This window comes from Amphiprion ocellaris, chromosome 12, assembly GCF_022539595.1.
Source record: "Amphiprion ocellaris isolate individual 3 ecotype Okinawa chromosome 12, ASM2253959v1, whole genome shotgun sequence".
NCBI lineage: Eukaryota > Metazoa > Chordata > Actinopteri > Pomacentridae > Amphiprion > Amphiprion ocellaris.
This window is the reverse complement of record NC_072777.1, coordinates 11,636,098-11,747,205: the sequence shown is the minus strand read 5'-3', so window position 1 is coordinate 11,747,205 and position 111,108 is coordinate 11,636,098. Positions and strand designations below refer to the sequence as shown.

Here is a 111,108-nt window from a genome sequence, read left to right as displayed (position 1 = left end):
CACACTGAGTCATGGTTAGCAGAGCGAAACGGGAGGTATCACTGCTGCTTGTGTGTGTGCGGGGATCTAATCTGAAATTAGGCAAGAATCAGGAAGCAGTTACTCTTCAGCAGGAATCAGTGGAAGCCTGCAGTTAAACTTTAACTTTAATGATGGAACAGCAACGTCAGAGAGAAGTGATTCCCCTTTGAATGCAGTTTTGTAACATTTGACGCAACTGTGGTGTAGAGAGATTTATAACCGCTTAATTTCTCCAAAGGCTCCAAAAACACCTTTGTTCTTAAACATACGTGTTTGTACTTCTTGGATTTTTTCTTTCCCTCTGTTTGGATCAACTAAAAAAGTTTAAATATCAGAAATACAGAAGGCACAAGGCCAGAAATGCCATCAACTTCCAGGAGTCTTCTTACATAGTAGCATTCCTCCCTCCCTATTAATACTGATACTGTGATGTGATGTCTTTTTACATCACTGCTTTGCACCTCTTTAACGAGACACAAAAAGACCAGTAGTATTTTAACGTCACTGACACCTAAAACGGGGTGTGAGAGTGTTGTATGTTTGTGGCTCCCAGCCTCCCAGGCCATATAACCCAGTTTACACAGGATCTAAAAATAGCAGCACTGAGTTGGAGGACGTGACGCCACACAGAGCCAGAGACATGAGGCCTCTAGGTGAGGGAATGGGAATCCTGGGATACGTCCCGTTCCAAAACACTCCTCCTTTGTAGTTCTCTATTTGTTCTGTAAGTGTATCTATTACACAGAGGAAGGCATGTTACCAGGAAAAGACAGAGAAACTGTATTCAGACTGGAAAGTAAATTGCTAATATTAAAATTCACTTTGTGTTTTTTTTTTGTTTGCATCTTTAACGTCTTAAGCTTTCTTTCTTTCTTTCTTTCTTTCTTTCTTTCTTTCTTTCTTTCAACCACATCCTGACCTTTAATAATGGAAGGATTTTGATCATTTATATATTTTCAAAAGTAATCATATACTTTTTTTAAAAAAAGTTTTAAATCAGCTTTGCCCACACATTTGTCTTTAACCATATTTGAATTTTTTTTGCTACTGCAAATGTTAAGGAAAGAATGTGTTTATTTTGGTAATTCATATAAAAAATACCAACTTTACACTCAATACTGCAGTGGAATGACAACTTTGACAAACCAGTAAAAACACATCAAACCCAAACAGATGACATTAAACAGAAAATATAAAAACATTACCATCATTTATTTTCTATCAGTCAACTTGTGGCGCTCAGCTGTTTATTTCTGTAACACAACACTGTATTCATTTTGCAAACTAAACCACAACCTGACCTAAAAGTTCAGCCTTATTTCATTTTCTGTCACCATGAAAACAAACGAAGGTGTGAATCCTCAGAATGGATCGCAGCCCTGACAGAGTTCCCTCCCTCTCTCTCTCTCTCTCTCTCTCCGTCGCTCTCATGATGTCTCTACCTCGCTCGTCCGCCTGTCTGTCTGCCTGGCTGTGTGTGTGTGTGTGTGTGTGTGTGCGTGCGTGTGCCTGTGCCAGGGGTGGAAGTCTGCAGGGCGTGAAGTTGTCACCACGGTAACAGCCGTGTGGTAAACATAAACAGAGGGGTTAGCAGAGCAGAGTGAAGGAACGCAGCCTCAAGCCTCAGTCAGGGATCCACTTACACGCATTTAATAATGAATGAGCCGCCCAGCTGGCAGCAGATTCACTGAGAAATCAGTTAGAAAACAACCCAGGAGCTTCTCCTTATTAACACATTCTGTGACTGGCATAAATCCACACGTTTCTGGTGTGGTGTAGAAGTCTGTCTGCCCAACTTATCCTGGTAATTTCTCGTGAGAACTGTTCTAAAATGAGCTGAAGAGTGATAACTTGGCAAAAGAAATATGTTTAATTAGTTTATGGTTTTTGGCATTCAGGAGGATTTTACATTGAACATATATTTAAAGGCAGTTTAGTTCCAATTACAGTGGAAATAGAGTCAACTTAGTCTAAATTTTAAAGCCTTTACCACACTGTCTGATTGATATACACTACCAGTCAAAAGTTTGGACACTTCTCATTCAATGGTTTTTATTTAATTATTTTCTACATTGTAGATTAATACTGAAGACATCAAAACTATACAAGAATACATATGGAGTTATGTTGTAAATAAAGTGTTAATCTTCAGTATTAATCTATAATGTAGAAAATATTACAAATAAATAAAAAGCATTGAATGGTAATGTGTGTCCAAACTTTTGATTGGTAGTGTAAATACATTTCACATAAGGATATACAGCATTCTTTATTTATTGCTCATTTTTTGCTGGTTGAAAAGCAGTCATTCAGCACGTGGTTTTGTCTTGTTTCTGTTTCCTTTCTATTTGTTGCATAATTCCCCTTAACTGCAAAATTCCCTCACTGGTTGCTGTTCAGGGTGAAATATAGTGAGTCTGCCAAGTGTCATCTGCTATATTAACTAACTGATGGACATCTAAACTAAAAACAACAACAAAAAAAACTAATGTGAATAAGTAAGGTCAAGGTTGTGCGTATTTGTTATGCAAACATTTACATCATGGAGAACTTTGTCGCACTTTCAAACAAACTCTTGCTGTTTGGAGTGTAACACAATGGCCGATGGCACGAAAACTGCTCAAACACAAAAACAATTTAGCTCATGACGCAACTGTTTGTTTACTTGCCGTCATCTCTCATAGTTCTAACATCTACAGTTGTACAAAAAGAAACCGCAAACAAAGAATGAACCCTACCAAGCATCTCTGGAATGGGAACCTGCCAGACTTCATTCTCAGTTTACCAACGAGACAAAAGGTGCAGAGTCAGACAAAACTCAGGGGGAACTTCCACTGTGTCACGGAAATTGTCATTAAACTGAGGGGGACTAATTGCTGGGCTTTTCTAATATTTTCCACAGAGATCATCCTCAGGTGATCGGTGGCAGTTTTGGAAGCGTTTAAGGGCATCAAACCAGCAGGAGGAGAAGCTGTTAAACCACCAGTCAGTTAGTCAAGTCCACTTGTTTTTCTGCAGAATGTGATGTTCCGAAAAAGCACAAAAAGTGCATGAATTCATACAATAAACAATGACCTTCACATGCAAAACTTTGCTAAGATCTCATACTTTTCTCTCAAATAATAACCCAAATTCTAATATATATACATAACCAGTCAAAAGTTTGGACACACCTTCTCATTTAATGGTTTGTCATGAGTGTTTACATTGTAGATTCTCACTGAAGACATCAAAACTATGAATGAACACATCTGGAATTATGTAGTAAACAAAAAAGTGTGAAATAAGTCAAGACATGTTTTATATTTTAGATAGAAAGCAGTACATTGAATGAGAAGGTGTGTCCAAACTTGACTCATAGTATATCTGTCATATATCACACTTTTTTAATATTTTTCTTTATCACAGGTTATTTGTACAGAATCATGAGACACAAAAGCATTTAAAACTGCTTTACATAAAACATGAAGCTAATTTTAAAAGACAATGAGAAAGGAGTGGACAAAACAATCTCACCACAAACTTTGGTAGCTGCTTTAAAGCTTATAAAATTTAAGAAAAAAACACACATTAAACTGAACTAACTAGGGCACTATAAATAAGCATTTATATATATATATGGAGTCCTTTGGTATTGGTGTTGGAAGAAAGAAAGAAAATGAGACAATGATAAAGAGAATTTAAATTTAAATTAAAAAAAAAGAAGGAACTGGTAGGAGAAGTGTAGGGAGGAAACAAATGTAGAAAACTAAACAAGAAAGGAAAGAAAATGAGGAATTACTAGAGAACTGCAGGGAAGGAAGAAAGGAGGCAGCGAGGAAATGAGGGACGTATGTAACATCTGACATTGTGTGATGAGTCTGCACTGCGTTCTCCTGCTGTGAGGTCAACCAGCCCAGTTTAGAGCCTCTAAAGAGCAACGTCACCGACAGCGTCACCACCAAACTATATTTACCCCACTGTGCTGACATTTCTGTTGACAGCTGTAAAGAGACAAAAAGATCATATCAGACAATCATCTGGCTCTACGTGCCACGCAGATTTTTATCACCTTACATTTACAATAATAAAAAAGTTCTTCATAAACATAAATAAATACACAAAAAAGACGTCTCATCATGTCTTTTTAGCCAGCTGTCTAATTTTGCATGAAATTATTAGGAAACAAATAGCCATAAAGATAATAAATGTTTGTAACTGGCAAAATTATGTTTTTTATTCCCCATTTATATTGATATACATATTTCTTCATGTATTCTGTTTTGGGTATACCACCATGTTTATATCTAAACATATCTGCTATTTCTTTCTTCTCAGAGGTAAAACAGTGAAATAAAAACAGTAAATTCTAGTTTAGGTTTGAATTTATCTTTTACGTCACAGTCAGGTGGAGACTTTATTCATTTAGTTCCTTATTTTTACATGGCCTTTTAAAGAACTGAATTAAAGATGAGTGTCAGGAGATGCTAATGTGTGCTGCATTGCTGGTTGAGAGACTTTTATTTTGGTGAAGAAAACACTGGGAAGCAGAAAAAAGAGAAATTTAGCTCGTGCTGTCATTTGCACAATGATAATAAGTAGTCAGTTTGGCTGATCAAAGATATTTAGAATAATTAGGAACAGTCAGACAATCAAATCTCATTTTGTAACGATAGTGTTCAGCACATGGAGGTCATAACACTCATGACTTCCTCTCACATTGATCTCTTCTCCTTTCATTTTCCACATTTAAATCAAGTTCATGCAGACTAAAAGCACAAGCTCCCCTGCTGCCTTAAAAAAGTCAGTTTTTAAGGCAGGTTAATTAATTAGTTCAAAGTCATTTTATGAGTTGTTAAGGTGTAAAAGTAGCTGAGTTAAATGAACTGAACTTGAGGAAAGCTTAATGAAGTTGAGTCAAAAGGCCACGCAGACAGAAGTTACAGACTTTCTGAGTTAAATATAATCTTTGTCATGGTTGGAATTATTTAAGCTACTATGAAAAGAAACCACTGTCATTTCATTCAGCAAAGACACAGTAAATATCCACCATGTCTGTTTCTCAAATTACAACAAACACGTCTCTGGGAAGTTTTTTTTTCATGGAATCTAAATTAAATGGACTGAGATAACTCTCCATTTTTTTCCATCAAATGCAACAAAGTGGAAAACACAGCTTGTTTTTTGCTTCAGTGTAATCTCATTTTTAGTTTTTCCATGTATTTCCACAATAATAATAATAATAATAATAATAATAATAATAATAATAATAATAATATGGCTCCTCTACTAAAATAATATCTCTATAAATCACACTAAGACCCTGAATTCCAGTTTATCTGAAGCTGCAGGCAGCTGATTTATTCACACAGTGTCTCGTTTTTCTGACACTAAAACTCTCACATGTGCTACTTTTATTTTGACAGGTTACACACTCCTCATTGATGTGGTTTTTTTTAAACTTATTTTTATTTAAACTGGAAAAGAGAAAAAAATAACGCCACCAAACAATAAGACAAGTTGTGTTTTCTAGTGTGTTACATTTGGCGTTAAATGTTAATGCACATTAGAAAAAACAGAAAACTGACCCATTTTCTCTCTTACTTCTTTTTAAAAAAATTTTGTATTTAACGGCAAAAGTAGTATTTAGTGTCCACACTCCTTTATTTAATTTGTCATTTTAAATCAAAGTGACTCAAGTTAGAACAAATTTTGTTTTTAAATTTGAAGGTGGGACAAAAAAAAGAGAAATTGAGCTCAGTGAACAAGAAATGAACACAACTTCTATATTTCCATTAAGTGAACTAGAAAACATGAGTTGATTCAAGCCATTTTTCTCATAATGTTTTACAGCGTATAGTCTGGACATTATCATACACTACCAGTCTGGACACACCTTCTCATTCAATGGTTTGTATATAATTATTTTATTCACTGTAGATTAACACTGAAGACATCAAAACTATAAAAGAATACATATGGAATTTTGTCATTAAAAAAGTGTTAATCTTCAGGATTAATCTACAATGTAGAAAATAATACAAATGAATAAAAAGCACTGAATGAGAAGGTGCCTTCGCCCGAGTCAGCTGGGATAGACTCCAGCCCCCCCCCCCGCGACCCTAGTGAGGATTAAGCGGTGTATAGATAATGGATGGATGGATGAATGAGAAGGTTAAACTGAACTAACTAGGGCACTATAAATAAGCATTTATATATATATATGGAGTCCTTTGGTATTGGTGTTGGAAGAAAGAAAGAAAATGAGACAATGATAAAGAGAATTTAAATTTAAATTTAAAAAAAAGAAGGAACTGGTAGGAGAAGTGTAGGGAGGAAACAAATGTAGAAAACTAAACAAGAAAGGAAAGAAAATGAGGAATTACTAGAGAACTGCAGGGAAGGAAGAAAGGAGGCAGCGAGGAAATGAGGGACGTATGTAACATCTGACATTGTGTGATGAGTCTGCACTGTGTTCTCCTGCTGTGAGGTCAACCAGCCCAGTTTAGAGCCTCTAAAGAGCAACGTCACCGACAGCGTCACCACCAAACTATATTTACCCCACTGTGCTGACATTTCTGTTGACAGCTGTAAAGAGACAAAAAGATCATATCTGACAATCATCTGGCTCTAAGTGCCACGCAGATTTTTATCACCTTACATTTACAATAATAAAAAAGTTCTTCATAAACATAAATAAATACACAAAAAAGACGTCTCATCATGTCTTTTTAGCCAGCTGTCTAATTTTGCATGAAATTATTAGGAAACAAATAGCCATAAAGATAATAAATGTTTGTAATTGGCAAAATTATGTTTTTTATTCCCCATTTATATTGATATACATATTTCTTCATGTATTCTGTTTTGGGTATACCACCATGTTCATATCTAAACATATCTGCTATTTCTTTCTTCTCAGAGGTAAAACAGTGAAATAAAAACAGTAAATTCTAGTTTAGGTTTGACTTTATCTTTTACGTCACAGTCAGGTGGAGACTTTTTATTCATTTAGTTCCTTATTTTTACATGGCCTTTTAAAGAACTGAATTAAAGATGAGTGTCAGGAGACGCTAATGTGTGCTGCATTGCTGGTTGAGAGACTTTTATTTTGGTGAAGAAAACACTGGGAAGCAGAAAAAAGAGAAATTTAGCTCGTGCTGTCATTTGCACAATGATAATAAGTAGTCAGTTTGGCTGATCAAAGATATTTAGAATAATTAGGAACAGTCAGACAATCAAATCTCATTTTGTAACGATAGTGTTCAGCACATGGAGGTCATAACACTCATGACTTCCTCTCACATTGATCTCTTCTCCTTTCATTTTCCACATTTAAATCAAGTTCATGCAGACTAAAAGCACAAGCTCCCCTGCTGCCTTAAAAAAGTCAGTTTTTAAGGCAGGTTAATTAATTAGTTCAAAGTCATTTTATGAGTTGTTAAGGTGTAAAAGTAGCTGAGTTAAATGAACTGAACTTGAGGAAAGCTTAATGAAGTTGAGTCAAAAGGCCACGCAGACAGAAGTTACAGACTTTCTGAGTTAAATATAATCTTTGTCATGGTTGGAATTATTTAAGCTACTATGAAAAGAAACCACTGTCATTTCATTCAGCAAAGACACAGTAAATATCCACCATGTCTGTTTCTCAAATTACAACAAACACGTCTCTGGGAAGTTTTTTTTTCATGGAATCTAAATTAAATGGACTGAGTTAACTCTCCATTTTTTTCCATCAAATGCAACAAAGTGGAAAACACAGCTTGTTTTTTGCTTCAGTGTAATCTCATTTTTAGTTTTTCCATGTATTTCCACAATAATAATAATAATAATAATAATAATAATAATAATAATAATATGGCTCCTCTACTAAAATAATATCTCTATAAATCACACTAAGACCCTGAATTCCAGTTTATCTGAAGCTGCAGGCAGCTGATTTATTCACACAGTGTCTCGTTTTTCTGACACTAAAACTCTCACATGTGCTACTTTTATTTTGACAGGTTACACACTCCTCATTGATGTGGTTTTTTTTAAACTTATTTTTATTTAAACTGGAAAAGAGAAAAAAATAACGCCACCAAACAATAAGACAAGTTGTGTTTTCTAGTGTGTTACATTTGGCGTTAAATGTTAATGCACATTAGAAAAAACAGAAAACTGACCCATTTTCTCTCTTACTTCTTTTTAAAAAAATTTTGTATTTAACGGCAAAAGTAGTATTTAGTGTCCACACTCCTTTATTTAATTTGTCATTTTAAATCAAAGTGACTCAAGTTAGAACAAATTTTGTTTTTAAATTTGAAGGTGGGACAAAAAAAAGAGAAATTGAGCTCAGTGAACAAGAAATGAACACAACTTCTATATTTCCATTAAGTGAACTAGAAAACATGAGTTGATTCAAGCCATTTTTCTCATAATGTTTTACAGCGTATAGTCTGGACATTATCATACACTACCAGTCAAAAGTCTGGACACACCTTCTCATTCAATGGTTTGTATATAATTATTTTATTCACTGTAGATTAACACTGAAGACATCAAAACTATAAAAGAATACATATGGAATTTTGTCATTAAAAAAGTGTTAATCTTCAGGATTAATCTACAATGTAGAAAATAATACAAATGAATAAAAAGCACTGAATGAGAAGATGTGTCCAAACTTTTGACTGCTAGAGTATTTTCTACCTATAACTGCCTGTTTCTTTAAAGAGAAAGTAAGTATAGCTTAAAAGGAACAGAGATCGTCACAAAACCAAGATTTCGTACGAAATTAATGGAATGTTGCATTTCTCTGAGAGGAGTCAATTTATGGAACAATCGAAACAAGCAACCAAAAGACTCAAAATCACACGCAAGGTTTACAAATGTAATTAAAACTTGCATATTATTAAAATACAAAGACATGAATTGAGTTTCATAGCGTTTGTTATGAGAGAAAACACTGATATGAGTGAGAGTGGCTGAGCAGGCCTCTATAAGAAGTTAGTCATTTTGTTTGTTTGTTTTTAATGCTCATTGTAAACTGATTGCTTGTTATAAAGGGACAGACTACATAAGTTTGTTCTTCTGTCTGCTCCCTTTCATTGAGAAGTTGGAAACTTTTGTTTTTGTACTGTATTGAATTGTTTTTTTTCTCCTTTTGTTCATGAATGAAATAAAAACTAAGAAAAAATGAAAAAAACTGTACAGCATAGAAGCTGACTTTGGCACACAGTGATTAAAAATGAGACAACTTTGCAGTTCTTTCTAAGAATCTCTTGTGCTCAGCTTGTAGCATCAGTAAACATCCCCCTAACATCCTGCTCTGTTGCTTCATACTAGGTTTTACTGTCACATTGGCAGAGTTGACAGTGAAAGAACAATCAGCAGCACCAGAAAATACCGGGAACTTCTGCCTCACCCTCAAGCTCTATACTCATACCTGTTGATGTGTGTTTGCAGCTCGGTGCTTCCCCCCCCCAATAATCTTGTTCTTATTCATTTAAAACATAACTTACACTGTTACTGGCTCAGCTCTAACCCTGGCTGAACCCGTATCATCTCATTTCCTACATTTGCTGATGTAATATCCACAAAATGACCTCAACTTGAAAAACAAAACTGCAGACAGCGCTTTAATCCAGCGGTGCACCCTCATGATGCCGGTTCCCGTCTGTACTGCTGCCTACACACACACACACACACACACACACTTGGCAGCATTGACATTTTGAAATTTCATGATTTTACTTTATTGCACAATGACATGTTTCAACCTGTCCACATGGTGTACTCTCTGTTGAGAAATCTGACCTGAAATCAGATTTAATTCTGGTAAAATGAGTCAGTTAATCAGTTTCTATCAATTACATACACAATGTTGACACACAGAAGACGATAAAATCCTTTAGCCGCAGATACACACTCAGAGTTGATGTAAAACGTAGAAAACCCACATAAACCTCCTCCTCTTTCTAGGAACTATACAATGAAACTTTAATCATCCCTGCAGGGAAATGAGGCGCTGCAACAAAGAAGAAACACAGAAAAGAGAACAAGAGTTCACTAAAACATTTGCCTCACTTTATTGCACTGCGGCTTTATGGAAAGTAGGCCGAATATAGCATGAATAATGTTCGCAGAGCTTGGTCTTACTTTAAATCTTGCATATTTTATTGTATAAAATATACTATATTAAATTCCAATTCCAATCTCAGCAAGGTTATGTGAGCTACACTTTCAAAATGTTTAATTTTATATTGATTCAGAAAATAGGTAAACTCCTAATTGTGTTATAGTTCCCTTTAAATGGATAAACTTAGTATTTTCCCCACTTATCATCACGCAATATTACATCATTTTTCGATTTTTTTGCCAATTAGAGCAAATAAACATCTAGGTTCCTTGCGTGCAGGAGAAAAGATGGAGTGAGAGTTGCAAAAAGAGAAGATGGCTGGAATGTATTTTTTGACCATATTTGCCTTAAATATTGTGATATAAAAAACTAAACAGGGTGGCTTTTCCTCCAAGTATTGACTGGAGTCGCTGTAGATTCCTGGGCAACAAGGAACTACTGAAAATGAGCTGATATTGTATATATTTATAGCAGACTTGGATAAAAACTTCAAACTATTCAGACAGTGGTGGATTTGTCGGACGCACATATGTTAAGGCTAATACGTGGATTTTTCTACAAATCTTCAGGCTTTTCTTGTTCTCTTGCCTCAGCTTAGTGTTCACAATCCCTGCTGCTCTGCCCTCTTGGCTGCTCACACCCACAACTGAACTGCAATAAACTGAAATGAGGCGCCTCCACTCTAAATGACTACAGATTGCTCACCTTCCCTCAACACTTCTGCTCACACACACGATCTCACGTCACTTGATTTTTCTTATCGGGAGTCTAAATTTGAATTTAGTTTCTGTTGGACATCTGAGGTTGGATCATTATTCAGGTCGAGTCTGGCAACATTTAGCCAATGAAGCTGAACCGATGTGTGTGTCTTCCTTCCATCTTGTGCCTTTTTGTAGTCAGTGTGATGAACAAACTGGGCTGTCCTTCCAACTTGTTAATAACAGTAACTTTCTAAAGTCACAGTTTAAGGATTGGGCAACAACTGGGTGCAAGTGTACAGAGAGAAAAAAAGTTATACAAATTATTGATTTGATTTAGTTTTTTTTCTATTTACCGCACTTTGAACAAAGTTATTCAATAAATAACAGCCATTCATGACAGAATTGTGCATTTTTGAACTCATATAATATTATTGGTTACAACTAAAACTCTAAAACTCAATAATGAGCAGAATTTTGCAGTTTATGGAGCTAAAAACATCCTTGTTATGTGGGAGCAAAGACTGCTGCACAATTATCCATTATTCTAAGGCTAGAAAATTCCTGCATTCATTTTGATGTACAGTCAAATAAGCAGTAATAGTACATGTGACAGGTTTTAAAATCTGTTGAAGATGTTTCTGGATTTGTTGAAAGATTTTATTGAGTCGTTCTTTAAAATTTCGCTTTTTTAAATCAGGTTTTCGAACAAGTCAGCACAGTAGAGTTGAGTTGCAGCAGAAGAGCATTGCAGGTGGATCCAGGTGAAAGTTGTGACACTTTATTTTCACCTGATGGGTGAACTTTGGTCACACAGAAGCAGAAGCAGAAACACGTCAGACAAGAAGTTGGCAGCCTTGAGGCAGCATTTCCATGAAAGCTTCTTCAACTCAGTAGCAGGAAGGAGATTAAAACATGTTTCCTTCAGCTGAAATGACATATAGAATGAACTTTATGAACTTCCTGCTTGGAGTTTTGTTCTGCTCACATTCCGACTTCATGTTGCATGTTTTTGCGCTGTAGTTAGAAAGCAGCTAAGAAGTGTGAGAGATGAAACTTAGATGAAATTTTAATGAGCCCTGAGGGGAAACTGGGTCACTGCAGCAGAAGATGAGTCAAACAAAGAGAACTTATTCAGATTCATGCTGCAGTGGCTGTAGACCACTAACACGCAAGTTGGTTTGTTGTAGAGATCTGGTGATACGTACAGATCATTCACTGGTAAACCAGACTTATACAGACAGGATTTTGACAATTTTGAGTATATGTACTACATATATGTGGTGGTGACACAACGGTTAAGTTTCTGGACTACTGATCAGGAAGTCAAAGGTTCAAACCCTGATGTGGGCTTGAGCATTAACCCTTCGTGCTCCAGGGGGCACTGCACTACAGCTGACCCTATGCTCTGACACTGCAAAAAACAACAATTCACAGTCCTGTAAAAATGTAGTTGTGACAAATAGAGGCTAAGGTTTAGTTTATACGGAATAAATGGAAAAGAAGCGTGCATAAAGAATTAGAACAACACCAGACTAAAACTATGCAACAAGTAAAGGATAACTGGTTAACTTTGTTGTTGTAACAGCCTTTTATTGACTGTATTTCAATGTGAGTCAGATTCTTGGTACACATTGCGATAAAATAACTAAAATATTATTAAACACTGTCGAAAAACAGTTTCATGTAACATATAAAACTTTCACTCTTCATCTAAATTTATTTCAAATGAGTTTAACCTCAATGTAGACGTCTGTCTTTTGGAATATTCAGAATTTGCTTTGAAAAGATCACAAACCAATTTTGCTCTGCTCCTGGTCTAACTGCATTCTATACACCTGTAATCCTGTTTCCTATAAATTACATTTGTAGATATCTCAATTGTGCAACGTTTATATACACTCAGAATACAATATTGTTGTATTACTGCATAATATTACTAAGTAAAACACTTGGATAAAAAATATATATATACTTTTTTTTTAAAAAATGTGTGTAGGCTCGAGACTGTCCTGAATGCTATTCCAAAATTCAGGTGCATATTGAGTAAAACTGTATTTTCTGAGCTCATAAACAAACAGCAACAACAAAAGAAATAGCTGGCACCTGTAAAGTAATCCTTTTTACTGTCTTTGATGAGGACCCACATTAAAAGAAAGTCTTTAAGTAATGTAAGGAGTTCAAAAAACACTCAGGGTCTACTAAAGAATTTATATTGAAGTTAGCCAGAGGAGGTTGGGGTTGATGGCGGGCGTACAAAGCTCTTAATTCTCACAGCAGAGACAGAGGTTCTCTCAGAGGTTTAGCTGCAGATTCAAGCTGCAGGGACTATTATACCACAACCACAATCAGGAAAGATTGTGCTTTTGCTTCAATGTAAATAAGCATGTTGGGTCCCAAATCACTGTGAACTTTTCGTATAGCAGAACCACAAATATGTTGCATGCTATTCATGGGGATATTTTGAGTGAACATTTGACTGATGCATTTATTATCAACATATAGTATTTGTAACCCTGCCAAATGTATTAATCACCATTTCATCTTTATATTTCTAAAAAATCTAATCTGGTTGCAATTAAATAGCCTTCAAAATGCTGTTACAGTTCAAATAGACATATTTTATTGTAAATAAACAACATTTCTAGGAGTTCACAGATATAAATAAAAATCATGGCATACATGTAACCATAGAACTGCTTTAGTATCCAACTGCGCTTCAGATGATGGGGTTGATGGTATTAGGTCAGCATGATTGTTTCATTAGTAAGAAGAACATGGGAAACAGTTTTGACCTGCCAAACTGTAGTTCTTTGATTGCAAAACTTTTTCAAGCCTGACCGCAAACAATCTGTGTTCCATGACCTCTGATCACTTCCATCCCACAGTCACATTACTTCTACATCCACGGCCAACTCTGACACACCCAAACACATGTATCGTCACTAAAATGTGGTTTAATAATAAATCAGTTAAGACTGATGACAGCAAAGGTTAGTTTAATGCAGATGAGGAACAGAAGAACAGGGGTGGAAGAATGTAGGAGGTAAGAAGGGAAAGGGTGCAGTGGAAACGAGAAGGAAGGGATGACATAGAACAAGAAAAAGGTTAAAAATGAAGAGATGATCATTGAGGGACTTTCTGAAAGTTTGTGGAGAATTCCACCATTATGGATCAACTGGACATATATTGCAGATAACGAAGAGTTTAAGATAACTAATCTTTTTATGATACTGCTATGGTAAAAGTTTGGGTTTTTGGCACAAAAACAGCTAGTTTCAGGGAAATTATATGGTTTGGGTTAAAATAAATACTACACTCATGCAGTTTAGCTTCTGAAGTGGTTGTGGTTAGCGGAAAAAAATGCAGCTTTCGATGGGAAAATGTCACTTATGTGTAATTTGCCATTTTGAATCGTTTGCTGAAACGAGCAATATTGCCACAAATGACAGCCCACTTGACGATAACCCATAACTTTGTGTCGTATTAAACCTGTTGTCTAAAAGGACAGATTTTCTAAGATAATATAAATCAGTAAGCTACAGAATCTCTAAAGAAACCACACTTTTATAGTTTCCAACCCAAAACCAAGATCATACTAATGCTGCAGGAACCTGGAAACCAGATGAATCCGAGATCTCAGGTTTCATTTTCTCTGACAGAATAGGTCTGGCTCTCCTCTGGTTCAAACAAATTCATGCTTGGCATTGCCCATGACAAACCAGTAACAGGCTATTAAAAATGGGATGCATTTGATACTATTACCGCTGATCTACTTTAGTGCATAGATTTTGTTGTTCTGAATGGTTAGAGGGTCCATTTAACTAAATCCAGAGGCATTTTGAGAGCCTGTTAATAATGTCCCTTGGTAATCAAAATGAACGGACAGATACCAAACCAACTCATATTTCTGTGTGAATTAATTCCATGCTAATAATGCAGTAATATTTATAGAACCTTGCCCAAGTTTTAGAGCGCAAATCATGTATACTTTACATTTATGTTTACCTGTAAATGCTTTTAGGTGTTTGAATGTATTGTTTGTGTTCGTTTTTTTTTATCACACCATATAAAACATCAAGCTTTTGGGTCTGAAAGTGCTTTTAACCAGCATTCTCTCTTACAGCCAGCAGGGGGCGACTCCTCTGGTTGATAAAAGAAGTCAGATTGTATAGAAGTCATTGAGAAAATGATTCTACTTCTCACCTGATCTGTTACTTTAGCAAACATTTTCCTAATCCGTAAATGTCTTAACCACTAGTTTAAAGTCCCTTTTAATACAGCATGGTATTCATTTTCTATTTTGTATTTTGCATTTTGAGAAAATCAGACAATAAGCAGGGTATGCTTAGGAGTGAGGATATGTTGGGGTTGACAGGTTGCTGCCTTACAATTTGTAGCGTCTTTAAGTTCTCAATTTAAATCTCTCACTCATTACATTTGTTTTCAAACAGCTAAATTCCAAACTTGAGGATTCAAAACAGTAGTTCACAAACCAATGGGCGATGTCAAGGTCACTCCAGATACAGCCTATGATTTTTATGCCTCTGTACTGGTAACAGTCTAGTAATCCAATTCTCATAAACACATTAACTCTTGAACACCTTCAAATTCTGCAAATTTAGGACATTTATTTCAAATAAACTGGTTAGATTTTGGTGGTCAATGGCCACTGTTACCTTACAAAAAAACATTTTTGGCCATAACTCAAGAATTCATACGATGATTAAGAAAGCATTCAAACAAATGTCAAATAGGATTAAACTATGAAACAATGACATACAAATCCAAATGGTCAAAAGCAAAATTCACTGTGACAACATAATGTTTCTGACCTTTATTCGGTCTCATATCTCAGGAACAGAAGAGAATTTGGATGTAAACTGTAATTTGACTGCTTGGCGGAGACATATAAGAACAAGGTGGTAATTGTAGTTGCTACAGCTTCAGGCAGCTATTGGTTTCCATTAATTTCCCTAAGGTGTAAACATCAAATGGTGGGATGATGATATTTCTTTATGTGTCTTCCATCCAAACCTGCACTGCATTAATATAACAGTGGATGACACAACTACAGAAAGTTTCAAGAGTGTGATGATTGATTTTTTCTCATCTGCCTGGAATGGAGAGAAATTGATTTCAGTTTATAAAACACAGCAGAGAAAATTGCTTAACAGTGAAATTGCGGTTGCATTGAGTAATATGACATATAAAAATGGTTAACTCCAATTCTAATTCATGTGACAACCTTTGTAGTTACCTAAACCGCTGAAGCTCCAGGAGATTAAAAACTATCATCTGCAAGAGGGGACAAGTTCTGACATGCGATTGTTGCTAAGAAACAAGTAAATAGAAAGCACACGTTACTTATAAAAGAGGTCAGCAGAACTGCTGTACCAGCTTGCTTTAAACCAATGTACTGAATTAAATATGAAAGAACACACCTCACTGAGGCTGTTCAGGTACTGTCAGGTTGAGGGAAAATCCAAAAGTTGGACTAGTCCAGGCAGGGACCTGGTACAAAGGTAAAACTACTGAATCATACCATTTATTGTCCTCTGTGACCTTCCACTCACATTAGTCTACACAATGTGGTTCCTTCTAAAATAGATAACAGCGTTTACCTTTGCCCCACTTCACTTCAATCACACTCGGCAGTGGTTTTAAAAGCCACAAATGACACCTAAACACCCACTGCTTCAGGTTCAAGAGCAGGATAACCAACTTTAACATGTAAAGCCTATTTTTAATCTTACGTTTCAGGCAACTAGAGTTTATTTACTGCATGAAAGGATGCCTTGAGGAAGCAAATAATGTTTTCAACAGGAAGAAACAAAAGAATTTATTACAGAGATCAAACAGAAAGAAGAGAAGTGGAGAGCTAATGCAAACAGAGGTTATGGGAGTCCAGGGACAAGAATGCAGGGATCCTCCAGGAGTCTGAATCACCTCAGTGCTTCCAGTTCCACCCCAACAGACACAAAATCACTCCGAAGAGATTTTAAAAAATGACCAAAAGGAAGCACAAAAGAATCACATGGAGAAGAAAAATGACAACCAAAGAAGAAAATGATGCACAGATGTAAACTTACCATAAAGAATTTCAAAACAACTGCACTATGACAAAAGTGTGAAAGCACTTTGAAAGTTTAGTTTCTCATCCATCACCAGTAACACCAGGGATTCAACTCACTGGTCCCAAAACAAGCCCAGACATACAGCCAAAGCTTTAAGAACTTCCTTCTCTGACAAGCTCTTTTAACATTTGATAGCTGAATTTGACTATCTAGAGTTAGAATTGCAGATATTACCAAGGCAATTACTCGTAACGATACTGTAGAATAGTTGAAATTTAGTTTCGAATATCAATAACCTCATGCTGACCAATCTAAACAGCTACAGATATCTGTAATTCAGATGTAGCCTGCCAAAACAGTAGCTGCTGATATCTCAGGCCTTATTATGACTGGTCAGATTGTTGTGCATGACGCTGCTCATACAAGGCTTTACATTGGATATTAGTTGCTGTGGTGAATACAATTGTGCTGTGAAACAGGAAGAGCTCATTAGCAAGAAGTTTGTAGAGAACAAGAGCTTTGTTCATTAGATATTTGTGGTTAAAATTAATTTGAACTTTAGCCTCAGGCTGCTCTGACAAGGAAGTAAAACAGCTTGTTATGCAGCTACAGCTGCAGTGCCATAGAATGTTTGAAAAGCAAACAGCCTTTGATTTCCTGCTGCTTCTGATGTAACTACAGATATCTGCAAGGTCATTTTCCCTCATCAAAACTCTAAATCAAAATGTCTTTCATTACACTGAGACTACTAATAGTCCTAGTTCAAGTTAAAACTTCATTTAAGATACCTAAAAAGGACAATGAATGCATCTTGAATTAAATGGAATAAAAATGATCTTGAACTAGTCAGAATTAAACGGTAGATATCTGAAAATGGAAATATAATTAGTCATAGTTCAACTGCTGCTATTCACAGTTCAAATTGCTGAATTATAAACATGTGTAATAAGAAACCCCACACACATGAATGGTAAAAGTGACACCATTTGTCCTTGGAAGAATGACATTCTAGATACCTGAAATGGCCTTTTTAAGTAGGAAGAAATGAATCACAGTTACTTACAACAAATATCCCATGGAGGTACTAAATGTTAAAACGGCTTGCCATAAACATCAGACACAACAAGTCTGGCAGCAGATGGTGTGACCCCCACAAATCCCTGATCCCAGACCATGGAGTCACTGTGGGATTACACAAAGTGACAGAAGACGCTGAGGCAGTCTAAATCCACAGAACTACTGTGGCATATTCTTCAAGATACTTAGACTAACCTAACTGCCAAGTTTTTTTTCTAAAACACATCAATTATAAGTCACAAACAAGCCCAAAGACTTACCAAGGTCAAAGGTCAAGAACAGCTGCTTCTTATATCCTGTCACATGAGGCTGCCAACGTTATAAACACTGAATCATCGCAGTGTACGGGTGCTTTCAGCCACTCTAATTATGATGAATCATAACCACATCAATCAAGATTCACATGGGACTGATCTCTATCTCTGCTTTCTCTTTGCTATTGTGAATGTCACTGTTGTGGAGACATTAAAAAGACATTTAAACCTAAGTGGAAAATAAGCATTTGTGTTCTGTTTGAATTGATCTGGTAACTAGCAGAAGACAAATTCATAGATTTAGAATTAAATAAAAGTGAACAAACAAAAAGAGATGAAAGGAATAGTCCATATGAAGGTGCAAGGTAAGTTTCACATTAAACACAGTAATGATGCTTCTGTACTTTAGGATAAGTTCACCCATATGCATAAATCCTAGAAATTCTTACTTCAGTGAATGATCAATGGTTTTTGGTAATTCAGGTCATTTTGGTTAAGGTTACTCAAAACTGAAGCTCAATTACACAAAAAGGCCTTTTTCAGAGAACAAGAAGTGGGTTAACAACTTAAATCTTTTCTACACCAATGGAGGTTGATCAAGCCTTGAAAGTCGGTGCTACCAAATAATACAGGTGTCCCAACTTTTCTTGATTACTTACAACCCCCTCTGCATAAAAGTAGTGCTGGAACACATCGTGGCACCATACCCTCCAGAGCATAAAAATGGTGAGGAAAAGGCAATTAACAACAGAAGAGAAACAGACCATCTTAACACTTAAAAATGTAGGTCTTTTCTAGAGAAACTGTGAAGAAAGTCGAGGTGTCAGTGAGTACAGTTTTCTTCACCATCAAAAGGCTCAGAAACTGGAGGAAACTCTGACAGGAAGTGGTCTGGAAGATCCAAAGCCACAACAGAATCAGAAGGCAAGTTTCTGAGAGTCAACAGAAACTTGATGATAGGCGACTCACAGGACAACAGCTTCAAACACAGCTTAATAGTGGTCGTAGTAAGAAGTCTCAGTTTGAACTGTGAAGAGAAGACTTTGAGCTGCAGGTTTGACAGGTGGAGTTGCAGCAAGAAAGTCATTACTAAGACATCAGAATAAGAAAAAGAGGCTTGCCTGGGCCATGAAACACCACCAATGGACTACTGAAGACTGGAAGACAGCATTATGGACTGATGAGTCAAAATTTGAAACCTTTGGTTCATCATGCAGGATTTTTGTACACACTGCATGGTTCCTAAGTGTGTGACATCAACTGTCAAACATGGAGGAGGAAGTGTGATGGTCTGGGGCTGTTTTGCTGGATCCAGGGTTGGTGACTTGTACAGAGTGAGAGGAACCCTGAACCAAAACATCTACCACAGCATTCTGCAGCACCATGCAGAACCCTCTGGTATGTTCCTAGGTGGTCAGGAGTTCATCCTACAGCAAGATATTGACCCAAAACATCAGTCCAAGCTCTGCCAGAACTACCATAGGAAAAAAGAACAAGATGGTAAGCTTGAAAACATGGAGTGTCCAGCTCAGTCTCCAGACTTAAACCCCATGAACTGGACAGAAGAGTAAAGGCAAAGCCACCTACCAGTGCCACATATTTATGAGAACTTGTGCAACAGAGTTGGGAAGAACTGTTTGAAGAATATTGTGGGAAGAATGCCACGAGTGTGGTCAGCCGTTATATCTGCCAAAGGTGGCTACTTTGATGAGTCAAAAGTTTAGAATACACTTTGGTTTCTAAATTGATTTTTTTCTTTGTTTATTTATTTTCTGCTTTCATTTTAGAGTACACTGAGACATTAACATGCATAATTACCAATAAAAAACTGGAAAAAGTGGGGTGTTCTAAAACTTTTGTCCAATAGAGAATATCTATCTATCTATCTATCTATCTATCTATCTATCTATCTATCTATATATATATATATATATATATATATATATATATATATATATATATACAATGAGACATTTGAGAAATTGCCGTCATTACATTACAGTCATAAAGTGTGATGATTTAGGCCACAGGCTCATATAAAAGGGTTTTCAACAGGATAATGTTCACTCACTGAAACAGTCCTAATAAAAAATGTACAGTTCTCTGACAGTAAAACGTTACATCAGCAGTTAAATGTGTTTTCTGGAACCTGCAGTGTTCATGATGCTGCTCTCTTCCACTGTCGGTCGCTCACCAGCTCCTCTTGCGGCTCCGTTTCAGCCACGCGCAGATTTACCGGAATGCGGTGAATCACTCAGATCGAAAGTGCAAATGAAGCCGGCCGGCTTCCGTAGTCCCACAAACCCACATTCACCGCATTAACACGTACAGTAAAGCTGTGAGCATTATCCATCCATCAATCCGCCCAGGTTCACACCCCGCTGCTTCTCATCAGTGGCGTGACGCTGGGGGGAGGAGGGGGAGGAGGGGGAGGAGGAAGGAGGAGGAGGAAGAGGAGACGGGGAGGAGGGGGATTTCCCGGATAGCCCGTGATGAAGAAGAAGAAGAAGAGCTCAGCTTCCCGGAAAGGATGAAGTCATCTGGATACGAAGGATGGAATACGATTTAAAAAAAAAAAAAAAAAAAAAAAGGAAAAGATCTAGGAATAAAATGAATGATGAATAGGCTGTATTATTTTGCTAATAAAAAATATTGTAAATATAATGCAGAAATCTATTAGTTTTCTGTATGAAATGGCGCGTATATCATCTTTTATTGAAAGTATTGCATTGATTGTATTATTTTATTGTTGTAGGAGACCTGATAATACAATAAAATGATAACATATATGATATATAAATGAAATAACAACGTAATTGAAATATATATAATTCAATACAATCTAGTGCAGAATACACATAATAGTGATATAATACATTTATATTTGTTTTGCTAGTGTCATTTGACTTGCAGAACACATTTAATTTATAATCTTTGTGAATATTGTTTGTATATATGTATGAGTGGTCATAAATATTCCTAATAATACACAGTGCACAATGGAATTGAAGAAGAAAAAGGACCATGTTTTTTTTCTTGCTGTTAATTAAGAATTTAATACATTTTATTTGTCTTTTCTGTTTGATTTTATATTTTTTTCAGCAGAGCCGTAAACAAAAGCTCCTCTGTCCTCCCCCTCTCCTCTCCTCCTCCTCCTCTTCATCTTTTATTCTGAGCAGGAGTGGATTACGTCATCCTCTTCCTTTCCGGGAAATAATGCCTCTCATCCTCCTGGTGGCTTTACCGGGCAACCAGCAGGGAACCGGGAAAAGACACCGGGAGGATCGAAAGCCTCCTCTACCAACACTTATCATCATCATAAGCACTTTTATATTATTATCACAACAATTCAAAGCTGAAGCATCGTGTGGCAGTGCTGGGAATCCAAAAGTTCAACAACAACAACAAAATCCTATATTCTGGAAATCTGGGGTTGGGGAGGTGAATTATTAAATAGACCAATAAAAGCAGCCAGCAAACATTTTAAACAGTCTGAAATTATTTTTGATTTTGAGTCCTTCCTGCCGCAGTTCAATTGATTTAGATCCACCAGCATCACTGCTGTTGAGTGGCAGTACTTTGGTTCTTCTTACACATAAACTGTATTATCATTACTAAAATCTTAAAGAGTTGTAGGGAGTCCCTGCAAACCACAAGCTGCATATAATACAACTTGGGATTTCTAAAACTGCAGATTTGTGTGACTGAACTTGTCCGACACCAAAATACTGATGCAACGATGAAAACTGAAGCACGAGTACAGAGCCGGCTCATGTCATGATTCAATTAAACAGCATGAGACTCTCATAAGTTTAAGTGGCTCTGCCTCTGAAATGTGACCTGTTGTTAGAATAAACCAGTTCTCTGAAAGTGTTTAGACATTGTTCCTGCTGCTTTTTCAAAGAGAAACTATGCATGTGTGGAAATGTAGTCAACTCAACCTGATATCTTGATTAGAAAGATGTGGACCACATTAGCTGCTACACCTGAATAAAATGTATAATTTTTTAAAAACATGTCGATCTTTGTACTTATTAGGGTTGTTATACAGCTATATTACTAACTGACAATAGCTGTGATCTTAAGAAAACTAAGTGAAATAGTGATATCATGTTAATAATATATAATATGTTACGTTAATAATGAATATATGAACTGAAACGGGGAAAAAAGCTTTCAGTTACTCTGCCCCTCTGCTATGAATGCCCTCCAATCTGAACTGAAATTGTCAAAATTTGTTTCATTGGAAGCCTTTCGCTCTCAACGGAAATCCTTCGAACTGTGCCTGTGTTCTTAAATTGTTACTACAAAAATGACTCCTGTATTTTATGTATCTAATTGCTTGTATTTAATATTTTAATGTTTGTTGTTATTGTAATCTGTCTGTTTTTTGTTTACTTTGACATTTGCTGCTGCCTCTCTTCGCCAGGTCACCCTTGTGAAAGAGCTCTAAATCTCAATGAGTCTTTTATCTGGTTAAATAAAGGTCAAATATAAAATAAAAACGATAAAACTGCAAATAATTCATCACCAGTAACTCTCCAGTTCACACACCTACACAGAAACAACACACAGCACAGATATAGTTACACCTAACTACACTTGTGTTTTGAATGTATATTAATTAATTTGACCAAAAAAACAAAGTTGTATTCGATTGATAGCATTATTTATTTAAAATGAATCTATAGAAATCCCAATAATATCATTATCATTAATTGTTTTGGCTCCAATAATCCTGTATTTAAAATCTAATATCATGACAGCCCCTCATGTAAATACAGCTACATTGACGTATAATTGCACTTTCACTGGTGCAAAGGAAAAATTTAACACGAAAGGGATTTCACAGAAATCCATAAACATTATCATGTTACCAAATACTGAAAAGTCTATGAAAGATTGCCAGAACCAGTAGATCATGTTCACCTTTCCTCTCAGTGAAAATGTGTTTTTTCTAACTGTAAAGGCATCATCATATCTCTCAGCACAGCAAAATCAAAACTGCTGCAGAGTAAAATATATCTTGCTTCATTAATACAATGACAAGATTCCTCAAAAAGAGTTGGTGCCGACACAGAGAGTGAAAGGTCAAGTTCTGGAAACTGTACGGAGTTGATTTTACATGATAGTGTCCTCTACTCCCAGCAGAAAGAGCCACAGTGTGTGAGCTCTGCTACTGAGGACTGATTCTACTGCTGGGGCAACATTTCCTTTCTACGTGTGGTGTTCTTGTGAAAAGATACAATGTTGGAGTCTTTTTTTCTTCTTCTTTTTTTATTGTACCATGTGTGGGAGTGGAATTTGAGATTACAAATTGATTCCCTACAGTTTTAAAAAAACAAAAAAACTCTACAAGTGTTAAATATTGAGTTCAGTGTATGTCCTCCATAGTGCTACTAGAGCAGCTACTGCATTTAGTGTTAAAAATACACTGATGGTGTTAACCTTTAACACACAAGTGTTGTGTAAAGTCCACAATGACCCGTGTGGATTAGTGTTTCTTGTGGATGAGTTCACACAATTTCAATGTGTTTAAGTGCGCTGGTGTTAAATTATCTGCTGAGTTTGTTGTGTATGTGGGATTTTCTGGTTCCAATTTAACAAAATCAGACTTCATGCAAATCGTGTCACAAAATGTATTCAATTTTATCGGTTACTGGGGGAAATCCAATACCCGAACAGCTAAGATTTATACCAGCTGGACACATTCATCCTCAGTAGCAGGTCCCTGCTTCGATTCACAGCTGATCAGGACATTTGCAGAGTGTCTCGCCCCTAATTTCTCTTCACTGTCCCATCAAATATAGGCCACAGACCCAAAAAAGAAATCTTAACAAAAATATACATTACCGTTCAAAAATTTGGGGTGACTTTGAAATATCCTCATTTTTTAAAGAAAAGCAATTTTTATCAGTGAAGATAACATTAAATGAATCATAAATCCAGTCTAGACATTGTTAATGTGGTAAATGACTATTCTAGCTGGAAACAGCTGATTTTTAATGGAATATCTCCATAGGGGTACAGAGGAACATTTCCAGCAACCATCACTCCTGTGTTCTAATGCTACATTGTGTTAGCTAATGGTGTTGAAAGGCTCATTGATGATTAGAAAACCCTTGTGCAATTATGTTAGCACATGAATAAAAGTGTGAGTTTTCATGGGAAACATGAAATTGTCTGGGTGACCCCAAACTTTTGAAGTGCATATTCAGTACATATAAATGTATACATTTATGTGTGTGTATTAGCTACTAAATAGCTCTAGTGCAGGTTAGATTTATGTAGTTTCTGTAAGTTAACAACATTTCAACAACTCCAGAACACGTGTGCTCAAACTGTCCACACAGATCACAGATTAAATTTACTATGTAGAGTCTCAGTTTTGATATGTGAAGTCTGAAGTGTGATCTTGAACTAAAACATGTCTCAGTGAATATATCTCTAACACTGAATTAATATCAGCAGAGCCTGGATCCAAAGGTGGAGCTGAACAAAGTCTAAAGCTGTGTCCATGTGCATGTTTCTTGGTTGGGGTGTGATGATAAAAATTATAAATTACATACAAAAGGATCAAGAAAGAATATGAGCCAACATTTTTTTTGTATCAGATTTGTCACAACACATATTAGTGCCCATAATGTAGTATTCAGATGATTAATAAATCTGAAATATTCACTGAAATCATGACCTGCCTGTCTGCTGTTCATCTCCGCTAGAGTTTAGCTCAAGTGCACTGTGACTCAAAAATTGCAGAGTTTTATTACATAAATAGGGGTATAAAAAGGGGTAATACGTGTCTGTCTACAAATAAAATTTTAATCATAACCAAGCCTTTGTGTCTTCTTTTTCTTTTCACTTTCTCTTCCATTGAGAGTGAATTCTCAGAATTAGAAACTCCCTGATATCCTGATTCTGTTCTCTCATTATGAAACCTTTGACAGGACTCCTGCTTTCTCCATCAGCCGACATGTAGCATCAGTGTGTGGCCTTAACTAAACACACTGCGGTCCGGGAAGTGAGATTTGAAATCTGACAACAGGTGAAAGTGAGAGTACGGTGGTGTTGGTTAAATCATGTCAAGTTCCACTACCTGTTTAAATGGGATCATTTGAAACAAGGTTTTACAACTATATGGTCAAGTTGACGTGTTTACCAGGTCAAAGATTGGGTTAATTAAATTATTTTCCATATAAAAGGCACCAGCTGTTCATTTGCTCTCACAAAAATGAGATTTGCTCTATTTAAAAGGTGTGAATGTTCACATGTGTTTAAGTTAATCGCCGCTTTGTCCTCCACAGAAACATTTGAAATGAATGACCTGTTTTTTAAAAGTGGGCTTAGCAGTTTGCTCTTTCTTCCTATAGTGCGTGAGTGTGATTGCAGACAGGGCATCGGCATGAAACTCTTCAAATGCAAAAATAGAGAATGTAATATTTAGCTGGTGGGTTCGCGCTCCAATCATATGGTATTAATAGTCAACAGTGTCAGCAATGACTTCACGTCGCTGCATCAATCTGGATTACCAAACTGACCTCATAAACTTTTCAGCACCCGTCTGCCTGCACAGTGTGTGTGTCTGCCTGTGTCTCTCAGCTCAAGCATTTTCTTGATTGTCTGCCATCCTAAAAATAAAACTACAACTGCAAGCACGTCAGCTCTGATTGGCCTCGCGCAAACGTCATCTTTTGAGATTCTTCACTTGAAAATCGGAATGTAAAACTGATTTGTGAAATGATAATCAACACAGCTAGTCGTGGCCTTTACTGACGTGTGTAACGGCAGAATTATTCGCAGTTCATTTCAGTAGAATCATGACAATCAGTCAACCCAGTCCCCCCCAAAATGATTTTCCAATACGGCTAATCTGCGTTCTTCATAGGTTTTCAAAGAAACATGTTTTCTTCCAGTAAGGTAACGGTATGATGCAGCAGGAGATTATTTCACTTTCAGAAAGTCACGTTAGGAGGTTGGAGGTGGGATTAGTTCATCACAGCACTGCGGTTCATGTCCAGTATGTGATACTATTTTCAGATGTAAGTTTTCTTTTCACTCACTTTTAAATAGGGTTTGAGAATATTGTTAGGTTGAGGAAAATATCATGCTTTGGGTTAGAATACAACCTTTCCATAACATGTTTGAAGCTTCCGTCCTCTTGAACTTACTCCAGCATATAATAAACATACAAGACTTGACCTAATACACAACACTTAAACACACACAGCTGTGGGTTTTACTTCTAGTTCAGGCAAAGTTGAGGACATACATCAGAACTGGGGACTTTTGTGGTTTGGTTGTTATGTAGGTCATTAAGATAACCCAAAACCTCAACCATAAAGTGCATTCAGATAGAAATCATTTGTACTGATGATGCTGTGTTGCTTTTAGTAGCATATATATATATATATATATATATATATATATATATATATATATATATATATATATATATATATATATATATATATATATATGTGTGTGTATATATATATATATATATATATATATATATATATATATATATATATATATAGATAGATAGATAGATAGATAGATAGATAGATAGATAGATAGATAGAGATATATAGATATATAGATATAGATACAGATATATATATTCACAATCAGCACAGCTAGTCATGGCCTTAACTGACATGTGTAACGGCAGAATTACTTGCAGTTCATTTCAGTAGAATAATGGCAATCAGTCAACCCAGTCCCCCCAAAATCACCTTCCTATACAACTAATCTGTTCTTAATAGGTTTTCACAGAAACATGTTTTCTTCCAGTAAGTATGATATACAGTATGATGCAGCAGGAGATTATTTTACTTTCAAAAAGCCACATTAGGAAGTTAGAGGTGGGATTAGTTCATCACAGCACCGGGGTTCATGTCCAGTATGTGATACTATTTTTAGATTTAAGATTTCTTTTTACTCACTTTTAACCTTTAGATTGGACCCTACACTCTTCCATAAGTGGGTCAAAAATGACCTGTATAAGAATCAATGTGTTTTGATGCCATTACTGTCATTTCGGTTAAGAATAATCATTTGTATTATTGTTTGTATTATATTTTTGTCCACACAAGAATGATTTCCTGTTTGAAATATGTTTATTTTTCACTTGATAACAGATTTTGAACATTTTGATAATTGAAAAAGCAGAATATTACACAGAACAGCATTAGAAGAATTGTTGACATTTTTCCTCTCTTTTCCTCCAGCTGTTGCTGCTCTCCATCCCTTCAGATTTGTGCACGTCATCATTTCTTGCATTACATTATCAGTGATAAAGAGCCTGCGGGTAATAATACAAATATTACAATTTCTTTAAAAGTATAAAAGGTAACTCAAAAATTTAAATGTTGTGATATTGAAAATATGTTTTTTGAGGAATGGCTGGAAAATAAAATGATAAAAACTGTTCAGATTCAGGTAGAAGATATTGCAAGAAAACGACCTCACCGGGTCATTTTTGACCCACTTGTGCATATAAGGGTTAAATGGGGTTAAAGCATTAAGAATACTACTAGGTTGAGGAAAATATCATGCTTTGGGTTAAAATACGACCATTTACACAACATGTTTGAAGCTTCTCCTTTACTTCCTGCATTATCAGGGAGACCTATCCCATCTACTGTAACAGCGGCTGGCTGAAAAGGAGCAACAGTCGTAAAACAATACAATAAATGGCAAAGATATGTTGATCAGAACCATTTTTGGAATACATTACAATCAAATGAACCCAGAAGAAAACATGTTTCCCTTAAAATGGAACTGAGAATGTAGTTTAGTCATATAGGAACCTTTCAAAGTCTGTCAAACAACTGACACAATATCCACATGTAGCCATGACACAACTGGCACTGCTGACTGATTTCACACTCTTTGGACAGGGCTGAGGTTCACAATAGGAAAAAAAATCACATTAACAATTGAATTATTGTTTCTGCCCTTGATTTACTTTTATCCCCATTTCAGTGTTGTTACACTGTGTTCTTCTTTCTGCTCTATTTTATGCTGTAGCTTGGACCTCTGTAAAAGAGATTTCCAGCCTGAAAGCAAGAAGTATGCTTCTCCAGAAGGGCTTGTCCAACAATCCAATTTCTCAGGAGGCGGAAATGGAAAATCAGTTAGGGAAGGGCTAACTCCTCTCTGATGTGGGACTGAGGATGGGCCCTGAGTCTGAACATTTCTGTAAGTTTCCAAACCGATAGTCTGACCTGCACACCCAAGTACATTTGTGTTGCTCTCTATTTTAGAGTCACAACTAAAACATGAGCTCGAAATCTGGGTTATGAGCTGTTACATACCTCACATGTCACATATATGGGAGACATATTTTGCAAAGGTGGATACGCAGTGCTGGCGGTGGGACGCATATTAAAGAATTCAAAGCCATAAATTGATTTTGATACATTCAACTTGATTGCAGAAAAAAATATTTATTACTTCAGAGTTAGATTTTGGTTGGGTTTTCTGAAAATCAGACAGCATCCTCACTGTCCCAGATTTTTCATGGCGTCTCTTAAACTCTCAGCCTTTAGACTGAACCTGACATAGTTGTAAAAGAAACAGAATGTAGATGAACTTCTGTCATTCAAAGGTTTCCACAGCAAGATCTGATGTATTGCTCAGTAAGGGAACACCGTTTGTTTGATAATTAACCATTTTATGGCTTTTACAGCTGGGCGGTGTGAAGCAGCCAGCCCAGTTATATGACCAGTGTGCGAACACATCAGCACGCACAGAATGAATGGAACATCAGCACTGCAGTGTGTTCAGCATCAAGGCTTCCCTGGAAAACCTGCGTGACACAGCGTGAATGAAAACACAGCTGAGGTGGAAGTTTTCTGAGCAGTCACACTACATATCATAAGTTCCTGTTCCACAATTCATTTTGAGAAGCTCTATGAATATGAAACTTTCCATAACTGATTTTGACATTTCACAATTTCTAACCTCCTTAAGCAACACAGTTTCTGTGGAAGCCTGGAATTGGAAGTGAAAGTTTAAATTTTTTTGTTGCAGGAAGACAAAACTGAAGGTTTCTAGATTACAGCAATGAGGTGTGCTTGAGCGGGAAATGAAAGGAAATGAGTGGTGAACAAGGACAGCACGAAGAAGTGAAGAAAGAAAAAAGAGGAAAAGAGCTTCCGTCCTACTGAACTTAGTCCAGCAAAAAAAAATAAGCATACAAGACTTGACCTAATACACAACACTCATAGACACACAGAGCAGTAGGTTTCACTTCCAGTTCAAGCTGGGCTGAGTACATACATCAGGACTGGGGATTTTTGTGGTTTGGTTGTAATGTAGGTCATCAGGATGGCGCAAAACTTTGCAGTTTTTCAACCATAAATTCAGACAGGAAGCAATTGCACTGATAATGCTGTGTTGCATTTAGCAGCAGTGATTTTTATCGTACAATCCAGAAAGAATAATTTGAGTACATATATGTATCTATATACATACACACTACCGTTCAAAAGTTTGGGGTCATGCAGGCAATTTCATGTTTTCCATTGAAAACTCACACTTTTATTCATGTGCTAACATAATTGCAACAAAGGTTTTCTAATCATCAATTAGCCTTTCAACACCATTAGCTAACACAATGTAGCATTAGAACACAGGAGTGATGGTTGCTGGAAATGTTCCTCTGTACCTCTATGGAGATATTCCATTAAAAATCAGCTGTTTCCAGCTAGAATAGTCATTTACCACATGAACAATGTCTAGTCTGTATTTCTGATTCATTCAATGATATCTTCATTTTTTTCATTCATTTTCTTTCAAAAATAAGGACATTTCTCAGTGACCCCAAACTTTTGAAACGTAATTTAAATCTGAGGGCTGTTTAGATGCTAAAAGATCTGATAATGAAATCACAAGGTAGACTTTTACAAAATGGAAAAGCAATAATGGTGAGTTAAAAAGCAGAGATGCGGCATTCTTTTTATCACTAAGAAAGTTTTTTTGCATTTAAATGACATAATGTTGCATTGTGGTGAATGTTGAGCCAACTTCAACTTCCTTTTTTTGCTCAATAATCCTGAATTTTGTTGCCTTTTGTTATTTTTATTTTTATTTTTTTTGCCCTGAGTGTAATTGTAATGACGCTGGAGTCCAGACTTTTAGAAAACAACTGAAAAAATTAAAAGTACATGAACATTGAAAGAAACCTGTAAAACCTGTAAACTTCTTCTGCTGCCAACAAACTGTGTACAATAAGCGGATGACATTGACCTGTTATTATGTTGACTATCCCTTTAATCCGACTGCTAGTAAAGTGACTCTAGTGTCACTGCTGCCATAGCAACAAACACTACCAGTCAGTTAGCATTAAAGCTGCTACACACTGTGTTTAGTATATTATAAACCTCGTACACACTTCTACCACCTATTAATCCCACTTTCTACACTACCAGTCAAAAGTTTGGACACACCTTCTCATTCAATGAGTATTTTATGCATAGGTTAATACTGAAGACATCAAAATTATAAAAGAATACATACGGAATTACGTTGTAAACAAAAAACTGTTAATCTTCAGTATTAATCTACAGTGTAGAAAACAATACAAATAAATAAATAAAAAGCACTGAATGAGAAGGTGTGTCCAAACTTTTGACTGGTAGTGTACCTCTAAAAATAACACTACAGCTGCTAACTGCATAGATATTTCAACTAAAGGGGCCATAATGATCATTACTTATTGAATATAATTGATAAACATAGACAACGTTTTCAAAATACAAACCAAACACACCTCCTTCTTGCTCCACTGAAATCTGTTTCAGGAGGCGAGTAAACAAGATCATCTGATTAAGGCTAATTAAGACACAGGATCTCCATATGATCACTGTGAAGCCACTTTGCTGCTGCGTATGTTTCTGCTCACAGCTCATCTCAAACACACAGAAACTGCACACAGGTACTTTAACTTAGATAGAAAACATGCACAAATTCACTTTCTTTACCTTCCTAGCAGCTGATCTTCAGGATCATATCACCTCCTTGGATGAAAAAAAAACCCAAGAAAGTTTTAAAACACAAGTGAATATCGTCATGACATCCGTCCATCTGTCTGCCTGTCAGTCCGAGCTCATGGTTTTATACCTCAGCTGGTGAGATGTAACCACACAATAAATAACCGTCTGCTGTCATTCAGCCTGAACGGCCTGATTCACTCGTTAACGTGGAATGTGCGGAATGGAAATCCATGTCAGTGTCAAAACAGGGAGAGGAGACGGAGAACAGAGAGGGAGGATGAACAAGTCACAGTTTATTTATTCATGTGCTTATTTGACTTTAGAAGTTTCATTCAGCTTTTTAAAAAAATTTATGGATAGAGAGATTTTTATTCATCTGAGGGAGTCGGGGGGGAAACAATGAAGAAGGGATGCAAAAATGAGACGGGGAAGGACAGGAGGAGGAAGAAAGAGAGTTAGTAGAGGAGAAAAGTTCAGATGAAAAGAAGATAGGGGGAGGGAGAGATATAAAGAAGGGAGGAAAGATAAGAAAAGAAAGGTGTGAGGTAATAATAGAAGTTAAAAGGGAGAGGAGTAAAGAGTGAGAAAGAAGAGTGGAATAAAAAAATGTGAAAGGGAGGAAGAGAAAAAGGAGAAAGGTGGAAAGAAACGGAAGAGAGGGGAAGAAATAAGTAGAAGAATAGAGGAAGGAGAAAGTGAGAGAGCAGCATGATCAAGGGATGAAAATGAGTAAAAAATAAGAAGAAGAAGAAATGACAGAGGAAAGGAGGAGGAAAGAAAAAAGGAGAAGAAACAGAGGAAATTTAACAATGGGAGACTGAAAGGAGGATAGAAAAGGAGATGAAGGTGTAAAGAAATAAGCTGTGATAGATGTAAAGGAAAGAAAGAGAGCAAAATAATGATGAAGAGATGAGGAAAGGATGAAAAAGGAGAGAATGATTAGGGATGACGGAAAGGGGAAGAAGAGGTGGAGGAGTAAAATTAAGAAAGGAGGAGACGATGAAAAGAAGTGAAAAGAGCAAAGAAGAAGAGGTAGAGTGTGAAAAATTAGAGGAAAAGATGAAAAACAGGGGAGGAAAAAGAGGACAGGATGGAAAAAGGAAGAAAGGGAGGTAAAGAAGGAGACGAGGAAGGATGGGAGGAAAGGAGGGAGGAAAGGAGATGAAAAGAGTTTGGATGAAAAGAAGAAAGAAGGAGGGAGATGTCGAAGAGAGGAATAAAGGAAATGAAACAGAGATGAGAAAACAATTTAATAAAACAAGAAGCAGAAGAAAAGTGGGAGGGAAAAAGAAAAAATGGGAAGAGACGACAAGGAAGTATATAGAGGAAGGATGGAAAAGGAGACAAGGAGGTGAAGGGGAAGAAAAACCAAAAGTTAAGAGGGATAAAGTGACAGATGGAGAAGAGAGATGAAAGAGTTCAAAGAGTGGGAGAGGAGAGGTAGAGGAGTGGATGGGAGGAAGGAGGAAAAGAGCAAAGGAGAAGAGGAAGAGAGTGGAGGAAAAAGAGACAGGAGGAAGATGGAGGAAGAGGAGAAAAAGATTGGGGAGAGGAGGGGAGGAGGGGGAAGCCTGTCCTGTTATGGCAGAGCAGCAGGGGTTGCTAGATTGCATCATCGCAAGGATCAGCCGTCTATAAATAGGATGACGTCACCCCCCCCCCGCTCTCCCCTCCCCACCTCCTCCCCCCTCCCTCCTCCTTCTAGTAGGATTCCTTGGGTGCGTCAGTGGCCACGCCCCCTCCGCGGCCCATAAGAGTCGGTGATGCAACGGAGCCGCCACAAGTGCAACTTTAACCACCGACGGGAAGCGAAACACGGGAGGAGCCGAGCGGCTGCACGCTATAAGACAGAGGAGCGATTTATTCAGCCCCAGTTCGTCTGATCCGGACACCCACAGCTTTAACAGGTAGGTGTTTGTTTTTATTCTGCCGGGGAGGCGGGGGTTGGACCGGGAGAGAAGCCGGTGAAGTGGCTCCGGCGTCCCGGTGAAGTAGCGGAGGAGTCCCGGTGCCTCCGCGTCCCGGGACGCTTTGCTAACTTCAACACGCGTCTGTGTTGAATTAAAACATTAAGGAGTGGAACTTTTTTGGCATGAAACACAGTAGTAATTTATCATTAAGTAAGTTATTTGTCTTATTTTGTTTAGGATTTATAACTCTTCTGAGAATAATTGAAATTTCCTCTTTAAACTCACACTTACGATATTAAAGACCAAAAAAAAGCCCTCGACTAAAGAGTTGTCATGAAATTATTATAGATTAATATTACTTTCCACTTTCACTGATTTGATTTTTTTTTTTTTAACAAACATCAGTCTGGATCATAACAAACAAATATTCATTCATTTTCAAGCTTTTAACCCTTGTGTCAGTTGTTTTTTAATGAAAAGAAACAAACAAAAAGTGATTTATTTTCCATAGAATAACTGCTTTTTTTTATTCTAACAGTCTGGGATTTGTCTATGATTTGCAACAGCATTATTTTGATATATTTTTGTTTGTTTTTTGTGCATTGTCAAATTAATAAAAAAAAACAGCAAATGCAATTTAGGACCTTAAGAACAAAACTTAGAACTTAAATATATATAAAAAATACATTGTGTATTAACTGAATTTTCCATGGATGCTAGTATTTTTGTGTCTCCCAAATTTTTGGAGCTAACATGAAAATAATTTCTGTTTTCTTAACTTTGGGATACCAAACACTTTCTTTAATAAATTCCCAAACACATGATAGCAAACTTGGAGAAACAATATAAAGATAAACTGGCAAATATTACTTTTTAATGATTTAGTTGCATATGTGACTTTACTACTAACAGCAGTAGCTATTTTTTTTTTTCATCATACAGTGTCTGGCTGTTAGATAAATGTGTTTGTTTTGTTTTGGTCTCACAGAGCCGATATAGGGAATCAAGCCGTCACAATTACCCATTAGTCACTCCTCTGTTTACATAGTAAACATCCACGCCTATTAAAGAGTCTCGCTAATATTTTTATGGCATTTTTCCAGAAGTGAAACATTTATTCAAGCTCAGACGGCTCTCCAACAAAACATACTTGCCTCAGTGGCTATAAATTACTCTTTAAACAGGCTTTCTTGACATTTTAACAACCTCATACTGACTTTTGTTGATGTATTTCCCAATTCTGCAGACGTATTATACGGGGGGAAAAAAGGGTTATCATCGACTGCCACTAACTTATCTGTGGCTCTTGATATGTGTTCAGGTGTTTTATATAACAACAGTAACTTAATGTGTATTTGTCCTACACAGTATTGAGATTGTTGTATTTTATAGCTTAATCAAAAAACTTTTAGTACTGGGTTCATGGGGGCTTTCAATACGACTTCATTTATCTTGAGGGTATTTTTCAGCAGTTTATTTTCCTCTCTTGTAAAGAGTATTATGTGCAAGTGTTTTTTCGTGTGCTTAAAGTGTCCCACCTCTAAATCTCGGTAACTTTCATAACCATAAGTCACCTCTTTTGTTTCCAGAATGATGCTGCAGCACTCCGGTCCCTCGCTGGCTGACATCAGCTGCTCCGCCTTGGTCCCCTGCCTCTCCCCGCCAGGCACGCTCACCCTGGACGACTTCACCAACTTCACACCCATCGTGAAAGAGGAGCTCCGGCTGGCCATCCAGACCAAGCGGCTGTCCAACGGGCTCAGCGCTGACATGAGCTCCGACGGCGCCAGCTCCAGCTCAGACCGAGCCTCCAAAAGACCCGCATGTGGGGCTCTAGGCAAGAGAGAGGTAAGACGGAGGAGGAATGCAATCTGTACTCGTGTGTGTTTCTGGACTCTGTGATTAGGAGGTGTGCTTACCTTATGAGTGTGCAGCTTTTTTTAACAATCCATATTTCTCCCTGTTTTCAGGTAACGCCTGAGGAGCATGAGAGGAGAAAGAGGAGGAGAGAGAGGAATAAAATCGCTGCAGCCAAGTGCCGCAACAAGAAGAAGGAGAAGACAGAATGCTTGCAAAAGGTATCTTCCATCAGTCTGAGGAGCAATAACTAAGCTTTTAGGCTTTTAGATTATGAGCAGGTTGTTTATGACACTGACACTCCTGATTTGCAGTGGGAAGTTGCTTCATTTTTTGGGGTGTTTTACAAAGTAGCGTGCCTATCCAATTTAACATTTTTGTTAGTGCAGCATTAACCTTCTTTGTTGTTCCTTTTCTGCAGGAGTCAGAGAAACTGGAGAGCGTCAACGCCGACCTGAAAGCTCAGATCGAGGAGCTGAAGCAGCAGAAGCAGCAGCTGGTCTACATGCTCAACCTGCACCGGCCGACCTGCATCGTCCGAGCCCAGAACGGCCAGACGCCCGAGGACGAGAGGAACCTTTTCATCCAGCACATCAAGGAGAGCACCTTACAACTCCACAACCTCACCTCCCCCTCCTCCACCTCCACCTCCACAGTAGCACCGCTAGACGCAGGACTTCTGACTCTTGATCACATTCAGTGTCCCAGTCATCTATGAGCGATCGCTCGTTTTTGTCACTTTTCCAAGACTTACAATTCTGCCACCGTCTGCCGTCGATGTAGCACAGACTGATGAGCGGCACGTTGAGTTGCCACATAGACTTATGAACTGACAGTGAAATATAACCACCGTCTGGGTCTCATTCAAGCTGCTAGAGAGAGTGAGAGTGGTAGAAAGTGATTTCAGCACGCTCCCACTCCTTGAATCCATAGCTTCTGATTGGATGGGATGTGACATGCAATGGACAGCACCTTGATATGCAACATGTATTTTGTTCACTACAAACAATCAGGGCTAAGGAACAGATCCTAAAGGCCTAATAACAAAAACAGCTTTTTTTTTAACATTTACTGGTATTTTGAGTAGTCGAGGGTCTGGTTTAGTGTCTGACTTTTGTACCAAAGTGTGTTTTCAAGGTGATCCGGCGCATAATGTAACCGTTCGCCCACAAAGAAAGTAGATGCAGATTGATCGTGTGAGTGTGTGCAGACGTTTGAGTGTTTGAGCTGCAAGTCACTGACTTTAAAAAGATGTTGTTTGTGCTTAGTGTATGAAAAATAGTATATTTATTAAATGACTGCTGTATGATATGTTGTTGCCGTATCGACCCTGTCTGCTTGTCCTTTATACAACGTGAATTACTAAACCTGCTGCTACCCCTAACCACTCAGGACCTACGCAGGCTGTAGAAGTTCATCATGTTTTTGGTTTTTTTTTGTTGTTGTTGACTAATTTAAGAATACAAGTCAGGTTGTTTGCTGTTAAACAGAAAGGAGTAGCAGTCACAAAAGGGAAAAGTACTTTGCAGACAGGGTTTAAGGAATAATTCTGCACTTAATGAAATATCCGAGTACAAATTACAATATAATCATGTATGCCGATGATATGTTACTTTTCCTATGGATTTGATATTTGCCGGTGAACAAAGCTGTCCAAGAAATTGGATACTGTATATTATTATATATTATGTACACTTTATTTATCACTGCGTTCCCTCTTAAAGTTAACAGATCTAGTGTTGTTTCTTTTTTTTTTTTTTTTTTTTTTTTTACATCTTCTGTGACGATGAAGCTACATGAATATGAGTGTTATTTTTCAGGTGTGTTGTTTTCTACCTAAAAAATCTTTTACATTGTATTGACTGCGCATTAACTCTGTGCTGCTGTATGTAAACACCAGATGCCTCCTTTGGTCTCGACAGAGCAAAGCAAAAAAGATTGTTATTTTTTTTGAAAAAATTATTTATTAACAACATTTTGGTTTGGATGTTGTGTTCATTAGATGCCATTAGCTGGATATCAGAAGTGTTGCATTAGCTCACTGCTCGCCCTCTAACACGCCAGACTCTGAAGTTATGCAATGAAATGACATATTAGTGAGTGTTATGAACTTAACCAGTATCCAGGCTTGACCATGCTGCCAAATATGAGTCCCTCCTTCCACTCCCTTCTCCATTCTCTGACCTTTTAAGCTTAGATTTAAAAGATCCCTTAAAGGAAATGTGGTTTATTGAGCAAACAGAAGCTGAGACAGTAAATTTAACAAGAGTTTATTGGGTATTTTCTTTTGAAATACTAAGAATATTATCAATCTGAAGTGTTCAATCTTTTTTCTTTTTTTTTTTTTAAGAAATAATGGAAACTCTGGCTATCAGTGTTTGAATAATTGTCACACCTCACCAAGCTTTACATATGTTAGAAACACCTAAACAGAGAAAGAAGGGTAATAGTTTAGGATTTTTCAACAGCACATTATGTTTGTTCTTGGTGTGGACTGAAGTTTTTAGGTACAGAGAAGAGGGTTTATTGTGTGTTTTATGTGAGAAAAAAAATTTGGGAGTCACACTGTTAAAGCGACGCAGGCGTCTGTGTGTGGTCATAGTGTATATGTTGTGTTTGTGGTGGAAGTTGTCCCAATTCTAGTCTAGACTAGATATCTACCAAGCACTGAGTTGGACTCTTATGTAATGTAATGTGCCTATCTACACCTACTGGAGGCTGTAATGATTTTCTTTAGCTGCTTGCCTACCGCAGCACTATAGCCTGAATGAATACATTGTAGGATGTCAGGTACAGCTGCACTGCTACTAGCACTGTGTACTTCCATCTCTGTGATCTGTCGAGTTTTGTTTTTGATACTTTGTTAATTAAAAATGTGTAAATGATCCTCTCTGGTTTTTGGAAATCATATCTGCAATACGTGATTGATAAAAGACGGTTAGAAAGAATTAAAGCAGAGTATGTAAAGCTGATTTCATGCAGTAATTAGAAATTAATTTAGAAATTAACTCTTTCTACTTGTTTGTGTTGCCGCCCATGACTGTTTGCATAAGCCAGTAAAATTAGGCAGAAGTCAAGCTGACTTAATTTAAAATAGTTTATTTCCATAGATGTTATACAGTGAGTGCAGGTTATTTTGTACACCTGTACAACCTAATGCAATTTTCATTAATATTCTTCATTTTAAAACAATGTTACAGAAGAAATTTGATTGAATTTGCTGGTCATTTCCGAGGCTGCAATTTTGCTATGGATTGCATGTAAATGTTTTCATTTTTACAGCTCGGTCCCATCCACATACATTACATATTCCTACTCTACAATAAAACAAACTAATGTTGAGATAACAAGCTGAAATAACTTATCAGCGCCCTCATCAGATGTACACATACGAAGGTTTTGTTACAACCCTGATAATTCTCATCACAAATACATGAACAAAACTGTGTATACAGCAGTATGGATGAAAATGAGGAAAAGCAACACCTCAATGTAGACACTCATTTTTAGAAAACGATACATTGCCAGACACACCCAGGGAAGCTGCTGCCCTTTTGTGTTATGAAAGTGGAAACTTTTATAACACAAACAGGAGTTCACCTCCGGACTTTCTGCATGTGAGCTCAGAGCAGCTGTGGAGCGAAGGACAAGATCAGACATGTTGACTGTTCAGAGACAGAGGCAGAGGTGGTAGATGTCTGTTATCTGTGAAAATAAGCTGTGAAATACTGCTCAGCGTAATTACATCAACCACTAGCAAGCGCTATGTACACCATGGCACCAAGTAAACAAATATATTAAACCACTTATTGATTGTGAAATCTCAGAAATGAAATAAGTTACGTCAAGTTATAAGACTTGATGTAAGACTTGTAAAGAAAACACCTGAGCTTGTGAGGATTCATGAAGCTAATTATGAACCAAATTTGTTGAAAATGTGATGAAATATATGCTAAAAATGTCTAATTCCACAATTCAGATGACAAAAACTACTACAGTTCAGCTCAAACAAGCTACAGATTTGTGTTCCAACTCGTCATACAAGATTCCAACAATCACACTTAAACTGACTAAAGTCAGTTAAATGAACAGCTAATAATGCAATTAAACAAGCAGCATATTGCCCTCAAGCATCAAACTGCACCCTCCTGGTTCACCACCAACATTTGTTTAATAAACACCGACAATCACTGGATCAGATCTGCGTGTCTCTACTCGAGCGATGACATTTGATGTGGTTTGACACAACCAGCGACTGAAAGGGGATGGAAACAAACACTGAAATGTGTTAACACTGTGCCATACTATCATCGAGAATTTCCGTAGTAATTCCCAGACATCTACACCGGATCTGGTAAAACACGTGAGCCTTGAGAGCACATTGTGTTTGGGTTGTTCTCTATCCTACAAAGTCACCTCGTTTAATACTGAAATGGTTAAATATTGGATACTACAGCTGACTTAATTTAATTAAAGCATGCATGCCAGAAAAGAAAAAGATTTTGAGTTACAAAGTTGAAAAGATTCAGGGTTTTTTTTCTTAAAAAGAAAGCAGAATCAATCTAAGCTGAACAGCAGAGTGAGAAAGTGCTGCTCGGTTTTATTGGTAGCCAAGTTTCAACCTGCTTGCATTGTTTGATACAAAACTGGTATGCTAATTACACCTTATAGCAAATCCAAGAATCACATTCCTCCCCTCATGGTTCACCTCCTGTTTCTTCCTCTGCCTGCTCTGTTGTTCTGTCTTATTGCCACTGTAGCATGGCTAATATATTCCAATGCCTTATTTAGACATAGCTATGCTATTTTGGCAAAATATTAAAAAAACATGACCACAGAGTTGATCATTTATATTAGTTTATATATGGTTAAATAATCAGCTAACATGTGTATTGTTACCTTGGTACAGCCAGAGATCTGTTGTGTTGGACTAGATGTTGATATCCTTTCTTGCATACATGAGATACCTAAGACTTTGTGAGATGGTCACGTGAGTGAGGGCATCCTCTGGGTTATCAAGTGGGCGTCCTCCTTCATCGGTGTTTCGCTGATAGGCCCATGACACCTCCAGAGGGTTGGGCAGTGAATTCCAGTGTCCCAGGTTCACCCCCTAGATGCCATCTACTCACCTGAAGGCCCAGGTGGAGTCCTTTCTCTTCATCCACAGCCACTTACTTCCCTTTTCGGCAGCTCTGGAGAGGTCCTTGATCATCTGCCGATGGGCATTCCCTCGTACTCCCATCTCCTGGAGAAGCCTGGATGTTGAGGTGGCTATGAAGCCTCTGCAGCCTACTTCAACTGGTCGGACCCTCACCTTCCAGCCTCACTGTTTTGCATCAGCGGCAAGCTCCATATATCTCAGCTTCTTGCACTCATAGGCCTCTTCTACTGAGCTCTCCCAGGGCACTGTGAGCTCGATGATGTAGACCTGCCGAAGCGAAGCTGATCATAGCACCAGGCCTGATCGCAGGTTGGTGGATGCGATCTCAAGTGGGGAGCAGAGCTTTTAGTCGAGGTCCACCAGCATCCTCCTATTGCAAGCCCCTATGATTGGATCGCTGGAAGCCTGTAACATCATCTCCATTCTTACTTTGGCACACTTGTGCTCCTCAGATAAGCTGGAGATGGGCAGATGCATATCATGATATCAGATGCAGTTTGGTTGTATTTGTTCAGATTTTTCACATTCTGGCATCCTTAAATCAGGTGCTCTGATAAGTCAAATAATACATTTTTAATCTGTAGCAGTCACAGCACTGTAAAAAACCCAGTGAATCATTGCATCCGGTCAGCATGTTTGGTCGGATGACCTACCTGTCTGACTAATGACATACCTGCCTCCACTCAGTGCGCATCACTGAGTCTACAAGACTTGTAGACAGTTTTGGAGTCAGAGAGAAAATAGCACAAAAGCATGGCAGACAAACAACAGCTGCATATTTCAGTTCCATCTAAAACCTGTAATATCTTGCACTATAACAAGTAACAGAAAGACGGAAGTTGAAAAGTCTCAGAGCAAATGTAGTTTGGATAAAGAAAGATGTCAAGTCTGGTGGTTTTTCCATGCTACTGTGAGAGTCAAAGGGTCTGTAAAGTGAAGTTATTGTTGCCTGTCTTCTGTTAGAGAGGTAACCGATTTGTTTGTATTGTGAGGGTTCTGGGTTATGATGAATGAGATATGAAATAGTTTAAATACAATCCGGTCCTTTAACAACCAGTACTTCACACACACAGTATTGACACCCTTTTGGGGAAATTTTGAAAATATGTAACTTCTATAACAGTGAAAATAGAAAAACTTGTTTCTACCATGTGCTAGGTGCAAAGTATAATCCAAAGTACAAGGAGTTTGAGTCTGAAAGTGTGGTAGTAGGCCAAACGTGCCGTAGCAGTAATGTTAAAGGCCAATAAGAAGCCAACAATCAACTTGAGGACCATCCTGATGATTCTGAGCAGTTCTGGTGGCAACATCTTAAGACAGAAACTCCAGCAGACGCTCTACAAAGCTGGTCTCCATGTGCACCGAACCAACAAGGACTCTATTTCTCCAAGACAGACACACAGAAACTCGACAAGACACAGAAGTGTGTCTTGTCGAGCTTCTGTGTTGGTCAAAGAACGGAGAAGCATTCAACCTAACAACACCATCCTCATAGTCGCATGTTGGTGAGAATGTAATGCTTCAAGGGTGTTTATAGCCGATGGATCAGCCACGTCAAAGTAAATGGCATAATAAGAAAGACATTAAGATTGTGGAGGAAAACATCAGGCAGTCTGCAGAAAAACTTGCCGATGACCAGCACTGAATCTTCAACAAAACAAGAACGTGAAACATCTAGTCAAAGTTGTCAAGAAATGGTTTCCACAATCAATACCAACACTTCGGAGTCCAGACCTGAATCCCATCAAGAATCTGTGGAGGAACTACATGGCAATGAATTCTTCAAACCGCAAAAACCTGGAGATCATTACAAAGAGAAGTAGAACAAAATCCCAGTGGAGCCATGTAGAAAGAATAGTAGCAAATATAAGAACTGTTCAAATAAAGGTTTTGACACTGATTATATAAACAGCATGGAAGTATTTACATCTCCAACACAATGCTTGACTGTCTTTTCTTATATGTCTATGTCATTTCCAGACAGAAGAAAACTATTGGTCAGATGAAGATTCACTATAAATCAAAGTTTGGCATAAGTATAAATAATTTTCGGATTAGCTGTACATTGTCTGCTTCATCTGCGTAGGTACTTTGCTTCTTCATTTTTTCCTGCTAAGAGATGACTTAAAATCCCTCAATCTACTCCTCAATTCTAAAAAAGGAGAATGTGAAAAAGATGGCATGGCATGTTTTCAGCTGTCTTCTCTGGATTAATTGGTTTATTAGAAATCAGTGGAGTGAACAGCATCTGACATGAAGGTGCTTGTGAAACAAACATGGCTTTCTAAACTCCGAACTTTTTACTTTTTCTCTCTATCTTAATTCAGGAAAAAAAAACAAAACCAATGTATTACTTCACAGACAATTATGTGGTAGTTTTCCAACTCATATTGCAATCTACAAAATTTTAACTCTCGTACGCTGTGTTCATAAATGTTCTTTTTTTTTTTTTTTTTTTTTTACATTTTACAAGCTCTTTTTGGAAAAGTACATTATTTGGTTCACCTTTCAAGTGGAAGCAGAAGTGAGAAGTCCAAGTTTCAACACACCCTGAGTGCTGTGGAAAGCAGCCGGCTGCGCAGTACGGCTTGTTCTCGGTTCAGCTTGGGGTCAAAACTGAGGTTGCAGTAAGGTAAATTGTTCCAGGAAGAGATTCCAGGTTTCACCTTTAACTTTGATCACACTGATTATAAACCAAGATGTTTCTATCTGGTTTTATTGATGTGCAGTGAAACTTGAAATCACGAAGTACTGTGGCCTGTGGTCCAGACCAGTGGTTGCTTTTCTCGAGCATATTGTGTAATATCAGGCCAAAGTACACACTCACACACACAAAGAGGGGAGGAGGGTGAACTGGAGAGGGAAGATGGTTTGTCATTCTCTCGATTGAGGGGGAAACTGATGTAATTCAGTCACAAACGGAGGCTAAGTGACTGATGCAACAGTGGTGTCATAATCTTTGACCAACAGATTTCTGTGTACTGAAGTCAGAGGTCACGGCTGAACATGCAAGCATCTAGAAGTATCAAGTTCAAGTTTGAACGGTCACCTAAACGTGCAGGTAGAACAAATTCCTAGTATATTCATTGTTGTGATCTGAAGAACTGCTGACTCAGACACTGACATGGAAATAAGAGGAACGTGAGCGCTGTGACAGGAGGGCAAAGTCTGGCATCCGAGGCTCTCGATTTCTCAATCTGCTTTCAGAAAAGTTCCGGCGGAAGCTTCGGTAACATTTGTTCGACGACTCGGTAATAATGGAATTTATGACATTATTGATGTGGGAGTTTCATGTCAAAACATCCGATGAATGTGTGTTAAGTTTATCGTGGCTTCTGAACCACATCCTGATGTCCAAATAGGTTTCAATACGCTTGATTTATTTTCAGCTCGTCTTTTCTTTCGAACCCTGCTGGGGGAAAACTTTTTTCCAAGAACGAAGATATTGCAGGTGTCTCAGACGTGGTTCCAACATGCCTCTGTGTTGACATCACTGTTACCTGTTCTGTCTATTTCTGCTCAGCTGTGTGCATAGAAGGCAGAGGAGGAGGAGAAGCAGACTCTTCATCACAGGCACTGACTTTTGTCCTCTTAAATAGTTTACAGTTGTTGTTTTTTCAAAATTCGTTGAGCTGAGAGTCATTTTTAAGCTTCAGTTTAGGGAAGAAGCTAAAATCTAATCATCACCTGTGTGGCCTGGTATAAGGCCTTCTTCTTCTTTTGATTGTCTGGCCTGCAGATCTCAGCTCTCTTAATTTTTGGTGTTTAAACTATTTGATTTGTGTTCAATTAAATTTACTTTGACCTGCATCTTATTTGTTCTGGGTTCCTCTGGGCCATGGTTGAAATTAGGGACATTGATTCTGATGGTATGATGGTTTGAATACTGCATGTTGGCTACAAATGGCGCTCCATTTTTACATTACAGGCTGGTTCCATAGCAATATTAAGACTATTAGGGAGTAATATTATGTAGCTAACTCTTACTTTTCTGCATTTTCTTTCACTTATGAATGTTCAACACCCTCTGCAACCCTGATATACAGAACTTCCTTTAAAATAACTGTCGTTTCCCTCATGTATCCTTCATTTTTTTCAGAGAACTGGCAGTGCATATTACAAACAGTTTAAGCTACGTGTGTCAAAGATGACGTTAAGAACAGAAAAAGTGGATCCGGTATCAGGATGTGAATCAATGTCAACGGCAGACTGAACAAGCGACACTGTCAACGAGAAATAAAGGTCGCAGCATGACCTCTGCATCATCCCCTCTCCCAGTAATATTTGGCATACATGTGTGAGTATTTGTCACTTCCCTCCAACACTGCAGTGGGAGCTGCGGAAACAGCAAACATATGGAAAGGTTGCTGATGAACAATAAAACAGGAAATGCCACACATGATGTAAAACCGTATTAAAGGAAAGTAGGAAGGAATATCACAGGTCTAGTCTAAATGTAGACTCTGGGTATAAGCCTTCCATTGGCCACACATTTCTCCATTTTCAAATCCCTTTTGCTATCTGAGCTAGCAACCTACCACACTGAAAATTTTAAGTTTTGCAAAGGATTAGGATCATGCTGTCAGTCAGGCTGCCATTTTTTTGTTAAGTGTAACAGCTCCCCATTACTATTTTTAAACACACAAGCCGCATCCTTAGGTCTGTCCAATACAATTGTGATTAGTTTCAAGTTTTCAGAGTGTTTTCTCCCATGCAGTAGAATGATAATACAGAATGAACTGGCTGAGCAAGACTGTCATGAGCATGTTGGGGTGTTTCAATACCCACACTACCATACTGTATACTAGTAAGTCAGAAAATGGTTCAGGATGTCACAATACACAGTTTGCCCAAAATACCAGGATGTTTTATTACATCTAGTCTCATTTTTTAGACTATGGAAGCCAGCTTGGCTTTCTGCTATTGCTAGCTGTTTTAACATTTAATAGCCAGACAGGAAAATTATTGCAGATGTCCAGAATTCAATTCTTCCTTGTCAAAATGAACAGTTATCCACTGTTGTCATCTCAGATATCTATATTGTAAGTATTTTTCTAGATGTCACAGATCTGTAACTGAATTGTGATTATTTGTAATTGTAGTGACAGATCTACATTTTACTCTCACTTGTCATAATTAGCACTAAATGGTGCAAAGACCCTATTAAAACCCATGCGTTTATTATTATTCCGAGATTCTTTTTCTTGAAAGTCAGATTTGCCTAAAAATACTCCAAAACATGTGAAAGGACCGGCAAAAAAATTTGATATTTTAAGGGACTTGCATAGGTATGAGCCAAAATGGCTCAATAGCGCCACCTGGAAAATTTAAAATATTTACTGCCAGTATGTGTCATCTACAGCTATGAAATTTGGTACACATATGTAACACATCAATACCCACAAAAAAAGCCTATTACAACCATACCCAAAACACAACAGGAAGTTGGCCATTTTGAATTATGTGACATATTTTGGATGATTTCTGACCAATTTTTGCACATTTTCATATGCTATCGACTCAAACAGAGCAACCACGACAGAGCTGAAATTCGGCAAGGATGTACTCCCGGCATGTGTGATCAAAAGTTATCAAATTGCTCGGCAGAAGTCTGAGGATGTGGAAATGGTGGCCTCCGGAATTTCAACATTTTGCCATATAACTGGAAATGCTGTGTAACTAGCCTGTACATGCTCCAATCTGCCTCAAACTTTACATGTGTGATAAGAGTCCTGCCCTGATGACATTCACAGGCCAAAATACAGTCACGTGATAGCGCCACCCGGTGGATGGACAGGAAGTGCTATCTAACTAGCCTCTACATGCCCCGATCTGCCTAAAACTTTACATATGTGATCAGAATCCAGCCTTCACCAGATACATAGGCCAAAATACATTCTCAGTCACAGCGCCACCTGGTGGACATCCTTCACTGACCAGCAAGGATGCGAGGATCCGTTCAACACTGCTTGCAGCTTTAATTCTAGTTTACAATTCCTTTAATTTGCCTCATTTCAAAATATGTACTGTACATTGTCTGTACATTAGATATCCTAAATTAAATTACATTAAACTAGCCACAGTTACTTTGTACCTGTAGTTATGCCAGAAGTTGAGTGGGAGGGTGGGACAGCTCACATTTTAAACATATGAGTAATCACGTATGACAAAACATTTTACTGCCAAGTCAGAGCTGCCCATAGTTCATTTCAACAGTAAGTCTTCAAAGAACAAAACTCTCTTTCTCTATAAAACCCTTGCTGATGAGCTGTTCCTCTTTCAGAGCATTTTCCAATGATCTTATCTACCACAGGATGCTTCTGCTAACGCTGTTCAAATGCTTTGCTGGACCAATATCCAATGGGAAGTCTCGTATGAGCAATGTAATACAGTGTACACTGTGTACAGTTTGGACAAGTTACAATGGCATCTGGGATGACAGTTCTGACATGAATACAACTAGTGAAAGTGATGTGGCTATTTCTCATTTTATTTCTAGATAGTTCAACTCAGCTATTAAATGCTAAAATGATTTGATCTATTTCTAACCATTCTGTCTCACTCGAGTTACAAGCTGGAGCTGCCTAAAGCCCACAAACATCTCATCTCACATTGTAGACTTTGACAGGAAATGACCAAGACAATCAAAGCTTAACAAGAAGTAGTGTGTGCCAACTGTAAACACACTGCATGTAACAGTATGTACTTTGTTAGGCCAGCTGTAGTACGTGCTAGAAGGAAAAAGTAGGTGACTTGGAACGCAGCGTTGTTTCCTGCTTCTTTTCTCCACATGTGGGGGGTTGACACTACTCGTCCCAGAACGTGGCGTTGTCATGAAGGCACCTAGACTTATCAGAAAGGTTTGTCAATGCAGTGGTAAGGACATAATCTTGCTCTGACTTCCCACTCATGAGCACTGCTGGTTGTGCTTGTTAGAATGTGTTAACAGTCCATCGTTTGTAGTTCAAAATAGAGTTTGCTTATTTTCACATCAACAGTCTGTATAGTTAGAAATGTATCTCAAATTAAACATCAGATGGTTTAAGATTTGATGTCACAAAATTTGTATTTTATGGTTTTGTTCGTTGTTTAGGAGGCTAGTCAGACCATTTAGAAAGAAACTATCCTACATGTAAACATTAAGGAATATATTCTTTCTTTTTGCAGCTTAGTAAGTACAAAAACTAACTTTCAGGAAATCTTTTGGATAATCATTTCTTAGGAAATCTTCCCCCACTAAATTCAAGGAAACCCCCCCCAGAACAAAACGAATGAGACGCAATAATAATTCTAATGTGTTTATATAATCACTTAGTTGGAAGTACAAGTGTACAACCTCCCACACGCTGTAAAAACACAGAAAGCCATATACTCTGAAGTAAACCAGTTGTAAATAATAAAGTGCTGTCCAGTGATGCAATAAAATGGGCTATGTGCCAGCAATTCCAGAGAACTTCCTGAGAATTCATTCCAAGTTTCATCAGAAATGTGTGCTTACATGTGTTGCAGGTACAAGGTGAGTGTATACTAGAGTGTGGGTGTGTTTTGTTTGTTTTTTTAGGGAGAATTTCTTTGTAGGTGTAGCTTCTGTTTCTGATTGCCTGCTTTTTATAGATTTTTGAGAGGTTTTTAAAGACAATTATGTACCCATAAGGTCAACCCAAGAATTACTTGCAACAGGATGCCAACAGACAGGCTTTAGGCAAACAAACTCAGCACCAAACGTAGCTGTGAATTATGTGTGCAACTTGTTACTGAACTGATGTTTGCAAAAGCTAGTAGTACGAGGTGCTTTTTGGAAATAAATGATTTTGGACACAATATTTGCAAAATGTGACATAAAAATAAATAATCAACAGCATTTCTTCCCCAGAAATGTGCAGTATATATAAGAAGTGAGAAATATCTTCTAGATTTTAAAATATTCAAAGTTGTATCACTTCTCAGTGACTGCATTATTTCTAAGTTGGTACATAGAATATTTCCACTATCAAAAACAAATACCTTAGAAACCCCACAATAAAAATGCGATCCCTAAAGAAGAAACTCTATGTAACAAAAGTTAACACACCTGGGATTATAGACACACAAGTTGGGAAACCTGAAATCATCTAAACAAAACTGAGCTGTGATTTCCAGCTAGTTTCACTGCATGAACATGGCTATAAAATGATATGTTAGCACCTGAAACTAGTCTGCATTCTGTCTGCAGCATGGCTCCATGTGGAAAAGAAGTGCCAGAAGAACTTAAGCATCTGATTTTAAGACTTCACAAAGATGGAAAAGAATACAGAAAGATCAGCGACAAAAAGCAGCAGTGGTCAGGAGGTACAGGACGAGCAATAGTACCACTAATCATAGCTGCAGTGGTGGCCTCCCTAAAATGATGTCACAGATAGGCTGCTATTTGTACAATCTAGCTCTGAAAATCAGACAGAGAGGTGCTTCAGACTTAGAACAGGGGTTATCAATAGAAAGCTGAGTTTCTTTGAAAGCTGCAGGCATATGGAGTCCAAGAAAAAATCATTCCTTGCTCTTTGACTACACTGTTCATTTGTTCTGTTCAAATGGAGTCCAGCATGTTCAGCGTGAACCTGCCCAGGACTACAGTGAATGCATTGTCCTGACAGTGAATCACGGAGGAGGGAATGTGAAATATAGGCCCGTATGAGTCAAAATGGGTTGGTGAGATGATTTTTATAAATGACATCATGATTGTCAATGGATATACTAAAACACTGACTAACAAGATAACTCACAGTCTGCAGAAGCTCTGAAGCATTTCTAAAGAAGAACAAAGAACAATGGGCTGGTCAAGTATACTGCCTGACCGGAATTGAACAAAACCCGGCCAATAGCTGGCCAATAGCAGCTAAAATTAAAAAAATGTCTTCCAAAAATGACAAAACATTGTACCAAAGTTTTGTGGTATCCTCTAAACTGAGGAAGATTACGCCTGTCATCATAAATAAATGAGAATGTCCAAAGTATTGGAAAAATAAAAGATTTTAATCTTAGTAACAAATGCTGTACTGACTTTTGTTGCATTGAGTTCCTACTGTGGGACCTGTATTTTAAGTATAGTAAATGTATAGGTTTTTTATTTAGGTTAATTTTACATGAGAACAAATGCCTTAATGTTCTAAGAAGTGTTGCAGTTTCTGTACGATGACAGTTTTGAATCGATCATTTGACATTTACATAATGTTACACACTTCTGTTTTAGATTGCATTATAGTGTGGAAAAGTTTGAAGGCCCTTTGTGTTGGGAAATAAAAATGTACAGACAATAAGAGCTGAACGGTTCCTTACAAAAAATGAATTAGAAAGACTTGGAGGTGAGTTGGTGGTGAGGCTGGCTTTGTTTATGACCTCAGTATTTCTCAAGTCTAGGCAGCAGCCCCATTCTCTGCCTAACCGCAATTATCAACATGGGAATCAGCCAAGAACTGAATCGGAATTTCAACAGAAATCTGTGTGTGTTTATCCATGTGTATCTTTGCATTTCATCATCACTGGTTTTAGGCAGCAGAGGTATGGAGCTCTTTGTTTTTCCATGTGTGAATGTGTCGATGTCGTCATTGTCTCTTTTTTGTGTGTGTGCAGTGAAAGTGTGCCCGAGTCTGTGCAGGCCTCCTGTTTTTTTCTTCAGAACAGCTGAGTGGCATGTTGCTCTCTTTCCCAGCACTTACTTCCTGGGTTGCCGGGCAACGGTTGTTGTCATTTATGGCGGTGATTTAGACAACAGCTCATTTTGAAACTGACCTGGGCTCGGTTTCGCTCTGACTGTGCTGTCATGTCCTGTGGAAGTCTGGCCCTGCAGAACGTGCAAAAGCAAACGCTCAGCATTTGTTTCATGCAGCTTGGAGAACCAGACGGGTGGAGCTGCATTCTGAGGCCACTTTTCTGTGCTTTATAGTTGAAAGTCAGGCTGCAGTTGAGCAACATTATCCAGGAGAATCACAAATGTGAGCTACATCTGAGTTCTCGAAATTCCAAAACCTGTGTCTTTTCACTGCATAAATGTTTTATCTGTAATTCAACAAAATCACTTTATTCAGAATGTGAAAGGCAAGAATGGCTGTTTCAACCTGAAATGTATGGACAACTGGAGAATATAATAAAAATCAATTTCCTAAATTAATACTTGTGAAAGCTTGCTTTTTTAAATCAATCAATCAAAGTGAATCTATTAAAATATAAATGAATGGAAAGTACCTCTGACACAGCCAAATGTAACTCCTGATAAAACTTTTAGAGCAGTGATAAGTGTTGTAAAATCACTTTCAGTCTTACATAGATTGCCAGCTATCTCACCTTTTTTACTGGACACCTTGCATTACAAGTAAACACACAGAGGTACAGTGTCCCTGGTACAGCTCCAAAACAACAAAACAGCTATTCATTGTTTTGATGTGTCACAATACAAGAAGGGGTAAAAAACAGAAGTGAATATATTAATCTATATCGAGTACAGATTATTATCCATGGTTCCACATTTTCTTTTAGGTATCAGTGCGATCCAGCACTGACATGGGGCGATTAGGCCGAGCTCGCAGTGGCAGGCCAGGCACTGGGAAGACCATTTCTTTGTGGACCTGGTTTTGTGTAGGGATGCAATTTCATGATAACATCTGCAAGCAAGAAACAAACTACGGTCTAAAATATAGTCCTGTGCTGCAGAATTGAATTGAACACTATAGTCTGGTTAAAACCATGATAAGCAGCCACAGGTTTAAAGGTGAAGCTCGGTTTCTACTATAGAAACAAATCATGTTTCTCCCTCAGAGCTCGGAAGCTTCTGATGTCAGCTACTTTTTTGCCGATACTTGATTACAGCGATGTTGTGTATATGTGTGCTTCAACCAGCTGCCTACAGTCCTCGACTCTGGTCTACCACGGTGCCCTGAGGCTTATCACTGCTTGTAGCTGCGTCGCCCACCACTGCCAATTCTATGCTAAAGCTGGCATTTCTTCCTTGAATGTAAGGCGATACACACACTGGATGACTCTGGTTTATAAGGCTCTTCTTGGTTTGGGTCCTACTTATTTATGCACTTTTCTTCAGAGAACTGGAAGCTGTTATGCCCTATGATCATATGACATTTTGTATCTCTCTCCTCTTTGTGTTCGAACTGAAAAGGGAAAAAAAAAGCTTTCAGTTACTCTGCCCCCTCTTCTTGGAATGGCCTCCAGTCTGAACTGAAATTGTCAGCGTTTGTTTCATTGGAAGCCTTTCGCTCTATCTTAAGAAATCGACAACGGAAATCCTTCGAACTGTGCCTGTGTTCTTAAGTTGTTACTATAAAAATAACTTCTGTATTTTATGTAACTAATTGCTTGTATTTAATATTTTAATGTTTGTTGTTATTGTTATCTGTCTGTTTTTGTTTACTATGACATTTGCTGCTGCCTCTCTTAGCCAGGTCACCCTTGTGAAAGAGGTCTCCATCTCAATGGGTCTTTTATCTGGTTAAACAAAAAATAAAATAAAGAGGCTAAAAATTCACAAAGCAATGTGCATCAGACTGGATTGTACATGAACATTTAACTCTCCTATCAACATGGCAACTCCACATTGGTGTCATGGAAGTATTTATAGTATTTAACATTAGCAGTGGGATGCACAGTGGCTTGGTGGTTAGCATGTTCATGTCACAGCTAGAAGATCCCCGGTTCATGTCTCGTCCTTCCAGGGATCTTTCTGCATGGAGTTTGCATGTTCTCTCTGTGCATGTGTGGATTTTCTCTAGGTGCTCAGTTCAAAAACACGCTGAGGCTAATTGGTGATTCTAAATTGTCTGTAGGTGTGAATGTGAGTGTGATTTTTTTGTCTCTATATGTAGCCCTGTGATAGACTGGTGACCTGTCCAGGGTGTCCCCTGTCTTCATCCTAAGTCAGCTGGGATAGACTCCAGCCCCCCACGACCCTAATGAGGATTGGATGGTGTATAGATAATGGATGGATGGATTCTTAGCAGTTTTTTTCTTTGCATGAACCCAGCAAAAAGTAGCATTTAGATGGTCTTAGTTAATACTCTAGCATACCAATGTTTTAAGCAGCTTCCACAAAAGTTTCATTCCAATTTATTCCTCTAATTAGCTACACGAGAAGAAAGTTGTCTTATTTTTCTTGAATTTCTGCATAGCGTCTAACACAAACAAAACTTAATTTTCTATTTGCACTTTAAAACGATTTCTCATGCAGCAGCCTGTTGTGTCCTCTGTTCAGTGTTCTCTGACAACACCTCTCCTCCACACATCTTTTTTTCCCAAACCTTTCTTCCTAAGAATTGTACAAAAAGGGTTTGAAGACCATTCATCAGTCCACTTTCTCCGAAGTCTGCAGCTGTGAAATGCTTAAATGCCACAGGTTTGCGTCATGATCTTTTACCACGAAATCAACCCTTCATTCAGCCCAGCGTGGAAGAGGAAGGAAAAGCAAAAGAGAAACACGGAGCTAAAAGTCTGATGTGATTGTGGTCATATTGGGGAACTATAACTGATAATTAGCATCTGCCAACGTAACCAAACCATAGATATTCTGATGCAGTGTGACAGCAAAATGACCTCAAGCCCTCATTCAGTAAAATGACAAGATATCCCAGAAGACCTGTAGTTGCACAACATGGTTGATGATGGTGGTGGTGCTGCTCATCACAGAGAACTTGTGACACACTTGAGGGATTTTGCAGTTTTCATTCATCACTCACCACAATGATATTTCAATGGATTGCTAAGGTTTTTACTGAAACATCTTGACTTCTTTTGGTTTTTATACAAATGATGTCATTAACCCTTGTGTCGTCCTGCGGGTCAAAATTGACCTGTTTTAAAGTTTGAAAATGTGGAAAAAATAATATTTTCACAGTGAAACTTCTGATATCCACATTTTCAACATTTTTGGTAAATCTTTGAACATTTTTTGGTGGAAAAAAAGAAATGTTAAAAATGTTTCTTAAGAACAAAATCAAAATCCAATGAAATTCACTGGATTTTGGGTGATTTTTTTGTGAATGTTTTTAAAGAAAATATTAGAAGTTTAGCTGATATATATGTAATCACTTTAGATATTTTTTGGATTTTTTTTAACATTTTTACTCATTTTTTGAAAATATTTACAAGAATTTTCTTGCCAAATTTGGGGGATTTTTTTTTTTTTTAAATAAAGCTTTTAAGGGAAACTTTTAAGGAATTATTGGAATTTTCTTCCTGAAGGTTTTGCAATTTGGGGATTTTTTTTTTTTTGCTGAATTCTTGGATTTTTTTCAGATAAGGAAACAATATTTTTTGGTGCCCATAAATGAGGACAGCAGGAGGGTTAAAAGAAGTTCTAATTCTTCTTGATATAACATGATATTTTAGTGCTTCATAATGTGTTTTATACATTAAAGATATTAATCAATTTCTAAATACCATTACAATTCCATTAAAGATGATGTCCATTATTGCAATAATTACTGATATTTATGAAAAAAGTTTTTATATGCATTCTAAACTTTTTTACCAAGTTACTAACTTTATCTGTCAAATCTGCAAAATTTAAGATTTAATTCTGAGTAATTTTCCACACAAACGCCACATGTGGGAAACTGAGTTTCAAGGAAAATGGGAATAAAATTAAGCTTCTATTTTATGCCAATATATATTTAAAGAAACAAACAAAAAACTGAATGTTTTTGTCCCTCATTTATTTCACTGTAAGATTTAAATGGATTTAATCAGGTGCTGAAACAAGCAGATAAAGTGAAAAAGTTGCAGATTTTAAACCAGAGTAAGTAAAAGAAATTTAATTTAAAAGGTTTCATAAGTACAGACATGAGATGAGATTCTCATGTATAATTAGCCACCAGGGTTTGATGTCTGTAAATCAGACGGTTTACAATATGGCATCTCAGCAGCTTGTTATTCATATATTACTGCTTGAAGAAAAAGAAGAAGAAGAAAAAGAAGAATTATTTTTGTCTTTATCACGTGGAAACTGAAAATATGTTGTGATGAATTTTTGTCAATTGAAGTTTTTAATTTTTAAAAAATGACATTATTGGCTTATTGGTTTTCGAGTTTTGCTATTTATTTGTTAACTGAATATCTCTATGATATACATTAATGTGCTACAGTAGTAGTAATGTAACTTATTATCTTAACTTTAATTAAACGTGTTGTAAAAAAAAAGAAAACTTAGAATAATGCATCACTAAACTTAGATGACGTTTCTTTTCTTTAAATGTTCATTCCAACAAGTGTGGTTATTTGCTACAGCTGAGTTAGAATCAAAGTCACTCACAGAGCAGAGATAACACGGAAAATAAACGAATGAATGGATTAAATGATTCCAAAAATCATCAGTTTAAATGTTATGTTTAATTTTTAGGGACATGTACAGTGCAGCAAGCTTACTGTATTTACATCATGGACATGAGCTGCTGCATCAACCAGCAGAGGACGCTGTTCACTGTGATAATCAGTTCTGCCACCAGAGATCAGCAGAACCTCACATCTGCTGCAGCTGCACTTCATTTCTAATCAGTCAGCGGCCTCCAGAGGTTTACTGGGACAGTTGTCAGTTTAGACATTCAGGAGTTCACTGTGCTCAGAAACTCAAACTGAACAGGCTGCCATGTCATCAGGCTGCAGGCTGGAGGAGGTGCAGGAGCAGTGCATGATGGGACAGAGGGGCTCGTGGGCTCTGAGAACTTCAGTCAGCAGGTGCTGCTCCTCTGACAGAGAATCCACCTGGAGGTAAATTCAGTCCTTTAATGCACTGTCAATGTAGTGAGATTCTATGCTATTTTTATTTAATTTGAATGCGCTGCAGGTGATTTAGGTTCCTTTTTCACTGTGCTCATGACGTTTTAATGCATTTCAGTGTCTTAATGCAGTGCAAATAAATTTATATTACATCTATGAATGCTCAGAAGAATGTTCATTTGTAAGAATAATTGAACATCTTCTGTGTGCAAAAATCTAATGGAGCTGTCAATAGCCCAGCTGTGGATTCCAGGTGGCAAACAGCCTGGACTGGATGCTACCTGAGCAGCATCACATGAAGGACAGTGTCTTTATTTTAAGTACCTCTCTCCTCAGCTTCCTGTTCCTCTGCTCCAGCAGCTCACAGGTCTGGAAGATAGGAGTAGAGGGAAAGTAAAGTAAAGAAGGAAAACTGAGAGTTAAGTGCAGAATTTACAAAAAGAAGTGCATGCATGGGTTTTCTCTGGGTACTCTGGCTTCCTCCCACAGTCCAAAAACATGCTGAGGTTTATTGGTAACTCTATATTGCCCATAGGTGTGAATGTGAGTGTGATTGTTTGTCTCTATATGTAGCCCTGTGATAGACTGGTGACCTGTCCAGGGTGTCCCCACCTTCACCCTAAGTCAGCTGGGATAGACTCCAGCCCCCTGATGACCCTAATGAGGATTAAGTGGTGTATAAATAACGGATGGATGGAAGTTGGAGAGGACAGTTCATCACTGTGTTTTGTAGATCTCACATAACCATGAATACATTTAAATTGTTACATTTTAGAGGACACTTGCTCTCTGAAAAGCACTTTTGGTCCAAATCTGTTGTTTTAATAGTGGCTTGGCTTGACAAACCAGGATTTAAGCTTAATCCAGGCTATTGCCACAAAGTGAGACTAGATAAACACCCAGGTAAGGTGCAATCAGAGATGATCATTCCTGTAGTAAAAGTAATATTAAGCCTCTGTTGCTATGGTAGCAGTAGTGACTGAAAAAAGGCAACAACAGCACTGAACTTCAAGTGTATGATGTTGATATTACTTTAGATTATTATTCATTTCATTTTCAAGAATTTTGATTAGCTTTCCATTTGTTTGGTATAAATCCTTAACCTGATAGTAGAACCACACCTCCGTCTTCACCGTTACTGAACTTTACTGCTCTCTCAGAATAAAGAAAGCCTCAAAGAACTTATCGGACATTCACAGAAACTTTGCTTCCTTTTGGGAGATTGTTCCTTTAACAGCTCGATTCAGTGAAGTGAATGCTGCATGAACCTCTGATAACTCCGACATGGTTCCTAGAGGAGCCTCATTAAAAGGATTCTTGCGAGAGTTTAAAGGAGAAAGTTAGTCGTAGGACAAACCAACACCTTTGTTTTCTGTAAACTTAGTTTTATTGTGATCGTGTACATTCCAATATTTTACTGTGTTTGTAATAGAATTAGATCAATTCATTTATAATGTTATATGATAAAGGAATGACAGGACTGAATGTTTGTAATGCTTAAAAAATCTCAATATCTTCATAACATCGGAGTCTATTGTGTGGGGGCCTGTGGTCTGGAACAGGAAGCCACAGCTCAGTGTTGTTGCTGGTGCAAATCGTCTTTTTATCACAGGCCAGGATCCGTTTTCTCACCACCAACACTGAAGAATATCATACTGAGGAAGTATGTAGCTCCTTTGAACTGTATCAGAGATATAGTGCAAGTTTTAGAGGCTGGTTTTGTGCATCTGAGCGAATCCTCCACACTGTCAATAATGAGGAAACCTAAAAGATTCGTGGAGGTTCTTCTGTTTCTAAGAGAACAGTTCACTGCTGCAATCCTAAGTGCTTCAGTAGAAGGCAGCCTGACCTTTGAAGTCTCATAGAAAATACATTTCAGTTGTTTTGCACTGCAGCACTAAGGATTACCTGGGTGACAGAGAATCTACAGACATTTTACCATTCACAGAAGTTTTTTTTTTTTTTTTAGGTTTTATTCCTATTTGTGACCCTATGTTATTTCTTAATTTATATTCCTCCCCTGATGTATATAGTGCACATATTTTTCCTCATACACTACCAAGTTTTGGTGTTTTCTTTGCTGTGTCAGATTTCTTTCACTGATAAATGGTCCTGCTTCAAATCCAGTGCCGTATTGCTACACATCACACTTATTACTTTCGTGGTCACCTGTAGATAGTGAGTGAAGTATGCATGCTTAAGTCCAAACATAACTGAAACCAGCAGCCTTCTGCAAAGGTGGGGACCTGACAAACCCCTTCATATAGTCTGAAGCTGCTCCTCATGAAACTACAACAGCAACACTAACCTCATGCAGCAGATCGGCTCTCTGGGTTTGTCTCTTGCGGCTCTTCTGAGCTGCAACTCTGTTCTTCTCTCTCCTCTTCAGCCTCCTGCCTTCGTCCTCTGAGCACTGACACACACAAACACAGCAAACAGATGGCAGAAGAGGAAAAAAATAGAATCTTTCTTCCCCCTTTTAGTCAGTAATACTTGTAGTTGCATTATAATAAGTTTATTTGTATAGCACCTTTCAGAAGTACGTTCACAAAGTGCTTTGACAGGTAGAACAGTGATAAAAGAGAAATAAATGAGAACTTTACAGGAAGGCGAGTCTATAAAAGAGGGTTTTAAGAAGTGGTTTAAAAGAATCTACTGATTCGGCGAGCCTTATCTCCTCAGGCAGGTCGTTCCAAAGCCGAGGGGCCCTGATGGAGAAGAGCCGGTCACCCTTGGATTTAAGTCTTGACTTTGGAACAACTAGGAGGGACCCACCTGAGGATCTACGGCTGCACGAGGGGATGTACGGGGTTAGCGTGTCTAAAGTATAGCTAGGAGCAAGGCCCTGGCAAGCTTTAAAAATGATCAGCAAGATCTTAAAATCAATTCTAAAACAGACAGGGAGCCAGTGGAGGGAAGCTAGAACAGGGGGAGATGTGATGTCGTCTGTTAAAACCAGTATGAAGCCTAGCTGCTGCGTTCTGGACCAGTTGGAGGTGGGAGAGCGCATTTATGGACAGAAAACTGAGCTCACACTGACAGTAATTCATGTCTTTCATTATCACACAATACAAACTTGATGCAAAGCACTGAGGTGACCTTTATTGGCATCAGCTTTTAACAGAAGACGGTTTGAACCTCTATGACCTTTGACCTCCCTGTGTGTTAGGGGGCAGTTCATCAGAGCAAAAATCTCTTTTGTGCAGGAAGAGCTAAATACAACAACAAAATCAAAGTAGTGTGATCATTCTTACCTCACATCCTTCACAGAGTTGGTTGTTTGTGATGCTCTTCTGTTGAGACATGCAGGAAGAATCACAGTCTGACATCACAGACTTTAATATTGGAAAAATTTAAATGAGAAAAACAGGGATATCCTGCACAAAGGCTCCGTCAGAAAATAGCTATTTGTGGACTGGGCATCGATGTCAGCGAGGTTCAGAGAAACCAGACGGAAATCAGGCTGGACTTTCATTTCAACTTTCTTTTCACTTTTCAGTTTTGCTGCCTTTTTTGTAGAAGTGGTGAAGGCAGTTCAAATAAGTCACATGACTCAGGGCCCACGGTTAACCTGAACTTATGTGGACAGGCAAAGCTCAACAGTGAGCTTTAGTGTTGCACTGAGTGGCGTGCTGCTTCACTGCAATGAACACAGGACACAGTAGTTTAGTTTGTCTGTATCCCACATGCACCATCCTGCTGCTGTAAACACTGCAGCCGCAAACAGTCTCCAAAAATCTGTCAATGACAAATTATTAGTAAGTATTTAGACAGCAACAAACTGCAGGAAAGAGTGTAGATTGTAAAGAAAAGTTTATGAGCTGTATATGCATTTACGCTAAATTTGGAGTAACCACAGACGAATACAGCATCAACAATTTTGAATGTTTAAGACCAAAAAAAGAAAGAATTTGATTTTAAACTGAGAGAAAGTACAGAGAAATCTTAGAAGAAAGAAATGTATTTTTAATACGACATGAATTTAAGTCTGTGGTCTCGTTTTTAAAATATGATATGAGTACATAACTCCTCAAAACTACTTAATGTTGCCTAAAGTTTCGGGGTGGTTTCTGTGCCAAAATGTGCAAAATCTAAATTTCTTCTAAATCACACAAGATTAGAATAGTTTATAAAGGTTACTTTAAAGACACCCTAATGTAAATATCCTTTTAAAAACCAACAGTCGACGTCACTCATATGCAACAAACTAAACAAACCCATCCTGTAGGGTTGGATTTTCTGCATTATTCTTCTTCAGAAAAAATGTCCAGTTTGTATGGCTGCATTACTCCGATATTACAACGTACCATTGTGTGGTGTAGAACACTTTCACAGTGTTTGAGCAGAGTCGTATGTGAGCCGGTGTGCTTGAGCTGCAGCGAGCCGAGGTGTGGGTAGAGAGAGACGCGTCATAGATGTGCGGATTCAAAAGGAAGCAATGCTGTAGAGTTACATCTAAGAAACCTCGAAATATGCAACCTTGATACAGAGCTGAGTTTTTAGGGGTTCAATCATCATGATTTTCTGGTGAATAGGAGAATCAGAACTCTTCTGTCCAGTTGTAAAAATAAGTCAGGTCCTCATCAGGCTCAGTCAATATGAAAAGAATAAAACATACTGCAAACGTGTGTGCGTGCTTAAACTCATTTATGTTCACATTAACACTTATTACTAATAGAAAATTCAAAAGCAATCAACAAGATCTGTGTCAACACTTCTTAAGACTCAGGAATGTTTCTGCTGCTTTCTATCCACATGTCACTTGTTTTCTTCTCTGATGAGCATTAACAGGTTTGAGGCGATTTTGTCAGCAGCACAATCTGAGGCTTTCTGCACAAGCTTCAGAAGAACAGCGCCCTCTTGTGGTTTTGGGCCATAACGCGATCCTGCAGTTGCTTTTGGTGATGAGAATATGTGGCCAGTTGATTGTTTATTCATGTCAAAATGTAAAACATGGAAATTAATTTTTTTTCCCACTGTTTAAAATGAATAAATATGAAGACAAGATATATTTTATTATCACTTTTTATTGTAGAGCCAAAAAGCTACTGTGTGGAAAAAACTCAGTCCATTACACATCACACCTGCATGGTGTTGCTCTACTGTCCTGTGGTAACAGTAAGACGGTGCGTCACTTCTGCTTGTCCTCTCCCATGATCCAGTCTGGTTTCTTGGCTGGGGGCACATAGCCCTCTGTGGTTGCCGCTTCTTCTATGGCTCTCTTGATTGGCTGCCTGTGTCTTGTAGCTCCATTTGCGGGAGGCGTGAGAGCATCTGATTGGCCGTTAAAACCCAACACCTCTCTGTGGACCTCTTGAGAGGCTTGACTGGGTTTCATGTTGAGGATCTCACAGAGGCCTTCGGCTTGCTTTTGCAGAGTGTTGATCGACTGCAGAAAAACGCAGGTTTCGATAAAGCATTCATATATTTGCGTATAAAAGGTCCATTTGTTGATCAAACCTGATGAGGGTTTGGGCTGTTACCTTTATGACCTGGATGGCCTGTTTTACCATCCCAGGAGCAGCTGCTGACAAATCGCTCATGATGCTCTCTGGTGAAACACATACAAAAACAATATTGTTGCATTGAAAAAAAATGCTGCCTGCTTGTGAACTGCTGGCATTGGCCAACGGCGGTGTGTCTGTTATTACTATAGAGTGATATGTACCAATAGGATTGGGTATACAGAATATCAAACAATGTCTTAAACAAGGGACAAATGCCACAGTCAGCAGTACAAACTTTTCTAACTGGTGCTAAAGACATGAGTGTGTTTTACGGATACTTGTAAAATTTGATCTCTGTGTTCTCAAACATCTTTTGTGGATATCAGCAGTGGAAACTAAAACTGTGTGAGAGCCTTTACTGTATAAGTGATCAGACACATGTACCTTGATCAGGATCTTTGACCACCTCTTGAGGTTTGACTGCAGGCTCATATAATCCCTGAAACACAAACATAGCAGTCGTCAGAGACGCTCACAAGGGCACACCAGCTCTGGATGCTTTTTACCTTCAATCAAATAATGTGTTTCTGTGTACGATTAAGTTCAATTTGGAATAATCCAACATTTTTTTGAAGACACAAAATACACTTTCGTATTACCGTGAAACCTTATTTCAAAAAGTAAAATGATTTTATCAGAAAATGATGATTTTAATCAACATTTCACGTCTACATTGATTCATAAGGCATGTAAAATTTATCCTGACAGTCATTAGTTCGAGTTCGGGTAGATACCAATGTGTGATATGTTGGAAATGTTTATTTAATCCCAATACTTTATGTTCTATGAGCGGTGAAATAAAACATTCCTCTTCACCACCCATAAATACATAAATAAAACCTACCATAATTTTTCGTTCAGCCTTGAGGGCATGGACCACATGGGGAAGGATCTTCCTGGGGTATGTACGCCGCCTCCTGGTGGTCTCAACGATGGTATCATCCAAGAGACCTTCCAGATCCACAGCCTCATCCTCCTCTGTTAGTAGTGAAGAAAGAAGAAAAACAGACACTGGTCAGATATGCAGGTCTGTACTTTAGGTATACTAATTTAGGACAGCATTTTTATTGATTAAGGAGATAAATGAAAAGTTTAAATAAAGTTGTAAAGAGTATTAAGAGGGACAACCTTCAACATCAGGTGCCTCCTCCCAAGGCTGTCCATTCACCAACACATTGACCAGAACAGCTGCCTCAAAGCTCTGCAGAGAAATAAACAGGACTGATCAGAACACTGGAACAAATAAAAACACAATCTGCATTATCGCATGTAAAACTAAGAGTTAGTGATGAAGCTGCAACAGATCAGATTCAATGAAGGGAGTTTGGAGATTTGGTGTAAAATTCTCTAAGCCTGAAGCAAATAACACTTCCGGGAACAAAAGCCTTTTTAAAAACAACAATGAACGGCCTGACACAAACGGTTAGGTCATCCACAGATGTTTTAAATGTACAGTTAATAACATGAAGATGTAAACATTAAGTCCGACTCACCGCCAGCAGCTCCTGCAGTAAAAGTCGCTTCGTCTCCTCTGTAACCTCCGTCTGTCCGTCCAGCGCTGTCTTCAAAACCTCTTTATATTTGTTTAGCTGCTCATTTACTTTTCTCTTCGAGCTAACATAAACTCTGTATTCCTGATTAGTTTCCTCGCTGGGTGACGTTTTATTCTCTGCCAACTCCATCTTTGCCGCCAACTCTGTTTATATTTTTAACCGGATTTGAATATGTAATATCCTGGTCCTACTCCTAATGGCGTCCCTCTAGAAACAGCATTTTTATAGAAGTGTTCCGGCCAGCTGTTAGCCATGCTGATAAAAACAAAACCGGGAAATATCGGTGTTTTTTCTGTAATTGTTTTCTCTTTTACCTCTTATTCTCTGATTTTCAATGGAGAATGGCTTTGTTGACTGTCACTGTCACATATCAGCAAATGAGTTTGAGGAGGTAAGACGTTAAATGCACATGGGGCTTTAAACATGCTTAACACTACTATGCTAAGTACATAAGTATAGTAAAAAAGCACATTTGTTTTTTAAAGAATTTTACCCCGTCTCAGTTGTTTTTTTTTAGAGTATATATAGTGCGAGCCAGCATCACAATTATTCACGCTAGGTTAAATACACTACAAGCGTTTGATTTGCACCTATTGTGACTTCATTTACAGCCTAATTACGGCTGTGATGTACACATTTTCTTACCTTCTTGTCTCGTGATTGATTTCAATGCTACACGTTGTCTTTCAAATAAATCAGTAACTTATTTCTTTGAAGGATCTGGAGGAAGTGATCAAGAGGACCAGAGAGGTAAATAGAATCAGTTCCCCTGATGGAAAAAGTTCTTCACAGGTAGCTTACTAAATATATACACTACACCTACTACGCGTGAGTCATTTTAAAAGGAACAGACACTGTTATGGGGAATTGTAATTAAAACTTGGAAACAGGGCTGAACAACATGACTGGAATAGATGTAGACGTACAATATATTTTATGTTTGTTTACATACAACATAGTTTGTACCAAGATATTAATAGCATGAAAGCATCACAATGAATATGAAACCTGACTGTACCTATTAATATTGAAAGGAAGAGAATCAATTGTGTGTGTGTGTGTGTGTGTGTAGGCCGGTGTGAAGACTTTGGTTGCCGTTACAGAAGAAGTTGGAGAATTTTCCCGAGTTCTCCAGCTGCAGGACAGGTCTGCATTTTCCCCGAGCATTAACATGCCACAATTTACACGCACTTTAATGTCTGTTTGATAAACACATATTGCGCATGTTATATAGTGTACTTTCTGTTAAGAATGCAGAATTGAGAGCTAACGCAGTACATCCATAAAAGACTAGAAAAAAGACCTCGAAAGGAATTTTTGAAATTGTAATACAGTGAATGAAATGGAGAAAGGGATTCTAAAACGTTAGAAAACACCACAGCCATTAAATCATTATTAGCGCAAAGCAATGAATAAATAGGAAGAGATGCTGTGAGGCAACTGCATGAGTTATGTTTTCTCTTCAAACATTTGTGGAGCAAAAGTATCTAGTCTCACAGAGAGGAAACACAGAGCTGCCCACACATCTGCTGTCACAGTAAGAACAAAACCTGAGTAAATTTTCTTGCTCACTTGAGTCAGTCATGCAGTGTAAGAAATACAAATGCATACATTGTTTCACACATCTGCTCCCAGCTGGAAAGCATTGTGTTACTTATTCATGGTATTGCGTTGTATTCCTTTCGCACAGCTATCCAGATCTGGTTGCTCCATGTTTTGGCGTCCATCCTCTGCAGGCCAGCGGGGGGCCTCAGCAACGCAGCGTGAAGCCTCAGGTAGTAAAACAATCTGCACAGCATTTATATTTTGATTACGTCAATCTATATTTCTGAGAGTATCTGTGTTTCTCAGTGGTGTCCCAACACACAGTAAAGGCTTCAGTGTGTCAAACAGAGGTAGGGAAGGAGTGTTTTAGAGCCCTCTGAAGGAAGAGCAGATGTATTTACTTTGTCTGTTAAGCCATTAGTGATAATACTAAAATTCACATACTGTAATTCGTATAGTTTAATTCTCATAAGAGAAACTCTGGCTTGTAATACTAAAATAGACAGACACTCCTAATACAGATACAATTTCAGTAAAAAAAATAGACTTTTGACATGGGTAATGTGCTGATTTGTTTTAGAGTTTAATTTTTCATTATTTTAAATGAATAATCCTAATATTTAACAGCAGATATAGTGGTTTTTATCAGGTCATCTGAGCTAAGATCAAACCAGATGCTATAACCCTTAACTGATGGCAACAGGCAGCTGTTGCACACAAGGCATGACAATACAGACAACGGATAAAGTTTTAAAATGTTTAAAACATCTGTAGATTGTGCCCAATTTTTGAGAAATGCCCAAATTTTCTTCTAAAAGACACAAACCAGGATAAAGCAGTTAATTTATCTCAAACTCCCTACTGCAACAAAACATTGTTACCTGTTTTTCTGTGAAAAAAAATTCCTTTGACACAGACACACAGGAAGTACATCCCACCCTGTGACATACGAAAGCATGGAAAGTGTAAAAAATGTGATTAGAAAAAAATATCTCTGTAATTTAAATATTGGGAGAAATAAAAGCGAATGTATGAGCCCTGCATTTGTTCACTGCTCTGTGTCTCTGTGACACACCTCTCTTTTGTTACAGTTATGTTGAATGTATTTTACACAAAATATGAGGCTGTTCTTTAATGAAGATGTTTTTCCACAGGATTTGGATGCTGCCCTGCCACAGTTTTACGACCACAAAGAGCGCCTTGTTGCTATTGGAGAGGTAAACTCTAAGCCCAAACTAAACCCATTTCTAACTGCATTTTATGTATGTTTAAATCCACACCAGGGTTAATACAGCACACACGTGTGGACTGCCACTGACAAAAAAATTACATTCCTATCATCTCATGCTCTCAGCTAAACCTCGTCATATTCTAAATTGGTGTGACATATTGTGATAGATTCCAAACTTCACAAAAAAAGGGCTCAGTAAGGAAATTTGGAACTTTAGCATTAAGTCTAGAGTGTAGCATAGACTAGTTTTCCACACTCTGAGATCCAGAACAGCAAACACTCAGTCCCCTCGTGTTCTCAGGCAGGCTCACAGGCTTCACCCTTAAGATGGTAAGAGTAGTTAAACCACATACTCTGCACAAAGATTCAGTGCTCTGTATGAGGTGAAGGATCTTGAATTGGATTTTGCATTTAATTGAAAGCTAGTGTGCTGGCATCAGAGCGATAGACACAAGATACAAATGCAAAGGATAGCAATTTCCAACTGCAGCAAGGACAACGTAGGGTGTATGTTTGTAATGTTCCTGAGGTGAAAGAAGCACAATTTGATATTTGTCTTGACATGTTTATCAAATTATAACTTGAAGTCAAACGTCATGCCTAGGTTTTTGGAGAAAAATGTTCAAGTTGTATTTCATGAGCAGACATTTTGGAAGATTTTATTAGAGACTTGATGTGGGGCACAAACCAGAACTTTAGTCTTGCTGTGATTTATAAAAACAAAAGAAAATATGAGACATCCAGTGACTAATCCCTACCAGACAATTGTGCAGAGTAGTTAAATTTGGGAAATAATGGAGAAGTAGAGCTGTGTATCATCAGCAAAGCAATGATAAAACCTGACTGTGTCCAATCCAGGGATGAAACACACCCTAAATGCCCCCAGCACACCATGTTTAATGAAGATGATAATGAGACAGGACCAAGCATGGATCCCTGGGGAACACCACAAGTCACAGGAGCACAGATGGATGCAGTATCATCAAATGAAACAGAAAACAGTTCTGTGCTACACTAGTTTCTCTAGCCCATCAAGTAGAATAGCACGAATGATAGTGTCAAAGGCCACAGACAGATCTAAAAGACTTAAAATGTCAATTTTCACAGTGGTCTGACGGGATAAGAATGTCACTTGTTCGGCTTAAGTCAGTTCATAGGTTTAATTATCACCAGCACATGTGCTGCCCCCATCTAACAAATCCTGCCTTTAACGTGACTTCTGGTAAAGTAAAGGAGATTAAACTTGTTAAAACCCCAACTTCCCTCCTAATCTTACTTGTAAGGAAAAGTTGATGAACTCAGTCAGTTACGATCTTTCTCACGCACATCGTCAATCACACACACTCCTCATTCTCCAGCAGTCATTAATGCTGTAGCGCTGTTCTAGATCCTCCTGTTGAGGAATGTACGCATTTGTCAGAGCATATTTCAGGCATCACAGGGCTAAGTCAACAGTCCCAGACGGCTGTTTCCATAGCTGTTATTTTTAACGGTTGGATGTGCAGTGAGATCCAGCTCTTGTTACACTCAGCACTCTCTGATTCAGCTGTGGTATGAGTCTATAACTACATTCTCACATGCATTTTCACCTGCAAAACTTCTGCCTGCCTTCCTTTGTTGTGCACCTGAGTGTTAGACTTGAAACTTAAACTTGTCTTGAGCTTGAAACTTGACCAGCGATGCAAATTTATGATTTTAGACTACATAAATAAAACTGACTTGACTTAATCTGGAATACCGTGAAAACTGACTCACTTGATCAGGTGAAGTAAAAAAAAAAAGAAGACTAAACAATGACAGCAGTAGACAGTTTTAGCACGGCTGCAGGCCTTGAAAAATGTACTTTTAGATAAATGCATTGAATGTTTGTATCATTTTAACAGTGAACATGGAAAGGCCTTTAAATACTTGATTTACACTTAAAATGTGTGGGACTTAACTGGGATGCACCTTCAAAGATGTGAGACTTAAACTTCTTCTAAAAAGACTTAAAATATGTCTGGTTAGCAATATGTTTCTGTAGATTCTTACTCATCCAGGTTATATCAGTCCTAAGAATTTCAGTGAAAAGCAACTGGAATTTTCCTTTTTGACCTTTAAAGATGTTTCATGTCTAATCTAAGAGGCTTTTTCAGTCCTGACTGAGGTACATATTGTTACCCTCAAAATCACAGGGCTAGTGGGCAACGTAGCTGGCTTCCTTCACCTCCATCCTTTACAACTTCTTTCATGTTAAACTGGAACAGCCATCTCTTACCAGAGGAGGAGGTCTACAAAACCACATATCAGGTACTTCTAATGCAGTCTTGAGATCCCTCCCCAGAAAGTTCTCCAACCTTTTCCCACTGGGCCACTAAGGAGCCATTACCCATGTGGTTTTAAAAGCGTCAGTATATATTGGACTCCCTAACAGTCAGTTGTAACTAAAGAACATCTTGGATGAAAGGTGGAACATCTTAAAGAAAGAAAGAGTTGAGGTTTCACCATCTCAGAAGACAGAAAAATAAATGAGGATTCCTAATTCCGCTAACATATGGTGCAAAACACAAGAGTATTAAATCAATGACGTAACTGTGACTGTGATTCATTAGTGTTGGTAGCCAGATACCAATTTAAACACAAGCTATTAAGAAAACATTAGAGATGGATTTTTTTTTTTTATATATATATATATATATAGAGAGAGAGAGAGAGAGAGAGAGAGAGAGAGAGAGAGAGAGAGAGAGAGAGAGAGAGAGAGAGAGAGAGAGAGAGAGAGAGAGAGAGAGAGAGAGAGAGAGAGAGAGAGAGAGAGAGAGAGAGAGAGAGAGAGAGAGAGAGAGAGAGAGAGAGAGAGAGAGAGAGAGAGAGAGAGAGAGAGAGAGAGAGAGAGAGAGAGAGAGAGAGAGAGAGAGAGAGAGAGAGAGAGAGAATTCCACCCCAATCTCTTGGTTGTCTAAAAAAGAGAAGCATATTCCAGAAGCTTTCTGATCATATTTTAAGATCACTTCTACTATACTGGACAGGAACACTTTATTACTATGCATCTGTGCTGAGGGCATATTCATCTGCAAACTGTTTTCTGGTCATTACTAATTACAGTAACTCAAGAACAGAAAGAGGGAGGGCTGGAAAGGGCATAAAACTATGAGTTGGTCAATTTTAGTTTCATCAAAGGGAAAACAACAAAAATATTGCAACAAAATCCAAACTACAGCTCCCATTGGCACTGCTGATGGCTGTTTTTTTGTCGTATTTTGTTTCCAGATTGGTTTGGATTTCACTCCGTGGTGTGCCCCCACTCAGCAGGACAGAGATGACCAAATGAATGTCTTCATTAAACAGCTCAGCATCGCCAAGGAGCTGGACCTACCTGTGTGAGCACAATAGAAGAGTGTACAGTTCAACCCTGGTGTGATGACAGTGTAACACATGAGACTAGACATCAAGTTATTTTAAACAGAAAAAAGATCCAAAGCACGCTTGTTGCAAAAAGTTAAAAGTCCATTCAGTGGATGCAGGACAACATCTGAGCAAGCGGTGAATCAACTCACAAGTGGCAAATGCACGGTATGACCACTAGATGGCTTTACAGAATGTAAATAGGTGGGATATAAGTTTGCACTAAATCCTTCCAACTGCAGCACCAGACTATGTAATCACAATAACTAGAAAGAGGAACTGATTTCAGATTCTACATTTAGTCCAACCCAGCTCACTAACAACATAAATCAGCACAGATTACAAAAAGAGGAATAGAGGACTTTAGATGCTACACAAATATATGAAATCAATATAAACAATGTATCCAGTCTATGTTAAGAACTAACAACTGTGCTGCCTTGCCTGCACTAACTAACCAAAAATAATCTACAGTTGAAAGTAGCACTCCTAGAACTGTTGTCTAAACATGCATAATTAAATTCCAATTTGGCAAGATGTGCTTGGAAAAGAACAACCCCTACTCCTGGCCTCCAGTGACAAACAGACATCTCATAAATTTAACGTAGCCATTTACAGATCTGCAGCGGGCAATGTTTTTTGGTGCAGTCACAATCTGCAGGAACACCTGACAAACACACCAAAGCGTGATGCTCACTCCAAATACAGCCTTGTAGAGTGGTCGTTTATAAGCGGGTGCCATGACGACAGACACGGCTTGATTGGAGCACAGCGCTGGAGTGCCGATCCAATCAGTCAGATGAGGAAGCAGGACCCAGGATATGGTCATCACACAAAACAGGGAAATGAAGTGCAATGGCCGTGGGCTATAAGCTGTGACCTGCATTTGGTGTATATAATAATGTTCTCTCAGCAGTAATAATTTGAGACCATCACTGGCCTGAATATAATTTTTTGATTGGTTCTTAGCCTTCAGCCATAAAGCTGTCTGGATCGCTGCTTTGTATAATATAAAAGTGGTCAACCAAGGTCCAAATGTGCTTTTGCGATTGCATTTACTGTATGTGCAGAGACGCATGACAAACATAATGTTACAGTTAAGTAATTATTTGATGTCATGCATCTTATGAGTCTTAATGTCAGATGTCAGTGGATTTTTTTCATTAGTTTATACAAGCACAGTGGTTGTATATGTATCAGTACCCTTCAAAGGTCTATGAAACTAAATGTTTTTATTATTATTATTATTATTATTATTATTATTATTATTATTATTATTATTATTACAGTAAGACGGCTTTCAGTCATAACTGATGTTACTGGAAAAACATCCTTAAGAATAGGACCACTTTGAATGAAATTCCAGTTGAATTTTAGCGCTTTTAGTGGTGTTCTGTTCCAGTAAAATGCAGTGATTGTGTTCATTTTAGTATTTTTTTATTTATTTATTTTTTTTTTTTTTACAGCACTGCTAAAACTCTCCGATTATTTCAAGCATGCATCCTCTTTAGTTGTTTGGAACTGCTAATAGGTATCATGTTGTGATTTTTATGGTAAATGCTAAAGCTTTATTCAATAATGAGTAACAGGATGGCTTCCATTCATATCCTACAAGTTATACTTAGATATCCCTGCTGATGAAAAGGACAGGAATATGTAGTTTGCTTTAGTCAAAGATTCTAGTCTGGTAAATATTACACACATCAAACTGCTAAATCCCACACTAAAGCTGTAAAGTATCTTCTGCACAAGATGCATTGTCAAATGGAGGACAGTCTGAAGCTGCCAATTCTCTCATCTGTAGTATCTGATAGTCCTGCAGTTGAACCGGAGAGTGGTTGGACTTTATTTGAGTGTATTTTTTTAAAGAAGCGCGCGATCAGACAAAACAGTCACCACTCAGGAAGCTGATTTACATGGATACACATGATCAGCCCGGCAGGCACGAATGCATTATGAGTCATATCCCACAGCTGCAAACTAGAATCCATTTATTTTCACAATTAAATTCCTTCTGAATCTGTGAAAAAAAAAATAGTTAACAGCCTAAAAAAACATCTCAGTCACTGTGGTGATGCTGCTGGTGACGACTCATCACTAAAGAAACTTCGTTTCTCACAAAATCGCCTTCAAAGTCCAGTTGCTTTTCCATAAATCACCAAACGGTTTAGATCCAAGACACTGATCGGCTCTCCCTACCCAGTACAAACCATGCAGACGTCTCAGGTCAGCTGGTTCTGGATTACTGCCTGTTCCCAGAGTCGAAACTAGACGTGGTGAAGCTGCCTTTAGCTCCTATGGTGCTCAGATGTGGAATGAATTATCAGAAGACCTAACACCTGAGACGATGCTGACTACTTTCAAATCCAAGCTAATTCTACATGTTTACCACTAATTTTAATTTATTTAAATCATATTTGTTATCAGTTTGTTGTTTTTGTTGTGTTTGCCCTGGTCTGTTTGCCTTTATCATTTGAAAAGTGCTATTCAAATAAATACACTTTGTCTTGCTTTCCTGTTTTCTGCACAGGAACGTCCACTCCCGATCAGCAGCTAAGGTCACCATAGACACCATGAGAGAACAAGGTGGGTGCTTCACTTTGTTATGTCGTGTACATACAGAGATTTGGAAGTTCTAAATTTGTGATTTTCTGTCAGGTATCAGCCGAGCTCTGCTTCATAACTTTGCGGGGAAGCCGTCTGTTGCTCTGGAAGGTGTGAAGGCTGGTTATCTTTTCTCTTTCCCTCCTGCTGTCTGCAGGAGTCAACAGGTAGGTGAGATTTACCACTACGGAGAGAAATCAGATACACAAATGATAGAGTATATTTTACAAGCATTAAGAAAGAAAGAGAAAGGAGGGTTGTCTTTAACAAAACTCCTTCCATCATCAGCACTAAGATCATTTATATGGCTAGATGTTCCCTTCAGTTATTGTAATGTACACTTGAGACACTATTATGAGTTCACACACCTAAATAAGAGCATGCATCATCAAAATAGTCTTCAGTCCTGCATGAATGATCAACTTTTACATGTGTGTGACAGAAGGTTTTGCTAAATCTACAAAACTTAAACTGAACTTTGGTTCATGTGAAGTTGTAAAAAATGTACAAAAGCACAGAATATTTACACTGTCACATGACCAGTGAGGTTAAGAAAAAGCACCAGATGTTCACTATGAACTTTACTGCAAATATAGTAAGGCCAATGTGGAATTAAAGGTTAAATTATTATCATACACTACTGTTCAAAAGTTTGGGGTCACTTAGAAATGTCCTTATTTTTGAAAGAAAGGCATTTTTTCCAATGAAGAGAACATTAAATGAATCAGAAATATAGTCTAGACATTGTTAATGTGGTAAATGACTATTCCAGCTGGAAATGGCTGATTTTTAATGGAATATCTCCATAGGGGTACAGAGGAACATTTCCAGCAACCATCACTCCTGTGTTCTAATGCTACATTGTGTTAGCTAATGGTGTTGAAAGGCTAATTGAAGATTAGAAAACCCTTGTGCAATTATGTTTGCATATGAATAAAAGTGTGACTTTTCATGGAAAACATGAAATTGTGTGGGTGACCCCAAACTTTCAAAAGGTACTGTAAATGTTAATGGCAATATACTAGTTCTACTACCTGAATGTAGCAATACCAGAACCTATAGGAGTACCAGTATTTATTATTAGTAGTAGTGCTATTAGAAGTGATTTTTGTTGTGCTGCCTGTAGGAAGCCACGTTGTTTGTTTACTTTCTGACGTAACTAATCCAGCAATAATGATGTCAGAAGCAGTAATAGAAATTGCAGTAAAAAATACAATACCTTCTGCATGATTAAAAATGTATTGTTTTCTGGTAAAGGAAGTGTCTGTATTGTTAGCACTAAATTACAGCTATGTGGTTCATTTTATTTACATGCTATTGGAAATATTTAACATGTTACATTTATATTTTATGTTAGCATAAGCCTTTAATGCAGAAATGTTGTGACAAAGGTGTAAAGGCTACAAATCTAAGGCCGCATTTCTAAGATAAGCAGCATGTCTCATCAGGTGGAACATAGCGAGTGTATCTACTGAGTCACCAACATAATGAAGAGTGACAAAGTTAATTTTACTTCACTGTACAGAGAAAAAAGCTAATCAAGCAGATCCCACTGGAGCACATCTGTCTTGAAACTGACTCTCCTGCACTGGGTCCTGACAAACACGTAAGTTTTAAATGATGACAGTTCATCATACTTAGACGCCGTACTCCGAGTGAACATCCTCTGCAGATGTTTTTTTTATCTCTCCGTGTCTCTTTCTGTCTCTCAGGTGAGGAATGAGCCCAGTAATATCACTCTGTCTTGCCACTATATCGCTGACGTCAAAGGTCTGTCGCCACAAACCGTCCGGCTCGTCACTGCACAAAATGCGTACAGACTTTTCCCCAAGGCCAACAGGTGCACATCTGACATGTAGGTGCATTGTCTGTGCCTTTTGTTTATGAAATGAAATGTTGAAGAAGCTAGTGGTTGTAGATATAAAGTCAAGAAATCAAATGTCATTAGGATCAGTCCTAATCACAAATCTGTGTCAAATTCTTCAGAAATTGTGACAATAGTCTTCTGGATCTTTGTTTTGAACGGATGGATTGATGAGGAGTGAAATGTCATAAGCAGGACAGTGTGTAGGAGTTCATTTTAAAGACTGTTTTTAAGATATCATGCATAAAGACCAGTGAATGTTTGCATTCATAGATTCTGGATGTTTTATTATATTGTATTCCTGTTGAAGAGTTGCTCAACACTATTCCTGGAAATGAACTACCAAAAGTGACCCGTGTATCTGTGGTATCAGCCTGTCTGGTCTTGTCAGATTGGAGTTGGCTACACCAGGTGTGATTTATCTGGAAGAGAAGAAAAGACGCATATAGATATCAGGCTACAGCAGCCAAGCAGTCAGCTTCATTAACTATAACTCCTGCTTTTCAAAATTTACTATGGTGTAGGACAGTTGCTGAGTGCATTCTTATTGTGGGGTATTCAGCTGCATGCCTAAAATGTTCAAAATATTCCAAAATGTGCTAACGTGGGAATTGATTGTCAGTCTAATAGCTGATTGTTCTGTGTGAAACATTAGTTATAATCTATATGGGTAAGGGCTTCAGTGAAAAACTTGGAACACTTCTCATCCCTTGCATTTTAGTTTTCCAGGTGATATTTGATGTGATCGTCAGCAGGCAGCTGACATAGTGTTCACTCGTAGTCATAGTTACAGTGACGCAGTGCCACTATCTCCTAATGATGTAGAAATCTTTAACAAATCTGTGGATCCAGACTATAAGCCACATCACTGCCAAAATCTAATCACTGGGTCCTCGTGCCATTTTTGACCTTCCTTGAAAATTTCATCCACATCCGTTTGTCGGTTTTTGAGTAATGTTGCGGACAGATGGACAGACAGACAAGCCAACACTGACTGTCACATAACTCCACCGAGACTCCGCCTCTTTGGCAGAATAATTAAATATAACTTTTAGAAAGCACCATGATAAATTCCCTTTGTATTCTGTAAAGAGATCCTGATGATGTTGTAGTTTTTATTCAGCACCACCCTCCTCCACCCCGTCTGGACTTTTTACAGGTTAATTAATCACTCATTAAAACATCATAAGCATTAAAGTACAGGCAGTGCCCATTCCAAAGGAGATATTAAAGGAATATTTTACGAAATTCTTCACACAAGTCCCCTTACAGCTCTCTTCAAAGTGCCTTCTCTCGGGCAGCTTGGCGGGGGCCGGTCGCTCGGTGCAGGCCGCCCTGCGCTGCGGTCCGGCGGTCAGAGCGGTGAGCAGCACCGGGCTGGTCCGCAGGTGCTTCCGGTAGTGTCTCCTCTCGGTTCTCTCCCAGGACTGCCGGGGGTCCATCTCCACCTGACACCACGACTCCCTCCGCAGGTTGAGCTCCAGCAGAGCCCGCTCCTCACACCCGGACATCGCGTTTTTATCTTTATGTTCAGTTTTTGGTGTATTTTTCCTGTTATAAATTATCCACAATGAAGCTGGTTGAGTCGCCACGCTGTAGCGTTTCCACGGCAACCGGGAAGCGAAGGCGCGTGACCGCGCATCAAAGATCCTGTGTCTGGGACGATGAGTCACTCTGTTAGAAGCGAGAAAACTGCCGGCAGCATTTTAAATAGATTAATTAATTTTGGGGGCTTTTCCTCGACATGATTAAAGCTGTTTGTTACTCATATAAGAAACCTACAACAGACATAAAACAAAAGCTGTAGAAGAAGAGAATTATATTTTGAACACAAACTATTAGACTACTATTTTAGCAGATTTCAAAGTATAAAATAAGTTGAATCTGAACATATTTGAACACTATTTAGTTTGATGCTGTGCAGGATCAGTACCTTCAGGCCTAAAAGAAAACCAAACAATCCTGCACACTGTCCATCACTTTGCTGCAGTCCAACAAACCAAAACAGAAAAAGTTCATGCACGTAAAACTATGTGTTTTTGTTGATTTGTTTGTATTGACTTGATTATTTGAGTTTGAATTAAGTAATTAAAATGTATGTAATGTATAATACATCATTCCCATAGGATCCCAGAACACCACCAAAGCAGCTTGTAAACAATAGCTCTTAAGTTAATTATTAGAAAAGACTAAGAATTTACTGTTGACACAAAATATCTTTTTCATAACAACAAAACATATCCAGATTCAGCTCAATCCACTGAAGGCAAATATTTTTCTTTGTACCTGGAAACAGAGTCAGAGTGAGAGCTCACTTTACTCTTCAAACTAGGGCAGCAAGATGTCAGAAGGCGATTTGATCCTCATGGCAAAGAAAACTGACAGCAGAGGGATTTAAAGAGGCCTAAGATAATATAAAATACTGGAAACTATTCCAGTTTTCTCCCAAAAAAGTGTAGTCTAGCCTCAGCATAACAGAACTTGAGAGATGGCTCCAGTACCTGTAGGTGTCTAATGTTCAGTTTATGTTCCATGGTGTGATACAGAAATGCTAGCCAAGGTAATGTAATGCTGTTTCCATTTTATTAAATTACTTTATAAGGTCAGGTGAGGCAAGAATGTCACCAAGTGCCACATCTGCAAAGTCTTTTTTCCTTTCCTTTTTTTTTTGTTGTTGCACAAATGTAATCTAAAACCGTGGAATCTGTGTGTAATAGGTGTGATCAGCTGTGGGATCAGACTTCATGTAGGTTATACCTGCTGCAGTTGAGTCCCACTGGGTCATACAACGATTAGGATTAGAGCAGATAATGGCCTGCAGCTTATGGACAGGCTGACTGGAATATACGGTACACGTAGCAACACTGCAGGCTTCAAGTAGACCTGACAGAGCCATAGTTTATATAGGTTCATACTGCACTTTTATAGACGCTGTGTTTTTATTTTTATTTAGTATTTTCTTGAAAAAAAATCTCTGCACTTTATTCAAACTGTCTGAACTGTTATTTCAATTTATTTATTCCACTAGTACTATACAGAAAGACACACTGATGCTTTTTTTATACTGCTGTATTATGTTTTTATATGTATCATGTATTTTTCACCTTTGCCTGTAAAACATTGTGGAAATGCGCTAAAAATCTAAAATAAATGAAACTATTTCATTGATTTGAGTGAAACAAAAGCTTGAAATGAGATCAAGTAAATATTTTATCAGATTCGTTGGCACTTTTTGGCCTAAAACAAACACATTTTAAACACATTTTCAATTTGAACAAAATTGTAAGGTTTAACTATAATAATTAGGATTTAATACTAGCAGCCTTCCTAAATTATTTGTATTGCTACAAGTCAGTAACATGAATGTTGCAGATGTACCAGAAGGCTTAGTAATCAACGGGATTTTTACTTTACTAACTGTTGCATCACTACATCCGAGCTTCCACATGGTCGCCGATTACGCTCACATACCCGCCCAGGCAGCGCTAGGAGATACTAGAGGCTGAAGCTGCTCTACTATTGGCTCGTCAGCATCGGAAGGCCGTGTGTCAGCGGCTGAACAAAAGATAGAGGGACCGGAGAGACGCTCGGCACCGGCAGACGGTCGGCATGCTGGAAGAGGAGACTAGGTGATGGTCTCTGACGAGTAGGACGGTTTAACGTAGACTACTTTCATATTTCTGTCTCCGTAGTGTTCGCCTGGTTGACATTATTGTCCCTGGTGCAGCTTGTCTTCTAGCCGAATGAGGAAACCGCTGCTTCCTCGCTTCCTGTTTCTAATCTGTCAGAAAACGCACCAACTCGCATCATGGTGGCCGGGGAGCTCGTGCAGGAGCATCTGCGCGCGGACACCGGCGCACCTGACGACATCACGGTGAAGCCTCGCGAGCCGCAGGGAGCAGCCGAGCGGCGCGAGGATCACACACACGGAGCGGCGCCGGCGAGCGGGGCCGAGGAGACGGACGCAAGCCGGGAGCAGGAGACCGAGAAGGAGGCGCAGCCGGATGAAAGAGCGGCGATGCTGCCCGACGGAGGAGGCGGGGAGGCGGAGGGGGAGGAGGGGAAGAAGCTAGAGACGAGACTGTACTGGCGCCGGTTCGCTGTGCTGACCGTTTTCAGCCTGTACTCGCTGGTGAACGCCTTCCAGTGGATCCAGTACAGCATCATCGCCAATGTGTTCACCAGGTATTACGGGGTGGCCAACGACAAGGTGGACTGGCTCTCCATCGTCTACATGGTGGCCTACGTGCCGCTCATCTTCCCCGCCACCTGGCTGCTGGACCGGAAAGGTCTGCGGCTGACGGCCCTGCTGGGCGCCGGCCTCAACTGCGCCGGCGCTTGGCTCAAATGCGCCAGCGTGAGCCCCGAGCTGTTCGGAGTCACCGTCACCGCGCAGGTCATTTGCTCCGTGGCGCAGGTGTTCATCCTCGGCCTGCCCTCTCGCCTCGCCTCGGTGTGGTTCGGACCCCGGGAGGTTTCCACCGCTTGCGCGACGGCCGTGCTGGGGAACCAGGTCAGCTTGTGCGCGCAACACTGATTATTGATGGGGCGTTACAGAGTGTGTGTTTAGGATAGACTGTTGGTGATAAAGATTGATTACTGAGTAGGATGGAGTAGACAGAGTTGAGGAAATGGAGGAGAAAAGAGATATACGCAGGAGTAGAGCCTAAAAAGAAATTATGCAGTAATACAAAGAGAAAGAATATGGGCTAATACAACAAGATACTATTTAAACTCACCTTCAGTAAGTACACAGACCTACAAGAGGCTGTGATTGTGTAGAACAAAGTTTGGTAGATCATAATCAACCTTCAAGCATCAGTTTAAAAAAAAGTTACACAAAGGTCCTTGAAGACAAAAATGGCTGTCAAACACACAGCCATAAAAATATTGTAGATCCATTGTCTTTTCCACTTTCACTGACTAAATGTTTTAACCAGCATCAGTCCCAATCATAGCTGCACTCATTTTCAGGATTATAACCCTTTGTTTGCTAGTTTGTTTACATGATGTTAATGAAATCAGGATTTGTGTTGATTACGTCAGTTAGGATTGTTTCAGTGATTAACATTTTATGCAGTGTCAGATTACTAAAACATTCACTAGTAGGACCTTAAAGACAAAAATGCCTGCTGCAAAATAGGTGTCAGAAAAAAATATATATTAATGTTATTTTTCACTTTCATTCATTTAGATTTTTTATTCATCAGCACTACTGATCACAATTACCAAATATTAATTCATTTTTAGGATTGTAACCCCTCAATTATCTGTTTGTTTACATGATGCCTAGACAGGAAGTATTTTTCATACACTGAATAGTAAGAGTATTGTTTGATTGTCATTGTGGGTTAGTGATTATCACCAACACTGGTTCTGATTCTTTTTTTGCGCACTACAAACAAAAAACTCAGGGCTGTAGAGACAAAGATTTCCATGTAAAACCACTGCTATAAATATTATATATCAATAGTATTTTCCACCTTCACAAAGCAATTTTTAAACCAACATCAGTCCTAATCATAACTACCAAATATTAATTCATTTCCAGGCTTTTAACCTATTTAATGCCAGTTTGTTTACACACTGCCACTGTTGTTTTTCAGTAAAAGAAAAACACAGAAAATGCCAGAGGATTTTTTTTATTATCACAGTTTGCGATGTAGCAGTGATTAGCATCAGGAATAATTCTTAGACATTATTTTTAATGTAACCTCAGATCCTTAAAGACAAAAATGTCTGTGTAAAAATGCCATAAAATGTTATTAGATTAAAGATTTAGATTAAAATTAATTCCTACTTTTGCTGACTACATTTTTAACCAACACCAGTCCTGATCATGAAAACCAAATATTTGTAATTTTTGGCTTTTTAACCTCTGAAATGCCAGTTTTTCATGAAAAAATATCAAGGGTAACTTTTTGTGTACATGGTGTAGTAGAGATGTATCATGGGAGATGAAGTTAAATATCAAAATACAACAAAATTTAAAAGTATATTACAATGAATAACACTCAAACGCCCCATCACTTAACACTCCAACTAAATGTTAAATCTGACAACAGACAGAATAACAACAACAGTAGTAGTGTTATTAAACAATCTTTCTCTCTGTTTCTTTCCTCTGTAGCTGGGAACAGCGATCGGCTTTCTGTTGCCTCCAGTTTTGGTTCCTAACACACCTAATGATGTTCAACTGACGGGTCACAACATCAGCGTCATGTTCTACGGCACAGCTGCTGTCTCCACGGCGCTCTTCGTCCTCACGGTTATAGGTACACGCCACAATCACACACTGAGTCACACACACACTGCCTTGCGTCATGGGAAGTAGCGTGTATTTTCTGTGTCCCCATCTGTTCTGTTTTCTGGAGGTTTGTGGTTCACTTACCTCAGACCTCAGGGCATGCCTCTGTACATCAGAAAAGAGGCGTGTGTGTGTGTGTGTGTGTGTGTGTGTGTGTGTGTGTGTGTGTGTGTGTGTGTGTGTGTGTGTGTGTGTGTGTGTGTGTGTATACCTCTAAGGACCAGATGTCTGCTCAAGGATGGAAATACACCAGAGACCCTCCACACTGGGGACATTACAAGCGACTGAGGCCTTGAGTTTAGGATTAAGACTGGAATAGGATTAGGTTTAAGGAAGACCTGGTTAAGGGTGAAGGTTTTAGGCATATCTATCAATTTCAACCAGCCAGTCAAATGCAAAGAAACTGTCTTAGTGTAAATCAGGCTTTTGCTGGAACTCACTAGTCATAACCCAAAATGAATAAATAAATATTCATAAATTATTGAGGAAAAAGAAGCTACACTGGCTGCACAAAGCTGCCCCACTGTCACTTGAATACATGGTGGACTTCAACACCTTTATGATTTGATACAGATAAGTAAACCAGTAAAATCTGATATCTTACAGACAGAATTCGTTTTCCTGAAATATAAGTATTTCACTGCACATTAGACAAATATTACACATCTCTTTTTGTCACGTAGAGTGCCTAGTGAGCTAACTTACACTTAACTGTTTTTCTGCTTTTTCTGCAGTGATAAAGGACCGACCTCCTCTCCCTCCCAGTCAAGCCCAGGCTGTCTTACCCGACTCTCCTCCTGAAGATTACTCCTACAAACAATCCATTATCAACCTGATAAAGAATAAAGCCTTCATCCTGCTGCTCGTTAGCTATGGCAAGTGTGAAACAACTCTCATTATGGCCACATTTAGACATTGCTTTTCATATTTATTTGTTTTAGCTTTTAGTCTGACATCCAGAGACTGACTTTCAATGACTAAAACAGTACAACAAATCCAACAAATCGAATTTATCGGAAGACTTTGAATAGAAACAAAAAATGGCAAGGATCAGTTTTTAATAAGTCCTGACATCTTTTCTAGAAATAATGTGAAAGAATACAAATGCAGTTGATGAATATTATGAGAACAGAAGCCCAGCATAGAAAAACGTTGTTACTAAAACTGTATTACTATTTACTATTACTACCATTACCACTACATTTACCACTAATACCTCTATTATACTGTTAAGCTTCTACTTCAGTTTTGTTATTATTAAGACCATTATGACTACTATTCTCTGAAATACTACAAGGCCTACTGCAACAGCTACTTTTGCTACTACTTCTACTACGACTACTACTAGTATTACCAGCACTACCATTAGTAAGTGACCTATTGGTCCTCAGTTCTTTCTTTTTCACAACTGTTTCAATACATACAGTCTGGCACCAAGGTTAAAATTGTCAATGTCACGACCCATTATGTTACGTTGTGTATGTCTCAAGGCCCCTCAGGCCAGTCAAACCCACAGACACCAGTCCTGGGTCTATTTAAGTGCTGCACAACAGTGATAGTGCTCTTCTGCACTCTCATGTGCCCATGATATCTATCTTCCAGTACGTGTTCATTTAAATGGCTTTTGCACATGTGGCCAGACACACTACACTTCACTCCACACTTTTGTTTTCTCTGTGTTTGGCAGACAGAAGTGGATGAGTGTGTTTCTAATGTCAGACCAGTTTGACCTGCATGCATGATTACTCTGATTCTGTAACTTGGCAACATCCACTCAGAAAGACACACACACACTTACAGGAAGTCATGACCGTGTCCTAGACAAACAGTGCTGGACATGTAGCAGTTTACCTACAAATTTGCTCCTTTGCAACATTAATTAAAGGGTATAATAACCTCTGCAGTATATCCATACTTTTTACTGTCATGCTCTTATTCTAACATTCAGGTTTTGTAGCTATGTGTGGCTGTTTTTTTCATTTAGAATTAGGTTTGAGAACCCCAGACATGTCTACCATGAGCAAATTAAATTATAAACTTAATGCATTCATTTAGTACATAAGGCAGCACTGCTGAATCTAACTGTGCACTCAGCTCCCTCTTTGTTTCTCTCCATCTACAGGTATAATGACTGGTTCCTTTTACTCTGTCTCAACACTTCTCAACCAGATGATCATGGCCTGCTATGAGGTAAAACACAAACAGCCTTTCGTGGCTTCACTCTTGTTTTGTTTATCTACAGTTGGCTGACAAATTAGAGGTAAAACCTGAACCATTGAACCCCTACAATGAGGGGATCTGGCGGCTCTGTTATGCTTTGTGGGTGACAGTGATTCACTCTTAGGAAACGGTGATTCACTGAACGGTTTGAGATGGTCACCAGTTCTCAACCCAGCTGAACATCTATGGGAAGTTTTGGACTGAAATGCATTCTCCATCACCATCATCAAAGCCTCAAATGAGTAAATATCTTTTGGAAGAGTAGTGTTCATGCCTACAGTAGAGATTCAGAGACTTGGAGAATCAGTGCCAAAGAGCACTTATGCGATTCTGGAACCCAACACCTTAATAAGACACTTTATATTGGTGTTTCCTTTAATTTGTCACCCATCTATAGGTTTTAAGAGTATTTCATTGTTTATATGTATGGTTAAGATCAGTAATCAAACCAAGTTCACTTGAATCTGAAGAAGCTGCTGTCGATAGTGGAGAGTTGAATTGAGGATATTGATCTCTTTCTCTGTCATCACCTTTGTTCCATTTTAGAGTATTTCAAATCTCTACTTATTACTTTATTATAGAGCTTTCAGCCACTTCTCGTTGTCATCATGTCTGGTTTCAAGAAACATGAAGTGGCTGGATGATCATGTCAGTGAACTGGTCCAATGATTGGTCATCAGTTTGGCCCACAGTGATCAATCACACTGGAAAGTACGACATGAATAACCATGACATTTAGTGCCGACATGAATGACATCCACATGATCAGTTCCAACATCTCAAGTGATGACTTGACTTTTCAGCTAGCATCACCGGCAGCTTCAACTTTCCACCTTATGTAAATTAATGACAGGATAACCAATAAAACAACTAATTACAGAGTTACTGTGAGCTTGCTGCTATAAATTATACATGAATGCTGCGTAGCACATTATCAGTCTGTCAACATGATAAATGTTATATACGAGAGTTACTTTGTGGTTGTGTAATCCCACAGCTTATAATTTTTCATCTTCCCTGTAGGTAGCCTGAAGCTACAGATTTCCTCTTCTGCTGGCCTTTAGTCTTACAAAGTAAAAAAAAAAAAAAAACTCTTTTTTTACATGCAGAATACAATACAACAGCTTTAGACATGGAATGTTGCTCTACTGTACTTATGCTTGTTTTTAGGGATCAACCAGTTATCAGCCTGCGTAACTGTCAAGTTTCATATTTAGTTATGTAGTATTTTTATTTTATTATTGATATCTTTGTTTTTTAATTAACCGATTCCTGCTACAATCTATTTAAAATGCACTGCTTTGGTTCTGATGCACCATCTGACCAGTTAAATGTCACAGGTAATAGCCTATCAACACTGAAGAATAAATGATCAAAACAGAATATTTGTGTGTATTTTACATTTTGACAAGATTTAAGACTTTCATTTTTACTGCAAATGTATATACATTTTTCAAATATCTGTTTCAAATATCTGTTATTGGTCTGCTTGATTAAGGATAATAATGCATATTGCCATCAACCCGACAAACATATTTCCATCAATCCTTCCTTGCTTTCATTTTGGTCATTCACAACATGGACATGATGTATGTTTGTTGTTGTTAATGCAGTAATCATTAGCATATCACTCTGCTATATGTTATTGTGTTGTAATATATTAATTATGTTTGCTGATGTTGAGCTTTTTCACAACATTTTTGATTTCTTCCACATACATCTATATAAAGCACAATGAATGTCATAAATTATTGTTACACATAGCTTGTGTTCTCTGGTAGTTTGGGATATCTGCTGCAGTATTGCATGCATTATATCTTGTAGATCTTGTAGAACAAAGTGAGTCAAAAAGAAAAGCTCTCAGTTCACTGATAATCTTTGTGTTGACCCTCGTGTGCTAGACGTTACGGCTGAAAGAACGATCCACATAATGGAGGAATAGAAGTCTGCCATTGCACATTTGTCATTGTCTCATCTCATTATCAAACATGTTTGTGTATTTTTATTCATCTTTTATTTAAGTTCCCCTTTGTGTTTAAAATGCAGATAAAAACAGGTGGATGGAAACTGGACAGTAGATAGAGAGACAGAGAGGACAGGGGATGTATAAAGAGAGGGACTGAGAGAGACAAGAACAGAGAAACTTCTGATGTCTTTGATGAGGGATGGGTTTATTGTCTGTGGCTTTGAGTTCATTAGCTGCTTTCACGCATGCCTGCTGCCCACCACAACACACACACACACACACACACACACACAGATATGCACGAGAAGCAACAACAACAGAGAAAAGGACAGATTCATTCACTCTAAACACTTCTGCCTTTCTTACTCTATCTCTCTCTGATACTTTACATTCATTGCAATGCACACTAGCCTCACACACACACACACACACACACACACACACACACACACACATACAGAGATACTAAAAGATCCTCACCCTTGCATGAACTTACAAAACTCTTTGTCTCTCGGCTGAACTGTCAGATGACTTAACAGCTCTCTCCCACCAGAAACACTGTAAATTCCTCACTCTCCCCCTCCCCAACTTACAGCCCTTGTTCATTCTGTACTTATAGAACATGTGACTGGCTTATAGTCCACCTGTAAGGACAAGCTTTGTGTTTCTGCTGAGATAAACTGAGTTTAAAGGCAGACAAATGCCCTTTAGTCAGCTGTTTCTTGTCACTGTGTCTCTGACAGCAACCTGTCTCCTCTCCTCCCCTCAGAACCAGGAGCTGAATGCTGGAAGGATTGGTTTGACTCTTGTTGTCGCTGGGATGGTCGGCTCCATCCTCTGTGGCCTGTGGCTGGACCACACAAAGACATACAAGTAAGCAAGTACACACATACACACCATTATACGTTACATAAGCATCACAAATCTTCACCCCGTTGTAATATCTTCTACTAACATTAAAAAAAAAAAAAGTTTTTGGCCTTGAAAAATCTGAGACAGTTATCACACTGCTGCATGTATAGGTACACCCAAGTATTATACACATACTTATGTGACTGCTGAAGATGTTGGATCCTGACAGCATGAATTTGCTAGCTTTGCTAATTTGATAAAGTCTATCTCGATGTGTTGGACAGAGTTGAGATCAAGGCTCCTAGACAGTGGACAGGATGTTATCATGCTGAAGCAGGGCCTTCCCCAAACCACTGCCAAAAATTTGAAAATATACTGTTATCTAAAATATTATGGAGCCATAGTATTAATGTTTCTCTGTTTTATATGTATGACCTCACACTAGGAGAGCAACTAGAGTCAAATGAAACCTGGGACAATCAAATTAAACAAAGTTTCAAGAAATGAACCATTTGGACCCCAAGCACTTCTCGGACTGCTGTTCTGTCACATTTTTCCTTCACTGTGGGCTAAATTTTAACTGCAGCATAAAGTGCAGCACCTCTATGGAAGCAGCGCAACCATGACTGGAAGCAGAGAGAACTCGGAAATGTCTGATTATTTATTTTACAAAAATTGAAAAAACATGGAATCAGTACCTACAACATTGTTTCAAGTGCCTTCAGGTGTTACCAACACTGGAAACTCCACATACTGTAGACATGTTATTACTTTCACTTTTGTTCTTTATGCACTTGTCTCCAATTTGCTCTATGTAACTAACACCTGCAGCTCAGCCAAAAGTCCCTACATTTTTGTGATGTGCCTGTTGGTCACAGCTGTGTCACTACTGACTTCACTGTTGCACCCAGGGGCAAAAAAAAAATCTGTGTTTTCCAGAATGTGGTTTGTTTTTAAATGCGACCAAAGCACGTCACACATGATCAGTTCATGATTTGTCCAATTCTAATGATTCTTTCTGTTTTACTTTTTCTGTCTCTGATAAATGGTTTGATCTTGGAGGGTTTTTTTAAACGATAACATGCAATTCAATTAAGTTCTGATCCCAGCCAAACACCAGTCAAGTTGAACTGGTCTAATTCAATTTCTGGAAGCAAAATCTAATTAATCGTGTCTCTGTAGCTTTATTCAGCAAAATCAAAGGACTGAGGTTTTTCCATCCACACAAGATGACATCAGCCTTGTTTTTTCATCTGGTCTATATGGGAAACAAGTTGAAAGAAAATTATTAATTGATATGCTGAGGATTATTACAAAAATAACATTATCTGTGATTGGTGACTGCAGGATTTTCAGTTAACAAAATCAAGTGATTGTGTTTCTTGTTGTGTTTGTGCTGCTCTTTTACAGGATGACCACTCTAATCGTTTACATCCTCTCGTTTCTGGGTATGGTGGTCTTTACCTTTACCCTGGACCTTGATGACATCTACCTAGTCTTCTTCACTGCTGGAGTCCTTGGGTACGACTACCCTCATTTATTACACAATTAGTACCATTATAGGCATTTAAATATAAAATATATATATATATATCTATCCATTTGTATATTTGAACATGATTGGTATTTTTTTTACATTATTTCAATACAGATTTGTATTTGTTTAAGTAAAGAGTATTTAATGATGAAACTACTTTTTCAAGCCCAAAAAAACGTTACGATAATCTGGCACTTCTTATTGCAGTTGCAAAACCTGATAGCTGAACCACATGCATTTTTATCCAGTTATAAGTAGAAGCACTGTAAGACAGGATCTATGTTTCCAGGCTCTAGAGTCTCATCTTGTATCAGGGTTTGACCTTGAAAGCTATGGGTGGGGAGTGAAGGGTGTGGAAGGACGGGGGCCACAAACACATCACGTCACCTCGGTTACATCAGAGGCTCCATAAAAACTAATGACTGTAGAGTTTACATTACATGCCCCCTCCCTCATGCTGTAGGCCATTAAAACCACTGACCTTCACATGGAGAGACATGCAAGTATGTTCTCACAGTAAAAGCCCCTGTGCTTGTATACTGCAGTTTCTATTTGCAGAAAATTAACCGATGGCTGCTGAAGCACATGATGGATTTCATACCTGGTGATAAATACTGAACTATATTTGTGAAATCCCACGACACTAATGATTTTTGTTGACGTATAAACTTCTTTAAAAAATAATTCTTCTTACCTTACGGTCTGTTTCAGTTAATTTAGTTGTATATTGGTGTTTTAGGGCAAAACGACATTCATAAATTATTTTTTGTAGGGAATAGCTGGGATCATGCTGAATGATATTGAGAGCAAGAATTCACCCAACCTAATCCATTGTTGATCATATTAACAGTTTAATTGCTGCTAATTAATCAGAAATGGTGTTACAACTAAGATTTTTTTGATTTCCATATATGCAGTAATGCAGCCTAAACGAGCTGAAGACAGAACATTTATGGTCATTTTTTTACTCAGGCCTCATGGAGGGATTCCCCCATCTGACCTTTAGACTGCAGTTTTATTCTTTCAGCCAGTCAGTGCTGCATTTAAAACAGTGAGCTCTGTCTCTTTACACTGTTTTAGGTTTAAACACACCTGCTGAAGATATGAAGCCGATGCTGCGTGGGTGTTTACATGTAAATAAACATCACAAAATGTGTCCACAAATACCGTGCGTTAAATGTTAAGGATCCAAAGTGTCAGAAAATTAAGCACTAACAGTGTGTGACAGCCTAAATCTGATCTGAATCTGTGAAAGGTTTATTAAAGGCTGTAAGTGCACATTCAAGCAGAATGTTATTGGACTTAGTTTCTGAACTCTGTTTCTGTGTTTCAGGTTCTTTATGACAGGTTACTTGCCTCTGGGCTTTGAGTTTGGAGTGGAGATCACCTACCCAGAGTCTGAAGGAACATCGTCCGGACTCCTCAATGCTTTCGCTCAGGTGCTTTCAAGGTTCTATATTATGTGCAGTAATTTCTCAAATGAAACAAACAGTAAATAAAGAAGACAGACATTGTGAAGATGTTTTGAACCTAGTGGTCTCTCGCTTGTGTTTTGCGAACCACATCTGGAGAGAAAACTGCTGTTTTCTGCAGAGAGTAAAACACTGGCAAGGCATTATTCCTCCCAAGTGAATATATTTTGAAGCATTTGAGGTTTTAAGTGACAGCAGATAGAGATTTTCGGTTACGAAGGACCAAAGATGCAACATTCTCAGAGCAGTGGAAACATAAAGTCTTTGTCTCGTAGTTTTTCAGCATCTTACTCATGTATACTACTGATGAGAGAATGCAATATTTGAACAGATTTTGTCAAACTCTCCAACTTTTAAGGATCTGTATCTCTTAACTGTTGTTTGCTGACCTCTTATGTTTGTTTGTTGGTACTTTCAGATATTTGGGATCATTTTCACACTGATTCAGGGAAAACTGACCACAGATTACAATCCACTGGCTGGAAATCTCTTTCTCTGCGCCTGGATCTTCCTGGGAATCCTTCTCACTGGTGGGCAGTGTGTGTGTGTGTGTGTGTGTGTGTGTGTGTGTGTGTGTGTGTGTTGTTATATGTGGTCAATTGTGCACGTCAAACTGAGTATTAACTGTAATATTTTGTTGTTTTATGTTTCAGCCTTAATTAAATCAGAACTGAAAAGACACAATGTCAACATGGGAGCAGACAGCAACCACCTGCAAGCAGTAAGTACCAAGAATTCACATTATAGTTTACAGCTTCTTAGATATATTAGCCACTTTGCACAGAGGTACGTGTTTTTTAGAGCATTCATATTCTTTAAAGTCCTTCAACCAGTTTGAGTTTTTACATAGAGACAGAAATACATGTTAGTTCACAAGCTTCGAGAAAAGCAAAGTGGAAGTCATGACTGTTCAAAGAAAGTTTGTACATTTGATCCAAGAGCTTCAAATGTCAGAATTATTTGGCAGCCAAGCAATGAACTGAATCAGGTGGGATTCACATGTGCATGTTTCAGCGGTAAAGTCGTGCACTACCAAACGGAATTGTTGCTGTGTTGCTTCACGTTTCTTGCAGTGCGAAGTTGAAATAAATTAACTTCTCAACCAACAGCACATTAACATCTTGTCTAAGTTCCAGTCACTATGATGAACACACCAGCAGAGACACATGTCTGGTGTTAGACATGATCATCATGAGGGGTTAAAGCTGGAGTAGGTTATTTATTTTTTGGCATCTTTGGGGGAAAATTCCATACGTACATTTCAGCAGCTTGTAATTTAAGTGTCAAAGGGGAAAGTAGACTTCTGCAACCCCCCTGGCTATGGTTTAGAGCTTTAGAAAATCTAACCTGTGACAGCAGATTTTGGCCAATCACAGCACTTTTCAGAGATCAAATGAGACATTTTAAATAAGTAGAAAGTCTATGGTGAGAATAGAATATGGTGGGTTAGACAGATGGCTTTCACTTGGGAGGTCTGGCTTATAATCCCACTTGAAGCCATTAATGAATGTTGACTTTTACCTTCTGTCTGCATGCATTTGAAGCACATATTTGTGTGGAGGGAGGAGCTTAGAACAGAGAGCGCTGTATTTTTTGTATTTGCCTTTTTCCTGACTTTCTAGTTACTTCTCAACCTCAAATCTTTCTTTTCCCTTATGCTGCTCTACCATTTTATGCATCCCTTTTCGTCTGTGTCCCGTGGATTGCCCTTTGGAGACGACAGCATTTAGTCTTCCTCTTTGTTCACAGTTTTTCCTCCTACTGGCGTCCCCTGAAGTGACCTCAAGACAGATTCTTGAACCTCCCCCTGCTTCCCCTAAACAAAGTCCCACATCACTTTGGAAATAAAGTCTCTTTCTGTTTCTGTTCTTGAATTTGTTCATGTAAATTCTCCTCGACAGCAAAATCCTTTCCTCTTTTGTGTATAATCTCGCCACCTGCTGATAATCTTTAATGATTTGACTCGTCTAATTTTCCTCAGCTTTGCAAAGAAACCTTCAGACAAGCCAGGTCATTAATTCTGTTTCAAGAGGCTTCAGTCAGGCTTTTTACCCACTTCCCACCATCCTGCTGAGTCACAGCTGAAGTTCCCTTCATCCAGACTCGCACTCCTCGCCTTTATAAGCTCTCAGGTTTCGAATGCAGAAATAACACAATCACGTTTGAATTTTTTTTAGTTCATTGTCAGAACTGTTTATTCAAAATTTTTTCACAAATGTGGCCTCTACAAAAAAATCTGAATAACATGAATGGAGAACATCGTGGCTTTGTCTCACTGTTCCACTGACAGGTCCTCATTTTACAGCTCACCACATTAAAACTGCAGGTTTTTTGTTTGGATTTCAATTGGCACCATCTGGTGGTAAAATAAAGAATGACACTATAGTCAATACTGATTTTATTGGACTGAAGCAGCACAAGAATGTGCCAGAACTCAGTGGGGTCAATCAATTTTGTTCAGAATAATTTAAAAGACATTATATTTCTATAAAATTTACACTTTAAACCTACAATAAGGGATGTTTTTGCCTGCTTCTCCGCAATGAAACTAACACAAAAGTGACACATGGTCGTCTTTTGTGATTATATAATGAGCTCGATAAACAAACAGATGCATATAGATATGAAGTTAAGATCAACTTTAAATCTAAGCAGACTAGCTGCTGCTGTACCTAAAAATGCTGTGCTATTATTTGTAGTATAGTTTCTGCTCCGTAGAGGTACAATATTTACTCCTTGCTTTCTTTTGGATGCCTCATACACCAAGAGTCAGTTTTCATGAGCTCAGTCTAAGCTACATGATTTAAGTCTGTTTTTTCTTTTTTTACACCGACTTCTTTTAAACGTGCTGTTTCAAATGCGGTTTAACAACAGTCTTTATACTAGCTACACTACACCTGCTATTGTCTTGCAGAAAACAGGTGAGGTGACATTTTATGTCACTTAGAAGCAGTCCAGGTAAACTTAGTTCCAAGTCCAGGTTTTTTTGATCTGAATCTCCATTTCATGAGAGCTAAAATACAGCACTAATAGCTAAAACCTTGAGTTGAAGATGTAAAAATAAAAAATGACACAGCTCTGATTCTCACTAAAGATTGACTTACACAGAGATTTTGTTTGATAATGCGGAGAAATTTCCTGAACATATAAATAAAACAAATCCCAGCATCAGCTCAGCAGCAGGTGTGTTTGTCCAATCCACTTCATTTCACTAATTAGCACCTTGTTAGCTTCATCAGAGGAGTAGCCACTTCAATTTGATGTGTGTGAAATCCACTTCTTACACTTTAAAAACATGAGTGCTTGAGTTATTGTTTCGCTGATTGCCGTTTAATTAAATGTTCTTTCTGTCTCCTAGCTTCCTACTGAGTGTCTCGGGGACTGCCCTTTAGAGAAGAAAAGCAACGGAGTCAAGCTGGAGCCCTCAATCAGCTTTTCCCGTGAAACCTCACTGTGACCTGCCAAGTCACTGGACAGCTGAGGAGGTCCCCCTGCTGCCCCGGGAAACATGCCGGCGCCACAATCTACGTGAAGTTCCACAAAGGTGCACCTGATTTTAATTGCAAAGTATAATCTCCTCAGTAACTGGAAAGCTGGAGCTCTCTGGGCGTGCACCACCTCTAATCGAGCACGGCCACAATCTATAGTGGATTCAGACCAGGGGACCATCATGCTACAGAGGGAGTTGAACAATGCTCCATTCAAGCCGTCAAAGAGCCACTGAATGTCTTGAGGCTTCTGACGTTTGCATTGAGGAAGCACCACTGTGGGTTTCCTCTTGGAGAGGTCGCTGTGGATGCATAAAATGAGTATGCAAGCAATGACATGCAGAAGAAGCTCCACTGCACTTTATACTGTAAGTGAAGCATGGCATTTAGTTTGGTTATTTTATGTAAATGCAGGTTTGAAGGTAAACAGACTGGTAAAATGAGCTTCCAGGTCCTGGATGGCTATCACCTGGTTTCACAGGAGCAGGTGAAGAGGGCCATTCTGCTTGGTTTTGCACTGCAGCCACTGCACCAGGCCAACATTTCCTGAGTTTACTTGAATTATCCTTTGATGCTCTAGACCGCATTTGTGAAAACCATCGGACATATTGCTCATTTGGTTTCTTTCCATGTTGATAATCCAACAGGAGCTTGGACTCCGATTCCATCCTGAAATCTTTTCTGCTTCGGTTAAGGATTAGCAGCATAAGTCATGTTTATTTTCCGAAGAGGCAGCATGTATTTCAGAATGTCCAAGATGCAGTTCATTTTGAACACTGGTAGGACTAATAATGGCAGTGAGTCCTGGGATGTCTAGACAGATATAAAGTGCATGGAAGTAAATGCATCTTCCTCAGCTGACTTTCTCTAAAATAATCATGGAAATTTTCACAGGTTTTTATTTGCTGGTTCTTTAGGAGAGAGACGTTTACATATGAATGTGCTTTTTATCTCCTCTAGATAGCATGTCAGTCTGTTAATGTCCAGTGAATGAGGAAAAATTGGAAACATTTCTGTCTTTCAGATTCCAGGGATGCATCCCTCAGCTTTTTCCCTCCTGTCCTTCCATTTACTCTCTACCACACAGGGACAAAGAGAGAGGAATGGAGGTGGAGGAAAGTTATTTGTCACTTATGAGGGGGTCCAAACTGATACCAACAATCAAAACTCTTTGCTCATAATTCACATCATTCAAAAAGTAAATGATAACCAATCTGTTGAGTCTTTATCTACGGGCTTCTTTATAAAGTGATGTATTTTAGTCATTGCAGGATTTTTTTCTTCTATTTGACTGGCAGTCACCTACCTGCAACAACTAATGTTTGACATTCGTCTGTCTCTGTAGGAATCCTGTCCATGATGTTGTCAGACACTTCTAGTAACCTCTGAGTCTGTCAGTGGCAAAATCCAGCGCTTTGACATGGACAAATTCCCCATCAGGCAACATTGCAGCTGTTTTGCCAGTGCTAGTTAAAGCTTTGTCACTCCATAGTGGATCGATTCCAAACATTTCTGTTTCTTTTAGTCATTTATGCGCAGAACATCAAGATAGTTGGGCCTAGGTTTAAAAGTACTGAGATTAACTTTTAATGTGAAACAGTTGCTATCACAAAAAGTAAATGATGCATGTGGAGAAAATTTATAAACTCTAAAAAGATTTTAAAAAACAAACAATTATGATGTCAGAGAAATAGCTTTCTGCATAATTAAAACACAATATGTGGTGGATACAATATGTGGCTGGCTTGTTTCAATGACAACACAGATGTGCTGCTGTGTTCAAACCACTCAAACTCAAACCACTATGGACCAAACAGAATGTGAAACCGTTCTGAGTTCAGTGCACAATGAGAAACACGCACAACTTCAAGTTTTGTACTCAAATGCATGATTTTCGATGTGTTTTAAATGTTGACTGTTGTCCGTTATTACACTGAGAATCTGTGTGTATGTATAAGCTGCTGTTGGTGAGACGTGGAGGAGTGACAGAAAGAAAGCCGCAAACAGTGGAAAAGGAGAAGCACAAAACACTTTAGTTTTCCATTGTCACGTTCATGTTGTCTCTCATGTATATATTGACTTTTGCTGAAATAATTTTTCTATTTTAATCTTTCTTTTATAACTCAGAAGTATACTTTTTAAACTTTGATATGAATGCTGTTAACTTCTGTTTAACTGACACTTAGCCTACATCCACTTCTTTGTCCAAACTCTTAAACCGAGTCAACAAGACATTCATTCTGTGGCATTAATGTGACAGAGTTCACTGGTCTCTACTGACAACATACCAGCTCACACAGTTTTCCAAGTAAACCAATCTATTCATCAATGAATCCACAACTTACAAGTTACTTTACAGATTCTAATTGAGTCAATGTAATGTTTAATTTATTTGAAGTAAATTATGTGTTGTTAGGACTTAAAGTAGGGCTTTATTGTTTCCCACAGCATGAATTTGTGAGCCCCACAGCATATTAGAACCCATCTTCACCGCCTACAACAAGAAAGTAATACATACATGAAAGAATCACAGTTCTTTTATTTTATATTTTGATGCAGATTTTACACTTTTGTGCTTTTACGTAAGTAAAATCCCTAAAAGATGTGAGCACGTCTTCCATTACTCTTATAAAGAATGCATTATTTGGTAAGGAAAATATATATTTAGGGATTCTTTATTTTGTTTTATTTTACAAATAGCAGTAATTCCACCACATCTTTACCCCAACAAGCTTCGTGTCAGTTAACGTTTTTCTATCTTTACTGGAAATGGAAATCAAACTACTGCTCTGTTAGGGCAGTATTAGTTGCTGTAAAGAGCACGACATTCCAAAGACACTGCTGTAGAATCAATATTACTTAACAGCATTTGGCAGTGACAGTTGGGTGTTACAACATCAGGCGTTTTGCTCATTTTTCTCTGAAATACTGACATTTTTATGCTTTACCTTTAACATGGTAGCGTACTTCTCCAAACCACTATTCAAACTTCTTTTTAACTACTTCATGGTTAAAATAATTTATTTGCTTCTACTCTTCTTGCAAGCCTAAAATATTTTGTGTCTAATTTTTTTTTTTTTTTTTTTTTTTAGGAATGTTTGATGCATTCTTCTGTTTTTGGTTTCTAGCTAATGATGATGAATCTTTTCTTTGTCTTTCTCAAATTTTTGTAACGAGCTTTTGTAGAGCACGAAGTCTTGGGATCTGGTCATATCATTTATTTTTCATGTCAATGCAGACTATTTATTTACCTGTGAATAAATAAATTATTGTAAAGGGCACTGAGTGAACGTTTGAGAGGGAGAATGATATGTGGTGCTCTGGTTTGATTGGTTTGTTTGGGTGGTTATATTTTGCTTGTCTCCATCTTGATATGAACATTTCTCTATATGACCAAAATGCGTCATGTGAAATCAGTAAAGCATATTTACGTGTTGTGATACCGTATTAAACCCACTAAATTTGTTGCATTGTTTCGTCCTCTTTTAATTCTATACTATATCCATGAAATAGATCAATTGGTTTAAGTTGCTGCATTTTAACATTTTAGCTGTTGTCTGACATCTCCGTCAGAGGGCAAAGTTGCATCTACAAAAAACACAACACCTCAGTAGCTGTAGCTCTGCACTTTTGTCCTGTCTTTATTTTTGTCAATGTCTAAACAAAGCAAAGCCAAGTGTTTTAGTCAGATTGAACTAATCCAACAGCTCAGGCTAGAACTAAAGCAAGGAAAAATGTCAAAACACTACGTGGCAGTCAAGTTTTCCTGGGAGATTATGTCAGACATGGAAATGTCCAGAAAAGACAAGTGGACACCATGAGTGAGACCAACATCTGGTCAGATGACTATAAATACAGCTTGAACACTTCTAATATTGTGTAGCAGATTTGGCCTAACTGAATCTGCGAAGTAAAGCGTACGTAAAAAACTGTGACTTTGTTAAAAAACACGCGCTGGAGACACAAAGGACGACGGATTGAATCCCGTCAGGATTAGTTTTATATACAGGCAACAGCAGTCTGACCTGCTGTGAGGTTCAGCTTTACTGAAGTGACTTCTGTTGGTGCGATGCAGCGATAGAATATGTTGTCGTTACTGACAGAATTTTAACAACATATCTCACTGTTTTGCACCAAAACACCATGTCAAACTTGTCCAGTGCCAGTTTCAGATCGATTCAAGTTCATACATTAAAATGTTGCAAAATATGTACTATCAAATAAAGGAAACAAAATGCTATGACTGATGATGTTTTGTTGTGGAAAATTCTTTATCAGTTGTTCAAGTTGAAGAAATAAGTCTATTGAGAATCACAAGATGTCTTTGTGTTTTATTTGAAGCTTCAACGGTACAAAATCATACAGAGTGCAGAGCAGTCTATGGTAGAGTACGAAGAGACTGAGAGAGGCAGCTAATTATATGCTCATTCTTCAGCATTATTGTCTACATGCATCCGCAGTTGCACATGAGGAAAAACCCAGCGAACTGAAAGCAACTTCAGCAAAGACTAAAATAAAAGATGGAGATGCAGGTGCAGAATGTCATATTCTCAGAAATGCTATATTGGTTTTAACACCTTCAGACGGAGTTATTTCAGACATATAGTCCAGACAGATTCAATCAAAGGTAACGTTCCTTGTTTTGCACAAACGGTACTTTCCTTTCGTGCATTCTCTACCTTATGGGATGTCTTGAGAGGTCATCAGAAACAGACAGCTTAACAAGGTCATCAAAGGCTACAAGTATCAAAGGTTATAAGTATCAAAAGGTTTTGACTGCATGTACTAAGTAGCACATATTGTATTGTTGCACATAATATGTAATGCTTTCAGATAATTAGTAAGCAATAATGCTTGTAGATAATAAATTTTCCATTACAGTTTCATTGTGCAGCCATAGATGAGTGTGTTACGTCTAAACAACTGACAAGTCCTTAGATCATCAGTGACTTAAGTTTCCCATGAATACATCCACAAATTTGAGAAGTGTGAACGTAAGGTGATTTCCAACAGATGAACACATACGTGAAGACCCTGTACTGTGTATATATTTGTTGGATACTGACTGATGCTGTTTCAGGCGCCACCCTTTACACTCAAGAGGAAATTTCATCACCTGTGTGGTTCTGTAACAGAGACAACAAGCCTGTCTAAAGAGATCAGACTGCAGATGTCTTCACTGGTAATAATCCTTATTTTTGTGCTTCTGTTTGAAGGTAATTATTCTGATTTGCTCCTTTTATTTATATTTATATCTATAATTTCTATATAGTGTGCATATATATATATATATATATATATATATATATATATATATATATATATATATATATATATATATATATATATATATATATATATATATATATACACAGTTGAAGCATGGGAAAAAACAGTCTTGCACAAATAGTTATTACTGATTGTTTCAGAAAGTATTTTAGTTTCGTCTTTCTTATCGTAACTCTTTTCATTTTATTTTATTCAGTGTCAAGATTTCCTATTACACTGATTAAAAAAAATAAAAACAGACTGCCGTATGTTTACTATTTAGGAGTAACTTTAAAGTAACCAAACATGAAAACAGTGAAGTGTTCCTTTACACACAGAAACACAGGTTTATAACAAGCTTGTTCTTCATATTTGTACATTTTTATTTTATTTATTTATTTATTTATTTATTTATTTATTTATTTATTTATTTATTTATTTATTTATTTATTTGTTTGTTTGTTTATTTATTTATTTATTTATTTATTTTGCAGCAGGCATCAGTGAAAGACACTATGTCTACTGCAGAGTTGGAAGTGATGCCGTTCTGCCCTGTGGCAATGTTTCCTCATCTGACTCCACATGCTCCTCCATTAACTGGCTTTACAGTAGAGATTCAATGTCTTCCGCTATAATAGGGGTTGAAGATGGAAATGTTAAACAGAACTCAGTCAGAGCTGGCAGACTGAGTCTGAGCAGTGACTGCTTTCTGATCATCAAAAACGTCACTGCTGAGGATGCTGGTTATTACACCTGTCGTCCTGAGAAGACCTTGAAACAAGAAACACTTGTGCAACTGTATATTCTGACCAGTGAGTATTTTGACTTCAGTGGTGCTTAACTCAGTTCATTCATGTAGCTCCTAACATTGCTTTTTTTCCTCAAATTCATTCCACACTCACAGTTCATGTTTTGTAGGGGTTATAGTATGTAAGTTTTTAAAAAAAAAAAAAAAAAAACAATACAAACTCTTTCAGTACTAATTCTCAAGAGCAATGTTTTATGGCACATAATGTTAGAAAAAATGTCTGCAAAGGAGGTTAGTCTTCCTACAGCTACACTGTAAAAAAATAATAAATCAGAGGGTGAAAACCAATGATTTTTCATGAAAAATTGTAATTTGTTTTCTTTAACAGTAATTAAAATACAGTTTTAACACTTAATTTGTCATTATTTTAAATATTTTCATGCGTAAAATCAATGAAAAATCTATGAAGATGGTTGGATGTGAATAAAACAACTCAGTACTGCAGAAAAGTGCTGTTGATAGTTGGGTTTATTGCAAACTTTATGTAAAAAGAATCTTGTAGAAAATGTCAAATTGCTGTTGGAACACTAGTGATTCATTTTGATAGTGCAAGAATGGAATGTTAATTTTAGGTGTAGTGTGAGTTTTGTACACCCAAATGTACATGGAAATATTATACATTATATATTTGTATATTTAGCAGCTCTTGAGTGCTAAAAAAAATATGTTGAATGTTAAAATTAAAACATGTATTTTTGAAAAATCTAAGTAAACTGCAGTTATTGAACAAACACTTATGATTGGAGTTAAAATTATAATAAAAACTGTTCATTTTAGAATATATCACAATATAATTTTTGTAGTAACGGGGGCTATGAAACTAGATCTGAAACATTTGACTGATTAATCCATTAAGTGGTTTTGCTTTAGTAGCTGAGAGAGTAGACTGTATCAAGAGAAGCAGATATTGTCAAAAAAAAAACTATATGAATGTTTTCCTGATATGTTCAGTGTCAGATTTTTTTCATCACACTAATAAAAAACAAATCTCAAATTTGACCTCAGAGACAATTTTAATTTAAAAAAAAAATGACAAAAAATCCCTCCCTTCTCCTCATAGTGTAATTTTTTTCACTGATGAAGACTGTAAGATGTGTTTAAATGCTGTCAGGCATGACATTTTGGTGTGAAACGTGGGACCAGATTTCATCTGCTGACTTATTTTCTCTCAGTCTCTCCATCTCCACCAGATGTTGATCCAAAGACAGATGATGAGGTCACATTAAAATGCTCCCTGTTGAGATACGATGGACTCGGTCCTTGTCCACTGAACAGCATCCGTTGGGTGGATGAGAATGGAACCCTACTGCGTGGTGAAGGTGTCGGGTACAAGTTTAAAGGACAAACAAGCTGCGTTTCTCTTCTGACTGTGAAGCATCAGAGCAGCCACAACAACAGAAGATACACCTGCCAGTTTATTGAGGAAAACAGTGTGAAGATAGATGCTCACTACACACCTGTCTTCACAGGTAACACACAGAAAAATACAAAAAACACAAGATTCTGGTAACATGTAAACATAAAGTGCAAATATTGTAGTTACACGACTGATCATACAAAATTACATCAAAATAGTATTATTTAAACTAAGTGTAGATGACACACACATTGTGGTTGCTTTGTTTTACTCTCTGATTAAAGTGTGTACTTCATCACCTGACATGTTTTCACCTCCTGACCTCAGATTCCACAGATCAGTCTCCAACTTCATCCATCTACTACATCATGTTGATGCTTCGCATTGCAACACTGGTCCTGATGCTTGGAATCACAGTTGGTGTGATCACATATAGAGGTAATTCACATCATAACAGCACCAGTTGACATAAATCAGACAATTAAAATGTAATTGTATGTTTCATTTCTTTTCCAGGAAGGAAAAAACTCCCTGAAGACACCAATGTGAGTTAAAAAGAACCTAACTGATCTGATATGCAAAATATTTTTTCTTTTAAAAATACATAGACTGTAGATGGCCTTGATGAATGTAAGTTCACACTTCCCAGTATGCTAATAGGGTAATTTATAGTTTGTTTATAAGCTCCATTAAGATTCTTCTTCTTTACAACAGTATTTGTTGTGTTTTATTTCACAGGTTCATTTTGTTGCTGACACTGGTGGTGACACAGTCGACTATGAAAATGTAGGAGATCATTCTGCTGCTGCAGCGCTGCACTGAACTTCAACTTGCTGGGAAACAGGAGCCATTGCAATTATTTTAATCTAATTTTATAAGTGGCAGAAGCTTTGAGATCAGAAAATAAGATTTGCTTTCTCTTCATGTTGTGTTATTTGTCTCTCTCTGTCACATTATGCCCAACTTCCATCCTCCCAGTCTCATAAAGTGATCTTTAAATCTTTTGAATATTACCCAAAATACACCGTTATCCAGTTCAAACAGTAGATGTTTCATCCTCTATATATTACTGAACCCCATTTACTTAGAATTTGGCAGAATGTGTACGATTACTGCAATGGGCATCAATTTAAGGAAGTTCTCCTGTCAATAATGTTGTTTCATTTTGTGTTTCACAGTTGTTGGATTCAGGAAATTGTGTAACAGTTAATCTGAACTGGTCTCACTTGTGTCACATCATTTGAGGAAGCCAAATAATAGATAAGAAGTAAATATAACTTCTTCCTTGTAACTATGATTCATTCAAATGAAATAAACCTGAAAGCCACATTTCAAGGCTCAAGGTATCTTTATTAGTCTCCCTTGGAGAAATTTGTCTTGGATCTGTTGCACAGACAACATACACCATTCATACAACAATAAAAATAACTAACATTCAGAAAATAAATAAACAAATAAATGAAATAAAACATGCAATGCATCATCACATCGGCTAATAACAAAAGTGCAATGTGCAACTCAGTATTAAGTATAAAAACAATGCAGAACACAACCCTTACATACAGGTTATCTGGATGACCTTGCTGGCTTCCTGTCCTTCTGTTTGTCTTAGATAATCTGTTCATTAATGAGCTTCACTGACAGAGGGATGAATGAGTGTTTGTACCGATTGTGTTTGCATAGTGGGACCCTGTACCTTCTTCCTGAGTTAAGCAAAATGTATTTGGGGTGCAGTGCATGAGAGGTGTCTGATAAAATATTGTGTGCCTCTCTGAGGGTCCTTTGTTCGAACAGTTCTTGAGGGGTGCTGGACTTCCAATGACTTTCCCTGCTGTTTTTAGCAGATTAAGTATATGAGCGTTTGACTTCACAGTCAAATTTCCGAACCAGCTCGTGATGACATATCATAACACAGACTCAATTGTAGCTCTGTTAAAAAAAAATCAACATAATACTTTTACAGACACCAAACAGCCTGAGTCGATGGAGGAAATGCATGCGCTGGTGGATTCGGGCACAGACACTCGCCACCTGCATATTACAGCTTAAGTCATCGTAGATATGCACACCTAGACATCTGTATGACCGGACCAGCTCAATGTTGCACTCATGTACAGCCACAGAGCTGTGATCTCCCCTTGCCCTGGAGTCCATCAGCATCTCCACTGTTTTTCTTGTGTTGATCTGCAGTTGGTGAGCATCACACCAGTTCACAAACACATCCACTCCAGGTCTGTGGCTGCTTCAGTTGTCGCTGGTTTATAGCAGACTAAGTATTACAGTGTCATCTGAGCATTTCACCACATACTGGTCCTGCTTGAAGCTGACACAGTCATTAGTGTACAATGTCAATAAAAATGGTGAAGTGACACATCACTGAGGGGCCCCAGTGCTGCTTAGTGCAGTATCAGAGAAAACAGAGTTAATTTTTACTTGTTGTGGCCTGTTTGACAAAAAAGAGCAGCATGCATGACTTGCCTGGCTTGAACTCCATTCTTGCCCACTGGATGTTTTCCTGGAGTTTCTGAAGCAGGCGTCTAGTGCATGGTTTTGTTGTGATGATGGTCATGTCGTCCAAGTATGCTCTAATTGGTGGAAGACGCAGGTCACTGTTGGTCCTCTCGCCTCCGACTACCCAACAAGATGCACGTATGATCAACTCCATTGCCATGACAAATGCCAGACGGGAAATTGTGCAGCCTGCCATGATGCCAATTTTCAGATGCTGCCAGGCAGTGGTGTCATTCTCAGATGTTACACAGAACTGGAGATCCTAAAAGTAGCTCTTGACCAAGAAGGATCTGATCTAACAGATCAAGAATGGTCACAAGCTTGTCTGCTAGCTCAGACCCAATCAATAAATACAAATTCTAAATTATTGCAGTTCAAATGGTTAAACAGATTATACATAACACCTGTAAAATTACATCACTTCAACCCTAATATACCTGACTCTTGCTTGAAATGTAGGGACTTCAAGGGAACTTTATTTCATTGTATGTGGGAGTGCCAATATATTTTCTCATTTTGGGGTCAAATATTGAACAGTGTTGGTCAAATTATTGGCAAGCAAATTCCTTTAAATTCCAAAATGTGTTTATTGAATATTTACCCAAAAGATTGTAATTTTTCAAAGAATGTCAAATCCCTGCTGAATATTTGTTTCCTAGAAGCAAAAAGATATAAGGTATAGCAACTTCATGGAAATCAGATACTCCTTGTACAGCGTCACAATGGTTAAAAGGAATGATTTTTAATCTTGCTTTGGAAAAGATAAGCTATGCAACAAAGAACAGACTGGACAAGTTTAAAGAAATATGGACTCTTCTACGATTTCCTTCAGAAGAACAATATTCCTATCGATGGCTGGAAGGATGACATAAGCTAACTTGATTATGTTTAATATGTATTGTTTTATATAATACTACTTTTATTACTACGTATTTTATGTATTTTTGTTTTATTTAATTTATTTATTCTATTTTTTAAAAAAACTTAATTTATGTATTTTTATTACTTTTTATTGCTGTTTTTGTGCCTCGTTTTTAGTTTTTTTGTTGTTGTTTGTTCTTCTTTTGTAAACAAAACAAAGAAAACCTGAATAAACACGTTTAAAAAAAAAAAAAAGAAGGATCTGATCACTGTTCCCTCTAAGCTGCGCGCGTGCGCAATTGCGCACTGCTGACACGGTCTCCGCGCACAGAAAATCTGCACTGCGCACAAAAAAAAAAAAATCCAACCTAAATTGTAAATAAAATAAACACGTAACAATTCATTCTGTGCTATTTTTCAATGTGAGTCAGTGAGTGACCGGTGACTGGCTGCTGCAGCCAATGATGCGATTCACATATGTATTTACCATAGACTGTATATAATATACATGAGTAGATAGGACACGCCCCTTTGAGCTGCGTGCTACAGCGAGGCTAAGCTAGTGGGGGCAAAGTTTCAGTGCATTCCGTTGATGTAGACGGCGTGAAAACGGAAACAAGAAGTATGCCGTCTCACTGTGCTGCATACAATTACACACTACGTCGTACGATTGAGACAAGGAAACTTGGAATGACTTTTCATAGGTAAGGATAGTTTTTGGCTCTTTTTTCATTATGAAATCTTGTTGAGAGCTTCCAGTCTATGAGAGCTAACTAGTTAGCCACTAGCAAAACGCTGAGAAACCAACTCTGATCATTGGCAGCTCCGTAGTCAGAAACGTGAAGCTAGCGACACCAGTGACCATAGTAAAATGCCTCCCAGGGGCCAGAGCGGGCGACACAGAAGCAAATTTGAAACTGCTGGCTAAAGATAATCGTAAATACAGTAAGACTGTTATTCATGTCGGCGGTAATGACACCCGGTTACGCCAATCGGAGGTCACCAAAATTAGTGTGGCATCGGTGTGTAACTTTGCCAAAACCATGTCGGACTCCGTAGTTTTCTCTGGACCCCTGCCTGATCTGACCAGCGATTATATGTTTAGCTGCATGTCGTCGTTTCGCCGCTGGGTGTCTACGTGGTGTACTGCAAACGACGTTGCCTTTATAGACAATTGGAGCTCTTTCTGGGGAAAACCTGGTCTGATTAGGAGAGACGGCATCCATCCCACTTTGGCTGGTGCAACTCTCATATCTAGAAATATGGCTGATTTTATTAGAACTCCTAAAGCATGACAACCCAGAGTTCAGACCAGGATGCAGAGTTGTAGTCTTCCACACCTCTCTGCAGTTTCCTCTCAGCTGTCACCCTCCAGTAATTCAGTTAGCTTTATTGAGACTGTGTCTGTCCCTCGACCACAAAAATTCAATAAATTAAACAATTCAAAAATAAACAAAATACATAGTAATCATAAAAATGTAATTAAAATTAATACCACTATTTCAACTGAGCGAAGAAACAGGACAATTAAATGTGGTCTGTTAAATATTAGATCTCTCTCGTCTAAATCTCTGTTAGTAAATGATTTGATAACTGATCACCAGATTGATTTGTTCTGTTTGACTGAAACCTGGTTGCAGCAGGAAGAATATGTTAGTCTAAATGAATCAACTCCTACTAGTCATACTAACTGTCATGTTCCTCCAATCACAGGCCGAGGAGGAGGAGTGGCAGCAATTTACCTCTCTAGCTTAAAAATTAACCAGAGACCTAAACCTCTAGTTACAGTTCATTTGAAAATCTTACTCTCAGTCTCTCTCATCCAGATTTAAAAGCTCAGAAACCAGTTTTATTTGTTGTTGTATATCGTCCTCCTGCTCCTTACTCTGAGTTTTTATCTCAATTCTCAGACTTTTTATCTGATTTAGTGCTCAGCTCAGATAAAGTCATTATTGTGGGTGACTTCAGCATTCATGTTGACGTGGACAGTGACAGCCTTACGACTGCTTTTAATTCAATATTAGACTCAATTGGGTTTTCTCAACATGTAAATAAACCAACTCATAGTTTTAATCATACCCTTGACCTCGTTCTGACTTATGGCATAGAAATCAAACAGTTAACAGTATTTCCCCGGAACCCTCTTCTTTCTGACCATTTTATGATAACATTTCAATTTACAACAATAGATTGTATAGGAGTTAAAAATAAATATCATTACAGTAGATGTCTGTCTCACAATTCGGTGACTAAATTTAAGGAAATAATACCCTCTCTATTTAGTTCAGCACCACTTACTGATAAAATGAGAGGGAAATATTATAATTTTACCCCCACAGAAGTGGATTATATTGTTAATAATGCTGCAGCCTCACTGCGTACAACACTTGATAGTGTTGCACCTGTAAAAAAGAAAGTTCTATCTCAGAGAGGACCTGCTCCTTGGTATAATTCCCAGCTGCGGACTTTAAAGCAGGCGTCCCGAAAGCTGGAAAGGAAGTGGTACTCCACTAATTTAGAGGAAGTTTATGTAGCTTGGAAAATAGTCTAGTAATTTATAAAAAAGCTCTTCGTAATGCCAGGACAACATATTATTCATCTTTAATAGAGGAAAACAAGAACAACCCCAGGTTTCTCTTCAGCACTGTAGCCAGGCTGACAAAGAGTCAGAGCTCTGTTGAAACTTGTATTCCTTTAGCTTTGAGCAGTAACAACTTCATGAGCTTCTTTACAAATAAAATTATTACGATTAGAGAAAAAATTACTCTGGCCCTTCCTACAAATGTCACAGATGTATCATCGAGTACAGATACTTTAGAATCGGCTGTAAGACCAGATGGATATTTAGAATTTTTCACTCCCATACATCTCTCTGAACTAATTTCAGTAGTTTCTACATCCAAACCATCGACATGTCTTTTAGATCCTATCCCAACTAGACTGTTCAAGGAGGCTTTACCTTTAATTAATTCCTCAATGTTAGATCTGATTAATCTCTCCCTAGTAACAGGCTATGTGCCACAGGCTTTTAAGGTTGCTGTAATCAAACCTTTACTTAAAAAGCCCACTCTAAATCCAGATGTTTTAGCCAACTATAGACCAATTTCCAACCTCCCATTTCTCTCCAAAATTCTGGAAAGAACAGTTGCAAATCAATTATGTGAACATTTACAAAGGAATAGCTTGTTTGAAGAGTTTCAGTCAGGCTTCAGAGTGCATCATAGCACAGAAACAGCTCTGGGGAAAGTTACTGATGACCTTCTCATAGCGTCAGATAATGGACTGGTCTCTATACTTATTTTATTGGACCTTAGTGCAGCATTCGATACAATCGACCACAAACTTTTATTACAGCGACTAGAACATTCTATTGGCGGACACCCTCTCTATTTTTAAGACCGGGCTTAAAACCTTCCTCTTTGACAAAGCTTATAGTTTGGGCTGACTGGGGGACCCTGACGGGGTGAGCTGGTGTTTTCATTTGCAAAACTGACTTCCCCTCGACGTCCCTTTAGTTTGCCCCTAGTTATGCTGCTATAGGCCTAGACTGCTGGGGAACCTCTCTTGATGCGCTGAGCCCTTCTCTAACTACCTATGTATTTACTATATATACCATTATTGCATTACACTCACTGTGTTTCTTTCTGTGTCCTTTCTCCGAGTGTCCCTGGTCCCAGAGCTGGATGCTTCAGATGTGTGGTTGTTCTCCCACCTCCAGCTGCCCATTTCCACCGATCTACTCTGCATTGCCTTTACTATACTTGATTTGCTCATCTACATATTTTTGAATTTACCACCAGCTATATATGTAGTATATTTAATGCCAGAGCCGTACACCATAGCAGTAAACTATAATTAGTTTCCCTGTTAGTTGTGCTTTGCATGTATCATCTGTCTTATCATGCATGTGTTATACTGTGTGTTTTATGGTCCTTGTGTCCCCCCCACCTCTCTATCTCTACCTCTACCCCTCTACCCCTCTATCTCTACCCCTCTATCTCTATCCCTCTACCTCTACCTCTCTACCTCTTCTGTCCCTCTCAACCCGCCCGGCCAGCAGGCAGATGGGTCCCCCCACATTAGAGCCGGGTTCTGCTTGAGGTTTTTTTCTCTGTTAAAAGGGTGTTTTCCTTACCACTGTTGCCTTTTGGCTTGCTCTGGGGGTCAGGCATATGGGTTCTGTAAAGCGTCTTGAGACAATTTGACTGTAATTGGCACTATATAAATAAAATTGAATTGAATTAAGGCGAGCTAGCAGCTTGACAACCAAATACGATTAATAGTAGCTGTAGTATAGTTGTACAAGCAGTAGTAGTAATACTAAAAGTACAAGCAGCAGTAGTAGTATAAACAGATGTTAGTCATAGAAGTAGTATCAGCATTTGTAATAGTATTACAAGTTGTAGTAGCAGTGCCAGTATCAGCAGCAGTAGTTAGTGTACTACCACTACTACTACTAGTAGTAGTCACATTGCTATTACTACCACCAATACTACCAATAGTACTTATAAAGCCTAACTCTTGTATATCCAGATTACCATCTATGTTCTTCCTCCAAACCCATTTTATGATTGGGATTACAGGCAGTTCTTTAGGACTGCTCTCAAATAAGTGAAATGTTACTAAACAAGGTTATACTTATCAAATTAAATAGCTCTGGTCTCCAGTATATTGGCGAATTCGGTTCTTTGTACTTAATTTATTAGCATGATTTCTTTTTAATATGTTGTCTACAGACTTAATTACTTCTCTGTCTACTTTTCTTACTCCATGTAGGTTTCCCAGAGACTATGGGTTGAGGAGGAATTGGAAGTTTGTCGGCTTAGACCTGGTGTCATTCCATCAGTGTTAAACTTCCCGGCTTATCTTGGAAGAGTACGTGCCAGAAAGACCACGACCAAGCAGCCTTGAGATCTTAGGCAGCGTCTCCCTGAGGTGGGTGTCGACGGTGTTCACGGTCAGGTCTGTGGTAATCCCGTCAAAAAACAAAACAGAAAAAAATCTAGATTATAAATCAACATGTAACCAAAGCACTCTGTGTATAACGCCATAGTATAGGATGTAGTTCAGAAAATGTCAAAGTATAGTATACTTTACTCAAGAATAACATAGTATGGCCTGTAGTTCATAGTATAGCATGTCGGCAAAAAAAAAAAAAGCCCATAGATTATTATGTGGTTCAAAAAGCACAAAATGATAGGATGTTGCCTAAAATTGTCATGTATGATATGTGGTTCAAAAATGTCATAGTGCAGTATATTGTCAAAATAGTATGTAATTCAAGAAAACATCAGAGTATAATATGTCATCTAAAAAATGCCATAGAATAATAATTTCATTGCACAAGTAAAAGTATAGTAACTTTTAAAACTGTTCAAATTCGTATATGTTGCTAAAAAAAAAAAACTAAAAAAACTAAAACAAAAAAAAGTCACAGTAATATGTCAATTAAAAAAGCCTATAGTATAGTGTGTCGCCCAACAAACATCATAGTATAGCATGTTGCTCTAAAAACGTCACAGTATAGCCTTTGGTCCACAGCTGTCAGTAGGTGAGGAGCAACACAAAAACAGTCCAAACGCTGGTTTCCGGAGGGTTAGACGACAATTTATTTGAAAGAGTAAGTTTACAACAACACAACATGTGAGGGGGTTGAAAACAAATGGGTGTTAGAAAAATAAAAATAAATAAACAGAACTAAAAGTGAACTTCATGTTGACATTGATGGGCATTCCAACCAGGAACAAAGTAAAAGATAATCAATACGAAAAAAACCTCTTACTGTTCACCTCTTAAAACCCCAAAACACACCACAGTAGCACCCTAAACTAAAACTACCAATGGGTTTCCTTTTTTTCCTTTCTGAACAATTCAAAGGTCCCTCTCTATCTCCCCACACATCCACCAACCACTGGAACACATCTCCAAAGTTCTGCCGGGCCAGCTCAGCTTCCCCTCAGAAGAAGTTCCACCAGATGAAGGAGCCTTTTGAGAGGCAGCTGGCATCGTGATTGGACTGTACTTTGGTCTGTTCTAATCCAGCTTCAGCTCCAGAGACGGCAGGTGGGACGAGTCAACGGAGGCCGGGTGGACGAAGGCATGCAGCTGAGTACAATCCAGAAAACAACAGAGGAGGAGTGCAGTGACCCAGAGCCAGAACAAACAGAGTAGCATCGTATGTCTCTCAGAAAACATCATAGTATAGCCTTTGGTATGAAAAAACGCCATCATATACATTGTATATTGTACAAATAACAAGTCAAAGGAAAGAGACATACATTGTAGAATTGTAGTAATTGTGGGCTGACTGATTTACTGATTATCAGTATTTTATTTTTTACTGATTTACGGTAATAAATACATTTAAAAATGGTGCTACTTTGGCTCTGAACCTTTATCTACCTGTGGTCACTCTGTCCTCTGGAGTGATTTGATTGGTTATGCGTCACGAATAAAAGTCCTTTAACTTAACATCTGTAAACAAAACAAAAACGTATCAACAAAGTTTCCTGTTAGAGTTTGTGTTCTTCTAAGTTTAACTCAAGATTTTAAATACTTTCATTTACTGTAAATGAATATCTACTCCAAATGTCTCACTAATAATCATTATCAGCCTTAAAAACCCACATAACACCCCTTTATACTCGACCACACTTAGTACAGTCCGGTTCCCCCTTCTATAAATCTGCTTGGAATCTTCCACTTCCTGTTTGTCAAAGTGGCCTTCTACCTGGACAGGTTTTGTTGGAGCTCATGCAACAAACATTTTGGGTAACTGCACTTTAATATAGATGGATGACACTGAATTAGAGTGTGTTTTAATGAGACTGAGTTAAGATGTGTAGCTCTGTCATTAAATAGTAAATTATTTCTCAGAATTCACAGAGAAAAGTCTGAAATGTTGCTAGGTTAGCGTCCCACATGTTCTTTGGCTCAGCTAAAGCTAACTCTCTCCAACTTCTGGATGTCTTGAGTTGCTTGTTGTTAAAATATCTTGCTATAGGTGCTGAAGCTCAGAAAGTCTGAGATGTTTGTTCAAAAATAAGCTCATTCTGAAGTCTTCTCTGAACTGTCCTCTTTTGTTTTAACTTTCCCTAAACTTAGGAGTTAATGACAGAGCAGCACATCCAGACTCAGTCTCATTTTTGTAGAGATTAAACTTCAGTGTCATTCACTGATGTTAAAGTGCAGTTTTTAAAATGTTTGTTGCACATGCTCCCAACCAAACCAGTCCAGGTGGAAGACGATGTGAAGAGAAAGCTCCAGAGGATGAATATCGCACATTTACGTTGGAAATAAATGTCTTTTAATTAGACATTGTCATGCAAATGATGTTCAAATCTTTGAGTGTTTTGTTGATGTTTGTTTCTAAACGTTTTGTGACGCTCGGCCCCAAAGATTAAAACCTTTTACGGCTCACAAGCTGCAACAATTCACACATTATCAACTATCTGTCTGACTAAACTAAGATAAAAAGTGAAAAACTGCCTGATTCCTGCATCATGAATGTAGATCTTTTTGGTTTTTATGAAAGTAAGCTGAATATATTTGGGTATGATATTTTATAAACCAAAACAAGAAATGAATTACTGGAGAAAACAATCAACAGATTAATGGACAAAGAAAATGTGTTTTCCAACATACATGGCTGAATTACTCCAACATTACAAGATACATACAATTTGAATTCAATTTTATTTAACGCCAATTACAGGTCAAATTGTCTCAAGACACTTTATTTTTATCTTTTTTGTCATATTTAAAATATGACAAAGAAAGAAATTTAAACCTCTTGACTAATCCAATTTATTATTTGGTTTTTAAGAGACTAATCAACAACTAAAATAACTTTCTCTACAAAAACTAATAAACATGAGGTCAAATAGAAGGAACAGTTTTAAATACTGCAGTCCCACGATGACAAGAATAAAGTTTGTCAACACAAACTAAATCTGCTGGTGGATTCCATTAAAGTCCTAATAAATGATAATAAAGTGTGATACTAAAGGTTTGTGGTGCTAAAAATCTCAAAGTAAAGATATCAAGTTGAACATCTGGATGGAGGTTGATAAAAGTTGACCTCCCTTCATTTCTCTGGAGCCGACTCCATGGATTTTATGGATGGTGGTTAAAGACCTGCTCTTCTAGTCGTCTTCCTTCTAGTCGCTGTAAAATGTCACTCCATCCTGGCCGACTTCAACACCTCTTCATGACAACTTGTTCTGCCTCCAACCTCGTGGAAACTCCAGACACTCGGGAAAACCCGTGGAGACTCGAAGAACTCGTGGAGACTCGAGGAACTCGTCGGGCGGGGGAAGGTGTGGTGGGTGGTGGGGGGAGGTGGAGGAGTAGAGGGGGGAGGCCGCCACCCACCTCCCCGCCTACTCTCCGCCCAGACTCCACCCAGACTCCGCCTTGGTTCCACCCATGTGGTCACTTCACGAACTACGATGTCAAAGGGACGACGAATTTATTTCTTTTCATCTGATCTGTAGCTCAGTGAGTTAAGGATTTGCCTATGGAGCTGCAGGTCGCTGGTTCAAGACCAGACCCTTCTTAAGTTTTATCAAAATCCTGACAAAGACAAAGAAAGAAAACTGCCAGTGGTGGGTCTTGAACCTGCGACCTTCCACTTGGTAGTCTGTCTCTTATCCTCCTGAGCTATTTGCTCAGATACTAATTCTTCTTTTTTTTGCGCATTTATCATCTATTTTTTGTCGTTTTCGAGTGTTTTTTTTAAGTCGAGTCTCGACTCAACTGTTTTTCTCGGGAGGTTGGACTTCAGCCTTTGTGCTGGAGGGTGGAACCCTCAGTTCCAAGACTTTCAAAGCCTCCACACCTCCCGAGTCCTCAGGACCTGAGCTTTCACACAGTCTGAGGGCTGAAATTTTCTAAGTCCCACAGTAGTTCTCTGTTAGATTGAACTTTCAGACAGTCCAAGGACTGATATCTTCTAAGCTCCTGAGTAGTTCTCTGTTAGTTTGAACCTTCAGACAGTCTGAGGGCTGAAGTTTTCTAAGTCCCACAGTAGTTCTCTGTTAGATTTAACTTTCAGACAGTCCAAGGACTGATATCTTCTAAGTTCCTGAGTAGTTCTCTTTTAGTTTGAACCTTCAGACTGTCTGAGGACTGAAATTTTAAAAGTTTCTCAGTACTTCTCTGTTAGTTTGAACTTTCTGGTTAACAGAAGCCTTAAAACTTGTGACCATGAGTCTTGATTTCACATTTAGACCATCCATCTGAGTTCTTCTCAGACCGTCACCTGTGGGTTTTTTAGAAATCCTCAACAAACTTTGATTCTCTTTACTGAACAGTAATGTTTGTGGAGATCAGAAGGCAATATTAGTTTGATCTATGCCTTCAACTACTAGTAGACTTTATCTGGAAAGCAGTTTTCTTAAATTAGTTCTTAGTAAATCTGTCCACAATCAAACCAAGAACATAGAAAGAGGAAATGTTTAAAGAAACAACTTGATGTTTTCGTTTCAGACTAGAAAACAGTTTAAGACCTTTGTCTGTTTTTGCTCTTTTTGATCGTTATATCTCTTCTGTTTAATTTGATCTTCTAAAGTTTAACTGGTGTCATTTCAAATGTTTTGTCTTTAGTTTGATTCTTCTTAAATGTTTAGTTTTGCTCTTTTCTCACCTTTTATTCTTGTCTGATTTGGTTTAGAAATGTTTTTTTTTCTTTCCCAATATTTAATTTTTTGATTAAATCTTTAAGGTTTTTCTTTTTAAATGTTTTCCCACCTTTTAATGTTTAATTGTCTTTTTGCTTCATTGCATTTTCAGTTTAATTCCTATTTGAAGTTTTATTGTCGTTAAGATTTAATTTTCTAATTAAACATTTAATTTTTTAGTTAAATG

The 111,108-nt window shown here is 38.1% G+C and overlaps 7 protein-coding genes and 1 long non-coding RNA gene across 9 annotated transcripts; 5 read left to right on the top strand and 3 right to left on the bottom strand.

Moving 5' to 3' along the window:
• Positions 1–33,009: 33,009 nt before the first annotated feature.
• On the top strand, positions 33,010–37,882 carry atf3 (activating transcription factor 3). The gene is made up of 4 exons (XM_023267752.3): positions 33,010–33,137; positions 34,730–34,988; positions 35,111–35,218; positions 35,419–37,882. The coding sequence occupies exons 2-4, from the start codon at positions 34,731–34,733 to the stop codon at positions 35,713–35,715; spliced, it is 663 nt and encodes a 220-aa protein (XP_023123520.1). The 5' UTR covers positions 33,010–33,137; position 34,730; the 3' UTR covers positions 35,716–37,882.
• Positions 37,883–54,458: 16,576 nt separating this feature from the next.
• Positions 54,459–58,238, bottom strand: batf3 (basic leucine zipper transcription factor, ATF-like 3). The gene is made up of 4 exons (XM_023267773.3): positions 58,164–58,238; positions 57,218–57,322; positions 55,234–55,278; positions 54,459–54,894 (listed from the first exon to the last, which is right to left on the bottom strand). The coding sequence occupies exons 1-4, from the start codon at positions 58,236–58,238 to the stop codon at positions 54,760–54,762; spliced, it is 360 nt and encodes a 119-aa protein (XP_023123541.1). The 3' UTR covers positions 54,459–54,759.
• A 1,678-nt stretch (positions 58,239–59,916) lies between these two features.
• nsl1 (NSL1 component of MIS12 kinetochore complex) lies at positions 59,917–62,261 on the bottom strand. The gene is made up of 6 exons (XM_023267760.3): positions 61,910–62,261; positions 61,545–61,617; positions 61,261–61,394; positions 60,801–60,855; positions 60,393–60,460; positions 59,917–60,298 (listed from the first exon to the last, which is right to left on the bottom strand). Exons 1-6 carry the CDS (start codon positions 62,096–62,098, stop codon positions 60,041–60,043), a joined length of 777 nt encoding a protein of 258 aa, XP_023123528.1. The 5' UTR covers positions 62,099–62,261; the 3' UTR covers positions 59,917–60,040.
• Positions 62,222–72,860, top strand: tatdn3 (TatD DNase domain containing 3). 2 transcript variants are annotated; one of them, XM_023267759.3, is made up of 10 exons: positions 62,222–62,360; positions 62,687–62,719; positions 63,042–63,115; positions 63,660–63,744; positions 64,669–64,731; positions 67,992–68,101; positions 70,657–70,712; positions 70,785–70,897; positions 72,256–72,336; positions 72,443–72,860. In XM_023267759.3, exons 1-10 carry the CDS (start codon positions 62,304–62,306, stop codon positions 72,587–72,589), a joined length of 819 nt encoding a protein of 272 aa, XP_023123527.2. In that variant the 5' UTR covers positions 62,222–62,303; the 3' UTR covers positions 72,590–72,860. The 2 variants fall into 2 exon arrangements, with proteins under 2 accessions (XP_023123527.2, XP_023123526.2); XM_023267758.3 differs by having other exon boundaries at positions 62,687–62,761.
• A 4-nt stretch (positions 72,861–72,864) lies between these two features.
• Positions 72,865–74,105, bottom strand: LOC111566946 (spermatogenesis-associated protein 45-like). The gene is made up of 2 exons (XM_023267761.3): positions 73,865–74,105; positions 72,865–73,016 (listed from the first exon to the last, which is right to left on the bottom strand). The coding sequence occupies exons 1-2, from the start codon at positions 74,103–74,105 to the stop codon at positions 72,997–72,999; spliced, it is 261 nt and encodes an 86-aa protein (XP_023123529.2). The 3' UTR covers positions 72,865–72,996.
• A 2,075-nt stretch (positions 74,106–76,180) lies between these two features.
• On the top strand, positions 76,181–93,902 carry flvcr1 (FLVCR heme transporter 1). Its single transcript, XM_023267771.3, has 10 exons — positions 76,181–77,107; positions 78,725–78,869; positions 79,636–79,776; positions 81,024–81,091; positions 83,857–83,960; positions 85,350–85,460; positions 86,810–86,915; positions 87,367–87,478; positions 87,602–87,669; positions 90,307–93,902. The coding sequence occupies exons 1-10, from the start codon at positions 76,403–76,405 to the stop codon at positions 90,403–90,405; spliced, it is 1,659 nt and encodes a 552-aa protein (XP_023123539.2). The 5' UTR covers positions 76,181–76,402; the 3' UTR covers positions 90,406–93,902.
• Positions 93,903–95,587: 1,685 nt separating this feature from the next.
• Positions 95,588–99,198, top strand: LOC111566936 (uncharacterized). The gene is made up of 6 exons (XM_055016068.1): positions 95,588–95,652; positions 96,199–96,516; positions 97,685–97,981; positions 98,197–98,307; positions 98,386–98,414; positions 98,608–99,198. The coding sequence occupies exons 1-6, from the start codon at positions 95,607–95,609 to the stop codon at positions 98,689–98,691; spliced, it is 885 nt and encodes a 294-aa protein (XP_054872043.1). The 5' UTR covers positions 95,588–95,606; the 3' UTR covers positions 98,692–99,198.
• Positions 99,199–101,711: 2,513 nt separating this feature from the next.
• On the top strand, positions 101,712–107,636 carry LOC129350211 (uncharacterized). Its single transcript, XR_008603561.1, has 2 exons — positions 101,712–106,176; positions 107,119–107,636. It is a non-coding gene; the product is annotated as an uncharacterized LOC129350211 (long non-coding RNA).
• Positions 107,637–111,108: the final 3,472 nt, after the last annotated feature.

What these genes read in the sequence shown, in the direction of transcription:
- batf3 (XM_023267773.3), bottom strand. Translation starts at nt 58,238, where the DNA reads ATGTCAGACTGTGATTCTTCCTGCATGTCTCAACAGAAGAGCATCACA. An exon ending in GAGCCGATCTGCTGCATGAG is followed by an intron (nt 55,279 to 57,217) that starts GTTAGTGTTGCT and finishes CCTATCTTCCAG; the next exon opens with ACCTGTGAGCTGCTGGAGCA. An exon ending in ACAGGAAGCTGAGGAGAGAG is followed by an intron (nt 54,895 to 55,233) that starts GTACTTAAAATA and finishes ATTTACCTCCAG; the next exon opens with GTGGATTCTCTGTCAGAGGA.
- LOC111566936 (XM_055016068.1), top strand. Translation starts at nt 95,607, where the DNA reads ATGTCTTCACTGGTAATAATCCTTATTTTTGTGCTTCTGTTTGAAG. An exon ending in TGGTGTGATCACATATAGAG is followed by an intron (nt 98,308 to 98,385) that starts GTAATTCACATC and finishes TTTCTTTTCCAG; the next exon opens with GAAGGAAAAAACTCCCTGAA. An exon ending in AACTCCCTGAAGACACCAAT is followed by an intron (nt 98,415 to 98,607) that starts GTGAGTTAAAAA and finishes TTTATTTCACAG; the next exon opens with GTTCATTTTGTTGCTGACAC.
- flvcr1 (XM_023267771.3), top strand. Translation starts at nt 76,403, where the DNA reads ATGGTGGCCGGGGAGCTCGTGCAGGAGCATCTGCGCGCGGACACCGGC. An exon ending in CTTCGTCCTCACGGTTATAG is followed by an intron (nt 78,870 to 79,635) that starts GTACACGCCACA and finishes CTTTTTCTGCAG; the next exon opens with TGATAAAGGACCGACCTCCT. An exon ending in GACCACACAAAGACATACAA is followed by an intron (nt 83,961 to 85,349) that starts GTAAGCAAGTAC and finishes GCTCTTTTACAG; the next exon opens with GATGACCACTCTAATCGTTT.
- LOC111566946 (XM_023267761.3), bottom strand. Translation starts at nt 74,105, where the DNA reads ATGTCCGGGTGTGAGGAGCGGGCTCTGCTGGAGCTCAACCTGCGGAGG. An exon ending in AAGGCACTTTGAAGAGAGCT is followed by an intron (nt 73,017 to 73,864) that starts GTAAGGGGACTT and finishes CTTCTCTTCCAG; the next exon opens with ATAAATCACACCTGGTGTAG.
- nsl1 (XM_023267760.3), bottom strand. Translation starts at nt 62,098, where the DNA reads ATGGAGTTGGCAGAGAATAAAACGTCACCCAGCGAGGAAACTAATCAG. An exon ending in TACTGCAGGAGCTGCTGGCG is followed by an intron (nt 61,618 to 61,909) that starts GTGAGTCGGACT and finishes ATTTCTCTGCAG; the next exon opens with AGCTTTGAGGCAGCTGTTCT. An exon ending in AGGCCATCCAGGTCATAAAG is followed by an intron (nt 60,299 to 60,392) that starts GTAACAGCCCAA and finishes GTTTTTCTGCAG; the next exon opens with TCGATCAACACTCTGCAAAA.
- atf3 (XM_023267752.3), top strand. Translation starts at nt 34,731, where the DNA reads ATGATGCTGCAGCACTCCGGTCCCTCGCTGGCTGACATCAGCTGCTCC. An exon ending in GGGCTCTAGGCAAGAGAGAG is followed by an intron (nt 34,989 to 35,110) that starts GTAAGACGGAGG and finishes CCCTGTTTTCAG; the next exon opens with GTAACGCCTGAGGAGCATGA. An exon ending in AGACAGAATGCTTGCAAAAG is followed by an intron (nt 35,219 to 35,418) that starts GTATCTTCCATC and finishes CCTTTTCTGCAG; the next exon opens with GAGTCAGAGAAACTGGAGAG.
- tatdn3 (XM_023267758.3), top strand. Translation starts at nt 62,304, where the DNA reads ATGGAGAATGGCTTTGTTGACTGTCACTGTCACATATCAGCAAATGAG. An exon ending in CAGCAAATGAGTTTGAGGAG is followed by an intron (nt 62,361 to 62,686) that starts GTAAGACGTTAA and finishes ATTTCTTTGAAG; the next exon opens with GATCTGGAGGAAGTGATCAA. An exon ending in GTTCTCCAGCTGCAGGACAG is followed by an intron (nt 63,116 to 63,659) that starts GTCTGCATTTTC and finishes CCTTTCGCACAG; the next exon opens with CTATCCAGATCTGGTTGCTC.